Raw genomic sequence first — 110,464 nt, 5'->3', positions numbered from 1 at the left:
GCTCACCCACTATTTCACTCGCTCGCCCACCTGCTCATGGAGTTGATAGCTCGCTCGATCACTCCCTCACTCACCCATTCGCCCACTCACTCGCTCCCTTATTCATCCACTCACGGATTCAGTAGCTCAGTACCTCTCGCTCGCTCACTAACTCACTCATTTGCTCACTCACCCGCTCACGGACTCAGTAGCTCACTCGCCAACTCATTCGCACACCCACTCGCCCACTCAATCGCACACCCACTTGCCCACTCACCCGTTCACACGCTTACTTGCCCACTCGCTCGCTCGCTTACTCTCACCCCTCACTGGCTCGGGTGCTTTGGTAAGTAACTGGTTTCACTGAATTCGGAAAACAAACAGTCCCATGGGTCGCGAAGCTGATCTTTCTGTTCAATTTGGGTCACGGCAGAGTAAAGTTAAGAACCACTGATCCAATCACACTACTCATAGTTGTCCGCCGAAAATTTTCGGACATTTCACTGGTCCTTGGACCCAAAAAAGATTTTGAATCCACAGCGTTGATAAACGCTGTCCTATCACAGTAAAGCCTCTCTTTTGCGGACCAGTGGGACAAAAAAACTCGTCCGTATAAGAGGGGAGTGACCATTAATCAGGGGTTTGAAAAGCATACTTTTATTGTACACGCGGAAATTATTTGGCCGCAAAAGAGGAGTGACCGCATCTGGGTGGGGGGGGGGGGGGCAAACCTTTATGAAACTGAATGAATGAGATAGCAAGACAAGCTGTAATGAAGATTCAATGATTATGAGACTTTATTGAATTTTCCCTCGCGTTCCTACAATAGGATTCCGGGCAATCCTTGCTGTTTGCAGTGTTGCGTCAGTTCTTTTCGGAAACCACAGCCGTCGACGGCTTCGTCGTCGCGCTGGCGCTGTCCAATGATCGCAAGAGGTGGATGGGAATCGGACGTATGTTTATATCGAGGTGGCCTTGCTCGAACAACATCATGAACCGGAACCCCGCTTCGTTGCCGTGTTTCGCCAGGACCCTCGGCATCATATCGTCGACGGCCTGCTTCACGTGCGACGGCGTGACGGCGCCGTCCTCGTCGGATATGTCGCTGCACCTCTGGGCGATCTCGCGGGACAGTCGCCCGATCCAATGGGCCACGTTCTTCTTGACGGTGCTGGAAACCTGGTTGTCGGGAAACAAGTGCGTGTAGACGGCTTCGACGGACGGGACGTAGGAGAACGGGCCCGTCCTGCTGGCGTTCCTCCTCTTCTTCGGCAGCCTCGCCGGCTGGCCGTTCATGTACGTGATGGCGCCGGCCTTGAAGAGCTGCAACTGCTTCTGGCCCTCCAACATGGCCAGTTCCATTAAATTCTGGCCCTTGATCGTTTCGTTGATTGCTTTGCACGCCGCGTCCATGTCCGTCGAGGGCTTCGGTTTCGAATAGTGGGTGGCGTACACGGTGTAGGTGTCCAGCAGCTTCCTGTTGAATCTCGTCATAAACCTCGCAAAAAGCCTCAGGGTGTTCGTTTTGAGATGCAGCTCGCCCCCGTGCACTTTCTTCAAGACGCCCGCAAGGCTCGAAACGAATCTGATGCTGTCTTCTTCATCTCTTTCCATAGTCAGGTCCATACCGAAACGTGATCCAAAAGTTGAAACAAAGTAATTTCGCTGGCCGGGATGAGAATTTATGACGGGGCAAAAACGTCTAGTATCGGAAGAGAATTTCGAAATGTTTCCGCTGTCAAGGACTTTTGGAGTGAACTGTTGGAATGAATTCACCCAAACACTCAGTAACATAAAAGAACGATATTTTTAAACAATGCAGTATTGTTCAAAAACTCGAAATCGGATGTCATTCTTGTAACAATGGAAAAAAAATTCTCCATTTTTCTTTTGCAACAAATGCGATACTTTCAAATCGCAGGTGTCGTGAGCGTTTTCTTTTTTTAATATTAATGGAGAGCGACATTCATGTCATGTCATATTAATGGAAATTTTCTAGAATTTATCTTTTTTCTGGAATTTTGAATTTCTTTTTCTTCTAGAATTTTGGATCTATTTGTTTGGATGTGCCATCTTAAGGCATGGTAACGGCCCTGGGGCCGCAAGCCAAGAGGGGCCTCACAAAAATGAGATCTGATTGAAATCTTCGAGAATTTGTTTGGTAGGGCCTCAGAAAAAATCAATTGGCCCGTGGGCCCATGATACTCTTAAGACGGCCCTGCTATTGATTTCTTTTTACTGTAGGGTTTTTTCTATAGTTTTGAATTCCCCCCCCCCTTTTTTTAGAATTTCTGATTTCTTTCTTTCTTTTTTTTCTAGAATTTCAAATATTTTTATTTCTTTTTTATTTATTTTAAAATTTCTTTTCCTCCAGAATTTCCTTTACCTCTGGAATGAGGTTTTTCTCTTTCTCGTTAGCCCTGGGTTTTTCGAATAGACGTCATAATCAGCATCACTTTGAGCGAGGTTTCTTTAATTTAGATTTGATTACAATTATTCAAGATATGCTAATTTTAGAGAAAGAAATCTCGATATTAATTTCTAAAGAATGTTAATTTTAATAGTTTAAAAAATTGAACTTGTCAGAACTATTACTGTATTTAACAAGAGTACAATCAATTATATTACGATGTTGCTAAGTTCTTGGGAAGCATAAAAAAGTGCTCTTCAAGAAACGAGTTTTCTCAAACGCAGAGTTATAAACATATTCCCAAATAACACACCCACAGAGATTTCGCTATTCAAGATAACTATAGTACATAATAGAGAACAGTGTCCTTTATTCACGTCTGCTTGCTGTATTATGTGCCGACACACTACGGTTCGGCTGGCGCGGTTGATCTTATCAGCAACCGTGGAATTTCGCGTGAAACACACACTGCTGTTAGCAACCGGGGTTTTTTATTTTTTAATGTCACGTGACATCTCGGGATTGGCTAAATTATTTTCGCCAAGCTGAAGTTGGCTCCAGCTAGCATGCAAATTCGTGCTCATAAGCTGCATTGCAGTAAAACCCCCTCTTAACGGATACTCCCTCTTTTACGGACAAATAATAATTTACAGTTGTATAATATATAAAAGTATGAATTTCAAACCTCTTTTTAACGGTCACCCATTTTACATGGATTTCATTTTTTTGTCCTGTCCGTGTTCACAAAGAGGAGGGGTTTTACTGTATATACTAATAAAAATATTCATGTAATGAAATTTAATTTTCTGTAACAATATTTGACGTTTGAAATTAATTCAGGAGTTGAAGAAAGACAGCCTACAAGTTGACCCCTTTTTGATGCTTTTACGATTCGTGACCAAATCGCACAAATTTTTTTATATATGATGACTGGAATCATCATAATTTATTTAAATAACATATGTTAAAAACTATTTAAATAACATATGTTAAAAACTATTTAAATAACATATTTTTGAAGTTTAAAAAAGTTGGCCATGAATTTAGCACGTTTTTCTTTGTAATTAAAGTAGATTTCCAATTAATTAAATTTCTAATTAATGGAAATTAAGCATAATAATTGTAATTTTGGGAAACCCCATATGACCAAAAAAAAAAAAAAATCAAGGAAAAAATTGTTTTCACCTATTTAAAAAAATATATATTTCTTTTGATGGTCAGGAAAAAAAAAATTCAGATAGGAAATCGGAATGAAATTTCTGAAAATTTCATGTTTTAAAAACTAAAAAATCAAATTTTAAAAAACATTATGAAGGGTCGTCTGAAGAGTATTATGGGTCCCCCAGGCCAAGTGGTTTTTAGGAGGCCCTACATGGTAAATCCTTTAAAATTTCAATCGGATCTCATTTTTGGGAGGCCCCTCTTCTCTTCAGGCACCCGGGCCGTGCTCGGGTGGGCCCATGCGTTAAGACGGCACTGACTGATGCCCCGAACTCCGAACCAGACAGGAGCGCAAATGTTAACCTTTCATCTCTCCTTCAATATTAAAAGGGGGCGCCAAAATGCGTGCTTGCCTCGGCTGACCACGCATGTCGTTGTGGCCGTGTACATCAGTATGTATGTTGCAGGGTTTAAAGTACACACAGGGCCGCAACTGGATACTTTTTTAACTGGAGCTAGCAAGCTTTCGGCGTCCCCGTATAAGGAAAGGTTAGAAGGAGTGGTGTTAAAGGGGCAATTCGGCGCCCCCTCTAGTTCAGCACTCGATACAGTGGACCCGCTCGCCCTAGTTGTGGCTTTGTGTGTGTATGTAAATTAAAAACTGCTTGAAAAGAACGGTAGGTGTGAAAATTGTCTTAGTGCACTCTTTTATATTACCCGTGTGGTGTATATCTAGTGCGGCCTAGAAACAACAAATAGTAGATTCAGTAGTGCCAGGAAGAGACAAGAGAAGAGATGAATCTGGCAACACGAGGAGTTGGCACTTTTGGCTAGACCACGCTGTACTGATAGGACACTCTTCCATCGCTTTACTAAAAACATGTAATTGTTCTTATATTATGTTAAATTAAAAAAAAAAGGTTATAGTAGATATATAATAAAAAGCTGACTTGAGTTCTTTTCCGACGAACTCCCAAACCCGCATACAACGTTTTGCCTAGATCAGCGGTTCTCAATCTTTTTTGACCCACGGAGCCCTTTCCAGTATATAATTTCTATGGCGGAGCCCCGTAGGCCTATTTTTTATTTATTCATCAAAATTACTGATTTATTTTTATTCAAAAATATTAATTATTTTTTTCAAATTTACTGGTTCTTTTTTTATTTTCCTCCAGGGCCGCGGAGCCCTTGGGAGTTCACACGGAGCACCGGTTGAGAACCGCTGGACTAGATGGTTTTTTTTTCATTGCAAAAACAGCAGATAGACAGCCACATTCATATACGATACAAAAATAAATAACAAAAAGACAATAATGAAAGCAAAACACACAATGCAGCTCTTAGGGACATATTTCATCCCCGGTTCATACTTAGGCTTTTAATAAATGTTTCAAAAGTTTGATATGGAGAATTTGCAAATATAAAAATATATTCCTTCAGATGTCTGATTATTTTTACTTCTAATTTTTTATGAATTTATTATAAATGGTTGGGCCCCGTGGTAATTTGTACTCTTTGGATGAGGTAACTAATTGGTCTTTTGCTAACACGTTATAATCGGGATCCAATGCATCTCGGTTTTAGCGTAATCACGTTAGTTTATGAATGTCATTATAACCGAGTTTCAATGTATGCTCATGTAGGAAAGCAAAAAAATTTCACTAGTTAGAAAAATTTAATTTTTTCTTCATTGGTTTTTTTTATTGTTATCAGTGCAAAAGCGCCAAACAAAGAATTAGTTTCCGTCGCATGGAACTTCACCATACAGTTCCTCGAATTTGTCTTCTCTCATTTTTTTATGGCAGCCTGAGAAGGAGAGCAATTCCTTTGTCCAGTGCATCCGAAATCCCATCACCCTCCTTGTCAAACCACTTAATAGACAATGGAAGAGAGCAACCGCAGGTCCAGCCGAACCGTCATCAGGGAGCTCAAGCCTTTGCAATACATGATGGCAGCTTTCCGGTTACCGAAGGGCTAGAGAGCAGGGGCCAGGTGAGCGACCGAACCATCTACACATGCATGTTCAATATGACCACCTTGGTTTTCTACTTTCAAGTCTACCAAAAACAACCTGTAAAACTGTCACATCTCCAAGACTGAATCCATCATGTTCAAGAGATCAATGCAGAATTACCGAGTTAATCTACGGAAATCAGCTGATAACAAAGAGGGAGAAAAACAATGATTTCTCAAGCAATGGTGCCACCTACACATTCAAATTGTTGTATTTTCTAAATTCATCACCAATGCCTGTTGTCCGAGATTTAAATGATCAGATGTAATGTAACTTACCATGCCACCCTCCCACAAGGCTGACTGAGCTCCAGCCCATCCCCACTCCAAGACGTTTCTCATTTTTTAGTTTTCATTCTATGAATCGACAATGGAGGGTCATGAAAAATCAGGCCTAAAAAGGCCCTGGTGCAGGATATGGGTGGGGGGAGACATACGATACTTGTATACTTGACAAAAAAAAAATGTGAGACAAATTCAAAAATTTCTAGAAAACATGTTTATTAAACAATTTTTCTTCGTATGTGTATATATATTGTACCACAAAAAAATAAAATTGATATCATATAAAGCTTTGAAACATCAACATTTACATAAATTGAATTTTGCTCTCGAAAAAAGTTACACAAAATCAGCATCCACAACATCAAGCATTATAAGACGAAGATGAAACATTGCCACCATGACCAGTCCAATTAGTGTGTACGAACTCTCCTGGTTTGGACAACAGCTCGTAGGTGTGTGCACCGAAATAGTCACGTTGTGCCTGAAACAAAAATTAAAAAGAATGTTTTTCAACCGCAGCACCAGTGCTTTTTACAATACAAAATTCAAGAAGCGAAAATCAAGTTGATGTATCGACCATCTGTGGGCTCTTCTCGGTTTGTTTGACATTTGTCTGGTGTGGATTACTTTACTTGCAATGAAATATGTTCCATCACATTCTTACATATCTATAGGAAATTTCGAGCAAGTCACTCAAGGAAAATGCATTGCACATGGACGTAGACCAGTGATTCCCAACGTGGGCGTTAACGCCCCATTGGAGGCGATGGAATGTTCCAGGGGGTGGTAGAAGCTACGGGTATAACATAGGATCCTATGGATTAGATTGCGTTGGGAGAAAAAAAAAATTGGGAAGAAGGGAGCGATGGGACAAAAAGGTTGGGACACTATGATGTAGACAATCCTTAACAGCTTCATGGGCCTCGGCATAGAATCATGCACTGAGCTTACAAATCTAAGCACATTACAATTGATGTCAATTGCTGTGTAAAATATTATGCAACCCCTTTCCTTCATTCAGCAAAAGCACCTTGGGCCTATAATAAAATAATTATTAATGAAGGGCCTAATATTAAGATAATTAGGCCTAATTATCTTAATGAAAACAAAAATTATACACTCAACAGAATTTATTATTGTTTTATCCATTCGATTATTCTGTTGATATTATTTTATACCTTAAATACTTTGAGAGTTAAATGAATGATTATAGATTTTTAAATTTAACCCTTTAAGCATCACAGCAGAAATCAATATAAATCCCCTTCAATAACTTTTCTAATTATGGTTCTTTCCGATATTCAGCAGGTGCAAACTAAGGAGATATATGGAAAAGTGTTTCTTTGAGAAATCAGCTTTACAAAATACCTGGGCTTGTCAATAAAATAGGAGGATTTTAAGGAGGGGAGATATCTTGTCAATGCCACTTAAAGGGTCAAGGTAATAAAAAAGACATGAAACAATTACTTGAATAAGGTTCGCTGGAAGTTGTTCAGAACGAAATCCATCGTAAAATGCCAAAGCACTGCTGAAAGCAGGCGTCGGTATGCCCAAGGTGACCGCGGTGGCTACTGCATGCCTCCAAGACTCCTGGCAGTTATCGATTGCCTCGCAGAAAAACTGGTCCATGAGAAGGTTAGATAGATCTGGTCTCTTCTCATATGCAGATTTGATGTTGCCCAAGAAAACACTATGAATCAAAGGTGAAGTTAATGCATTTATAGTACATGAACTGGAGACAAAATAAATTAACCATTATGACCCTATAAAACTCAGAATTAGCTTTTTTATGTTTTTACCTGCGGATGATACATCCCCCTCTCCACATAAGAGCAATGCCACCGTAGTTCAAATTCCAATTGAACACCTTAGCTGCTTCTCGCAAAAGCATGAAGCCTTGAGCATAGGAAACAATTTTTGATGCATAGAGAGCCTGTTTCAGAAAACAATCAGTAATTAAATATATATTTATAATAAGTATGGTCACTCTCACGAAATTAGCCAAAAAATGAAAAAAAAGTTATAAAAAAATTTCTTAGGGAAACTTCTTTACCTGCTAATAAATTAAATATATTCAACAATGAAGTTTGCTAAAAATTCATAATGGAAAAAAATTAATTTAAATTTAACTATGTTAAGAGATTGACAAATTCGACGAGGCATTTCGCTTGTTTCAGCACTTTACTTGATATTTATGCTTGACAATCGCAACACGTCCTATCTATTTTGGTATTCCATTTTCAACTTGGACAAACACCGATACTCTGAACAATTTTTCCTTGCCAATTACATTTTTATTTCTGTTTCTCACCTTTTTCATCAAGTTCATGAAGGAACAATACAGATTTCTAATTCGTCTGTTTTGCTAGTGCATCATTACTGCACTTTCAAAACAAAGTCTTTAGATGAAACATTACTGTAGCTCGATGTTGCAGTGGTGAAATTGAAATTTAACACATGAAGGCAAATACAGAACACAGATACACAAACATATGTAGTGCTCTCCCACATCATGACGTTGTGGTGTCTCCCCAGCACATATAGCCTAATTTTTTTTTTCTTCTCTCCTCATCCTTCGAACTGCAAGGGAGGTACTGTAGTGCTCCCCACATGATGCTGTGGCGTCTCTCCCCAGCACATATAATTATTTTATTTCTCTTGGTGGCAACACCACAGGAATCTTGAGTTAAACCATCTAGCTCTATATATGTTTTGTTGTTCACATCGTCCCACACGCAGGACCATGCAGTATTTTTCTCTTCCAGAATTTTAATTTATATTATGTAAATATGTGTTGCAAATAAATCTATCAATTATAAATACATAAACGAAACCATCTCATGTGGAACAACTAAACATATATTACATTCGGATATTAACCAAAGGGATCATACGATGCGTCCAGGTTTCATTAATGGAAAATACTTAACAGACCAACCATATAAAACAGCACTCGTATCTTGACTTTTGTACAGAAAGATTAATATTCGCTATGTATGCACATTTAGAAATTAATGTAATTAGTTCCTGATCATAAATTGTTCATACTCATTTGAAATTTAAACTTGATCAGAAATTTGATCTTTGAAATTTAAACCTGAAAAGCACATGTGCTTTTCAGGAATAGTAGATGTCTCTGAACATATGGTAAAGTGAAAATAACTTGGTTATATATCTCCACAAAAAAGAAAAATAACCAGGAGAAGGGAATTCAGCAAAAACTCAATTTTTTTCTGAATATAATCCTAATTTGTCAATTAATTTGCAATTATAATTGACTTAAAAAGAGGTTCTAACATTCTCCTTAACCTTCTCAACACAAAATTTGATGATAGGTGTTGTAGGAGCTTAAATCAGTGTTTTCCAAATGTTTTCTTCTAAATTTTTGGGGAAATTTTTCATTTGGCTATTAAACAATTGATAAAATATATTTAAAAAATATGAAAAGTCTACATAGAATCCTAAAAATATATATTATTGAAAACAAAGAATATATTTTTGTTTTAAGATAGAAAGTTATCATTCTAAAATTCTGGGGACAGCCAAGAGACAGTGCAGTATTAATGCATGGGCCCACCCAGGCCCGGGGGCCTCAGGAAAATGTATGAGAAGTAGTTCAATTTTGAGAATTTCCCAGGGAGGGCATCAGAAAAATTACTTGGCCCAGGGGCCCCACGATGATCTTAAGATTGTCCTGCCAAGAGAAGGGAATTTCCTTAGCAGATGTAAATTTGTTCAAACTAATTTTAAAATTCTATTGATGAAAAAATTAAAAACAGTAGTTTCTGAAAAGTCTCACTCTATTACTACTTAACCATACATGCACCTTGTAGAAATTCCAAAGAGGAATGTGTAACGAATCAGCGCATGCCGGAATGTGTGGTCTTAACATATCTATGTTGTAGAGTTGCGCTTGTTATGTTTCGTGGTCATGCTGCCATCTGTCTTCCAGTTTCTGAAGTAAATATGGAAATGCTTGAATTTTTCATGTTATGCCAGTATCGTGTTGTAGGTCTGCATGCTCTCTGTGGAGACTTTTTTAAATGGGAGATTGGCTCGAATTCGCGCCTCAAAGCTGGAAAAGCACAGAAAACCAACTTTGGCCAACCACCACTGTATCGTCAACAGGGTTCAAACTTGGATAATCAAGATGAGAGTCCGGCACGATGCCCACATGACCGCACAGCAGGGACTTTTCAGAAACTGGAATACAAACACAATGTGACGAAAAAATTGTTCCATGCCAAAATATATTTAATGTAAATAGCTGGGGACATAATATTCAGGCCAATTTTGTGAGAATCACCCATACACACAATACATATCATGTACGTACATGATCATAGGGTAAAAAATGTACAAGATTAATAATACAGTTGTCATGCCTTTGCGATCGATATGGAAAAAAAATAATCTAACCTTTCTGACATGCTCTATGAACTCTTTCTTATTTCCTTGATACTTTGTTCCGGTGGGACCTTTCAAGAACTTACTGGCAGACACCCGTTCGTCTTTCAGGGATGACAAGCATCTTGCATAAACTGCTTCGCCTGTAAAGATGAAACCCCCAAATTTATTTTTAAAAATATGTATAGCACAAAATAATGACTTATGATGGAACCAGCCAAAAAAAAATTGAATGTAATATACACAGACAATAAAAACAGAACTTATTTTTAAGTACTCGGATATCTATAGCACATGGACATAAATACAATCAGACTAATACAATAAGCACATTTCTATGAAAACTGAATCGAAGAAGCTTTTCATCAGGGCAGTATAGTTAGATTCTGAACCGCACTTGATGTACTGACGTTAATACATCTAATTAGCTTACAATGGTAGCTTCCTCCGCTGGTAATAATAGATAATTATATGCTGGTAAAAACAGATAATTATACCCTGGTAAGTAATCCGAGGCGCTGTCCAAATTGTTTGATCACATTTATTTAAAAAAAATAACGAAATAAACAAACCTATTAATGTCAGAGGCATCCCATATTCCAGAGCAGATATAGCTGTCCACTTTCCGGTTCCTTTCTGCAAGGAGATAATTAATGGAATAATATGATTAATTCATCTCGGCTGAAAAATCATCTATACTATCTGGTAAAAAAGATTTAAAAATTATAACCACAAATCATGAACAGAATACAACATTAACGCATTCAACGTACTTGTCCAGCCGAATCCTTGATGAGTGTAACTAGAGGAGTGCTATCCTCAGTTTTGTATTTTAAGATATTCGCAGTTATTTCGATGAGGAATGAATCAAGTTCGCCTTTATTCCAATCAGAAAATATCTGAAAACCAGAATTAAAATATTTAATAAAGAAAATCGACCTTCAAAAAAATTAACACATTTGTACCAATGAATTAAAACCACAAAGCACATATTTAGACAACAATCGAGAAAAACAACTGTAAAAAAGGTGAACGTATCTGGGAAAATGAATTAAGAAAAACCTATGTATGTATTGTAAAAGGCAGCATATATAGTTATAAATACAATCATATCAAAGCAACTATACATATGGCCACAATATGCAACGTGATTCAGAAAAGATGGAAAAAACTTTGAGATGGTAGTACACACACACAAAGAATGCATAACCTAACATGAAACACAAATGCGATAGAGAATGAAATTTTAATATTTGCGGAGCGGCAGCTTCGAAACGAGCTAGCGTGTTTGCATTCCATGTTAGAGATCCATGTATTCTTTGATGACAATTGTTTGCCTTTATTGGTGTGCACCATCACCTCGTAAAGTGTTTCTCATCTTTTCTGAATCACCCTGCTATACATACTTCACTCATTTCATCATGTGATAATCTCAAGCCATCCTTAAGCAAATGATAGGCCTCGCAGATGAGTTGCATGTCTCCATACTCTATGCCATTATGCACCATTTTCACAAAATGACCAGATCCATCCTCTCCAACCTGAAAATAAAATTTTAGTGAGAAGATAGAACCTTCACACATAAATTTTAATTAGAAAGACAGGGCAATAACTTTCTAATTACAGATTTATTTATACTCTCGAAACTGGTACAGGGTAATTTTTAAATGCCTTTTGAGTATTTTTTAAATTGGTATCGTATCACTACGACAGGCAGTTAATGAGATAAAGGCTACATTAGCACTTACAGGACACCCTGTACAATCTATATTTAGTTCATTAGTTTTAGTGCTTAACACTATCAAAAAGAACGACATACCCAATCACAACATGGTTCTTTTTCTACTTTTGCGGCTATACTTTGAAATATAGGCTTGATGTGAGGCCTGAAAACATGATGTTATTAGCAAAACGGCAATGAATGCTGTGAAAACACAGTAAATGCATCATAGGAAATATGCATTTCCCTGTAAAATACGTAAATATTTTTAAAAATGATTAATTTAAGCAAATTTAAGCACATTTAAACAAACTTTTTGGATAATTTCAGCCTCATAATTAGATATTTAAAGGTGGTACAGTAAGAATATGCAAGTAATTGTTTGTAGGTATAATCACGATTTATTGTGGGATTTGGTTCCAAAAAACATTTGGCTAAATTGTCTCAAATTTTTAGAGATCCAAAATCTTCTATTTTTTCATATTCAAAATCTAGACTTCTTAGACACGAAAGACATTTACACCTTCAATCTAAAGTTTATACTTAAAAAAAAAATTAAACTCTTGTTAGATCATAAGTGGAGATAGACGTGGAAGTATGGGAAGGGACACGATGATGTCAATTCATATATGCACATATACATTAGATCAGTCGACTACACCCTTGAAGCTTGGGGGGGCATAGCACCCCTGTATCGTCTCGTTTCCCACTTGTTCGATTTGGATAGGTATGGGGTAAATATCTTTTGATGAAAAAAACCTTGAATTCTGAAGAAACTTTGTTCCAGAAAAATCATAGGCATGTTCATGCTAACATTAAGTTGTTCAAATTCAAATAAAAAAGTTGAAGTTTTTCCTATGCATATGAATGTATTGAGTTCTGCAAGCCTCTGATATTGTGAGTTGTGGGACTGTTTCTCCTTCTATCTTGTGCACTTGCATCCTCTCCTTAGATCGAGATCATTGTGACTCACCCAAAAAAATGCTCGCATTTGAATGAGATGCAAGCACAGAGCTGTAATTAGATGCTTGGTCAGCCAGGACAAGCATGCATTTTGTGACCCCCAGTAATGTTGAAGGAGAGGTTAAAGGGTGAATTTTGCACCCCACCCAATCTGTCGGCGACAGACCAGCAGGCAGGTCTGCTCCTCCCTAGTTGCTGTCATGCTTGAGAGGACCTGTGCGCTAATTTAAGAATTATATTAATTTTTTGCTTCTCATTTATCAGTCTTTCATTAAAAAGACTCAGAAAAGTTATATATAGCAGCTAAAATACGTATCACTTCAAAAGTTTACACATTACAGTTGCGCCTCATTAACACAAAATTGAGGGAATTGAGATAGTTTTTTTCCCCAGCCCAAAGATATCAAGGAAACATATTTCCCGAATATTATGCCGAGATGAACTCTGATCGAAAAGTCATCTGGAGATGTAAAAGTAAGAATGTTACCATCTACACCAGTGGAAACATGACCATCTTGTCCAGTTTACAGGGGTCAGCACGGATCATGGCCTCAAAATTAGTGAAAACAGTGACCAAAATGTTTGAAAAAGTGACCAAATAGTGACCGAAATGTTTAAAAGTGACCAAATAGTGACCAAAATATTTTTAGAGAGAGAGACCAAATGGACAATGAATTTTTATTACCAAATTGAATGAATTGAAATTGAATTTAGTTTTAACTTTGCATTTCAATAGAACTCATTGAAATTGCTTTTTTTACATAATAGATAGAAATAATTAAATCAAACTCAAACGCATTCTGCTAACCAGAAAAGTTTTGAATAACTTATCAAATTTATCAACAACTATGTGTGAGAGAATAACTACATTACATCCTTTTTAAGTAACAGCAGCAATGCCTTCCCCCATGTTGCTTTCCACAACCCATCTTAAAATCAATTTAAGCAGGAAAAACTTCAAAGCGGGAAAAATTTTTCCCTTTCAAAGAAGGGAAAAAAATGAAATAACAAAATTTGATGAGAGAATTTTTCCCATCTACATTCCAGTGGATTTTTCATTCATATTATGCTATGAATACAGTATACAAAATGTACTCAAACGTTTTTTAACTAGTACAAATTTGATTTACATACCTAGGTTTGTATAATATGTTCCAACAAATTTTAAGAAATTTACTTAATGATTAAAAACCATAAAATTAAATTTTTAACATTTTAAATTATTAAATTAAAAAATTACTTAAATTACTGAATTATAAATTATGTAAATTATTAAATTGAATAAAATATTTAAATTATTAAATTGAATAAAGTATTCAAATTATTAAATTAACTAAATTATTTTAATTATTATATGTTGAGGGAGGGGCAATCCTCCACCCCCCCCCCCCAGCGTCAATGGCAGAGCCTACTGATGTATACATAGAAGCAACGTAAGATCTTCGGGTCCCCCCCCCCCGAAAGGGGGAGGTCCAGGGCATCTCCGGCAAAACCAATATTTATTGATACGTCAAAGATATATATGATGTATATCAATTGCCATCGTGCCACACCCCTAAGACCTTAAAGTATCTCCACCTATGGCTGGACTGAGAAAAGTGGGCGAGTACTATTTTACAGGCGGGGCACTAAAATAATACTGTCCTTGGGTGAGGGAGAAAATAAACCAGTTTTGAAATTGTTTGCTTTTCGAGAGAAAAATTTGTAAAAATATATATTTTCCCTTTTTTTACACACAACATACACCCGTGCGAAAAAAACACACATTTACTCCTTTACCCAGAAACACAGGGGTGGGAAGTGACAAAGTCCATTTCGGAGCAGCTTTGAAGCAGCAAAATTCAGGATTCGGAGCAGCAAATTCAGGATTTGGAACAGCAAAATATAGGATTCGGATCAGTTTTGGAGCAGCAAAATATAGGATTTGGAGCAGATATTTATTGGAGCAGGGAAATTAACGAGAATATTTTCGTTAACCCTCATCCCTTTTCAAAATAAAACTGCACTTTCTTTTGTTATCAAAAATCTTTTCATCAGCTTGTTTTTTGTTTTTGGTGTTTCAGGCTTTTGACACCTTGTTTGAAAGAGAGGCTGTCATAAAATTTTTCACACCAGTCTATTTAAGATGATTTTTGCTTACTGTGGGCACTATTTGCTGTCTTGAACAGCAGCACTTCAAATGAGCAAAAAATTTTCTATAAGTTTTTTATACTCGGAAAGAAATTGTTGCAAAATGGGGGAGAATTTCGGAAGAATCAACACGACGTTTGGCGATTAAATACGCATTATTTGGCGAGATTAGCGATCTGACACTCGTTATTCGGCAAAGTTTCTAAATTAACATTCGTAATTCAGCGAAAACACACTTTTTACTTCCGGGATGGAAATTTTTTTCACGAAACATCTGGATTTGACGCAATGACGATCGACTGCAGTAATTTCTGCTGCTTCCAGTGGCGACTTTTTTTAAACGGCAACTGACTCGCATTTGCACTTTAAAGCTGAAAGACCATTGCAAATTATCTTCAGTTGCACAATCGGGGTTTCACGATGGAAAGGCCGACAGTTTAAATAAGGCGTACAGTGGAATATATATATAAAACACGCTCTTAGAAAGAATCGTTTCACGGTAAGCAGGAGCAAAAAATTTTTGGCGTCCTTTAAGAAATTCTGGACATACGAAGCAAAATTAGCTATTTGGCGCAGAAAAATACGAAAACACTATTGGAGCAGGATGGCGCAAGATGTTAATTTTGGCGCAGTGTTCCTACCCCTGGAAACAATATAATTTTGGCTATTTGATCATTTTTGTCGCACCACGGTCATTTTCTGCACACGAGGGCTAATTAGATCGGGGCCTACAATTTATTGCCGATTCCGAACGGCAGGCTTGTTTTTTATACTCACCGAGAGGTTGGTGCGCTAACCCCTCGATGGGGGACTCTCATGCGGTCATGTCGCCGTTTTTTGTTGTACCCGTGTCAGAAAGTTTTCTGACAAGGACGAACCGGGTATCGAACTCGCGACACCTCTAAACATCCTTTGGTACTTTAGACGAGCATCTTATCGACCGGGCTACCGCGCCCCATATAATTTTGGCCTTCCCCCCGTAATTTTTAACAGAAAAAGAGACTCAGCGGCCTTCCCCGGTAAATTTCCCATGAACCTTGTAAGCACCAACGTGGCGACTTTTTTTCGCGCCAAGGAATCGCCGTTTTGCGGTAGTCAATTCAAGATGGCTGACAAAGGGCACATAAAAAATTACAAAAAAATATATAATTTATAATATGAATTAACCTAATATGCGGCAATATGCGAAAATCGATAGAAATATATCGGGAAATACGGAAAATTAGGATGAAATGAACAGAAAAATCGAATCAACAACATACGGGGTTTATAAATGCGGTTGATACAGAGTTTATGGATGCTGCTGTCAGGGCTACCTATTTTAGCGCGAAAACAAGTCGCCACGTTAGCGCTGACTCCTCCCGTAACTTTCAACGAACAAAAATAGTGAATTCGTCCCCATCCGGGACACCCGATTTACCATGGCCGTAATACAATTGTTTTTTCTGGAGGGGAAACGTAATTTTACTGCCCCTTGACTGTGAAATTCGATAATTTTGCAAAGGAATTTTTATTGCCTTTTCTTAAATATGCCATTCCATCAAAAACGCCGTCCAAGGCATTGTCCCCCCCCCCCCCGCGCTTTTGGATCTGATCACGGTATGTAGCAATCCGGGTCGCAAGTACGAACGAAAATTTACTATCGCTTGGGGCCGGTATCCACTCTTTTTAACAGAAAATGAGTAAACTCGGCACCTTTCCTCGTTCAACACCCGTGGAACCAGACCCCCGCCCTCTCCTATTGCGGTCATAACAGACTCGAGACAAACGTTTTAATAACTTCCGAGGTCTAAAAATAAGATTTTTTTACACATCAAGAATGGCGCGCAAGATGTCGATATTTCTTGGGGGGGCAGAGCGTACCGACTGAGCTGAAGAAAAACAATGATCAGAAGTTCATTTTGAACTCTTTTTCCATAAAAGTTGCAAAAACAAAAAACAAGATCATTTTCGTTCATCAAAAATACGGCCGGCAATCAAAAGAGAGAAACAAATCGAATCCCGACATACATCCATGGGGAAAAAACAGACATCTCACCTATAGAGAAAAAACCAGTCTATATATCCGTGCTCCCGTGAGGGTACGCCGTCGCCGATTTGCATACAGCGTCGGAACAACCGGTTCCCGCACGTGCATGGAGAGAAAAAAAAGGAAAACAATCCAACAATATTAAGTCAACAATCAGTATCGTGAAGATGCTCTAAATTAAGTTACGGCCCGGGCATAAAAAAAAAATTAATATTAGGCCCTTTAAATTAGGAAAAAAATGTGAAGTAGGGGCCAAAGGCGCGCTCGGTGTGCCCATCGTTAAATCCGCCTTCAGTTACCGCTCGCATGCACGTTAACTGAGTTTTTATCAGCCTGATGACAAATTTTCATCTGATTTGGAAACCCTTGTGTTAAACTAAATGTTGAATTGCAGGATTCTGTGATCTTTTCATAAATAGTTCTCCTTTCGATCAAATTTGGGGGTACGGTTTCGTGCTGAGATTTAAATCCAGTTAGAAAAATAGTACGAATTTTATTTGTCGATAGATCGCGATTTTCAATCGGATGATTTTTTTTTTATTGTAAGTAAATTCAAAATACATGCGAGCTTCTTTAACCTTGGCCAGCTACAAGAATATTCTCCAAAGCGTATTAATAATACGCTTAATACGTATTAATAATACGCTTAATACGTATTAATAATACGCTTAATACGTATTAATAATACGCTTAATACGTATTAATAATACGCTTAATACGTATTAATAATACGCGTCTTTAATACGCGCTTTGGTATTCTCCCGCTGCGCGTAAGTTAGTTTCTGCACGGGCTCTCTAATCGTCATTTCAAATAACATTTAAAAAAATTAACAAAAATAACGATAGAACAAACAACAAATGTAACTTGCTCGATGCTCAGAGAAAGGAATTTGGCCCTTAGGACTAAAACTTTTTAAAACAAATAAAATAAAGGATCAATTTTAAAATAAGATGAAAATGAAAGAACGAGTGAGCACGTGGGGAAATAAGAAAGAATGGTAGTATAGGGGGGAAAAATTATTTGTTGTAAGTACGCCTTTTATGCTAGTTTTTTTTCCGACCGGCTTTTCCATAAAATGACGATTCTTTAACTAAGGAGCTTACTTTTTCCAAGCGCCTTGAAATCAAGTTATGCTGACGTCACACGGTATGCTCCCGGGAAGATAAGATGCCTTCGATCGTAGTTCAATGAAGGGAGGGAGAAAATTAGCGATATTGAACAGGTAAAGTTCCTTCTTGAAGAAAAGAAAAACACTGACAGCAGAAAAGCGCGCGAGACCGAGGTTTTTTTGCAAAAAAAGTGGAAAAAGTGACCTGGGCCTGAAAATACGTAATAAAAGTGACCAGTTTCTAAAAAAGTGACTTTTAGTGAAAAAAGTGACCCGTGCCGAGCCCTGAGTTTACAAGGCGGCCTGGTTCGAGTAACACTGGAGATGACATGTTTCTTTCCAAGTTCACCATGGCATAATATCCAAAAAATATGTTTCCTTAATTAAGGGAATTATTTCATGTCAGCCAAATTTCATATCATATGATAGAATCGACGAGACCAAATACATGTTTCACTTGAAGCCTTATCTATTTCATGCTAACAAAAATGTTTTTATGTTTGTATATGTTTTGATAGAAAATCAATTTTTATGTTACCAGGCTTCTGGTGCACCACCAGGCATCAGAGAAGGTCCGTATCGAGCACCTTCCTCTCCACCACTGACACCGGAGCCAACGAAAAGTAAGTTGTTCTCTTTCAGGTACTTGCATCTGCGCTGGGTATCATTGTATTCAGAGTTACCGCCATCTATTATAATGTCACCTGGCTCTAGTAAAGGCACCAGCTTTTTAATGAAGTCATCTACGGCATCTCCAGCTGCAAAACATGGAAGTAATATGTACCATTCAAAATTAAATTTCTTTCAAACCTTGTCATCTAACTTTATCAATAAAAAAATGATGAGATTACCAGACTTGTGCATTCTATATGAAAATGAGTTCCTGAGAAGTACAGCATGTTAATAGACAACAAAGAAATGTGTTTCATTTCACAATAGTGAAACCTTGTGATATAACGATTCTCTGCAGACCAAGAAAAGTTGTAGAGGGATTACTGTTATATTGAGAGCTAACATTATCATCAGGCGCAATAAAATTTATGCTTTTATTGCAGTCTCTTCTGAATTGGCGTTGTTTGGTACCACAATAAAATAAATGTATAAGTATTTATTTGCAGCAAAAAAAAATAGTTGATAAATAAAATTCAGTTAAGAAAACAGATATTTTCTGGATTTTTTTGTCAAGGTGAACTCGGAAAGAAAAGTCATCTGGTCTCCGCTGGAACTCTAACCCAGGCCCTCTTGCATATCGGGCAAGCATGCTACCATCTACACCACTGGAGACATGGCCCTACCTCCTTATTTAAAGCACTGTGGAGTGAGACACTGAGGTAGAAGCATTAGTAGCCTTTACTAACTTAAGCAAATGGCCCCCAGGTGGGACAGTAGAGATAGACTGCTTTTTCTCAGCCCAACATATCAAGGAAAGATATTTTCTGGATTTTTTATTGAAATGAACTCAGAAAGAATGCATCATGCCACAGTGCATTAAATAAGGCAGGCAGGGTTGTGTCTTTCATGGTGTAGATCATAGTTTCCAAAAATTTTTTCTCCCATTGCTCTCCAACGCAATCTAACCCATAGGATCCTATGTTATACTCGTAGCTTCTACCACCCCCTGGAGCGTTACCGGCCACGTTGGGAATCACTGGTGTAGATGGTGAAATACTTACCCAGTTTGCAAGAGGGGCTTGGGTTTGCATCCTCGAAGAGACCAGATGACTTTTCTTTCAGAGTTCACCTCAGCAAAAAGTCCAGAAAATATGTTTCCTTGATATGTTGGTTGAGAAAAAACTGTTTATCTCTAAAATTCAATTCGTTGTTTTCCCCATGAGAAGTAATTTTCTGCAGAGCACTTTTGTACTACACAGAAAGTAGCTTCACGAAAACTTCATTAACACTTTCTAAGGGTGGATAGCGCAAAATACAGATGTCATCAAAAACCCTCAGAAGAGTAACCACTGGTGGGGAATTTAGAAATGTGTTGAGGGTGATTTTAAGTGAAATATAAAAAAAATATTGACAGTGATTTCAAAATGTATCCTCAATGTCATCATAATTGTAGTAAAGGATATCAATGTATCGAGAGAAGTTTAACATTAGAACTATAAGCAATGCCATTTTTGAAAATATCATTGTACATTTAGATGGATTTATCGTTATATCGAATATCATGATGAGTTTTCTCTGTATTTATAATATCCAGGTTGACTCTGCGTTTTGCTGTAGTGTAAAACCTACATCACAATTCCCAGCTGCAAAATTAACTGCATGAAATGATGAATTTTCAATAAATAACTCTTTTGACACAAAAATATAAATAATTATTCTCAATAAAGTACAATACTAATTTACCTTTGACCAAAAGCATCACTCTACGAGGTTTCTTCAACTTTGCGACCATTTCTTCCAGTGACTTTGCACCAATCACTTTTGTTCCTTTTGCTTCATTAGCGAGAAACTTTTCCACCTTATCCACAGTACGATTGTATGCACATACCTAAATAATCAAAAGGAGAAATTAACACGTGTTAGACATAATGAAATTTGACAATAACCATTTGTCACAATAGCAAAAAGGAGGGGGAGCTGAATTACTGAAAAAAGAAAAATGATATATGTAACAAATGATTCACTTACGACAAATCCATGATCGTTCATGTTGAGGATCAAGTTCTGCCCCATAACAGCCAACCCTATCAGGGCAATATCTGCTCTGCAAAATAATATTAAAGTTTTATAAAACATGGAGAAACAAGATTTTAGTTAATTCAATAAGCTAACTAAAATGGTATAGAATTTAATTTAAAATTTTTTTGTAAATTTTCCGTAAATTAAGCAATTAGTGTTGCTCAAGTAATAGAATACATATCCCCCTTTTTTATAATAGACGTAAAATGTGCAAATTTTTGCTTTTTAGGTTCATAACTTGGTTGGATAACTTGTTTTGCCAGAAATGTTAATGTGCATCACCTATTGAAAAACATGTTACAAAATATTTTAGGAAAATTATAATATAAGTAGAGCAAACAATTCCCAATTTTCTGAAATTTGCACATTCATGTTTCTGGCATGGGGGGGGGGGGGGAGAGGCGATATATTCCGCGCTAACTTAGGTTCTAACATCCATGAAGGCCAACACTGTATATAATTCTAAATAAATTTAAGAAAAAATTTTAGTGTTTCTCATCATATTTGTGTGATCAATTTCCGTAATATAATCATTTTAAAAATTTAAAAAAGGTCTTATCTCTGCACACCCACCCCTGCAGGATAGCCTTACCTGATACTGCCCATAGTGGAAAACCCTATTCTCGCTACACAAATGCAAAAAAAAAAACATCTTTACTCATTTTACTGCTAAATACAGTTTATCTCAGATCAGTTGTTCTCAAACTTTTGCCATGACAACATTTGTCAGTGGCTTCCTGGAATAGTCTAAAAAAAGCATTTCAAAGGACTGAATAGGCAATCATTGTCAACAACTGTCAAGGGCGTGGGTTGGCGACTCCATTAGGAGCTGCGACACACATTGGAAAGCACTCAGATTAATTATGAAATTTTATCTCCAATTTTTTTTGAGAACCAATGAATTACAGCAGTGTTTTCCAGCCTGTGCTCTGCAGACCCCCCCCCCTCCGGGGGATATTCATGAGTACTTTGTAGAGGGTCCGCGTAATCATTTTCATTTACTATTATTGCATTAATGTTGCATTTTGTGCTGTGAAATTTTAATTTATTCAATTTTTCATAACATACTAATATTACAAAAAAATAAATTTTGGATTTTATGGGGGGGGGGGAATTGATCTCTGACGCTATGGGCGTTCGAGGTGCATGGTTCCGCCATATCAAAAAGGTTGGGAACCATTCATAGGAGTACGCAGAATTTTCTCGGGGGAGGGGGGGGTTTACGACTTTTCCTGAAAAATAACACTATAATCTCGACGCTTTACGCACGCCAATGACTGCATTAAAGTATCTCTGAACAAGGAGTTGCACAAAAACGGCTTTTCTCATCAGTAGCAATATTCTTGTAATGCACTCTACTATATCAATCCCGGAAAGTAGAAGTAAATTCTCTTTATCTACCGTAACGATCCGTCAAATGTTGCTTCCGCTAGGGAAAGGAAATCAGAAAGAGAAATGAAGACCCGTTTCTATACCTCCGATAACAACGGATAACTGTCCTAGAGAAAAATTCTCGTTCGCGCACAATCGAATACGGGACAAGTTCAAAGGTCTCGAAAAACGCGATGAATGAATAAGTAGACGATTATAAATCGTCCAACAGGAAACTAGTTTACCTCATAATGCTCGAGATCATTCGAATCATCCCTTTTACATCACTGGTTGTAATGTATTCCATATTCCGCTGGTACAGTTCTTGGTTCTCGTTCCAGAAACACTATTGCCAAGTTTACTGAACTCGCCCTTGTTATTCATGACCTATAACTAGGGCGACTGACAGGGGGGTTTCCGGAAATGCATTGGACCTGGTGCTCGGCTTGAGCTTCGAGTGGGAAATTTAGATCGCTGGATTAATTCTTATGGTCTCTAAATACCCATACATGCCCCCCCCCCATCCAGCAGCGGGGGGGCCCCAGACTGACCTTTGGCGGGCCCTTCCATAGTAAATTTAGTGTAAAAACAAAAATTAATAAGAATTGCCCCGAGCTGGAGCCTTGTGGAGAACATGCACCCGTAGTAGGCTCTGACGCCACATACAATCGATCCAAAGTTGAATTCGTTTTCAGTGCTTTTTATCCATGTTGGTATCAGTAAAAAGTTTTAGCCTCATTAAACCAAATAATTGCCAGGAATAGAACAAAGAGGGTTTTGCTTATGGAAGAGGTGAGCAGTCCTGAAAACTATTTTTATATGTAGGCCTACTGCTCAACAGAAATCCTATGATAACCCTCTCTGACAAGAACCTTCCAACACTCCCTCTTTGACATACGTAACGAATCAGACTAAATGCAACAGGTCTTTTTCACGAAGTTATCACGCTCTATACGGAACTGAAGAGAAATCAGCTGATCATACATTTCACGAGCTTCTATCAGAAACGTGATCAAGGCGGTGAATTCGGAAGTTATACTCTTATCATACAAAATTGTTGATCTTGTCATTTTCTATATTTTAAAGGAGATACGAGTCACGTGTTAGAGCATGCCAAGTAAAATAGCATGTCTCTCACTGACGTAACATTACGGGAAAAAAGAATAACAGTTTATATTGTATTCTCTTATCTAAAAGATAACCCAGCAGGGAAGAAGCCTTGCAAGAAGAAAGAACATGTTGCAACATATCAGAAATTAGAAAATTTCCAAACAGACAAGTCAAGGCCGCAGACGGCCGGATGATAATGAACCGGCAAACAAAATGGCCTTTCTTATTATATGTTATTACAGGCACTTATTGCGGAAACTTAAAATCGTGGGCCATTCATATAGCCATCCAATGGAGAAACCAGTTCCGTGAACACTGAGACATTCTTCCAGAGGTATAAGTAGCTTTTTGGAGGAAGCTTTGAGAAATAACAACCTAATTTCGAATATAATGCTGCTGCTTCATTATGTTTCGAAAGTGCTCCCCCCTCAATGCAAGCAGATTAATTCCAACACTATCCGGCCACGATATTCATTTCTTATCAAATATCCTTCACGAACACATCACACACCTTAATTTCACACCTATGCAGTTATAACGACAAACTCAGTTATAATGACATCGAAGATCGTGCGAAATTTTGTCGTTATAACGCAGTCGTCGTCAGGGCCGAAACTAGATGTTTGGTCACCCGGGGCAAGTGTGCATTGTGGCGACCCCTTGTAATGTTGAAAGAGAAATTTGAGAATAAAATTTGCGCCCCCTCTGGTCCGGGGCACGAGACCCGCCTGCCCCCAGTTGTGGCCATGGTCGTCGTTACAACTGAGGCTCACGTTTATTTAATCTCGCGATCTTATTTAATTAAAAAAAAAATACATAATCAGATGCAATCAAATACTGTGCATAAAGTTATTTCATTATTATTACGCTGACCATAACTGACCTATGGAATTGCAATTATAAATACAAGACAACCAATTCTTGCTAGAAATATTGTCAATTGTAGAGAAATCACCAAATATTGCTTATAAACAACCCTTGGTGATAAATCAGTGACACAGAAAATCTGCAGTGATTTCAAATAAGTTGCACGGGGAGAAAAATTGAGCATGAAAACTATTATGAAAGATGAATGTTTTTAGTCAAATTTATATGATATTTATATTTATGATATGTAAATTATGCAAATCATCTTTCATTCAAGTAAAAATCAAGAATTAAAGCTGAAAAAATGAAGAAAATGGGGGGCATTTTTATAAGCTAAGTCAGGAAGGACAAAATTACGGGAGAATACAATACTCCGTGTATGGTCATTACCCCCCCCCCCCCACCCCCCAAGAGATCCTGTATCTAGGAGGTAATGGTATAGCTCACAGGTGCCGACATGAAGAAAATATTGGAGGGGGCTGAAAGTTGTGGGGCTGAAAGAGTGCGTACGCAGGAGGAAGGTGCATTGCATTGTTTTTTCAGAAGTTATTGTGGGGACTCGGCTCCCTTACAAAATTTATTGGGGGGCTCAAATGGCTTCAGCCCCTTAGGTTCCGGTGCCTACGGTATGTCATAAATGAGGAACAAGTCGGTAGGAGCATCAAACAATTAATCTTTTTTTCAACACTAGGCACTAACAGAGCAATAGACAAGCGTTACCTTAAGGTAATGAGCTCCAATTCCCGAAATTTCTTGTAAGTAAAAAAAACTAAAGCAAGGACAACAAAAAATGCGTCGCTATATCCGAGTTTATCGCTGCGATTTCATCGACGTTATAAACAAAGTTCCTTGACATAATTCTCAGTGGGAATCAGCCATACAGTCACGAATTGACATGGCAAAAATGTTACAATCTAGTTTTACCGCATGTGTCTGCAGCTGACGAGCAAGATTCGAATTTTTTTCATCACCACATGGACTCGGCTCACATAAATGTCATGACCAAACGGCCATGTGAAAAATTCCAGCCTAAGGGTCCCCCACTATAAGAATGTGAAAAACCGGAAATCACAGCCGAATTTAGATAAGAATACAACTGCACTGGCTGTCCGTTAAGCAGAATAATGATTAATAATAATTACATTGACTGTATTTTGACTTATGTATATCCTATTGATCCCGACTTTGACAGCTGTAACTCCCCCAAGCGAAATTTGCTTGCCCCAGCTTGAAATTCTATCAATTTATAGACACGTCATAACAAATCTCATCATACAATATCGGCCCGTTTATGGTTATTAATAAACACACAAATATTGCAGAGGGCTGTAAAATGCTTAAGGTTGGCCATGCCCAGAGTAATTTTACAAAATTAAGGGCGAAGGGGAAATACGAAGTATACCCCCAGGTCGCTTACAGTTGGCTGATACGTAGATGAATTTAGGAAAAAAGAAAATTCGACTACCCTTGCGGGGAATCGAGAACCTACGTTCCCTCATTTGCCGGGTGAGGGACCTGGACTACAAAGGCAACGAATCTTCCCAATCAAGCAATTGTGAGCTTTGGCTTGAGTTAGATCCGACCGTACATGTACGGTCCCGTTCAGTGCACATGAGCTTCAGTGCATAAGAAAAGATTGAGATTCGTTGCCTTTGTAATCTAGTGGTCCAGGGCATTTACCCGACAAGTGAGGGTTCGATTTCCCGCAAGAGCAGTCGAATTTTCTTTCTTTCCTAAATTCATCTCTTCGCATCAGCCAGCTGTTAAAAGCATCCGTACGGATAGCGACATCCTTGGAGAAGGGTAAACCATGTGAACTCTACCGGAATCATAGGTACGTTATGTTACTGACACAGCAACCGTCTCATATTATATCCGAACGTCAGCAATTGCACCAATGCCTTATGACAGGCATTTCATGAGCCAGAAATTTCGTTCGGAGGGGGCGCCACTTTCATTTCGGGGGGGAGAGACCAAAGTGATAGAATAGATTTGGCCCTCTTTTTCCGGTCATTTTCTCGCATTTCGGGTGGGGACCAGACTTCCCCCCTCCTCCTCCCACCTGGCCTTATGATTATGACAAAGCAATTTTATGCACGCAAGACAACGATGCAAAGACCTCTCTTTAACGTGAAAACAAGAGCCAGTGCTAAAAACAGAAATTTGAATCTAGAACTGTTAAGTCAGAAGTTAGTATGTTAATTCAGAGGTGATACCATGCATTATGTCACCATGAATTAGAAGCAGCAACGCCATGAAAATACAGGATGAAGAAAACGTAAAGAACAGCAATTATGTAAGAAAGGAATCTTAGAGATAACAGGTACTCTTGCAGTCTACAACTTCGTGCACATAATATAGCTTGACAGTTTTGCGATATCCATCAATCAATCTCTACTACTGTACAAATTACAAAATTTAATTCTTATATAGGCTTCACGAGATATAGGGCCTTGAATACCAAGCTTCGCGCACACACACACACACACGATCATAACGATTCACACGCAAAATGGTAAGAAATTTAATTATTTCGATTAGCATTCGCATATTGATGGTCCCGATAAGAAAAATGCTCGAATACACATAGCTATGACAAAAGTGGAGGCCGAAATCGTGACTCAGGAGTTAAAGACAAGCATTTAATTTCGAGTGGATTCATTAAATCAAAAATGAAGCTCATCGTGTTGTTTTCAGACCAGACACGGAAAGATTTACGACTACGTTCGACAGGTGCCGTGGACATGTTCTGGAAGTTAATGAAGTTATCTTCAGAGAAGGAAAAACAAAACATTAGTCTATGAGGGGGTCACTTCAATTTCATAAATAAGCTGTTACCAGTATCTACGTTAATCGGTTCACAACGTAAGATCGCATTTTGTTTTAGAGTCCGTGGACAAGGGTGGTTTGTGAGATATGATAAAAAAAAAGTAACTCATTGTTTTTACATTTTGAACTGAAACGTTACTCAGTGAAGGAATCCGTGGATAGATCACAAAAAGTTAAGAACCCCCCCCCCCCCGCCCCACCCCTCGCGTTAGGGATTATGAATAAACTCAATATAAATAAAATACAAGTCACACAAACTCGGACTTGATGAGATAAGAGTGCAGACGCAAAATATTAAGAGCCTTGAAACGATATTAAAATAAATTGACTATACGTACGAAAAACGTATTACGTGCCAATTTTTAAAATTCTATTGATTTATAGTTAAAGAAAGTCTTAATTAGCAAATGCATAAAGATAAGCCCCTTCTGTACCAGGATTTTCAACGTCACCTTTCAGCATGATCCTTAATTAATTGGCAGGACATGGTCCTTAAAAAAAGTCTGGATTTTCAAATGCAAAAAAAAATTCTGAAGAGGTCTTATTCCCAGACAGAAGCGTATTTATGGTTTTTCCGTTTTTCTTCCATTCTTGCCCGATTTGCTTGACCAAATAAAACTATTTGGTACTCATTATTCAAATTTGCTACCCTAGGATATAGCCCTGACCCCCGCTTCCTGTAAATACACCTGTATCTAAGTCAATCTTTTGGTCACTCGCATGCCTGCACACTTTCTTTATCATTCGTTTGCTCACTCACTCGCCTGATGCTTCGCTTTCTAGGTCACCTTTTTGATCATTCGTGTGCTTGTACACACTAAATCACTCTTTTGATAACTCCCCGACCTGGTTCTTCACTCTCTAACATGACTCACTGACATGATTCTCCGCTGTGTGTTTTACTCTTCAGGCTATATGCTTGCACACTTACTTGGTCGCTTACCTACTGGTTTCCTAAGCCCTTCCCATGCTTAAACACTATGCTTTTTTTGGTCACTGACATGCTTGCAAACTATTTCGATCGTATCGTCACTCACAGACCTATAGTCCGTTTCAGGTTAACTTTGCAGTGCAGAGAAAGGTAGAGAGTGTATTCCTTCGCCACAAAATATAGTTCCCATATATCGGATGCTTACGATGATCATTTATGCAGAATATTTCAATTTTTTGAATGATTGAAGAAAATACTGAAAAAATATTGTTCTGAATCGATCTTTATTCGTTTAAGAATTTTAAATTAGAAAAAAAAATGGTCACCATTATACGTGAAAAGATTTTTCTCAGTGAGAATAAGCTATACCTTACCGCGACCGCGCATCGATACATTGGTTGAAAGGCTTTCGTTGTCATAGCAACGTGTGATGCGGTTCCCTCGTAGCTTCCCTTCCACTGCAAAGTTAACCTGAAACGAACTATAGTTCCTAAGCAGAGGCGTATTTATGGCTTTACCGTCTGTGGGCAATAGGAATTTTACACCCTTTTCAAATGTTATTATAATTATATTTTATTAAAATTATAATTTATTTATTATAATTATTCTACTACTTGACCACTAAAGAATTTGAAATTCCTCAAATTTGCCGACCTGAGCTATAGCCTGAGTAAATACCACTCTGTCCCCAGGTCTCTAGCAGAGAGCATTAACATCTTACCTCTTGCGAGGGCCATGCATACACACGGGCAGATTTCAAGATGAGCAAGGGAGGCATTTGCCCAGAACAAGGGTCTTCAATGTACGGCCCTCGGAGCTTTCGGCCGTGGAACGCCGACTATTTTTAGAAAATGGCTAAAAACACTGAAGACACGATTAAGAAAAAATAGTTTGATTATACCATCAGGCCAGTGAGAGACGGAACCTGAGGCCCAAACAGGTTTTGTTTTTGGGGGGGGGGGGGAGATTCGGCATCTAAAAAGGCATATCTACGTGCAGAATTCATATAAATTCTGGAAAATACCTTCATGAAAAAATAATTTCAGAGCTTTTGAAGCAAATAATTTCAGAAAGTTCGAGCAAATAATTTCTAGAAGTTTTTAAATTATTTCGTAACTGCATTTAGTAAAATTTGGTAACTGCATTTAGTAAAATTTTGTAATTAATAAAACTTTCTAATTTATAGAAGAATTCAAATTATTGAAGTAAATAATTTTTGAAACTAATATTTTCAGAATTAGTGAAAGAAATAATTTCGAAATTAAGCGATAAAAATTCCATAATTGATAAAGCGGTGAATAGGGGCGGTTCATAAGTGATAGGGGCGGGGCTTCACACCCAAAGTAAAGCTAGTTTAGCTATCGTCAAAAACGACACCTGGTGGCGAAAAACACCTGGACGGTTAACAAAACCCTATAACTAACAATAGGGTACAGCCCCATAAAGGCGAAAAACATCTGGACGGTGAACAGAGCTCCTGACCAACAATGGGGGGAGGGAGGACAAAAAAAAGAGAGGAGGCCTATGGCACCTGTAGCGCCTCCTAGCGATGAACAAAACCTCCAACCAACAGGGTGGGAAGAAAGGGGGGGGGACATGTCAAGTCACTTCCGGCGGTAAAGCGCTCCCTAAACTACTGATCAGCAATTTTTCCCCAACGTTTAAGAAATGATTTCAGAATTAAGGAAGTGTAATTTCTCAGAATAAATGAAATATCTATTTTGGGCACCTGTTGATATCCTTCTGTTGAACACTACTTCAACAAACACCAACTTTGGCCACATTGCTATACAGAAATTTACAGCCATTAATGAGATGGGTTGGAAATGAAGGCACTATCTATCGATGCTCACCAAGTTCGTTAGAGAAAACACTAAATATTGCGATTCCATCTTATATAATAAATTCTAAACACCTCAAGTAGGTGGCCTACGGGCTTATTCGAAGTTTCAATTTGGCCCCCAAAGTCTGAAAGTTTGCAGACCCCTGGCCTAGAACAAATAACTTTGGGGATTTCATGATTTCTGAATTTTACTAGTACATCAGTCATGAACGAACTACAAAAATAACAAAAATTTCAATCATGTTATCAAAGAAACCATTTTTAAATTACTGGGTCATAAGTCTATTTAAATAGAGAAATAGTGCACATATGTACACGCAGTCTTGGAATGAAAATAAACCGCTCCTGGTAAACTTTAAACAAAAGTTACTTCTAATAAAAGATCGTGCATTATAATCACAATAGTATAATGTGAGACACAAAAACTCTAGGTCAATACTTTCCCTCCCCTCCCCCATACAGTCAATACATCTATATGAGGTCAATGGAGCAAAGACGAAGCATTGCAAAACAAGAACTTTCATTTTTACACAATGAATAATACCGAAGGCGCGGCTAATAACTTCCAGACAATTTTAACGGTTTCGAGGTTATTTGCATGCGTGCGCCGAGGATTCGCGAAAGTATCTCACACGTTACTGTCAGAGTTGTTGATAAATTGCTATTAATAATGATTATTATTACATCCACGGTAATGGCGTTAGAACTTAAATTCGTTGTAATTCTTGTAGACACGTAGTTAAAGAAGGGATATATAGTATATTAGGCATACATATATCAACGATTGATCAGTAGGTCAATCAATCATAGCTTAATGGAGTGAAACTTCCGATCTGAAACAAGTTCCATAACGGGTTTGAGAGTTTTTCTGAGGCTGAAGACGGATAATCTCGGAACTTAGAAGTGGTTTTAAAAGATAATTGGAAAATCACGAGCAGTCATCACATCAGCACTGGATTTTCGAGTATAGGCTAGCTGTAGTCTTGAACAAATGAAGCAAAATTTTCAGAATAAAAAGAAAAGCGTCATTTATATATAATACTAGCTATAATACCCGGCGCTGCCCGGGTTTTCTTCAATGAGGCTTTTTTGGATCACGTGATATCTCCCTCTCTTTTTCTTGAGGGACATACAAACCGTGTCCATGTTAACAATATGGCGACCTGCGCGATTCATGAAATAAACAAATCTAGATTTACACAGAAACGTAGAAATGAAAATATATTTTTCTTTTTTTAAGGGGCGCTAGGTATTTCGATCCCCCCCCCCCCCCCGCTGAACTTCAAGTTATCCATCTGTCTGTTCCAGCTTCCAAAAATCCTTAGTTAAAGCTGTGGAATTTTTTCGATGCACTTTTCACGGGCTCATAACTAATTTTAAAATATCCTAACCCACATGAATTTATGCAAATAAATATCAAAAGAGACAATATGGAGAAATTAATTTTCATACTTGAGAAGATATAAATGAAATCAATGATATTGCTCGAATATCCAACTCAAAAGTATAGGTTTGGCTAATTACTTCGTATTTAATCTCCTGGGCTTCGTATATCTCTAAGCGAACTGAATATTTCAAAAATCGAGAATTCAATACAATTTTTAAAATTATTGATGGGGCGGAAAATCCCACTAATTTCCGCATTTCTACAGTAAAATCGACAATTTTAGCACTGATTTCTATGAGGATCACCCTTTTCCTGACTCTCAAAGCGATGCTGATGATGATTATGACGTCTATTCAAAAAGCCTCATTACTGAGAGTATATTGAAAATGTGGCAAACCATTATAAAGGCATAAACTATCATACATATACTAACAGGATTAAAGAAGTGACAAACCGTTGTAAAGGCATATACACGTATGAAACGCATTGCTAGGGAACCACGGTAACCAAAGTAAACGTTCGGAAAGTGATTGTTGAGGCCCAAAAACCATTGTTGCCGGACAGTTTTTTGCCCGTTTGGGGCATTTGCCCTGGGCTGACGAAATTTTAAAGTAGCCTATCGTTCAAGTCGGGTCCCATTTGGTATATATGCAAAATTTGGCGACGATCGATCTAAAATTGTAGATTTGTATAGAGAACATACACACACACACAGAAAATCAATTTTATATATATAGATAGTTAAAATATATTTTAAATTTTAAATTTATTGTACAAACAGCACAATAGAAAAATTATAAACGAACATTTTTCGACACAAAGGTATATAAATAACCTTGGGTCGTACTAATGAATTATTTATATACAAAATTTCTTCGTAACATGCAAAGGTATATTCTACTACAATTAGTTCCAAGCAAGTCATATCAAATATATTGCTTTCATATGTTATACAAGTCTGATGTGTTGCATTACAGATATATTTTCCTACAAAAGATTTATACATATTTTACTCCTTAAAATTTACATTCATTAACCATGGAATGAAACGAACCGCTCAATATGTTATTTCCAGTTTAAACATATAAAATGATTTTGCACTTTCTTGACTTTCTTTCTCTACACATTTTTATTACACCAATTATTTTTATCCTTCTCAGCCCTGGAGGAAATTTCGAATATTACGTTTTTTACGTGTATTTTTCACTATGACACACTCTAAAATTAGTTTTTGTAGACATGATTATAAATTTCTACCAAACTTTAACGAGATCTATAACTAATTTTGAGGTCCTGCGTGCGCATCCGAAGATGTCACTCTTAGCTATTACTACGAGGGTTTCAACAGCTGGCTAACGAAACCCTATCTGAGCATTTCATATAACTAGGTGTACTTTTCAAAAATTACACCTAGTTAATGTCTAGTGTCTCCTGCAGGGGACGTCAGGACCGAGGAGGTTATATTCACAAAAAGGCTTGACCGAATCCTCGATTTTCAAACAAAATGGGTTGAAAATGAAACCTCACGGCTTTCATATCTATGTTTTTCACAATGAGGTTGGTGTGTGCGCTAACCAGGCATGTCTCTGACTAGAGTTTTCTGACGATTTCGGCCATTCATGGAGAGATTAACTTTGATGTTATCAAAAGTAGTTTTCTCTAAATTCAGCATTTATGAGAACTTATGTAATGATCAAATTTTACAATCGAACCAAATTTATAGAATAGAGTTGAATTGAAAACTTTAAAAAAAAATGCCTATTTGCTTTGAGCTAAAGATTCTCTAGAAAAATTCGGTAGGCTACTCCATTTAATTGATCAAGCCACTTAAGACGACAAATGAACTGTAGCGATGAAAAAATGAAGCAAATCTTACATAATCAAGAACACAATATTAGGTCTTGCATAACGAATGGCTAATTGTCACAAGACCGTTCGGTAAACACGGCAACTTATGACCGAATCGATGCACACGAAGGAGCTCGAGAAAGAAAGGAAAAAAAAACCACTAACAAAATGAAGATTTTTCCAAACAACGTAAGAAAAAAGCATTATATTTCGTTTCAACGATTGTAATAACGATAGCTCTAACATAAAATATACGATTTAGAATTGGATGCAAGTATGTAAAATAGGGTACAAAAGGTCAGGAAATCAGAAGAATTCATACTTCTTTTAATTTAAAAATACAGTAGCAACGTGCAACAACTTGCCTCTATACCAGTGATTCTCAACGTGGGCGTTAACGCCCCATTGGGGGAGATGGAATGTTCCAGGGGGGCGGTAGAAGCTACGGGTGTAACATAGGATCCTATGGGTTAGATTGCGTTGGAGGCGAAGGGAGAAAAAAGGTTGGGAAACTATGCTCTATACCAGTGTTTCTCAACCTTTTGGAGTTCGCGGCACCCTCGGTAATAACATTAGAAACGTGGGGGCACCCTTCCTTGAATACATACAAAATACGGTTTACTACAACAAAAATCGCCGAGTAAAAATATATCAATAAAGTTTTGTTCGATTAATCATTAATATTAAACTTTTGATTGATGCTTAAAATAACGTAATTTTTGAAGCCACGTAAATTGGCCCCAAAATCTTGCAGTCTATTTCTTTGTGGATGGCATCACTACACATGACAAGCATTGCACAGAAACAAACTTCACGTTAGATTCACAACACATACACACACGTTCCGGCATGTACCAATTCATTAAAAATTCCGTAGAGGAATTTGTGAGAGCTGCATGTACGCTTGAGTAGTAGTAGTCTATTTCATGCTTTGCATTTTATTGTCGCTATAGCAGAGAAATCTTGCTCGCACAGACGAGCTGTTGCTTTGTTCATTAGATTAGGATGCTCCTCTCTCTCAGTCCAAGCCAAAAAGCAGCCACCGACGCATCCCTCTTGGTGAACTTATCTTTGAGTGTGGAATAGGAGCAAAGATCAATAAATTCATCTCGTTCGTAAGCAGTGAAATTTATTTCCTCCGCACTGTCTGCGAAATCAAATGGTGAGACAACCCAGTTGAGATTCTCAGTGGAAAGAGATGTAAAGTGCATACCTATTGCATCTTGCAATCTTGATAAATGTTGAAAAATGAGGTCTTTCTCATTATCCGAAGGTGATGTCACTCTCCGCAATTAATACGAAGGTTTCGACAGCTGGCTGATGCAAAGTTAAATCCAAGAAACTCAATTCGTCTTGCTGGGAATCGAACCCACGTCCTTCCACTAGCCGGGTGAGCGCCCTAGGCCAATAAACTACAAAGCCAACGAATCCTGTTTTCTTAGAGCTCGTGTGCGCTGACCCAACACCTTTTATAGCAGGAAGCCTCCGCGCGAAGCTCGTGACACCACTGAAGAAGTCTTTTTCCCTGCAGCCACATTAGGGATAGCAGGCCGACGCATGCGATATCTTTACCTTTTTTTTGAAGTATATCCAATGATTATAGGTGAAATGGACTTCTTCAGTGACGCCACGAGCTTCGCGCGGATTCTTTCTGCTATAGATGGTGTTGGCTGAACGAGGCCGTACATGGACAGCCAGACCTAACTCAGGCCAAAGCTGACATTGTCACCAGATGGCGACTTATCGGATGAGTGTCATGAATGGAGAGTAATCAATTTCACTTAATTTATTTTTATTTTAAGACCTAAAGTGGACTAATATATTTTTTTAGTTATCTCCGTATCTCGCGGCACCCTAGGGTGCCGGGGCACACCGGTTGGGAAACACTGCTCTATACCAAGACTTTTATTGGACCCCACTCTACCGTTCCAGTAGATTTATGGTGTGAAAATTAAAAAAATTGATCCCTGGGAATCCAGGCTAGAGCCCTGTCAGTTTCCCCCTTGTGGAGGGATTTCCCCATTGTAGCTTGATGGCTTTAATTCCTGGCATAATTGATCAGCAATACAAGGAGGAAGTATATAGAAATAACACTAAATTTAGTGTTTTCCAATTGCAATGTGAAAAGCACTTAGATGTGAAGAATTACTCCGATGATTTCAGTCTTCCTTCAAAATATTTTCATTCTAAGTTACATTCTAAGTTAAATTTGGAAAATTCCCGAAGAGGTTTATAAAATCCACTGGATAGATCTGCGGTTCTCAACCTTTTTTGACTCGCGGATCAATTTTTTGGTGTATAATTTCTATGGCGGAGCTCTGTAGGCCTATTTTTATTTACTTATCCATCAAAGTTCGTGATTTATTTTTATTATTTACAAATATTCATTTTTTTTCAAATAAACTTTTTTTATATATTTGCCTCGAGCGGCAGCGGAGCTCCTGGGAAGTGCACACGAAGCCCCCAAGGGTTCCGTGGAGCACCGGTTGAGAACAGCTGGAATAGACTAAATCCATTATTTAATGGATTTAGTCTATTCCAGCTGTGATCTCACTTATGCTTCAGTGCAAGGGAACAAGGAAAAAAAAAAGACGCATGTGTGAGAGAGGTGTAGAAGTGAATAGCATTATCACGCTATATCTTTGACCGGGATTGCAGTAAATAGTCTTATGACAGAAAGAAACTAATAAAGAGGGTGTGTAAGTGAGAGATCACTGTATTTGCTACATCAATCAAAAACTGTAAATAGATATTATAGAATCTTAAGGTGCTAACTTGCTCAATATTGAATTTAAAGGATGAGAAAAATATAATACGAAGGATTTCAATCAGTACAAGAAACTAATGGCGGGAAAAAGCCGCAAAACCAAGCGAAACACATAATAAAACAATGGCGTTTGCGTGGCGTCAAAACATTTTCAAATTCTCACTTAAAAACTATTTTCATTAAAGAAGACCTACTCTATACCTATTTATAGATGTGAAAAAAATCATAAAATTACACTGTAGTCATTAATATGATAGAACTTACACAGGCTCCGGTTCCCATTTCCTACTCTTGAGGCAGGCGTTTCCCATTCTTTTTTTACTTGATATCGATCAATTATATGCAAATGTTTGTAGTTACCAAGACAGCGAGGAGGAACAAAAAAGTGGAGCAAAAAAAAGGTGGTCAGTGGTCAACGTTTACTCCTCCACACGGTCGAAGACTCCACAAAAAAAACCACAACATTAAACGCCACAGAAACTTCATCCACAGATTCGTCAGTGGAAAGAAACCTCAATGAAGGCCCGTTATACTGTGACCTCTTTTTCTCTTCTACTGATTTTACTAGCTTCGTTCTAGTAATAATAATCTACAACAAGTAATATACTTCTAGTCAGCAGCCACCACCAACCAGCAGGGCAGTGCGAACAAGCCGTGAGAGAAAAACCTGTTCGTTCACAACCACGAACTCGACATCATGAGGTAACCAGCAAATGTCTGGCCGAAATAAGAGAAGAAAAAAAAAACACCTTTTACTAATCGTTCGAACGGTGTATGTTAATTCGAGCTCGCTGAAAAGAGTAAAAAGCCATAAAAATCATTCAGGTGTTTATATGCACAAAGCTCTGGAGATGCCGGTGTATGACTCCGACTTTCACTAACGCGACGACTCATCCGTGTCGGAACAAAATGAAAGTTCGGCCACACTCCACAATCAGTTATGTCATGAAGCAAGTCCAGTGGCGTAATCACCAAAACAAGTTTTAAAAAAAAATCAGTAAATCATAGTTTATCGAATTCTTTGGACTTATGAAAAGTACCGAGAAAAAAAAAATCTAAACATCTCTTCACCTTTTATACGATTCCCTTCATTTATACAATATTTTTGTACAATATAAATTTAATTCAATAAAAGGTAAGCCCCCCCCCTAAAAAATCATATCCAGGGGACCACTTAGATGCAGGAATGGCGAGGGGCTTACGGGGATGTAGCCCAGGGCGGTAGGTTCGGAGGGTCGGTAAATTCGAAGAATGAGTGGTATACAAAAATTCTTCGTAGCATAACTAATAAAAATACCGATATTCTAAACATTATAACTACAGTTGCATAAGCTTGCCCGAAATGCTTAGTGCACGAGTTGCCCAAGATGACTTTGCTGCAATTATCATTGCGTCCAACTTAAATTCTTTGTTGTTCAATTGAAAGTTCAATTCTTTGAACGAAAAAATTCGGCTTATACACGAATATGCAGTACACCGCCATGAAATGCTAGGGTGCCTCAAGAGGGCCCCGTCCCCTATACATTAAGAAAACACTGAATACAACTAATTTCAATACTATAGATTGCAATAGATTTTGACGCAGTAGCGGCTCTACACTGGAAGGGTCTCACAGATATGACAAATTAAAACTTTTATCCCAGGGCCGTAGCGTGCCTTCTCGAGGCTCCCTTAATATAATTATGCAAAATAAGTGTACTTTCTTTGTGGGAGCCCCATTTGACTCGGAGCCCTAAAGCAGTGCCTCGGTTGCCCTAGCCTAGTTACGGGCCTGCAACCTTCCTTTCCCCCCCCCCCCGATTTTGAGAAACATACTATATTTTTTCACTCTTTTGGGTTTCATAGTAGAAATTTTTCTCACCAATGTAGAATCTTGACGTCCAAAATTAAGTTTTTTTTTAAACATACCAAAGCTAAAACTCAACTAAATTCAAACCAACTCATTTGAATATTTTTTCTAAATGCCTGCAACTGATTAACACGAAAAAACTAGAAATTTGAGAGAAGTCCGAAGATGCAACTGATATATGTATAAAAAAGTAAAATTTTTTGAATCAAAATGGGTCCACGAACTATAGTAAATCACCAGAACAGGATATTTCAAAAACAATTATTTAGTCACAGTGATTCCAAACGGTCTACTGCAGATAAGGGGAAATGAAATCCGTCAAGAGTACTATGGAATATTTTGAGGGATAATGTTATGAAAGATGCCATGATGCTGTGATTACACAACCACATTAAATCAACAAAACTGGCCACACATTTTTTTTAACTGAATTGCTTGAAGCAAATCAATTTTATTTCGCCATTTTAGGATTCAACCAGAATAATTTGAACGAAACTACAGTAAAACCTCGATTAACCGTCAGTTTCTGTTACCCGTTATCGTCTAAAAAAACAGTCCCAGATTTTAAGGTACAAAAAGATAGGATCACTGCTATGGCAATACCTTCTAGAACAGAAGGTATGACTCTAGAAGGTATTGGCTATGGTCGTCTGTGCAAATGCCACAGGAAATCATGGATTACCTTGTAATTGGTATATCCAAAAAAACCACGTGCTGTCAAAAATTTAAATATGAACGCATTGCTTGTGAACTTTTATCCCCAAAAAAGTGCTTGGATGGACCAGTTTTTTTTTTTCAGAATGATTCCACAACGTTTTCGTGCCGCAAGTTAGAGCTCATATGGCCGAAAAGCCGCAAAAAGCACTGCCGTTAATGGACAATGCCTCGACACATCCCTCTTCTGAATTCAAAAATGATCTCCCTGATCAGCAGTGCCGTCTTAACGAATGGGCAGAGCGGTCTTAAGAGCGTCATGGGGCCCCGGGCCAAATGATTTTTCTGATGTCCTACCAGGAAAATTTTCGAAAATTTGAATCGCCGTATGTGTACGGATGTATCAAAAGATTTGTTATTCGTTTCGGTTATCCGTCACAGCCCTGGTCCTGACGGTAACGGTTAATAGAAGTTCTACAGTATTGAAATAATTTGTGAATGGAGAACTACAACTGTGCAACTTAAGTAACTATGCTCAGAGGCGGATTTATATGGTGCCTATATAATTGCCTGTAGGCTATACAGATTTTGCCACCCTTTACCTACTCTAATTTTCTTGGCCGCTCATTCATCAAATTTTCCGCCCTCGCCCGTTTCCCCCTTCCCTCTCGCGAATATAGTCACCTTATCATGGCCCCACGAGGGGTGGGCTGACAAGGCTCCAGCCCTGGAACAATTTTCACAATTTTTGTTGCTTTTTCACGCTATAAATTCATCATAAAGGGGTCCGTAAAAGTCTGGTCGGGGGGGCCCCGCAAAAGATCCCAGCCTAGGGCCCTGCTCCAGGAAGGGGCCATGCACCTTATAATAAAAACCTTGTACATACATTTTTTTCGAAAATGACATTTTTACATTGAGAACATATTTCACCTATTACAGCTTTTGAAGGAGGAAAAAAATCGACAACTATCTGCTCTCTATAGATAAAAAAAAATAACCCCCTTTCGTGTGTTATTCAATGGGACGCCCCATCTTTTTTCTGCTCTTCATGTAACGTTGGGAATTTTTGACGCACGAAGTTTATCATTACAAGATAACGATATGCTTTTGTTTTCAAGTCACTCTTTTGATCACTCAAGCACACTCTGGATCAATGGTTCTCAACATTTGGAAGCCTGCGGCCCGGTAAATCTCTTGTATAAGTGAAAAGCCCAGTCATACACACAACTAATAAGAAATTAATTGAAAAAATGAAACAATCACTCATAGTGTGGTGTCGCTAGTGTTAGGGCCGTCTTAAGAACATCATGGGCCCCAGGGCCAAATGATTTTTCTGAGGCCCAACCTGAAAAATTTTCGAAAATTTAAATCGATTCTAATTTTTGTGAGGCCCCTCTTCCCTTGAGGCCCGGGTGGGCCCATGCGTTAAGACGGCACTGGTTAGGGCCCGGGGGTTGAGAAACACTGCTCCAAATCACTATTTTCGTCCCTCATGCCTTAGGTCACTCCCATGCAGACACGCTGGCATGAATATAAAAACATTGGGGTTGGGGGGCCTTAAAGTTGCCAGTCATTCTGTAATACGGAACTCCAGCTGCTACCCCAGTAGCACAACGATATAGTACAATATCTGAACTATATCATTATACACTGAAGAGCCAAAAAAACTGGTACACCTGCCTAATATCGTGTAGGGCCCCCGCGAGCCCGCAACACGACGTGGCATGGACTCGACTAATGTCTGAAGTAGTGCTGGAGGTAATTGACACCATGAAGCCCGCAGGGCTGTCCATAAATCCGAAGGAGTAAGAGGGTGTGGAGATCTCTTCTGAACAGCACGTTGCAAGGCATCCCAGATATGTTCAATAATGTTCATGTCTGGGGATTTAGGTGGCCAGCGGAAGTGTCTAAAGTCAGAAGAGTGTTCCTGGAGCCACTTTGTAGCAATTCTGGACGTGTGGGGTGTCACATTGTCCTGCTGAAATTGTCCAAGTCCGTCGGAGTGCACAATGGACATGAATGGGTGCAGGTGATCAGACAGGATGCTTACGTACCTGTCACCTGTCAGAGTCGTATCTAGACGTATCAGTGGTCCCATATCACGCCAACTGCATACGCCCCATACCATCACAGAGCCTCCACCAGCTTGAACAGTCTCCTGTTGACATGTAGGGTCCATGGATTCATGAGGTTGACTCCGTACCCGTACACGTTCATCAGCTCGAAGCAATTGGAACCGAGACTCGTCAGACCAGGCAACGTGTTTCCAGTCCTCAACAGTCCAATGTCGGTGTTGTCGGGCCCAGGCGAGGCGTAAAGCTTTGTGTCGTGCAGTCATCAAGGGAACACGAGTGGGCCTTCGGCTCCGAAAGCCCATATCGATGATGTTTCGTTGAATGGTTCGCACGCTGACACTTGTTGATGGCCCAGCATTGAAATCTGCAGCAATTTGCGGAAGGGTTGCACGTCTGTCACGTTTAATGATTCTCGTCAGTCCCGTTCTTGCATGATCTTTTTCCGGCCGCAGCGATGTCGTAGATTTAATTTTTTACCGCATTCCCGATATTCACGGTACACTCGTGAAATGGTCGTACGTGAAAATGCAAATTTCATCGCTACCTCGGAGATGCTATGTGCCATCTCTCGTGCGCCGACTATAACACCACGTTCAAACTCACTTAAATCTCGATAACCTACCATTGTAGCAGCAGTAACCGATCTAACAACTATGCCAGACACTTGCTGTGTTATATAAGCGTTGCCGACCACAGCGCCGTAATCTGATTGGTTCCATATCTCTTTATTTGCATACGTATGCCTGTACCAGTTTTTTGGCTCTTCAGTTTATATCGAAATGTCAGAGGAATATCATTATATAATACCATATATATGCGTATACGCAGAAGGAGGAAGGATGCTACGCTTTGGACTCCAATAGCCTCAGCGCTCCCCCCCCAGGTTCCGGCGCCTATGCTCCCATGCTTACCCACTATGTCGATCTCTTCCACTCTCTAGGTCACATCGACTTAGCCCCCACCCTCCAGGTCACCCATATGCTTGCACACTTTTTTTGGTCATTCACATGCTTGTGCACTTCCTATGTCAACCTTTTATGGTCAAAACATGGTCACTCACATGCTTGCTCACCGTCTATGCAACTCTTCAGGTTGCTCTTATGCTTGCACAATCAAGGTGGTCACTCTTTTGGTAGCTCATTGATTTGTCCCTCGCTCTGCAGACAGAGGCAGGTTTATAATTTTGCTGAACTTTTCCTTTTTCCACTCTAAATTTTCTTGACTACTAATTCCTTAAATTTGCCTTAAAATTCCTTAAGCTTTTTGTCTGCGTATTCCTCCTGTAAATAAGCTTCTGTGTATGCAAAATTGACTACACCTGATCAGATGCACCAAACAGCAATAATGCTCACAGTAATGAAGCTGAGAGGAGATACAAAAAGTAATGTACACAGCCACCAACCTCACTCCCCACAATCTAAAGATGTCAATAAGTAAAACTTTTGCCTAAGTTATACTGAATGAATTCTATCTAATGGCATTTGTATGAATATTCTAAACATTCATGGAGCTATTAATAATTTGAATTGATTTTTGGTTTTTGTTCTCACACTCATTTACATATTTCTTATAATTCTTAGTTATTATTAACACTTGAAAAACACTAAGAATTTCAACCACCATTATCTCTGCAAATGTTTATTTCAATCCCATAGGCACGATGTCAATACTTGATTGGAAAAACATATGGGAAATATATACACAAAGAAATATGAGACGCATCGCTGATTCTCACCAAAAAAGATAGCAAACAAAAAAAAAAAAAAAATGTCAATTAAGGCCAAACGCAAAAAAAATAGCAATGAGCAGGGTATAAAATTCTACTATAAATCGCAATAAATTAAAAAAAATCATGAAAAAACATTGAATACGACAAATAGGCCTATGCAGGATGAAAATATTAAATAACATGGCATATTTTTACTCACAAATATCTCAAAATAATTTGAAAGTAATTAAAATTACCTTCCTTTACAATCTCAGATAAGATTGGAAATTCAAGTAAGCTTGGTTGAAAATACAACAGGATCATTGCATAAGGAAAGACAAAAATACTAGAAACCACAGAATCGTCCCTCTTAAAATACAAATACAGGCCATATGGTCACCCCTAATCCATAGGCGATGAAGAGTACCCCCCCCCCCCACCCCGGTTCAGTGAAAAAATTATTGTATTATTGGCATGAATGGGAAAGCGGAGATGGACATTCAGCCCCCCCCCCCCGTCCTGCACACATCTTGGTGATACGCCCCAGCATTCTCAAGGAGTCTATCTACTATGCCCTGATCATATATGGTGGTTCATTTCTTTCAGTATAACAGAGTCAAAAATTATGTGAGCTGATATTTTCCTACACTGGGGCAGTTGGCATATACGAATTAATCTGATCCTCTCGGTCGCTTTATTGTACTGTTATCTAAGTTACATTGAATTATTTTTCAGGTTCACAAGTTATTTCAGGTTATGCATCATATCTATCAGTGTAAGGAAGGAGACTCCAATTCCTCCTATTGGCTACTGTTTTGATTATGGTACTTTAGAATGCTGCATAATTGTTGAAATCAGGTAGGAGATATTTTAAGTGATCAGATTCCCCCCCCCCATTTCCCAGGGTGCAATGGGCTCAGAGCAGTAGTCAGAAATTGCTTTGGTGGAGGGCAAACTGATAGTAAATTCCTTCAATCACATGACTATAGATGTGGGGGTATTCTGAGGCAAATTTATAATTTTACTACCGGGGCAGGTTAAAACAAATTTTGCTGTCCTCCTTTGATTATAATTGTATTTGTGGTCTTGGCCACTAATTACCTGAAATTTGCCACCCGTTGAAATTGGCTACCTCAAACTATAGCTCGCCTTGTCTCCACCCTCAGTAAATATGCCTCTGTGGTTATCAAAAATTCTTATTCCCCTCCCGCAACCCAGTCTTGAGTGACTTTAAGATTGAGTATTGTTACTTAGGCTTTGTTTTAAGGACTGACTGGAGAAACATATCATATAGGACTTATCATTATAAATACATTAACACAATGAAAAGTGCATTGGAACTAGAGGGTAATATTGTTAGATAGGTGATTATCATTATAAGGGTATCATCACAGACATATTTAGTTGGGGGGGGGGGGGACGCTAGACTAAGTGGGCTATCACCCTAGGCAGCAAATTTGTGTAATTGGCTGCCAACCATCATATTTAAACAGGATGGGGTGAAAAAACTTGAATTCAGGGACAGCTTAAGCAAGGGAGCATACACCCGGGTGGCAGCCTAGGTTCTTCTTTGGACATAGAATTTAAAAAAAAACTGAACAAGCAAGATTGATAGTAATTTAAATAGCAAGAATTGACAAGACATACCTTGACAATGAAATATTAAGAAAACTTGAGGGAACAGACACAGTTGGGGGTCGTAACACCAGAAACAAGAACAACTATCACGAGGGGGGGATGTTTTTTTCATCCTCCCCAGGAGTGGTGAAATAGAGGCAAAGAAAGCATTCAAGCTATCGCTTATCCAGGACCTGAAATACCAGAATCCCCCTCTCCCCTAATTTCTACCCAGGAAACCTTTTAGAATAGATATCTTGACATTAACAAAGTTCACTCTATATCGGAGATTTAAGGTTAATTTAAAACTTCAACCCGGGGGGGGGGGGGGGATTGCTCATCAGCGAGCTGTAATGAGTCAAAAGTTATATGGTATGATGGGAACAGTGAACTCTGAACTAGGGCCCCAGAGCCAAGTGGCTTTTCTGAGGCCCTATCTAATAAATTCCATAAAATTTCAACCAGATCTCATTTTTGTGAGGCCCCTTTTCTCCTGAGGTGCCCGGGTAAGCCCCCATACGTTAAGACAGCACTGCTCTGAACCAACAAGCCAGTTTGTTTAAAAGTGGGATGTATAATCAAATACATTTTGGTGGGAATAAAATACAATACAGCTTTGGACGGATGAAAAATTAGGTATACCTCTGATCTCTCCTAGGCTATAGTATTTTTTAGCCTCTCAACAGGGCCATCTGTGGGGGCGGCACACAAGCCTTTGCACCATGGCAGCAAGCAATCTCAAGCCACCCCTCGTTGAATTGCCTGCAGACGGAAAGCTCCGAATTCACCACTGGTTATTGTTATATAGGACTTTACTATACGAGCATATAAAAATCTTTACTTTACAGATTTATTATACAAAAATCTTGAGATCTTACTTGTTTCCATCGCTGGCCATCTTGTTATTTCACTCAATACTATAAACAAGAGTGTAAGTATAATATTAATAAAAATCAAAAAAAAATTTACACAGTATAAAATAATCCTAATAACAATTCATAAAAAGCTCATAATCTGCCTTGATAATGATAGCAACTTCACACTACTTAAAAAATAATCAAATACAGTTATTCTCTCAGGGGAAAAAAATCTCCAACCAGTTTACAACAGAAAAGTTTTTCGCCCATAAATAATACCTAGCAAAAGTAATCTATACAAACATTATAGCCAATGCTAGAAACATGGGCATTTCATTAATTGTTCAATGTGAAAAGTTGCTAGTACACTAAACCCACACATACACTTTGTCCATATACCTCTACTGAACTCCTAATAAATCGGTACATATTGGAATGTGCATGTAAGTGTTATGAACACTTATTGTAAGGATTGCTTCTGTGTAATGCTTTTAATAGTGTTGCCATCTATTTTTCAAAAGATGAGCAAAAAATGCTCTGACTTTTGGATTTGAATATCTGCTCGCATTCGAGCCTCGAAGTCAGAAAGTGAAAAGTAGCTGAAAGTCATCTACTAAATAACTAAATTGGCTAATGGTGAAAAGCTTCGATTTCTGACATTGCCCACAACACATATATATTTGATAGGACCAAAGTTTGAAGTCTACGCACTTTGAGAAGTGGCAAACTAGTTCCTGAAAACAAACATTAACCTATTCTCAATATCTGCTGCCCATTCAAATTCAACCCTCCCCCACCCCCAAGCTATAGAGTGACCCTGAGAGCAAGAGACGAGGTCAGTGAGCAACCAAGAGATGTACAGAGTGAGTGACCAAATAATGTAGATAGCATTTGAGCATTGAAGTGACCATAAGAGGGACCTAAAAAGCTAGGGCAAGGTCTCAGTAAGTGGCCAAGAAAGTACGCAAGTATGCAAGTGATTTAGAGAGAAAGGATCAGGTCAGCGAGTGGTTGAAAGAGTGCACTAGAGACTGAGGGATGAGGTCTCTGAACAACCCAGAGAGTGAAAGAGCAGGTCAGTGAGTGAAAAAAAAACCAAATAACCTAGATAGAATGTGAGTATTAGAGTGACCTAAAAGGTTAAGGCCAGGTTAGTGAATGGCAAAGTGTGTAAGCATGTGAATGACTTAGAGAACAAGGAACCAGGTTAGTAAGCATCCAAAAGAGTGTCCTAGAGACTGAGGTCTCTGAACAACCAAAAGAATGATATAAAGAGCAAAGTACCAGGTCAGTGACAAAACAAACAATTTAGATAGTGTATAACTTAGACTACAATTAGAACACATGAGTGACCGAAACAGTGAGAGACAGAGGCAAAATTCCAGGGCGATGACTTCGAGGAATAAGCATACAATAGAATTACACAAGATTGGGAGAAGGGCAGCAAAATCATAAATCGGCCTCTGAACATGTAGATATTTTAACCAGGCATGTATTTTATCGACTACGCACTCGATGCTAGCATATAAAATATTGATTTTGGCATGCATTATTTTAATTTAAGCATGTGAATATTTGGAGATTTTCTCAGCGATGGTGTTCATCACATTTAATACAGAGTTTGTTTCAAGTTATTGTCGGTTTTGATTATGGTAGATTTGTATAAAAAAACTACATTGTGCATTTTTAAACTCGCGTGTGAAACTGGAGTCTTGAGTGATGATATCAATTCAAAGATGACATTTTATCCTTGATAAATTCTAATAAAACCATTAGTAATTAATTACCACATATTGAAGTAGGAAAAATTATAACATAATAAATGATTTAGCTTAAATTTTTCTTCAATTATAAATTTAAAATTTGTGAATAGCACTGGTGGAAATAAATGCAACTTACGGAACGGGAAGGTGAAAATACAAACAAGGTCCTTGTCGAAGAGCCCACAGCAAAAGCCGCAGTGAAGAGGATAGCAAAATCCGCAGTGAAGAGGATGTCTGCTACAGGAAAGGATTTAAAAGTCGGTTTATACGATGTTTGAATCAAAAACTTGGCGTGATTTCGATTGAGTGTTTTACGCCCAAACAGAATATTTTCGGAAAATTTAAAAATGTTTCAATTTACCAAAATTTATTTATTATATCAAAATTTGCTTTGTCACGTATGTGTCTTTCATTAATATGAAGAGAATAAAGTTTGAGTGTTTCAATCAAACCGAAACTTTTTTTTTTAAGTTTCTGGTGATTGAAATCATGGTGAAAGTCATTGTAAAGGCATGAAAGTTTCATTTCGGGTGGTGGAGATTGGCGCAAATCTTCTATGTTTATGTTGTGTGCGAGTGCTTTTTAATTTTGAAAGTAATTTCTCCCCGATGTGCGTGTGTGTAATTTCGAATAAAGTTCATCAACACTAAAAAGAAACATTTGAAGGTAATTTAATTTTTAGCTGTACTTTCAATGCCATGTTTCGTTTTTCTTCAAGCCAGTTTAGAGGAGTTCTTATTGTTTATTTTCCGATCATTGTTCGCGGCATGTGGTTTTGAAACATTATTAGTTATCGTCCATGTAGTTTCATGTTAAAAATCAATGTTTTTCCATTCACATTCGTACTTTATAAGGGTTGTTAAACTTAAGGACTGATTTCGGTGCGTTTTGTGTATACTTTTATTACATTCTCAGTGATTTAATTTTAGTACCGGTTCTAGTTGAAATCCAAGTACATTTCTAGTACAGTGACAACCGCTTATAAGGATCACGTTTTGTTATGCCGATTTGATTCTTATAGGCGGTTGATTCATATAACCAGTGATTCTTATACGTGGCGGCTACTGTACTGAAAACTTTTTATAATTTTAATCGCATAGAGTGTGGTTGACCCTTAATTGCTAAGAATTCAATTAATGCGAACTCAAGTATGGAACAACTGGTTGTTAAATTGTTTGTAATTATGAGCATATAAGGTTAAACCCATTAACCTTAAAAGCTCTTTTGCACAGGTTAAGTAATTAAGTAGGGGAAGAGCTGTAGTCTATTCCTTTTTGTGATGTGTTGGCGATTTTTTTTTTCTTTGGTGAGGAAAAATGCCAAAAAGTTGCCAAGAGTGAAACTTAGTCATGCTTTTCAGACGTCTTTCTTGCCAAAAAATATATATATAATACAGTGTATGCTTGCTATAGCAACTATTCCATTACAATTACCTGTATGATAAGTCCCAGATGTTTTCATAGAACGACTATCATATATGTTTTACTTTTGATACAACGGCCCTCACAATATTACGTCCATTTTTGACGGAACGAAGGCATGGTGTTATATTGAGAGTGGACTATACTATGGCTGTTTAAATGAAAAAGTGATGATAAAAAAACAATAACGAAACATTCTTAGAAAAAATTCAATGCTCAGGAAAAGAAAACTCTTTGGGTTTGGTCAAAAACAGTCTGTGGGTGCAATAAAAACACAGTTGTGGGATTAAAACTCTAATGGCTAGTATGGAAATAAAATTGATAAAATGGAAACATGAGATGTAGCCTATATCCTTAGAAAATGAAATATTCCAGCGAGAAAAACAATGTAACATGCTGGGAAAACAAACAATGTATAAAGGAACAAAAACTAAATCGGAAAATGCTAACGGACTCAATTCTAATGCTGCACTCTTTACAAAAGTCTATTGCGGACGCAGGTAAAACAAAAAATTGTCCATAAAAGAGGGGTGACCGTATCTGAGGGGGGTGTTCATTAAGAAAGGTTTTATTGTAACACTAGCAACCTCTAAAGGTGACATCACCTTCAAATGATAGCAAAAACGGAAATGTCAGTCACCCTTATTTAGCAATATTTTTTCGAACTTCCCATTTTACTGCATGATTACCAAGCAGATTTATTTCCTTTCTTATTTTAATTGACTTGTCATACCAACTTTCGGTACAAATAGGTTATTGATTTTTGAATTTTTTTCAATGATTTTATTCAAGATATTTCTTTTTCATAGATTTCATGGATATCAAAATCGCTTATCGGAATCATGGGATCGAGGGATCATCATCAGATAGTGACAGCGATTCTAACGATGATAGTGATGTGTGGAAGCGGCACTCGTCCAGTCGAGCCACTAAACAAGATTCACCGTTAGAAAGCAACTTCACCACTGTTCCCACCCCTGTGCCAACCACGCCTCCTGCACCCATAGCTAATAACTCCAGGAAAAGGAAGGTGAATAAGATCTGGTCCAATGTCCTCGAAGAAGAGACTGTCGTTAGCGAGCTTTGTCAAATTGGACTTGAAGCAAAATGTCCAGACAATCAGAACAGGAACTGTGAAAGTTATAACTACAGACTTAAGTATTCTGATCCGAGGAGGGAACAGGACATGGAGACAGACGGCACCATGCAAGACGATCACGAGGAACCAACAGAAGATCTCAAAGAAAGACTTAAGTTTAAAAGGCAGAGAAAATATGGCAGCATGGAAAGTCTGTCATGTTACAGGAAGAAAGATGATGAAGATGATGCTGGAAACCGTTTCCCTCGTCTGAGTCGCGCCGATCTGGAAGTCGCACGGAAAATTGTTCACATTCTTGGCGAACGGAAACATTATCTCATTTGTGAGTATATTTTAATGTTGATCTTGGTGTTTTGCTTGTGTTTGGTGAGTGGTTGTACTGGCAGTGTAAATGTGCTTATCATCATTTGACAAACATCAGATTTAATCCAGTCTTCAGCTTGGGAATGTTTGTGCTGCCATTCAAATATTTAATTTAAGCCGTCACTCTCTCTAACATCAGTGGCACTTTGAAGGGTTTGTCTGTTGGGTCCCCAAATTTATAACCACAGATAGACTCCAAGGACTGGGTGGAGGGCAATGATGATGTCGTGAGTGTCTGTATCATAGCTGCCAAGTCCCTCCGAAAATTCCGGAGGTTCTCAAAATTCTACTCCATCTCCTGGACTGCCAATAAATTCTTTTCTCCCAAATTTAAAGTGTGATTGTAAAAAAAATTTATTTTCAGGGAAAAAATTATTCCTGAAAACTTTACCCAGAAAAATGGCTTTCTTTTATTTTCCATCCCTGAAATGATGTCATAGGCATTGTCTCCATTACGTCAAATCACAAAACATATTTCATTCTCGGGGAGGGGGGGGGGGAATTACAAAATTTACCAAACAGCCAGCGTCAGTTCAGCCTTCTGACACCTGAAATTGGCGAGAGGACATGCATCTGCTTTGACTATATGTCTCACTGAGTCTGTATGACTTGCTTCAAGCCTGATGGTGATTTTAATTGCTGAGATCTTATTTGAGAGCAGTAATGGCACATGATTTAACCTACTGGTTGATGACTTGGCACTAATCGGCAATGACTTGCGTGATGCCATGTGTTTGAAAAGGGGAAATATCCCTACAATTTTACTTTCATTAATGAAAAATTCCTACATTGTTTTACAAAAATCCCTTATATATTTATTTTTGTATTGAATTTTGATCCACGTAAAAACCCCCCTTCTTATTCTCTTAAGTTGGTAGCTATGATATATTGATGAAAGTCAACTCTATCATCCATATTAGGACATGGGCATTGTTGCTCTAGAAAAATCAGTTCTAAAAATGTTCAGTGGGGGGGGGGGGGGAAGACTGTCACTGCATGTGCGGTGATAATCAGTAATGAAACCATATGATCATAGCTGACAAAACTTTATTCACAGATTCTAATTATAGGTAGAGTTCAATATGTTGCCCTTCAACATGTTCCAAAAAGTGGAAGCTATGAATGACATGTTTAACTGATGAACATGACGAATCCATTGATTTTTATTGCATATACTTGTGCCAATCGGTCTTTCAAAGTTGATGAATTGCCAAGGTGTCTTTAATACACACCAGAACTTTAAAAATTGAAAAAAAAATTGAACTTAGGAGTCAAGAATGGGTAATTTTCCATTATAACCATCCACTTGACGAATTTTTTGTCTTGGTGACTACCTGTTAGAGCAATTGGTGCCTTTTTTGTCTTTCGCACTGCTAGTTTGGCACAACTTCTTTCCTGGCAAGTTTTCTCAGAGTCAGTTTGCCTCTCTCACGCAACCACATTTTTTTTTTTTTTTTAGTTTTTTTAGTTTTTAACTGAAGAGCAACAAACGTTTTTTTCCTAATAACTGTAATTTATCTTTGTTCTAACGTTGAAGGTGTTGCTTGATTCAAAGGAACTCTTATTATTGACCTGGAGATACATTGTCAACCAAAGGTGTAATATCTTTGACATCTTTCATTTCAGCTGTGCTGGCTTATATCCGTGATATTTTGATTAATTCTGTTGAATATTTTTATGTAAATATGTAATAATCACCCATTGCTCTGTCTCAACATAGAGATATAAGCAGGTGGTCGAAGAAGAGCTGTTCCATACTGGAAAAGAATCATATAGCTGCTGTTTGAATTTGAAATTCCAACTTGGTCCGATTTTTCAAAAATGTTGAAAGAGTAGATGGAAGGTATATGCTGTATTTTAAAATGCCTCATTGTTTTTATTTACTCCAGCATCAACTTCAGAAATGATCTGAAGTTAAACCGTTGAACACAAGAAATATGAAACTTTCCTAACGTGTAGCACTGGCTTTCCCCGGGTTTTATTTATTTTTATGTGTCATTGGTTGAAATTTCTTCCCCAAAAGTCGTAGAAAAACGCAGCTCTTCTTCCCCAGCAGTTCACCAAGTCAATTCTTTGGGAAACTCCCACTATACGGTATCATTTTTGTACTGTTCTCTTTTGTCTATTTTCAGAAACTTTTTTTGAATTCGTTATAAGCTGCGAATCAAATGCGTTATAACGAATCAAATTCATTTTTTTCATTTCATAATATCGGAATCTGTAATACATTGTTCCTGTGTAAACTTATTCAAAGATTAGAAAACTTTTTGTTACAATGAGATTTTTGCTATAACAATATTCGTTAAAACAGGATTTGACTGTAAATGATTGAACCATTTTTTAGAATATGTAGGGAACAAATATTGCACTTTACTGGTTTTCATTTTACATTAGCAAATTTTGAGATAATTTTAAATTAGCAATTTGGTTATTTGTTAGTTAACTATTAAGCTATATGTATATGTAGTGTAGACATTGTGCTTGTGAAAATAAAAGAGTGTGTGCAGTATAATGATGTTTCTTTTTTCCCCCCTTCTATTTAAGATCGAGTTGTTCATGTGATTGGAGCCGATAAAGCTTTTCAGCTGCTGAAGATGACAGAAGATGTCGAAGAGCAAGGTGGAATGTTGATCAAGGTAATTGTAAATACCATATATACTCGTGTATAAGCAGAGTTTTTTTTTTGTGGAAAAATTTCTTTCTCCAAGTGGGGGCGGCAGCATATACTCGGGTCAGTTTTTAATGAGAAAATGTCAATCCCCGCAATCAGTAGTCATTTCTGTAGCAGTGTTCGAGAAACCGGCATCATCGGTAGTGGATATGTTCAAATGCCACAGAACTGATAATGTCAAAGCCGAGGCAAAGAAATTGAAAACATCATTGGTTGGTGGTGGTGGCTAACATTGATTGTACAGCTTTTAGATGTGAGCATCAACAAGCCTCTCAAAGACTGTTTGAGGAATTTGTGGATCGTATGGATGAGTTCCAACGATAAAGAAACTACAAAAAGTGGTACCTTGTAGAAACCCAATATTGGCCTAGTGTGCCAATGGGTACATGAAGCGTGGAATTCTGTTTTCACCGCAACTATCATCCGATCCTTCAAAAAATGTTGCATTATCAATGCCATGGACAGAACTGAAGATGATATCCTCTTTGAAAGTGACAATGGCGAGGACAGTCCAGATGAAGATAAAAACGAAGATGCCACACCCCCTATGATGATCTGCTGGATTACCATGAGCTTGGAGACTCAGAAGGAACTGATATAATACAGGGGTGGGAACTCTGCGCCAATTGTGCTGTACTGTGCCAAAATTAACATCTTGCGCTATCCTGCTCCAATAGGGTATTTTCCTTCGCCAAATAGCGAATTTTGCTTCAGTATGCCCGGAATTCTGTTGTTTCTGTTTGCCGCGAAACGATTTTTTCCGAAAAGAGATTGTTTTATTCCACTGTACTTCAACTATCACCATATTTAAACTATCAGCCCATCATTGGGCTTTCCATCTCGAAACCCCAATAATATCCGTGATCGTGCAACTGAGGTTGGTTTGCAATGGTCTTTCAGCTTTAAAGCGCAAATGTGAGTCAGTTTCCGTTTTCAAAAAAAAAAGTTGCCACTGGAAGCAGCAGAAATTACTGTAGTCTATCGTCATTGCGCGAAATCCCGATGTTTTTAAAAAAATATTCCAGGAGTGAAAAGATCATGTCCGCCGAATTATGATTTGCTAATTTAGAAACTTTTCTGAATAATCAAATCAATTTATTTATTTACAACATACAGAGATTTAGATTAGTTTAAACAAAACAAAACATATTTATCATCCAGAGGCTGTGATGCCTGTACGGATGATTGAAAATTTACATAATTAATGAATAAAATATCTAAAAACATACGACATGAACAGAAACATTTAAAAAAAAAAAAAAAGAGACAGATATACAACATAAAAGAGACAAAATTATCACTGTCAAATAAAAAAATACGTAAAGATAAAAAAAAAAAAATCAAGAACGAAAAAACGTACACAACACAAAAAAAGACAAAGTTCTTAATGCATGACGAGAAATGTAAAATAAAACAAAACATTATAGATAAAAAATATATGAGGAAAAAAATTAAACTCGCACATACATAGACAAACACAAACAAGAACAAATTTTTTTTTTTATTGAAAAAATATACATAATTAAAGTGGCAAAGCTAAATTGAATAAATTTTATTGCTCCTCCTAAAGGTCAAAATAAGAGTCTACATCGTCTATTGAAATTAATAATTTGAATAATGATTTTTTAAATGCCGCGTGTGTGGGTATATTTTGTATTTCTAGCGGTAGTGAATTATATAATTTCGGAGCTAAATAATAAAAATGTTTACGAAAAATTTCTTTCCTAAAAGTAGGAATACGGTAAATCAATATGAGGTCTACGCTCGGAAACATTATCTTTTAAACTGCATAAGCCTTTATTACGGTTTAAGAACAGAATAATACGAAAAATAGCATTATGGCGTAAAGGAAGTAGATTAAGATTTCTAAAAATTGTAGAGGAATGAGGCTGACCCCGATTCAAAGATTTGAAAACTCTTTTTTTGTATTGAAAATAAAGGCAATAAATTAGTTTTATAATCACCACCCCATATAATTACACCATAATTTATAAGTGAATAAAACCAAGCATAGTAAAGGTCTTTTAAGAAATTAGCGGAAACTTTCTTACTTATATAATAAAAATTGTATAAAACAAAACAGAGTTTTTTAAGTAGTTCATGAACATGAGATTTCCATTTTAAATTGCTGTCTACATTTAAACCCAAGTATTTAATACTATTTACTTCTTGAATTGCATCGCAATGAGGTTGAAAATCACAAGCGAGGGTATGAAATTTTAGATTAAGATGTAAATCAGATTGCATAAGATTGAAATTAACGTATTTTGCCTTCTGTAAATTTAATTTTAAATCATTAGCATAGAACCATTTTTGAATTAATATTAGATCGTGGTTAATATGATTCTTAAGTCTGTCAAGATCATCACACGAATACATTAAAACAGAATCATCGGCATAAGTGATCATGGAACCGTCAAATTCTAAATTACAAAGATCATTAATGAAAATCAGAAAAAGTAAAGGACCCAATATAGATCCTTGTGGGACTCCTCTATTTATATGGACATAATTACTGAAATTATCCTGTATTTTGACTCTTTGTTCTCTATTATATAAATATGAAGTGAACCAATTTAAAATATGACCCCGAATACCAGCTGAATTAAGTTTTTGAATGAGAATATAATGGTTCACATTGTCAAAAGCCTTTGAAATATCTAAAAATATTGCAACAGTAAATTTGTTCTTGTCAATGCCATTATAAATAAATTTCGAAAAGGCCAAAAGGGCATTTTCAGCACCTCGTCCCTTTAGAAAACCAAATTGGTTTTTAGCAAAAAAATTCACAGAATACAAAAAATTATATATTCTAATTGAAAGAATTTTTTCAATAAGTTTAGAAAAAATCTGTACAATTGAGATAGTCCTATAATTCAGCAGAGAATTTTTATCGCCAGCTTTAAAAACAGGAGTGATAGTGGCTCGTTTCAGTGACTCAGGAAATACAGTAAGTTGAAATGAGGTATTTATGAACTTTGTGATAATAACAAGTGTTAAATCGCCAATGTTGCCGAATAATGAGTGTTAAATCACCAAATAACGAGTGTCAGATCGCCAATCTCACCAAATAATGAGTGCTGAATCGCCAACCATCGCGTTGATTCTTCCAAAATTCTCTCCCATTTTGCAACAATTTCTTTCTGCGTATAAACAAATTGAAAACTTGATATAGAAAATTTATAATATCTATAAAGACTAGAAAATGTTTAGCCCATTTGAAGGGCTGCTGTTCCAGACAGCAAATAGGGCGTGTGTTAAAACATATATGTAAGGAATTTAAAACCTTTTCGTTTGGGATTTCTATGTACAAGAGATGATGTATTATATATATATGAGTGAGCATTTACTAATATTTACTTTAAAGAACTTATATTTGTTTTCTTGGCCCATAGAATAACTCCCGCCGTAGGACTCCTGGTGGCGTTTATCTTCAGTTGCTGAAATCGGATAAGGATGTGACTGCTGAGCAAGTAGCTGAGATATTTGCTCATGAAGTGCCTTTTGAAAAGTTCAAGGAATTCCGTAAACTTCAGGGCAAGTTGAACAAACCAAAAGGGAAAATTCATAAAAAGAAGAAGAAAAGTAAGTTCTAGATATTTTGCCAGGCTCTTCTCGTTGACGTATCTCACTATCTATCATGTATTTAATTTAAAGGAGTCCCAGGTGCTGGTAGACAATGGCAGCTTTCTCCCCTGAGATTATACAGAAAGAGTTGTGTGCTTAATCGTTTGTTTATCAATGATTTTCTATTTAGGGAAGAAAGGAGGGGATTTTCCATACTCCATTTTGGAGAGGTATATCAGATGCATTGAAAAAGTGTGGTGAATGGTCCAATATTTCAATGATACTATGGGTCTGGTGAGTTCATGCACATGGTGGTCCAGATGCTCCACTTAGCTTGAAAGTACATGTGTATGTCTGATTAATCTAACAATCAGTCAGACATAGGTTGAAAATTAATGTTTTAGTTCAATGTGGGGTTGTCTTGATGCTCACATGCTCAATGTGGCCCTTGACCTTCAATATAATTTTGCAAAAACGAACTAATGGCACATTCCCAAGTCACTTACCCGCAGTATAATTATAGATTCCTCTAGTGACCAGCGATGCAATTCTAAATCTTTCAAGTGTCCCACAGCACATTTACAGATCACTCAAGTATCCTGGGATGGTGTTCCATATCAATTAAGTGGTTTGTGACACATTTTTCCACATCATTTCAACAGCCTATGAGGAATTATGATTAATTCACAGATCAAAGATTCAAGTGAACTGTGGCAAAGTTCCAGATCTCAAAAACAACCCTAAGCATATTTCCAGATCATGTAAGTAGCCCACAGCACATTTTCAAACCAATGAAATGGGCCACAACACATTTTCAAACCAATGAAGTGGCCTGCATTCTCCAATAGGTTGAACACCCTTGTCTTGATGCATGGCCCGGATGCCTCGAGTACATTTGAAGGCTTCACGGTAACAAGATCTGGTACTGTCATTTTCTGTGATAGATATTTAAATTTGTAGCTGATTCTTCCTACCTTGGTAGAAGACCTTAGAAAATCCCTTGGCCCTTCTATTTTGTAGACTTACATCAACATTTTACACATATCTGTCATTGTTTTTTTCCCCATAATTCACTCATTCATAGCTGAACTTGATGTTCACTGGGTGTGTATATTAAGAGAATTATATATTTATGTATTTTTTCCCAAATGATGTATATACAGTAAAACCTCCCAATAGTGGCCACATTTTCATGGTCCTGGTATTGGGAATAGCCATTTTCATTCTGAAGGAAAAACCCTAAAATTTGTAACATGTAAAATAATTTGTTCTGTAATTGATTACAATAATTATACAATTGATTGTATTAGAATATATGATTATGTTGACAGTATTATAATTTATTAATTGATCTACACAACGCTATTTTGGCATCCTAAAATTTAGGCTTGGAATGCTGAGATAAAATGCAACCGAAATGGCTTATAAAAAAACTGATGGAGCAGCAGCAACCCCAAATAGTTCTTTATTGTCACTCACGATCAACTAGACCAGTGATTCCTAATGTGGGCGTTAATGCCCCCTGGGAAGGAATAGGATTCTATGGGTTAGATTGTGTTGGGGGGCGATGGGACATAAAAGGTTGGGAAACTATGAACTAGACTGCATGCTCAACCCATGACATGTAAGTCAAATGTGGACCTCAGCCCTAATTTTGTAAGAATGAACTAAGCTGCACATTCTCAGATCACTTCAGTGACCCACAGCACATTTATAGATCTCTCAAGTGACCCACAGTGCATTTAGAGGTCACTTTAGTGGTCCGCAGCACAACTAGGGATCACTTAAGTGGCCCTTTCTCTCCCCCCCCCCCTCCCTCCAATAAACCTGTCTAGCATTTGTAACCAGGAAAAAAAACCATACATATATTTTTTCCTCCCATAGAGTTAGGGAAGAAAAAAACTCCCTTGAAAATAATTTTTCTTATAGTGAGTGATATGCATATTTTTTTCCATGTCCAAAGTGCCTAATGTTCAGAAATCATTGTTCATGGGTTATATTTGTGTAATTTCAGTTTGAAGAAATAATTGGTGCCTTTACATTTCTAGAAAGTGTCACAAGTATATGTGAATTAGCAATTATGTGACATCACTCATTATCCTCCAATCATTGTAAGCCCAGAATAATGATCTGGGAGATTTTCTTTTTCATAGTCGATCTATAGATCAGTAGTTGAGTGCGTGTTGAAGAAGTATGAGTTTCAGTAGGCTTTTTATTACTAACTAGCTTATCTTGTGCACTTTATCCAAGAAATAAACATGCTATCCCCCGATGTTACTCTGCTGTGAGTCATTGGACTGAATGAATGAATGCCAGGGGCAGTGCCGTCTTAAGACATGGGCCCCGGTTACCTCAAGTGAACAAAAATGAGATCTGGTTGAATTTTCGAGAATTTGTTTGATAGGGCCTCAGAAAAATCTATTGGTCCGGGGGCCCATGATACTCTTAAAAAGACCCTGGGGCTCTGTCACCGGACTTATCCTGTTTCCGAGATCTCTTCCAGCCCAGCTTCGTGGCAGAGTCTGGACGAAAGTGAGTGCACCTAACAGTCTGAGTGTGTAGCTAGTGTTGTGTCTGATATTTCAGTGTCTCCATCTATACTTAAAATTGTGAGTGAAGTGTAATGATTGAATATTTGTAACGTTGTAGGCCTGTTGCTCTCTGTGGCAAGACTTTAATGGGGAGATCAGCTCGCATTCGGGCCTTGAAGTTGGGAACTACAGAAAACCAACTTCAGCCAACCACCACTGTGGCACAGGTGGGGTTCGAACCCAGATCCTCGCGATGCGAGTCTGTCACTATGACCACTCGACCACCACGGGAGCTGAGTCATTGGACTGGAAATGAACTCAAGGGTACGGATGGGAAGAATAGTGATTTGGCTGAATAACGAATATCAGTATTCTTAAAATTCATCACAATTAGAAATAAAATTGGCATTTTTAATTGAAAATAAAATTATTGGCAATTTCAAATGATTGATATTGTGTGAATTTTAGTTATGCAATTTTTATTATTTAAATAAATATTCAAAAAACTGGTAACCGATTTTTTTTGCCATGATACTGACAATCAAATTTAACAATGATATATTTTAATATTACGGTGATACCTCGGCTAATGAAGATGATTCGTTGGCCGAAATGTGATTTCCCTTAAGTTTTTATGGAAAATCGTTTGATTCGTTCCAGCTTCTACCTAAAATTTAGATGAGTTTTTTAAAACACCAAAGAATGTTATAAAAAAGACAAAAACTGATTAAAGACTAAAATGAACAGCTTCAACATCGAAAAAATAAGAATCTGCAGGAGGATGAGATACCGATCATCTTTTTTATTTTCCAGCATGCATACAACCAAAACCAACTTTAGTCTAAGCTTGTGTTGACACAACCCAATCGAGTTCATCAGTGTCCCCCCAATCCATTTTTGATTTTTCAACTCATTTCTGTGTTTGATATATCCAGGTAGAAAAGATAATGTCCAGGCTGTTCAGTTTGACAATAAGTCTTGCACTGAAAGAATGTGTGCTCTGAAAACATAGGCTGCCTGTTTTTTCAATGCATTTTCTATCAGCTGAATCTTTCATTTTACACAAAATGGTTCAAAGAATTTCAGAAAGACGTGTAGGTACATCTGGGGGGAAAAGATTCCGAGCTGGATACGAGTTAATCTGGTAACTAATTCTGATGATGATTGGTGTGAAAATTGAGCTCACGTCGTGGCTATTTTCATGTTAGTGCGTGCATTCATATCATTGAAAATGTTTGCCAGCTGAAGCAGAAAATCACAAAAAAATCTTCATTAGCCGAAAAGTTGTAAGCTAAATTATCTTTGTACTTACAGAATCAATTTTTTTTCAACACTTGTTGCAGTTTTAAATCTAATTAAGGAAATGTCAACCATTATTTACTCTCAAGTATTAATGCATCGTAAAATGTACGACTTATTTTTCCACTCTAGATGTTCTTTGCCTCTTTAGGTAGGTCAATAAGTTTCTTGTCTAGGTGCATCCTTCAGTTAATGAATTTGTGTAATTCACGCTCGCTCCCACTTTGCGGGATGGGGTTGTTGGTTTCCCAACTTCAAAAAGTCTTTCCACAGAGAGCACACAAACAATCTGAATGGGTGAGTTGAATGAATGAATGAACTGGTGTTTTTTTGCTTTCAAATCTGAAAGGCTTGAACGTGCAACACGCATGCCTTGGAAACTTTTGTTAGGTTCACAACATATTTTGACATGAATCAGTTTGTTGGAAGTTCTTCAGTGATAATGCTTATAAGGTGCAAGCGTGGTGCCCAAAAGACACAATCATTTTCAAATCGCGGGCATGTCAATGATTTTTAAAAACAACATTGAAATGATGCAATCTCTAGGAAATATGGGTAAGCTTGGGCTTTTATCTTGTTGCGTGTATGTTTTTGCCTCTGTCCATATGGAACTTCTTGGTGTCTGGGCTGGTTGTGCACTCCCATTCAACTTGTATTATCGAAACACAGCTGTGTTTAGTTTTATTACAAACCCAATAAGTCATAATAATGATGAGTGCATCATCATTTTGAAATATGTATCTGATCCAGAATCTGACGATAAATGATTTTTCATTGTATTCCAGAGAGTAAATCAAATGGCAGTGATGATGACCTGAATAAAATGGTATGCGAACCTGCAGTAGTCGATGAGTCAAAAGCAGCCGAGGTGCCTGAGACTTCACCTTGTTCTCCCGCTCCTCTTTTCGTGAATGCAACAGACTGTTTGGTGGGAAACTGTGCTATTGCTGCAGAATTAATAAAAGAAGAACCTGAGTCTGACATTGAAGAAGGCGAGATAGTGGACACCTAGAAATGGGTTATCTTGATGAGTAATTATGTATGTTAATGTGTACATAGGATTTTCAGCATGTCTTGTTGTCATGCATTGTGTGTTGTATTTGTTTAAACCATCGATTGTTGATCAAATGGGATTGAGAATGCCATTTGTGTTTTTGAAAGTCTGAAATTTGTTTTTAAACTGTTTAATTAACTGTAACATCTCGATAGTGATAGCTGAGCAATTCAGTTTCCCCTTTCATTTCTATGTGCGCATACTATTGGTAATATAAACAAGAGCCGCAGTTCATTTCTTCGTGTTTTCGTATATGTGTTCATGATAATTCTGAGGTATAGTTGAATGGAAACATTTTTTTTGGTGAATTTTGTCTTGATCGAGATGAAAGTTTTTGATAATAAAATATATTAATTGTGTATCCTTTTTTTTTTTTCATTTATAATTTTGCTATACTATTTTAATTGCGCTTAACATCGGATGAAATATAAAGTGAAATTTCATTGAGCAAAACTTTCCCAATCTTTTTTAGGCCATGCCCCCACTAGGACCTCTGAAATCCTGATGTCTTCCCACTAGCACGTCTTTCTTTTTTCCTGTTACTTTAAATTCTTGTTATTCACACAAAATCATGTATTGCCATGTAAATCTAAAGGGATGAGTTTTTCTTGTATAAGACGAGGGAGCATCTGCCAGAGTCCAGAATGCTGGCTTGGAAGATACGAATTCTAGACAGCCCTCTGAATTTTCAACGTTTGCAGAGGTTGATTTGATTCCTGGACCGTAACCTACATCTACTCCACAATAAGACGTGAGCTGCGGGATCAAGGGGACGACATTCACACTTGGAGGACCCATCTTACGAGCCAACAAGAGAGGTAACACGGTTACCTATTAAAAAGTATAATTTACGGCCAAGAAGAAAAGCATTGGTTGTTTCACCGACACCTAATAATCGATACAATTTACGCCCAAGACAACTGTCAACTGTTTCATCCTTTTCCGGCTGATGTGAATGAAATGGAGATGCTGGCCATATAGACGTAAATTTCTATCTTATTACAGCCTGATTGATGAGATTGGTATAAACTCACTTCCAGATTCTATCACATACAAGACAAAATTTTTCTTCAATTATTTATATAAGAACTACTAGCTATAATACCCGGCGCTGCCTGGGTTTTCTTGAATGAGGCTGTTTGAATCACGTGATATCTCCCTCTTTCTTTGAGGGACATGCAAACCATGTCTAAGTTAACCAATATGGCGACTTCCTGCGCTACATCATGAAATAAACAAATCTAGATTTAAAGAAACATAGAAACGAATATATATTTTTTTCCTTTTTTTAAGGGGCGCTAGGTATTTCGATCGCCCCCCCCCCCCTTCTGAACTTTAAGTTACCCATCTGCCTGTTTCAGCTTTCAAAAATGCTTAATTGAAGCTGTGGAATTTTCTTCGATGTACTTTACGGGCCCATAATTAATTTTAAAACATCCTAAACTATGAATTTATGCAATTGAATATCAAAAGACAATACGGAGACATTAATTTTTTCATGCTTGAGTAGATATAAGTAAAAAGTTGAAATCAATGTTATTGTATGAATGTCCAACTCAAAAGTAGGTCCAGCTAATTACTTAATATTTAATCCCCCAGGCTTCGTATATCTCTAATCGAACTCAATAGGCCTATTTCAGAAATCTGGAATTCAATACAATATACAAAGCGATGCTGATGATGATTATGTTGTCTATTCAAAAAGCCTCGTTACTGGCAGGATTGAAAATGTATCAAACCATTATAAAGGCATAAACTATTATACATATACTAACAGAATTAAAGAAGTGACAAACCATTGTAAAGGCATACACACGCCAGAAACGCATTGCTAGGGAACCACGGTAACCAAAGTAAACATTCAGAAAGTGATTGTTGAGGCCCAAAAACCATTGTTGCCCGACGTTTTTTGCCCTGCTCTGACAAAATTTTAAAGTAGCCTGCAAATTTTGCATTGCAAATATACAGAATTCTCATGAAGATTTCATGATCAAACACTCTTGTCGTTTCATGAATCATTTTACGGTCAAAAAAGATGTGAAAATAGATGCCTTGTACATGCTGTGTAAAGTCTATTACTGATTGGTATTTAATAGGGTTTACTAATAATAGGAACTTTGAAAGTTCAGGAGTGGAAAATGGAAATTTTATTTTTGTAGCAGCATTTATCAGTTTTGTAGCACTTTAAAATTTTGGCAGTAAATAAAATACGCAGTTTTATATACATATATGTGGTAGCGTACGCAGGATTACGCTTTTTACTTCAAAAAGTGTTCTCTCAGCACAGAAGAAGGAGCAGGCCTAGAAGTGAACATTTTTAAAAAATAGGGGAAAAAATGGAATTCCCGAATTATCATGGCATTTAAAAATGTTGTTGCCATTGAGATTCACACCTTATATACTTTAATTATAGTATTATCTATAGATATTTTACGAAACTCAAGTTCTAATGAATTTAAAAATTTTTCATTTCCACAGAATGTGGTACCGAAAACAATGTAAATGGCAAAACTAAAAAAAAATTAATCAAATTTCTACTGTTACTTGAAAAGTCCAACTGTTGATCGTGATCCATTTTCCCCCGTGCTTTTCAAAGAAAGAAAAAAAACCAATTCATCTGTTGTGGCTCACAACTTCAAATCTTATTTTGTAAAAATGAACCAAGGCCCAACACTTCTACATCATTCAAGAGACCCTGCAGCACAGTTTCAGGTCGTTCAAGTGGCTCGCACCACATCTACAGATCACCACGGCACAGTTCCAGATTACTCGAATTACCCCAGCTGCTGTTCTACTTCACTTAAGTGACCCGTGGCACATTCCTAGATCACTTAAGTGACTCACTGCAGAGTTCCAGTTCACTCAAGTACCCGGAGCACATTTACACGTCATTCAAGTGCCCCGCAGCACATTCCTTGATCAGTAAATATGTCGCAACATATTTACAGATCGCCTCGGCACAGTTCCAGAGCACTCACATATGTTCATGAATGTCATCTGTTTTTTTTTTCAAAAACAACGGCAGTCACCAATAACAGCCGCTGTGGTGGTCGAGTGGTCATAGTGACGGACTCGCATCGCGAGGATCCGAGTTCGAACCCCACCGGCGCCACAGTGGTGGTTGGCTGATGTTGGTTTTCTGTAGTTTCCAACTTCAAGGCGCGAATGAGGGCCGATCTCCCCGTTAAAAAGTCTCGCCACAGAGAGCAGCAGGTCTACAACGTAACAAATATTCAATCACTACACTTCACTCACAATGTGATGGCAGCACTGAAATATCAAGCACAACACTAGCTACACACTCAGACTGTTAAGTGCACTCACTTTGTTCCAGACTCTGCCATGAAGCTGGGCTGGAAGAGATCTCGGCAACGGGATAAGTCCGGTGGCATGCACACGAACCCCTAGTATGCCTTAAAACACACGTGCTAACCAATGGCCCTCAGAGTTATCTTATGTGGCCTAGGACAAATAATAAAACCACACAAGTGGCTCAAGAACGATCATCGAATCCTTTAAGTAGGATTCATTTCCAGATTAATTCAATGACTTGCGACACATATCCAGATCACCTATGTGACCCCCAAGCATATTTCCAGATCACTTGAGTGACCCGAGGCAAACCCTCAGTTAACTCACGTGGTTTGTAGTTCAGTTGCAGATTACTGTAAGTGGCTGGAGGCACATTTACAGATCATTTGAGTGGCACGCTTCGAGATCGCTTGAGTGGCTCGCCGCACGCAGATTATTTTAGGGGCGTTCTTGATACATTTCCACACATTTCAAGTGGTCTGCTGCACACTTTCAGACCACCTGAATGACTCGCGGCACATTACAACTTAACTCAACCGTATGAAGAGTGTGGGGCCACTTCATTGATTTGAAAACGTGTCGCGGGCCACTGAATTAAGTGATCTCGAACAGCACCGCAGATTATTTGTGTGATCTGGAAATGTGCCGCGGGCCACTTAATTGAAGTAAGAATGCACCGGGAGCCACTTGAGTGATCTGGAAATATGCCGCGGGTCATTTAAATGAGGTAAGAATGTGCCGCGAGCCACTTAATTCATTTTTAAGTGTACCGAGGCCACTTGAGGCACGCCATATTTAGGCCATGGGTTAAGCACATGCTTAAAGTAAGGGGCCGTTCAAGTATTACGTCAGCAAATTTTTTTTGCGATTTTTGACCCCTTCCCCCCCCCCCTTGTTAGAAATCAGCAAAACTCTTACCCTCCCCCTTTCAGCAAAATTTCGTCAGCGCTCTGCCCCCCCCCCCCCCGACCTCCTAACGCATAGTGGTTGGATCAGAGACGTACGTGGGAAGGGATCTTGGTTGGGGGCTCGTGGTCGTTCTACCCCTCCTCCCCCAATCCAGACGATCAAAAATATATTTTTAAATCAAATTTCTTTTTTTTAAGAATTAAAATTTCGAAAGAAAATATCTTATTATAATGTGAAAATTTCTGTTAATTTCAATACTATTTGAAGGCTAAGAATTCAAAATTTCTTTTTAAGAAATTCATTGCGACCCTACCTCTAAGCCCATACGTAATCCTTGACCCGCGGTAAACACTTGGTCGGTGCGGACCAAATGTGGCCTGTCCCCTCTCAAACCTAATTTTGTAAAAATGAACCAAGCGGCACATTCACAGATAAGTGACCCGCGACACAGTTCCAGACCATTAAAACGATCCGTAACACATTTACGGCCGTATTCACCAATACAGTTTCACTTGAAATCGCAGGTGGAAGGATTGTAGATCGAAACGGATTGGTTAAATTAAGGATTTTAACCAATCCGTGTCGATCGCTGATCGTTTAACCTGCGATTGCAGTTGAAACTGTGTTGGTGAATACGGCCCTTAGAGATCCCTTGAGTGACATGTGGCACGGTTTTAAAGCACTGGCGCGGCAACCAGTGCGGTTCTGCATCACTCTAAGTTACCCGCGGAAAATTCTCAGATTACTTAAGTGATCCATGGAATAATTACGGATCACATGAGTGATGCGTGGCACAGTTTCAGAGCACTTAAGCTGCCTTAGAGATAGAAGACCTCTGCACTGTTTGCTATAAACGCGGCACAGGTCCAGAGCACCTGGATTCCCCCCCCCCCCCCCCACCATCGATGCTGACGTAACTTGAATGACACCGAGCTGACTCCAGGGCCATATACTACAATATACTGATCTGATGCGCCACGCTTGGAAAACACAAATGAGTAGCGTGATTATGTAACACGTTACAGCTGAAGCGAAATGACCCAGTTCGGTTCACGTGGCGCAAAACGCCTACTAGGAAAACCCGGCTTCGAACGCTCCTTACGAGATACCGGGAGAGAAACCTAGTCTCTCTTGTGTTTGGACAGAGCTTTTGCCTTCTTATTTACGGCAACCGATCTCCCAAACAGATTCGTTTTCTCCTCTGGACTTCAGTTTTGGCACTTTGACTATACGGCGCCAGTCGTGTAGTAGCGAGTTGTGAAGAAAATAAAACACGTCAAAAGCGATGGAAAGCAGTGACATTTCGCGGTTTCTCGGAATTTTCGTAGTGAGATATTGGTTGTAAACAAAAGGGAGGGAGGGATAAAATAGGAATAGTAGGAGAGAATTGGAATAAAATAGGACAACTGCGGCGAAAGAAGGAAAATAAGAGGGCATTTCTAAAAAATAGGAAAAGATTCTCTACAATATGAACAAATGAGAGGCTAACATATGGTATTACAGATTTTAGAAATAATTTGAAAATGAGTGTTTTTAGATTTAGCTTGTAGACCTGGTAATCACTAATTTAAAAAAAAATCACCAAAGGAGACACTTAAAACCCATTAGAAAAGCAATTATTTTTCTGGTTTTTGCAGATGATGCAAGTCTAAGTTGTACCTTTGTTCTCTGCAGTTTCAAACATTTTTTAACGTTTGATCTTGCTTCTTTCATCAGAATTTACCCATTTCATATTTAAAATGTGTTTCTTTGGGATCCGGAACTTTCGCCCCTGGAACGTTTCGTCCCCGTTACATTTGGCCCCCGAAAAATTCACACCTGACATTTCACCTGCCCTGAACGTATGAGTGATTGACTGTATGAGTGACCAAGTGAGTGTGAAATGGACTGTAGGAGTGCGTTAGTGACCGTACAAATGACTAAGCGAGTAGCAGAATGACTCACCATTTGAGTGACCGTATCAACTAGTGTGCAATTGACTTTGAGTGAATGACCGTATGAGTGACCAAATGAATAACCGCATGAGCGATCAAGGGAGTGACCGACCGATTAAATCTTGTGTAATTTTCCAAGAGAGTGACAGTGATTGAGCATATGAGTGACCAAAGGAGAGACTGAGTAATTACCCGTATGACTGACCGAATGAGTGACCAAGTGATTAACTGTATGAGTGATCAAGTGAGTAACTGTATATGTGATCAAGAGAGTGACTGAGTGATTGAGCATATGAGTGACCAAAGGAGAGACTGAGTAATTACCCGTATGACTGACCGAATGAGTGACCAAGTGATTAACTGTATGAGTGATCAGGTGAGTGATGGTACGAGTGTCCAAGTGAGTGATTACTGAGCGATGGAACGCATAAGTGAATGTGTGACAAAGTGAGTGACTGCGTGAATGACCGTATAATTGATAAAGTGAATGACCGTATGATTGACCCAGTGAGCGATTGATTGACAAAGTGCGAGAGTGGAGTGTGCAAAGATGATCCTCCTCATCCCTCCCTTTTTATAGGTGGTTACAAAGCACTGATTGACCAAGTGACTCACATTTTAATGGATTCTAAGAATTTGGAATTTTCAGTTGAAGCATAAAATATTTTTCCCAAATTTACGTTGCTGCGAAGTTTTTCAATATAAGCAGAGGTATGACCGTCCTGAACAAAAACATTGAAATCCCCCCCAAGGGGTACCTTTTCCCTCCCCTCCTAGATATCCCCAGATGGGTTTAAATAAAAACCTTCATACTCTTAGGTTCACCATGCATCATCGAGGAGAATGCAGGAAACTGCAATGCTGAATACAGCTTATCACTAAATTTTGCCAAAAATTGCAATCTATTGCACTTATATGATCACTCACTGGGTCAGGGCAGGTGAAATGTCCGGGATGTAAATTTTGATTAAACATATTTCATTTAACTCGATCACTCATATTTTTACTCACTTGTACCATCATTCATATGTTCACACGTACGATCAGGACAGGCGAGATGTCGGGGGGGGGGGGGGGTAAATTTCCGATTCACTTGATTACTGACTGGGTCACTCGTACTATCATTCATATGTTCACGCGTACGGTCAAGGTAGGCAAAATGACAGAGGGGTCAATTTCCGATTCACTTGATTACTCACTGGGCCACTCATATGGTCAGGGCAAATGAACTGTCCCGGGGTAAATTTCCAACTCAATCACTCATGTGGTCACTCATGCGATCAGGGGAAGCAAAATGTCACGAGTAAATGTCCAACTCACTCGATCACTCATGTGGTCACTTGTACCATCATTCATATGTTCACTCATACAGTCACGCGTACGATCAGGGCAGGCAAAATATCGGAGATAAATTTCCGATTTACTTGATTACTTACTGGGTCACTGATATGGTCAGGGCAGGCGAAATTTCCAGGGGCCAAATGTACCGGGGTGAGATGTCAGGGGCGAAATTTCCAGGGGCCAAATGTACCGGGGACGAAACGTGTCAGGGGCGAAATATCGGGGGCAAAGGTTCAGTGAACCGTTTCTTTTTGAGTTCACTCTTGATCATTGCCTCTGTTTGATTTAACATACTTTGAGATGACTTCTTTTCCTGAGTCATTCTTAGAATATTTATTTGAAATTCTCAGAAATTCAAATATAGTGATTAAAAGCTATTAAATTGCTTGATAAAAAATTATTAAAAAGTGATTAAGACTTAAATTATTTTTAAGTTAAATTCTATAGAAATAAAAACCATGATAATGATTAAACTATTAGATATTTATAATGCAATGATTCTATTTTCACAAAAAATTCAATCCGAGTACATCTGTTTTTTCACTGATTTGTGATTACTCCATGTGTATTTTATTTTTAAGCATCTTTAACAGATTTCTAGTCTGTCGTTTTGTTTCCAAGTTTTCTATTATTCATTTTTTACTATTCATTCTCTTGATATGCCATTTCCGTTTACATCATTCACCAGCATGTTTTGTGTTCAATGGAAAATAGTTTCCAGATGAGCATGGTCGTGGTTGGTTTCAAAGGAACGAAAAGATAATTCGTGTAAGTGTTGCGCTTGTTATGCATTCAAGTGCTGCCATCTATCGTCCAAATCAAGAATTAGAATGAAAATGTTTTCTGCAAATTTCAAACTATGGCTGTATTGGATGGAATAATTTTCAGAAACCATTGTAATTTCTGATTCATTTCATCTAGCTGGAACACAACTCAGATAGTATACAATAAATATGTGTACGTATATATGAAGTAACTGAATATAAAGTCCAGGATAAAAGCTCTAATGACTAAACTGCCTGTGTTATCTTTCACCATATTACTCATGAGATATACAAATCTGTGAGTTTTCCCCCCAGTTAATTTTACTCGTGCTGTTTATATGCCAGAGAAGCACCAAAATGGTGTCTTGCACAGGTGAGAATTCTGTCTCAAGCCTTGCCTGCTCATGACTGCACAGGGGATATATTTTAATAAAGGGGCCCATGAAAAATTGTGACCAGGGTGTGCATAGAAAATGACCTAGGCAAACCACATTCCTAGACGTGGTAGCCTCTATACCAGTCAGTATAACTGCTCTATCTCAAAGCAATGTAGCCTGAGTGGGATGACCGTAAAAAAAAAAGACAGGTCCAGGATGATTTATTTCATAGGTTTATTAGATCATATATTTTGTGATACAGACCAATGTTTCTCATAGTATTCAGATCTTGGAATGGGCGATTGCCCCCAAAGGAGAATATGCTGAAGTCTGTGATGTACGTCGCAGAACAATCAGTGCTATTGCAGAACAATTGGGAAGAATTTTAAGAAAAATGTAGAAAACACTATTATGGGAACTGCAGAACATTTCCAGTTAGTCGAGGGCTCATTGCAGAACAATGCAAAACATTCTGCTTTGGGGGTGATTGCCATTCTCTGGAACTGTGTCTGTTTTGGAATCAGCTATAAACTGTAGATCCCAATACAATTACCCCTGGTATGCAGAATATGATAATGATGTGACAAAAATGGTCACTGTAGCTGCGAGGGATGCTAGCTTGTTACCTTATTATTTTCATTATCAGAGTGTCTACCACATACCCAAAGAAAAGTTTTGTGAATTTTTTTTTACCTCTGCCTAAATAAGCTTTGCTGAAATCTTACATCAAATTCCTTTCAAACAAACCAACCACGACCATGGTCTAGACAAGGTAATTTTAATTAATGTGCAACTGGAAACCATTTTCCATTGAACACTAAACATGCCAGTGAATGGCATAAAAAGAAATGGCATATCAAGAGAATGAATAGTAGAAATGAATAATAGAAAACTTGGAAACAAAAGGAGAGACTGAAAATCTGTTAAAGATGCTGGAAAATAAAATACATTGAGCAATCACAAATCAGTTAAAGATGAGGAGGCTATTTTAAGAATGACGCTCTTTCGAGACCACTTCCAAAAGCACAGTGCAAAATGTGTAAATTACAAGATCCGATATAAATAAGTTGAGGTGGACCAGATAGTTTTACTGCATTCTCCATCCCTTTTTGTGGATTTGTTTTCCCAATCAGGCAGAAGTTTTTAATCATTACTTGTTGAACCCTCAAACTAAACAAATGAAAAATTAATAAACCACCAAACGGTCCATATACCCCACCTCCAAAATAACTATTAAAAACAGTACAATTTCTGCTTTGGCAGAATCATTAATTGCAATCTACTACATTTGACATTATATCGACGATTCCCTCAATTAAAATCAATTATACAAATTTTATTGATAAGTAGGACAAGTGGGAGCCCTGTGGTAAACTCTGGCGTGGACAACTCATCAGTTTAGAAGCAGCAAACATTTGTTCAAGCTGCGATTAATTTCAATGCGCTTGTCACTCTGGCAAAATAGTTTTTTCCAAATTACGAGTGCCACTCTTCGCTCTGTTCCAGCAAAATATTGTTCTGCTGCCTTCTTATTTTTGCAGAAATGTTCAGTTTGTCACTCTTGAGGTCTGAATTTTTATTTTTGAGTCATAAATTCCATTATTTTATTACAATGCATATTGTGTATGTATATCAGTAGAGGTTCACCTTACCTTCACCATGTTAGGTATAGATACCACAACCTGAGGACTCTGGGAGGATGTGCCCAATAAATTTTGTATATGCTTTGTATGAGGCCTAAGTCCTCATACAAAACTTTTTGAAAAACATTATAAGTGGGATCCACTGTAATTACATTGTATGAGGACTTAGGCCTCATACAATGTAATTATAGTCGATCCCACTTATGTTTTTCAAAAAGTTTTTTCATGACTGTTTTTGAAAAACGTCAAGTGGGAAAACATTTTAAACGCTTACCACTTTAGGGAAATCTTAATGAGAATTACTTAGGGACTACACACGAAACTGTCATACCAAGCGATATCGACTGCATATTATGCAATGCGCCGCCCCCCCCTCCCCCCATGTGGAGGATCCCAAGTCTTATACACATGGATTATAAGGCAACTATGCCCAAAGATGAAAAATGGAACAGAAATGCTTAGAGCACAGAGTGAAAGTCATCTCTCTCACATAATTTTTTCAAGAGTGCATACCATAATAAATATAGGTTTGGCAGCCTACAAAATACCATCATTCATAAGAAAAGGGTTGTTTAGAAGTTAGAGAGAATTTCTGGTCGAAAAATGGAATAAAATTTATTTAATTTTTGAAAGCGTTAGCGTGCCATGCCTGATACCACTACATGTCGCCGGTTGGCCACCACTGCTATAGATAATGTGAAAATAGAAGATCCTACCACAGAAATATCCGACATCATTAAGAAATTAGCGATGTCAGAGTCATCTGAAAAAGAAAATGTGGGGAGTAGAGTACGAGGAGCAAGAAAGCAAGGTCAAAAACTATTCTGACGTTTTTTAAATACTTGGACGGATTAAATACATTTTCCCCTAAACAGAACAATGGGAAGTACTGAATTTAGTCTCGGAGCTTAAAATATATCTGGAAGGAGTTGGAATACCCACAGCGAAACCCATCGAACATCGATTAGTCAGTTTTTCAACAGATGTAAATTCAGTATGCATACTTTGTGTAATTTTTTTTTTAAATTTTAATAGCGTATCTGTGCTATAATTATAGGCTTCCATGATTTTAAACATGTTATATCACAGAATTTCATTTATTTTTAAAGAGCCATTTCAGTTTAGTTTCAACAGGAACCCCCTCTTTTACAGACAATTTTTTTACGTCCCATGAGTCTGTATAACAGGGGTTTTTACTATTTTACCATCATACTCAAATTAAAATGTAAATAGGATTTTAAGAAATTGCGGAAAAACAAACACAAATTCAGTTGTTCGAGTGAATTTGACAATTTTTTTAATGACGTCAATTTTTTTGGAGGGGGAAAAAAAAAAAAAAAAATCGAGCATGATGTGGATGATTCTACTACACCGTCTGCTACATAAGGTATATATGCATATAAAAAAAAAGAATGCAAAACACATGATCATATAAGAAAAGTTTAAAACTTTGTGTCACGATAACGTTTCTTTTTTTTCCACTACAAAGTACTCCAGGTGTCTTCCTAGAACTTGCAGCATGACCTACAACGTTGAACATATATACGTCGGGAATGTATATGCAAAATCTTAGTAGAGCCTGACCTGCAATGGCCGACCGTCAAAACGCACACCATTCATCATGTCTGGAATTTTGAGTCAAGTTCTCAGGAAATTATAATTTGAATAGAAAAATGTTCACAATACATTCTTAAAGATGCTCCCAATTATTATCTCTGTGAGATAATGAATCCAATTGTTTAAATTTGTTTACAACCTGTGCTTTGCGAAGAACTTGGTGCTCTAAATGCATTTTCTCTAGGGCTGACGTCTTCTGTTTCCCAGTGGCGAGCACTGCCTGTACACCCCCCCCCCATCATCAAAAGAAGAGCACCCTTATGACAAGTTTGACATACACAAGCATGAAATCGTGATGGTTTTCAATCCTTGAATACAATTTGTACAAGGTTTTTAATTGGGACATCGATTAATAAGTGTTTACGAGCACGAAATCGGGTATGGGCATCTAGCACTTTTGGTGTTTCAGGGAACTTGTGTGGTGCTCGCGAGCAACAGGTTGAAGATGCCTGTCCTAGGGGCTCCAGGAAAATAAAATTACATATTTCAATAAAGGTGTTTTTTTTAATAGGTAGTGATAGCAATTGATTACAAACAACCCCAGAAGAGTAGGTGCAGTGGCCACCTCCATCTTTAAGCATAATAAGACCCCCTGCCCGAGTGATGTGGTGGTAAGATGCTTGTCTACCACTGTGAAGATTACCATCACAGTCCTGGATTCAAACCCGCAGAGAATATAGATAAGATATTTTCCTAACGAGCTTGAGGCAATCACTGATAGATTGTACAAGTACCTTTGTTTCCAGCGCAACTCATTAATGGCAGTAAATTGCAATATAGCCAGAGTTGGTGTTTGGCAAGTAGATTATCTAAGCTTACATAAACAGATTCACCTAATTCGAAGTTCTTTTCATAAATTCATTTAAAAAATTAAGATACAGTAAAACGATGTGCAAAAATAAAAAAGCTTATCTTAACATGGTACATGAGACCTCTACAGGTTGTGAAGATAAACATAAATTTTCCCTCAAAATTGACGATATTGCCCTTTGAGGAAGAAGATAGTAGAAACTACAGACACAACAAGTGATTTTATGGGTTGATTCAGCTCGGGAGCTACAGGAATTGTATATTTTTTAAAGGGAGGCGATGAGACACAGGTTTAGAAGATTGTGCTGGCCAAAAGTACTATTCCTGGATTTAGAAACCAGTACAGAAGACTCCCCACTAGTCTGGCACATATCAGACCACGGTGTGAAGGATTTCTGAAAAATAGTTTAAAAAACTAATCTAAACAGCATCTTCTGTGTACAGATATCCCCCCCACCATTCTACACTCACATGAAACCTGCCTAAACACGTTGGATTATGAAAAGCCTACCATACTGTATATAGGTCAGAAGCACTGCTGAGTTTCAACTGAAAACAAAAACCATCAGCTCAAAGGATACCGACAGCACGCTGTGCATCTTGAACGGAGTTGAAGCGAATCATTGCGTTACCTTGTCCTTTCATTTCAGCATATCTGACATCACCTAAAAACAGAATGAAACAATGATGTCAATCAATAAAATCTAATTTAAAATAGTCAATGAACAAGATACTTTTTTTACGAAGTAGTGATAAATATAGAAGAAACTAAGCAATTAATGTCCTGAAACTCGTATTAAAGTTATGCAGCCACACAAAAATTCAAAACCAGAATTTTCTCCTTTACTTTGCAATATACATTATAAAACTTTTGAGTCTCGTGACAATATGGGTATCAAACGTTTGAAGTATTGTAAATTTTAGAATTTACCTCATAAAACTACAGCGATTTGTCTTGACCCTCGGCAGTCCAGAGGTTTTTCAGCATTTTGTTGGTACAGTTTGTACTTTATAATTGCTTACTCAGCAATGAGGAAAGTCCTTAGATGTTTGTCTCCCTACAGGTTTTGTATAGCTCATGGCTCATGAGTATTGCTAAGAAGCCGACTTCAGGGGGGGGGGGGGGAGCGTTCTTATTATCGTAAGGGCGCCATTGTAATAATGAAGTACTGTTGCTTCCGGATGCTGTCTTATGTTGAGATAGAGTTGACAGCAAAAGGTGAAAAAAACTTTAAAATGTGACTTGATAGCCCAAGCATGTCATTCCCCATCACTGCAAAATTCAATTATTTTACAACTGTGTTTTTTTCCAAAAATTTGCCAATTCTAGCTCCAGTAATGTTTTAAGCGAATATCTTTTATCGACCTCGCCTGCTGCGCCCTATCATACAAGTTCATTCTATTTTTTTAATTACTAAAACTAACACCTCACACGTTTCCCACGATTTTTGAGATAAACCAAGGTAGTCTTCGGAACATTCACCAAGGTTTATTAAGACTGCATCAATTAGAATGACTTCTAGCCACCCCTGGCAGTCAAGTGGTCAGTATGCTTGCCTACAAATACGGTAGGTTTAAATTCTGCTTCAGTCGTGGACGTGCTACTAGCCAACTCTGACAATTTCCCTTGACAGATCACATATATGTATTTAGAATTTACCTCATAAAACTACAGCAATTTGTCTTGACCCTCGGCAGTCCAGAGGTTTTTCAGCATTTTGTTGGTACAGTTTGTACTTTATAATTGCTTACTCAGCAATAAGGAAAGTCCTTAGATGTTTGTCTCCCTACAGGTTTTGTATAGCTCATGAGTATTGCTAAGAAGCCGACTTCACGTGGGCTTTCTTATTATCGTAAGGACGCCATTGTAATAATGAAGTACTGTTGCTTCCGGATGCTGTCTTATGTTGAGATACTCTCTCGGAAAATTTTTCAAAAGAGCACAAAGAACTAAATAGATTATACATACCGATATCTCTGAAGCGGTCTTTAAGCATTTGCCATGTAAAGCCACTGGGAAGCTGCAATTTCAAAAACAAGGTTAATGATCAAATAATTCTAGACCATAGCATAAAAAAGTATGTCTTCAATGAAGGAAGATACACATTAAAATTTGAAATCAATAGATCAGTGATTATCTAGGGCAGTGATTCTCAACCTTCTTGATTCGCGGTCTATATTCTCTATTCGCGTTTCGGTCTATAATTTCTATGGCGGGGCCCTGCTTTAATAGAGGAGCCCTTTTTGTGAATAGTTTTTATGGTAGAACCCTGTAAGCCTTTTTTTTTTAAAATTTACTTATCAAATTTGCTAATTTATTTCATTTCCCTCTAGTGGCCGTGGAGCCCCTGGGAAGTGCACACGGAGCACCGGTTGAGAACCACTGATCTAGGGAATCACAGATGGGGGGATGAAAAATCAAACAAAGCTAGTGATTAGAACCAAAAAATAAAGCAATAAACTCTGCTCAAACAAAAATGTCACTCTCAGGGATAGCTAAATACATATATATAATAAATGAGCAAGATTTATACACATCGAATTATTGACTTCTCTAAACGTATCTCGTAAACTTCTAATAGAAAAATTGGAAATATTTGAAAACCTCTCTACGTTTTGCGAAGAGATTTTTTTTTCCCTATGCAGCAGATATGGCAGAAGACAAACGTTCATCAATAATAAGATACAGAGAATGGTTGGGACACAGATAAAACAGATAAGATGGATCTTCAAGAATAAAAGGTTGAGAAACATTGCTATTAGACTCATGTCATAATAGAGATGAACTTAGAATTATGCATGTATGATTATTTTATTGATAAGCATAGATGCATGGCAGAGGGACACAGAAACGATCAGTACTAACTGAACGGGCATGAACAATTTAATGTTACCAGAATAGTACAGAGGAACCTCCCCAAACAGACACTTTTCTGATCCCCAGTCCTGTGGACTAGGGCTTTAATGTATTTCACTCCCAGTTAACGGACAATAAAAACAGGCAAACTTCAGTTTTTTCCCCAAACTCTAATTTATTAATTTTTGGTCGCAAACTGGACATTTATCATATTCAACTAAGATTATGTTTAATCCCAAGCTTGCATTGGTAAGTTTGATAAATCGTCAATTACTTAAATGAACATAACTATGGTCTAGGACGGTCATTTCGAATGGTAAATGATATATAGGAATCAATTGCGACCGAAACCAAACATTGTATAAAGGTCCCACGGCATACCATACATCTCCATTAGCAGACAAAATTTTTGGTCTCACGGGTGTCCGTTATTAAGAGGTTCCACTGTACTGTGATAAGCCTAAAAAAAATATAGATGCTGATAAACATGTTTGTTGGTAATGGATAGCTAATTAAGCTAAAAGACATATGTCCAAATATTTTTAATCTAGTTTATGTTGGTAGTGATTGGCATCTTCAGGAGTAAGTGATGTGAATGTTTAGGCGTTTGCAAATAACCACAATTGAAAATTCTTGAATGCATTTCCTCAACTAAAAAATTATCTGCTCAGCATTATCTTCAGTTCCAGCATACATTTTCAGTATATAATAAAATATTTCGGAATGAGATTCATATCATGCCCTCACTTATTTTATCAGAATATTGTAAACCTTTATGTATCTCGATAATTGCAGTTAGGTGATAATACAAGGACAACCAGACCCCAACTGCATTCTATCTGCAGCGCTTGAGAAATGAAAATTATCTTTTGTCTCCTGTAAACAATGTGCTAAAATGCATTGGACAAAGAATTCTGTATGACATAAATAACTGCTGTGACAATTCCATTTCAAGAATACTTCATGACTGATTTTAGATCAAATATTTTTTTTATAACTTAAGGAGAATGAAACTTGGTTGAAAAAAAAAGTGTTTACTAGCGAAATTACATCATTTCCTGGAAAAATTGCATAGATAATTCAACTCTTTCACAGGTTGTGAGAAGTTTCAAAACAATGCACTATAGCAACAACAGATAATTCTTTTCTGTCTCTCCTCACAATATAAATCAATTCTTTTTTAGAGTCTTTCACAATCCATTCTGTCAACTCTCTTCGACAATGCAAGTTTTTTTTTTTTTTTAAATAACGCTCTTTGGAGACCACTTCCAAAAGCACAGTGCAAAATGTGTAAATTACAAGGTCTGATGTAAATTAAGTCAAGGTGAACCGGATAGGATTTGGTAAAAAAAAAAGAGGACAAAAACTAGAAAGTAAGACAAGTGGGAGCCCTGTAATAAGAGAATTTCTAATAGGTACTGTAGAATTGCCTGAATAAGCTTCAGAAATCTGAAGATTTTTCGCAAGTGCATAATATGTTATGATTTCAAGTCCATCCCAATTCCCCCCCCAAAAAAAACCTACGATAAATAAATCAATAATGTCCTTGCTAAAAATGTCCTGTGAAAGAGTTGAAAGAAATAAACTTAGTTTCAAATCTAACAAAATTAAAATATTAATTTAAAAAATAAAACTTCAAAACATTTTATGACACCACAATCAAAGTGAGAGCTGATAATCAGAACATATCAACTGGCAGACAACAAGAGAGATTCCAGTGCCGAGAGAAAACATCTCTTCAGTTCAACGATGACCTTGTGATTGTTGCAAGCCCAGAGAGAAAACTTTCTTCTCCCTTTTTTTCCCATTGCTAGTTGACGTGAAAATATGCCTAAATACTTGATCGGAAACACTTTTACACTTCTCCATAGAGTGATGGAACTATAAAAATGCATCAACAAAGTATTCCAGCAGAATATATGAGCCCACTACAACATTTATCAGAAGCTCCACAGAATTTCATTTCAACACAACCAATGAACATACATTATCTGAATCCATTTTCACAGTGTCTTATAAGCAATGCAGCAACAACCAACCATGTTCTTTCATATTTAAAAAAAGGGGGGAAAGAGGGGAAATAAAACTTATGTATTCAAACTTAAAAATTAAAAGTTTCACGCTGTCATTTAAAATCACCAACAAAATACAACAATGAAAACTTTCTCCTTCATTTCACAAACTATACTTTGAATACATGAGTTTTCAATAGCATTTTCAATCACATTCATTGCAACACAACCATGACGTGAGGAGGAAGGAAAAAAAACAAAAGTACACACACCCCCACATAAACACACACAATTACTTGGGCGGGAATGTAGTTCAACTGCATAACAATGTCTTTAAAGGCCAAACATTCTGTAAATAACCAATTTCTTATCCATGAATTCAATCTTACTTCAAATCAAACAGGACTTTTCCCCCCTTTCTCAAAAAGGTAGTCAAATGATTAAAACTCTGATGGAATGTTATTTAAGAGAGATTAAATCTGTGCTCAAGTATTGATATTATTAATTGCTATCTACACGAAACAAATGTCTATTTAAAAACCTCAAAATTTCTTCGTTTTAGTCTTATGAGTTACCGTGAGATAACTTCACAACAATTTTTCTCACACTGAAGTCATAGAAAGCCTTGCAGAGTCTACAATTAAGTCAAAAGACGAAAGCATGGGCACTGGTTGATGAACAAGAAAAAGTTCTTTCTTTAAGGACACACCCTATCTTTGGCCATTGATGTTATTTGCCATGCACCATAGATGCATTTCACGTTATTGTTGTAAATAAATATATTCGTTACAAGGCTGACACGTTTCAGTGCATGCTACGATTTCTTCAAATATACAAGGTATAGTTCGGACAGATGCCTCCTTGGATGGAACTATACATCACAAGTACCGATGCATAACGCCCTTGAGAGTAAGAAATCTCAACCTTTAAATAGTGAAGGCCAATTGCATTGATTTGGAAACAGACTGTGGGATAAAATTTAATAGTTCAGAATTTTTCATAGCATAAATGAAAATTCATAATTATCAGGAGCATCATTTTCAATATGAAATAGTTCAGAAAACTGGAACCATGAACCTGTCATAGTCCACCAGATAGAGATTTTTCTCCCTTCAAAACCAATATTCGTGTTGAGGTCAAGTCAAATGGAAGCACTTGCTCTACTAGTTGGAGGCTCTACATACTTCAATATTAATGCAAGCAATCATGAATTCTACACATATTATCCACATACGAATCTATTTTTTTTCCTCGAAGAACACATTTTCATACATTTGAATAAGCTCATTGAAAACTATATTCTTATCAATGCAGCAGCACATCCATATATCTCAGAGGAGGGAATCAAAATTAAAACACTGCATCACAATGAAAATGTCACTTTCATTCAAATCAATATTAGAATAGAGCACCACTCCCCCGCCCGATTGATTTTACAAACTGTATTTTCACACTTGTTCAGTACAATAACATAACCATGATGGATAAAAACAAAACACATGCACACACCTTTATATGAAATTACACACAAGCAGGAATGCACCCCAGTTTTGATAGAACATCAAATGCAGTCCAAAACCCAACAAGTTTCACTTGTTTTCAAGAACAAAATAATTCTGCAAACCATCACTTTCCACACTCATGAATTCCCTTTTGCACAAGTACAGTAAAACCCTCTTTGTTTACCACCAAGAACAAAGTAACTAACAGATTAAAAGATTCAATTTAGAAAAAAAAGTTTTGCATCACAGAACACTCAAAAACATTACACAGCATTAGAGACAAACATCATCATACCGATATAAAAATTGTATTGGCAATGATGTTCTTGTAGACAGAGGTTGTCGCTAAGCATTGCATGTAGTGAGTACGGATCACTTCTCAACACTAAAGGCTATGCATACTATGCAACACTATGCACATTCCAGGAAAGTGCATGGTCACCCATTTTGGTTCGCACAACCCATGTTTCACTTACGAGTTGTATGGTGGTGTCATTCCGGATGCAACTAGGATCACAGATTTGAAAATTCCCACTGACGAGTAGCTTAGGTTTTCTGAACATTGTTCAGCAGTGGTTAAAAAGACATACAGTTTTTCACAGAAAAATTGAAGTGATTTAATGAGTAATGCTTCATAAGAAACTATCAAAAAACACTTGCCATCATTTTTGATGGAGCTCAATAATTTTTGCAATTTTAAGCAGTTGCCATCATCACATCAGGTTAAAATTGGGATCGTCATGAATTACTGCCATTTAATAGCTTTCAATCTACAAGATGCTTCACACAGAGCACAGTTTCTCAAACTTCCCTCATTTTTATTCTCTCATCGCATCCAAAGTCCCTTAGCATTCTAGGGTAAACCCAGAGCTTCTAAGTGCCCCCCCCCAGACCATTCCATCACCATCCAGGGGACATGTCCCCTTAGAGGCAAAAAAAACAAAAAAAAAACAATGAATGAAAAACATTTTTTATGGAGCTAGAGGAGTTTTACTGTACTATCTTCAAATCAAAAAACAAGAGGCATTCCTGTTGGTACTATAATGTATTCAAACTGCCCAGATCTCCAAAATATTCAAGTAATTATTCCAAGTAACTACATCTGATAACCACAGCCATGCAAAAAAACGAGTAACAAATTTTTCAATGACAAAGTTAACAATTTTTTCATCCCATCAGAAGAGCATCACATATTAATATATTCAAATGTAAACCTTTGAAACGCAACTCGTAAGTAAGAAGGTCCACAGATGATAGCAAATGCAACTCGAATATTGCTCTATATAAACCTCTTTTCATCAAGATTAGCTCGTATTTTCATATATATCTGTATCTCGAATTATCTTTTGCAACAATGTTTAATACTCTGTAACACTTCAGCAAATGCAAAAATTCTGTAAAAATTCAGCTGGTATTAAGCAATAAATCTCTGCCTATTCATTGACAATATACATTATCACACAATAGTATACTCAAGGCATCAACCAAGGATAAAAAAATGTGAAGATCTGCCTGTCCAACTGTCACATGCAGAGTATTATTAACTACCATGATCTTGATAATCATTCAGATGAGGAATTGACCTCAATAAATTTTGAATAGCTTCTGACAACCTGTCAATCACTCAAATCAAATGAGTTAAGCATGTGACTCAAAAATTTCTGTTGAATTGACATAGAGCAGAAGCAACTACGGCTGTCAATGCAACCAACAGAAATTCCGCTTATTTTCTTGGAGATAACTTAAGACTAGCACAGCCTTAACAATACGCACATAACACAAGTAGTAGATTCAATAAATTACCAGAACGTTAGACAAATATATCAACATACATTTCCCAACATGACTGTATCAGACAATGAAGAACTGCTGTAGCTATCATGACCTCTTTCGAATCCTTCTCTGTAACCACCACCTCGTCCAACGGGTCCACTTGGTGACATGGAAAAACCTTCTCGACTCATAGCATCCATGCTCGAATTCATGTTACCAGAGGACATCATTGTTGAGCTGCCACCCATATTTCCCATCCCCATGGGAAGGGAAGAAGCCCCCATGCTGGAGGCACCCATGCCTCCCATTCCCATGGAGTTAGAACTCATCATTCCACGGTCAGACATACCACTCATACCCATCGATCTTCCGCTGGACATTCCCATTGCGGAGGATGCCATCCCCATATCACTGGAACCAAGACCCATTCCACCACCAGACATTCCGCCTGAAAAAATGAAACAGTTAAAACACTCATCAGAAACAGAAAAGCACTTGAAAAAAAAAGGTTGCATGGATCTTTCACAATAATAACATTGACATACACTCCACACGCAAATAACTACCAACGCCCAGGAGCCAAAATACAAACGTCAATACCAAATTCTTTCCTTGCTGCATTTCAACACTTTGTCAACAGCTTCGGATGTTTTTTTAAAGACATCAACCAGTCACAAAATTTATTACATAAAATTGTGATATCAATGACACGAAGAACCAATCACAGTGAGAATTAAACTAAGGAAAAAAACTAAAGAACATAAAAAAGAAGTAGGAAAAATTAGAATAAATATGAATGCTACACAACCCAAAGCCATGAATTGGTCAACACACATAGGTAATAAAGAAAGAATAGATGCTAGAAGCTTGCTATTTACAACGAGAGATTAATGCGCCATGTCATCGAAAAAAAATTTTCAACCTGCATAATATTTTATGGGTATAAAGTCTGAATAGAAATCACTACAATATCCTGAAAGCCACATCAACAGTTGAAATACTAAAAAACTAAAGCAAGAAGAGAGATAAAGCTCCAGTGCTTGAAATGAAATAAAGAAATTGATGAGTGCAACAAATTCTTCTGGACTCTGCCTAACCTGTTGGACAGTCAAAGAGTTAAGGCTACTATTAGATTGCAGAAACATTTCTAACAAATTAATGCATGTAGTATGGAAAAAGCATCATGTGTATATGAATGTGTACCTAACGTGTGAGTATGTGTCATGTGTTTCGAATGCTATCGAACTTATTTTTTAAATCAGAAGTAAAAGTGGCAGGTACATGAAGAATATAGATTCAAACAAATTCCTGTGTTTGCTTCTGATCTGCCTATGAGATTGGTCTGGCACTCAGGACAACACTCGCCTGGGCCCCTGTTAGTTGCGGCCGATTATACAGAGAGAAATTGAATTAGATTACCAAGCACACACAATGCGTTCAGCTTAAAATTTTACCCACCGACAAAGCATTATATGGCAGCATGGTTAAATTTTAAACTAAACATATTCCTTCATATAAAAATCAGGTGAACAAAATGGAAAACCCATTCATTGAATTTGAAGAAAAAATAAAAAGGAAGAGATGAGAGCTGTGTGGTATAAGAACAAGACACTGAAAAGCAAAACCGATATCTAAACAGATGAATGACAGAAAATAACTATGGAAAAGACACTGAAAGATTTATAAGTGCTTGAATTACAGCTGCTCTTCTATACTGGCTCCGAACATTGGTTCAAGTAACCAATTTCTCTGATACAAGCAGCAATATACATTTCTTTTCCACAATTCATAAATGGGAAAAGTAATCGACGAATCATCAAATATGAATGTGTACTTAACATATGAGTGTGTGTCATGTGTTTCGAATGCTATCGAAATTATCTTTTAAATCAGAAGTAAAAGTGGCAGGTACATGAAGAATAGAGATTCAAACAAATTTCTGTGTTTGCTGGTCTGCCTATGAGACTGGTCTGGCACTCAGGACAACACTCACCTGGGTCCCTGCTAGTTGCGGCCGATTATACAGAGAGAAATTGAATATATACAGAAAGAACTTGAAAATATGTATATATCTCAAAAGCTCCTCTTACATGCTTGTTCAATATGGATGCAACAGTCATATGCACCACAACCTGAATATTTATTACAACTTTCATGTACAGTGTTTAAGCTTTTTAATCAAACCATTACTTTAATCCACTACACCATAAACAGATGATATCAGAAGATCCTTTTCAATAATAGCAATTATGTCCAAAACACATATACCAACAAAAAAAAAACAAAAAACAATACAACTTCCATGCAAACCTTCAAACACAGTTCAACATAAATTACCTTGAAAAACACAACACATTCCAACCACATACACAACTCAAGATGACAGCAGCCATTCCATAGTGAATTTTGTAACTACCTTTTGCAACATTTATAATCACAAAGTGTGTTCGATTATTTCTTCCCCTCTTTAACTAGACAGCAAGCAATAATCCAATCACATTCCAACAACAACTTGATTAACTTTGGCCGAAATCCCAACTCAATTATGTACCACATGAACGAATTTGCAAATGAAATTATCTATGATTTCATTCGCACTCAGATTACGGTTACCTCACACCAGAAACTCGCCATACCACAAGATTCGTCAAACCATGAAGATGGCAACATATCATCATTTCGCCATAGTGAGACATTCAACATAAAAACAAAAACTATAAAACTAGCAATTTTTTGAATGAACAGGTTTACCTCCAACTCCCATTCCAAAACTTCCTCCATTGCTCAAACCACTTTCTGAAAAACAAATAAAAATAAGTCAATAGAATTCTTTTGATGAACATGATATACAGTTGGACCCACGTTATGAGCGGGTCCGACTGTACACCCATTTCAGTGAATAAAACCCAAACACACACGCACAATAACACAATTTGAATTTTTCCTCAATTATTCAACTTACTAGTGAAAACCATCGGCTGCCCATTCATTCCAAGACCTTTACCGATTCCATGCAAACCAGCTATAATATGAAAACATTCATATTAAAAACTTTTCAGAAGGAAATCTACATATGATTTTTTAGTTTGAAAACTCTTTTTAGAAAAAAAAAATACCATTCTCACGAAGAAAAACATATTTCATGTTTAAATGTATAGCCAGCAACAAAAAACTTAGAAAATATAGGCATAGTCCATAACGGACATCTTAATTTATTCCATTTGATGGCAACACTACTTTGTTACCCGTTGCAACTTTGTTCTGAGGTGTAATCAAAAATCTGCAACTCATTTTTTAACAGCTGGAAAATTTCACTAACCAAAGTTAAATAAAAGGCAGTCCCTTTATTTTGCATGAAGCACATGCAATATGATGTTTTTTTTCTCTGCTTCAATCAGTTTTTCTGTTAAAATGAACATACATATTTAATTTTACAAATTTTTCAATACAACGTAAGTTTTTACTCTCATATCAGCTTCCTACATAATTTTTCCTTCACAAATTTTTTAATGGACAAAACATTAACACTTGGACACGACAGTGTATAGTTTTTGAAGGCAAGTGTTATCTGAAATTTTCATCATGAATGAAATACTCACCAGGCAGCTTCGATGATGGTTCATCATCAGCAAATCTATCCTGAAACACAAAAAAGGTCACAAACATTTATATTAGTAAATTACACATTGAGTATGAAATTTACTCAAAAACTGATTTTTACCATAAATATAAAAGATTTATTTCTCAATCACGTTTGTCAGATTTCTCATAGGTTTTCTAGAGAAAATTTTGTGGTGTTTGATCAGAACATAACTCCAAAACCACATTTTTGAGTTACAAGCATTTTCAGTGTCATTTAAAAATCAAAAATAAAGTATGCACACAAATACAAATGAAAATATCATACATCAGCTTGTTGTTTAGCCGTACGCACGTATTTATCCCACTTCTCTAATTAGTTATAATTAGCAAGACTTATCTTTTAGATCAAAAGTCATTTTTTGGAGATATCATGTTCTGACCAAACACCACAGAATTGTTTGATCCGTTCCAAGTACTGTCCTTAAAATTTAAAGATAATTTTTTTTTTTTAAATGCTGCCTGGCAGTTGAGTGGTTAGGTAGGCTAGCCTCTCACTGTGCAGGTCTGGGTTCGAATCTCTGCTCGGGCAAGGATGTTTACCAACACTAGCAAATTCCCTGGACGGACCAGGATCATGCTGATCCCCTGGGAATACGTGATCTTATTTTAAAAAAAAAAGAGGAATGCTATAAAAAAGATAAACTGACTGAAGGCTAAAATGAACAGCTTCAAAATTGGATAAATGAGAATCTACAGAAAGATGAGAGATGTATTGAAGATCTTTTTATTTTACACTAATGTACAAACAGTTACAACTAACACCACCCAGTCAAATTCTGTAGTGTTTGGTCAGAACATAACTCTAAAATCAGTTTTGAGATATAAGCATTTTCATTGTCATTCAAAAATAAAGCGTGCACACAAATACAGATGAGAATATCATACATCAGCTTGTCGTTTAGCCGTACGCACGTATTTATCTCACTTCTAATTAGTTATAATTAACAAGACTTACTTTTAGATCAAAAAGTCATTTTTTGGAGATATCATGTTCTGACCAAACACCACAGAATTGTCCTCAGTCACTTGTGATTTGGTCAGCTCATTTCTAGTTGGATACATAGATAGAAAAGATGAGCTTCTAGAATGTCCATATTGTTCAATTTGAGTCTTGCACTCAAAGAATGTGTGCTTTGAAAACAGGCTCTTTTTCACAATGCATTTTTTATTGGCTCAACATTTCATTTTACATGAAATGGTTCAAAAACTTTCAGAAAAGTGGAGGCGCACCTGTTAAAATATTCCGAGGTGGACACAAGATAATCGCACTTGAGAGAGAGAAATTCCAATGATTGGCACCAAAATTCAACTTGCAACGCGGCTGTTTTATGTTAGCGCATGCATCCATATCAATGAAAAATTTCGTTAGCCAAGGCAGAAAAATCACTAAAAAATCTTTAGTTGAAAAATTTATAAGCCAAGGCATCGCTGTACACACACATATACAATTAAGGTGATTAGGTTGGACCTCCCAACTAATATTTAGACTATGCTGGGAGAACCCCAAATTGTAAATAGGCAATATTTTACAAAAATCAGCTAGACCTCTCTTAGTCTTTCTGAAATTTGTTATTATTGTAAAATTTAATGGTAAAAAAAATATACTTTAGAAGCAGGCAAATGAACTATTTGGGTCAACACTAGATATTTCACATAATACAGACTATCTTTTTTTTTTTAATTAGTAATTATCTATGAACATCTTCAACAAACCAGTAACCAGATAAAACATATCAATGCATGCAAAAAGCTGTTATAAAGTCTATTTAAAGGGTTCATCACTGCATTGGCCTCAACTAAACATGTTAAAGACAAGCACAAAGCATCAAAATTGCAAAAAATCTATTAATATGAAGAATATTGAATATCAGAACTAGAATGCATACTACTCATTAGAAATAAATACAAACTAAATACTTTTCATTAACTTACCATGCGAACATTCATAACACGAGCATACAAACGTTGGCCACTAAACATAGCTGAAACAGAGGTCAAGGACACAATTCTTGATTCATATAATACATGAAATTTGCACAAAAATACCCATAAGTTTAAATTAAAAAAGTTTTTTTTCTCGATTCTACAGTGACATCCAAGCTGAGAGTTTTGCCAAACCTTTTTGTTCCACCACTCCCTTCGTCAGAATTATTTCTCTCGTTGTCCCCAACTCAAGTGAACCCATAATCCTATGTTAAATCCTTAGCTTCTACCCCCCCCCCCCTTTCCATGTCACTCACACGGAGCAATATTGCCTACTTTGGGAAACTCTGTCCTAGCTTCTTCAGCCTTTCATCTTTTGTAAATATCTGCAACACTAGTTCAAAAAACCTAGTCTTCAGACAAATGAAAATTGTTTGTTAGACAATTGTTATTTGCAATCTCAGCATCTAACATTTTATTGATTCATTTTGGAGTGCCCAACAAAATCTTCTTGATCATTTCCTTGACCAAAACTTAAAAAGGAAAATATAATTAAAAATATTAAACAAATCAGTTTTTCCCATTCACAGAACTTTTTCCTGAGTTTCATCAAATATTTTATATTCTCCCCGAACTTCCCCCCCCCCAATCAACAAAATAGAATATTTTGCATTGTTCTGCAACAAGCCCTTAGCTGACTGGAAATGTTCTGCGGTAAAAATTGTGATTTTTACAGCAAAATTTACAATTTCCTTAAAATTCTTCCAGATTGTTCTGCGACGTTCGTCAGACTTCTGCATATTCCGCTTTGGGGCCCCCGATCATTTTTTCCCGACTTTACAGATCACAAAGAGCCCTGTTTTATAGTAAATTATTTACTTTAATTTCAGCATATTCTATGATAAAAACTTTATCAAGTCAGTTAGTAATAGTCACTGATGTTAGTCAAATATCTGGAATTTTGGAAAATGATATTGAAAAAAATAAATAAAATCATAATTCATGAATCCCACAGTTAATTTTTAATTTTTTTAAACCCAGGTTCTTCTACAACTTGGATTCTAAGGATCCATGACAGTTAGAATAGAATGACTACACTAGAGTGATCACAAGACAAAAAAGGATACATATTGCTTGGACAGCTTCTAGCGGATGTTCAAATTCCCCAATAGCATGGCCTTTACTCTTGCCCTCATTATCTAAAGCCAAATCCATTTTTACAAGCTTTCCAGCAAGCTTAAAAATTTCTTCGAGTTTCTTCTCAGTCACTTTATAATCAAGCTAGATGGATAGAATACATTAATTACACTAACAAGAAAACTAAAAACATTTTGCTGCTATATGAACCATAAAACTATATTCATAAAACCATCAAGTTCAAAAATGCATAACATTCAACTGTACAATTTTAAATTTGAATACTTTTTTTGGAAGATCACGTGATTAGCAGAGATTTACAACAAACAAAATTCAAATTTTTTAACATGCATGGAAAACCAAGCCCAATTATCACAGAACATCTACATGAAATCGATAATTTAAAAAAAAATTCACATAAAAACCTCCGATCAAACAAGACTGACTAGAGAGATGTTTTTGACCAGCAATGCATTACGGAAGAGATTTTTCCAAATGTTGTGATGAGAAAAATTTTCTCTAAAAATCCAACCATTTGCACGAGGACACATTGGTTCGATTCCTGAAGGAAACAATTTTTCTTTCCTTAAGGTTTGCAACATTCAGAAAAATATTCTAAAGGTGAAATTGATAAAGCCTCCATTGGTACCTAAATACGTATTATTGTATTTTAGCTTTAATTAATTATACGATATTGTTTTTTTACTTTCAAGTCTCAAATTTCAGAGGAAAAAAATTTTTTACAAGGCAACATTGGCTTTATGATCTTGTAACTATTGAAAGGAAGATGTAGGTCAGCAAACATGCTGGGGAAGGGGGGGGGGGACACTCCATTAGAATGAGAAAATGCCATAGCGACCAACTACGAAGAATGAGAATTGGGGAAGTTTTCATGTGTACCCAAATTCCTTACAAAAATAAATGTAAAGAAGATTTTTTAAAAACAATGTAGGGATTTTAATTGAAAAAGTGAAATTGTTGGGATTTTGCCCCTTTGCAAAATATCTTGGCAAGTCATTACAATTAGTTAGCAGTCAATTGGCCAATCAATGTAAACCCGGTCAAATTATCTGCCATTACCACCCTCATATCGAGTCACGCCAACAACAAAAAGAAAAACCCTAAACTGGACATAGACATAACACTACACATGGTCAAAGCAGTTAGAAATCGCATCAATTTTGGATGTCGAAAGGCTGAAATGATGCTGGCTGTTTGGCAAATTTATAATTGTCCCCCTCCCAAAAATAAAACTTATTTATTTCACACAATAGTGACAATTTATATTAAGCATGTGATGTCATTTCGAGGATTAAAACAAAACATATACTATAGATAGATCATTTGGGAATAATTTTTCCACCAAAAGTAGGCATTTTATTTACAATAACTGTTGAAATTCAGACGATTGGGGAGTCCGCGAGATGAAATAGTAATTTGGGAGAGTTGGCAGCTATAAAATGAAATAGGATAACGTGGAAAAGCAGGTAGAATTACATATAGCACTGTACCTGCTTTGAATACAGACACACAAAAGAAATTGAAGAGGAAAATTGTGATACATAATTCAAATTGGTTGACAAGATGAAAAACTCTTACAAGACGCATTCTTGAAGTAAAACAATACATCTTAAGATTTTGATACATTTCAATTTCTGAAATTGGCACGACTTGATGGACATTGACTTGAAAGACAATGACTTAATGGTTCTTTTTAGAATAATGTAGCTTTCAAGCAGTTAGGCCAGGATTACACTATAAAAGTTTCATAATAGTTCTTTTGTAAAACTTGAAAAATGCAACCAATCAGCTTATTGATTGTATTTGTCATGTTTTATAAAAGAATTTTTATAAAACTTTTATAGTGCAATACTAGCCTTAAACCTAGTGACATTGGTCATTCATTATGATATACTACGTAATCCTGCACTAATTGAAATAAAAATAAGGAATAATTACATTGGATATGAAAATTTTAGGAGTAAGTGGACCACTTATTCCCAGTGATTTCAAGAATTCTGGATTCAAACCGAAAGTGTCAAATTGAGGTCCTGGTGGCCTGAAGTCATTGTAGCCACCTGGTCCATCCCTGATACGCTCGCCTCTCTCTATACCCCTCATTGCTAATGCACGAGATCTTGCTCTGTCTGGCTCATTGTCCTAGGTTGAAGAAATTAACAAAACAAACAAAAAAATCAGTTCACTACGTGATATTACTGATATCAAATGCTCATAAAAATGATCACACATCTGAAAAGTCAATGATAACAATCATGAAAAATGTTGTTCGGTTAAAAAAAACTTTCAAAAGATGAAAGAGATGAAGTTTTCACTGCAGAAAGTTAACAGTATGAATTACTTCTTTCTTCAAAACAGGGTTTAAGCTACATAAAAAATTCCTTTAGCAAAGAAGCGAAAATAGGGAAAAAAGCTTTAGCAAAATGCTAATGATTGATGGTTGGAAATCTACTCATTTTGTGCCTCCTATACACATTTTTGCAAAAATAGCTACTTCTTCTAGCGAATTCTAAGATTTTCTTTCGCATTTTGCAAAAAATATGACAGTAGCTTACCCTGCTTCAAAGCTGATAGAGAGGCAAAGGGGAAAAAAACATATATGCAGCAACTAAATTATTACCAAATTCACACAACTGATACATTTTATAATCTGTGTATATGAAATTTTTCGCACAAAATATATATAGAGACTAACCAGTTTCACTTTCAGAGGCCTACCGTGGAATTCAAACTTGTCCATCAATTCCACAGCTTTCTTAGCTTGCTCTGTATCTTTGAATTCAACAATGCTGATTTCAAAAAGAAAAACTGTTTTAAGATACTATATTTTTCTTAGCAATAATATAAAAAACTTAGTGAAGAACAGAGAAATAGCAATTTCAAATTTTCACATTGAAAAAAATACACAATTACATACCCACTTCCAATGAATTTGCCTTTGTCATCATCAAACAACTCCACAAATGATACATCACCAACTGAAGTAACAAAAAAAATACACAGGTTCGTTTTCTAAAAATCAACTTCAAAAAATAAAGTGCATTCAAGTTTGACAACATACATGACAGATTTAATAATTTTTTTTTTTTTTTAAATAACGTGATCAGCACATATTCCCAAGAGATTGTTACGATCTGTCCAGGGAATTTGAATTATTAATTTAAATAATCACAGGTCGTAACAAATCCCAGGCTCCAAATCAAAATTACGACTATAAAATCCTAATAGTGCTGAATATAATAATGCGATTGTTAAATTGGAGTTTGAATGATACACAATTTTTTTTATTTCATGGCAGTGCGTCTTTTTTAACGTAGGAAGAGGATGTAAAGCAAGGGTGCAACATTTTCAACAAGACCTACTTGAATTATCAAGCTGATTATTCAGGTTAATGGCAAATGTCTTTCGCTATGTACAGTTGGTAAGCAGAGAAAATCCGGGTCTCGAGTACCATGAACAAACAAATTGGAATCACTGGGAGGAAAATACATTTCAGCCCCCAAAGCAGAATGTTTTGTATTGTTCTGTAACAAGCCCTCGGCTAATTGAAAATGTTCTGCTGCAAAAATCACCACAATAGTATTTTCTGCATCTTTCTTAAAATTCTTCCAGATTATTCTGCCACGTACATCATAGATTTCTGAATATTTTGCTTTGGGACTGCAGGGTTGGGGTTTTTGCCGGGACAGTGTCAAAAAAAAGGACAAAGTTGGTAAAAATTCTTTTTACTCAAGACATACCAAGCTTGGTTTTTCAATTACAAAATATTCTTTTCGATATAAAAACGTGAAACATGGAATTACATGGTATAAAAATAAATATTCAGCAACCAAAAATACGAGAAAACATATCCAAATATTGTCCAGCCTTGCAATAAACCAATTAAGTCTCACACTTCTTTCACCAAAATGCATTCACAAAACAAATTTTTTTCAAGCCACATTTTAAAGTTACTTACACTTTCAAAGAATTAAAAAATAATTACCTTTCTCACGAAACAAATCCTTCAGTTCCATCCATCTAGCATCAAAAGGTATATTACTAACAAAAACCCGATTTTTCACTGGTCTTTCTCTGCTGCTTTCTCGCCTGCGGGGCCTATCACGATCATTCGGCCTCTCATTGAAGTTCTTGCGGAAGGGAGACCTTGACCTAAAATGATTGAAGGGAAAAATCTCATATTTAAGAAATGTTTTGTACACTTGCAACATGCAGCATTTGTTTAAGGAATCACTGGGAGGAAGCCCAGAATAGATGTAGTATAATCCGATTCCCTTATCGAGGCTCCTTACTAGAAGGCTGGCACCTTTCTTTTCCAGTCCTCTGTTGGCGCTGGGTTGCCACTTCCTCTCTTTCCTTCCATCTGTGATACAGGTGGCGTTTGAATACTTTCATGACCCGTTAGGTTTTTTTTTTTTTGTATATCATTTTAATTAATATATTCTCTGCATTTAAAAATAAAAACCCAAACTCTCTTTTAAATAATAAAATGATCAGGGAATAAAAGTCGCCCTCAGTTCAGCCAACAAAAGCATAATTTGTAAGATTAAAACTATAGATAGCATGACTAGTATGCAAAAAATAATAACAAACACTTTAATATTTCCGTTATAACCTGAGAAACTGAATGAAATAATTCAGCACAAAAAAATTGAAGGTAAATTATACTCATACAAGGATGACGCCACTCTCCGCTACCATACGAAGGTTTTTAACAGCCAGTTGTTAAAAACCTTCGTAAATTATACTCCATTACGGAAAATGTAAACGGTACATACCATACAAGGTAAGAAGAAAGCATCAAAGATTTCAGATCATTCAAACAATGCAATAATGAAAAAGGATATTATAACCAGCGCCCTCTATGCAGTGATGTTAATTTAGCAGCAAACAGTACAAAAATGACAACTTACAAGGAAATAATAATAGCCATCAGTCATCAACAGGTTATGAAAGTAACGCCACTTGCATCACAGATAGAAGGAAAGAATCTTCTAGGAGAGAGGAAACGGCAACCCAGTACCAAGTGTCAAAAAAAAAAAAAGTATACCTAATCCGATAAAGAATTCGCTAAGAGAATCTGCGGGTAGCTGTTCGGGAGCAGTTATTTTTCATAAGCAACTCTTATATACTGAATTCTTCTTCGCTAGTTTTAATAACTATCAGAACAGCTTTGGTATTGGGCTCATGCCAAGTTGGCAACTTTTTCCACGAAGATAAGTCGCCAAGACCGACATAATGGTGCTTTGGGTTGCTGTATCTGTTCTAGATCGTTTATATCCAGATGGCGATAGTTGTTGCTTCTTCTATGCTTCTGGAATGTTCGATGCCAGGTGGTACTAGTTTCCGAGGGTGCCACTATACTAGGCTTTTTGCAGCCATTTGGATTTGAAAAACTGTTGATGCTGTATTTCTTCTGTGTGTACGGTTTTTATATATATACAGCGAGCATATGGATTAGATTATTTGGAATAATGATTATCAGATATTATATCAGGTTGCACCTTGAATATTTAATACTTTTCCGCATACCTTCATTGATTTATTACTTAAAATAGTCCAGGTTTTATGCCTTCCATGCTGGAGTTCGTTTCAGAATCAGTTACATCTGATTGCCTTGGTGACTTTTTGTAGAGTTACCAGACGTGTTTGGAGCCGAAAAAGTCATAATTGTTAAGGTGTGATAAATGCCAAAGCTGTTCAACACTTATGGAAAAGTAATGAAACAGAAGCAGTATAATCCAGATCCACTTGGCGACTTTGTTTTCCAGCACCAAACAGGTCCGATGAAAAGTCGCCGGAACAGCTGTCGTATGGTCCGCCACTTGGCGATTATTTAGCGCCACACATGTCTGATGGCCCGACGAAAAGTCGCCAAGGCCGTCAGACACTACGGACGCCGAAAAAAAACACATCAGCGTGCAAAACATAATAGAAACCACCAAGCATAAAAATCCAAAAAAATATCAGTTAAAAAAAATTACACCTGGCCCATTTTTTTAATAATAAAAAGATCGGGGCATAAGGAATTCTGGGCAAAAATATTCTATGTATTAAAACTAAAACCCGGACCCTTTTTTTTAAATAAACGGATCCGGGCATGAAAAATTCTCTAGGTTCATTTTAAATAATAAACCGATAAAACGGAAGGCATGGCAATGGATGAATAACTAATAAATACAACGAAATAATAAAACGGGATGATACAACCTGAGCAGTAGATAATAATCCGTAATGATGTAAGCCACAGAAGGGAGGAATAATAATCAAAGAGAGAGACACGCTGGAAATGGAACAACGGCTGCTTAGAATTTTTGAAAAAACGCGGTGAAAAGAAAAATCCTGTTTGGCGAAGCTAGCGCCATTTAGTATCACCCAACGAAACCGGAAAAGTGTTAAAAAATACGACAAGCCAGAGAAGCATTATGACGATCTTGGCGACTTATCGCGAGAAAAAAGTCGCCAAAGTCGTGGCGGACCATACTGCATCTGTTCCCAAAATTGGTTTAAACTTGAAATTCGGGGAGCCATGAACACGTATAAAAAAAAACAAAAATTTACAGTTGAAGGGTTACCCTCCCAACGTCACTACATCTCCCCATATACGCATGGGAAATTTAATCCCAAAAGCCCCCCCCCCCCCGGGAGGGTGGGGGGCTACCCTACTATTAAATAAAAGTTAATACCATGCTCACGAGATGGAGCACTACAAGCCACCCGGTTTCGAGAAGGGCATCCTCTCGCAGCCATCAATACCGAAACATTCAATATGTTGCAACACACGTTACCTATAAACTACTGCAAAAGCTACGATACCTTAAATTAATAAACAATGAATCATATTAGAAACAATAAATCTGTTAAATTTCCCCTAGTCTTACTTCAAAAATTCGGTAAATTCAGAGAAATGTCGGTATTTTCTGAATAATAAACACAATCTGCTTCAACAAAATGGCACCGGCATTTAAAACAAGGCCTACAAACAAAAAAAGCACCGACATGAATTGCTTAAATAAATACCTCGATCTGGAATGCCTGTCATATCGACCGCCATACCTGGAATCAGCCATTTCTAGATTTAATGATCAACGTTTAATTAACTCGAATTGGAGTAATTTAATTATTTGAAGCGATTGATTGTTTCTAGATTAGACAAGCGACAATCTCAAGGATGGAGATTTTATTTGGATTGGATGGATCAGAAACAGCGTTGCCAGAACCTTGAAAAAATTTCCTGCCAAAATCCTTAAAACAGAGTTGACCATATTTTGTCGAGAGAAATACGGGACATTGGGATTCCAAATACGGGACATCGCCAATGATCGCCAAAAATGACGCCAAAACCAAATGATGTCGCCAAATATTGTTGAAATAACGGAGAAATCGTAATGGCGGGAAATGCAGCATTATTGCTAATTGCAGTGGATTAAAATGAATTCCACGAAAATTTTTTTTCACTGAGACAAATGTGGGAGATTCATATACTCATTTATAGTTGTAGTTATCATAATATAATTTATAAGTTGAAAATAATTTCAATCTTTGACTTCAATAAAGAATAAAAATTCAAGTAGGCTTCCTGCAAAATACGGGAAAAACCGGGACACTTTTGCTAAAAAGTCGGGACAGCCAAAAAAACAGAAAATACCGGGACTCTCCTGGGGAATATGGGACGTATGGTCCATCTACTCAAAACTAGCCGAAAATACGATTCCGAAACATTTGTCCTGAATATGGTCAGCGTACTGATGCAATTTTGCGTCAATGATGGTCTTTGGTGCCATCTACAAAATAATTTGAGAACTATAACTATAGATCACAAATAGGCACTAAATAAGAGACCCTTCAATTATTACGTAAGCAAATCTTGAGAAATTTTTGACCCCCTCCCCCTTGTCAGCAAAATTTCGTCATCAACTCTGCCTCTCTGAATCCTAATGCATATTGGTGGGATCAGAGACGTACACGGGAGGGTGGGGGGACATAGGGAGGTTCGGGCTCCCTCCCACGATCAAATATTTATTTTTTTAATTGAAATTTCTGAAGAAAATACCTTCATACGTTATTATAATCAATTTCTGTTAATTTCAATGTTATTTGAAAAGGCTGAACTCAAAATTTATCTTCAATAAATTCATTGCGACCCACCCTCTAAGCTATATAATGATAAATCGCATAAAGGCCCTTGGCCCGCGGACCAAATATAGCCCTTGGGGTTATCCGATGAGGCCTGCACTCCTCAACCCTAATTTTATAAAATTGAACTAAGCGGGAAATGTATAGATCGCTTGTGTCCCGTGGTACAATTCCAGAATAATTGAGCGGCCCGTGGCACATTTTCAGATCACTTAAATGACCCGGAACACAGTTCCAGAACACCTAAGCGATTCGTGGCATATTTAGAGATAGATCCCTTGAGTGATATGTGACATAGTTTTAGATCACTTAAGTGGTCCCCATTGCGGTTCTACATCACTCAAATTACCCGCGGCACATTCTCAGATTATTTAAGTGATACGCGGCATATAATTACGGATCACTTGAGTGATGCGTGACACAGTTCCAGAGCACTTAAGCTGCCCGGACACATTTCCAGATGGGGGAGGGGGTAAAAAATGGTTGAAAATATGCTTACGTAATACTTGAATGGCCCCTAAGATCGTAGAAAGTGAATTTTTCCACACTCCACTTTATAGTAATGTGCTGCCGTCTAATTTCAAATTTATAAGTGACTCATGTGGTGATGATGAAGTTTTAAGTAAAAAACTATATTCTTTATTCCGCTCAGTTCCTTATGAACAAAGCTCATAAACTGAACTGGAAATTTAAACTCAAAGTTCGGTTATTTTATTTGAGCTTAAGGAGACGTCAAAAACAAATAACCTCTTCAGAGCAGACGACAGACAAGAAGTCGGTTCCCTACAAGCTAAGCTCACAAACAGAACTGGAAGTTCAAACTGCCAGTTCAGTAATTTTTTCAAGACACAAGGAGACGTCCAAAACAAATAACCTGGAGAGAAGCAGACGACAGAGATTTTGAAGTTTGCATAAGGTGACCATACGTCCCGTACTTCCTGGGACAGTCTAGGTATTTTCTATTTTTCTGGCCATCCCGACTTTTTGGCGAAAGTATCCCGGTTTTTCCCGTTTTTTTAACGAAGCCACCTTGAATTTTCATTCTTTATTGAAGTCAAAGATTGAAATTATTTTTCAATTCATAAATTATGTTATGATAATTACAACTATAAATAATTAATCTCCCACATTTGTGTTGGTGAACGTTTTATCTCGTGGAAATCGTTTTAATCCATTGCAATTTGTAGTAATGCTTCATTTCCCGCCAAATTGTTTTTACCGTAATTTCAGCATTATTTGGCAACTTTGTTCAGTTTTGGCGACATTTTTGGCAATAATTAGCGATGTCCTGTATTTTCCCGTATTTGGAATCCCAATATCCCGTATTTCTCTCGAGGAAATGTGGTCAGTCTAGGCTTGCATCGAGTTTATATTACTCACTGAGCTATTTAAGCTATAAGTAAACTTTACTTATAGCTCAGTGATATTATTGGAGGGAGAATCCAGCCGCCGCGACGGCAACGATATCAAATGCAAGGAAATCATCCTCCATTGATGAGGAAATCATCCTCCAAGGAATTTTCCTCCATTAATTTTGGAATTTTCCTTCATTAATTCTGGAATAATTGCTTTCATCAATTCTGGCTTTGTTTCTTTCATTAGTGCTGAAATTATTTCTTTTATTAATGCTGGAATTATTTCTTTTATTAATGCTGGAATTATTTTTTTCATTGATTCTGAAATTATATCTAATTAATTCTGGAATTGTCTCTTTCATTAATTCTGGAATTGTCTCTTTCATTAATTTTGGAATTATCTTTTTTTCATTAATTTTGGAATTATCTTTTTCTTTCATTCAGAAATTAACTTTCATTATTAACTTCCATGCCGCCTGGCAGTCGAGTGGTTAGGGAACTAGCTTCTCACTGTGCAGGCTGGGTTCGAATCCCGGTTCGGGTATGGATGTTTACTAACACTAACAAATTCCCTGGACGGATAATGCTGATCCCTTGGGAATACGTGAGGATCACGTTATTATTTAATTTTATTATTATCCCTTTCATTAATGCTGAAATTATCTCTTTCATTAATGCTGAAATTATCTCTTTCATTAATGCTGAAATTATCTCTTTCATTAATGCTGAAATTATCTCTTTCATTAATTATGGAATTATCTCTTTCATTAATTATGGAATTATCTCTTTCATCAATTCTGTAATTATCTCATCGATGCTGAAAAATTATTTCTTTCATTTATTGTTTTAAATTCCTGTGGATGCCGTGAGAAAATAAAGGGGGATTGTTTTTGTTTTCACCGAGTCACGTGATGTTCGGACGAAATATGTCGTGGGACATCGTTCTCAGCACTGCCAAGGCTAGACCGCTGACGTCATACTCTCTCCAGCAATATAAGCTCGATGGAGGCATTTCAGGGAACTCATGCGATGATGAAAAAAAAGAGAGGGAGGTGTTGTGTGTGTGTCTTTGTTATTTTCTAGCAAAAAAATTTTTATGAGACGAAAACTTCGGTAACAAAATTCGTAAATTTGCAATAATCGATTTTATGTATCGCCGTAATCACCGTTATATCGAGTATTTTTTTTTTTAGATACATTCTCACGTTTGATAATTTACACCTGGTAGAATTTCTCTTACTTCTATAGATCAAACTATACAGTTGATCCACTAATGTGATCCACAAAAATCATGTTCTTATTCTGATCATTGATAATTTTTGTCGCACCACGGTGATTTTCTGCACACGAGGGCTAATTAGACCGGGACCTACAATTTATTGCCGATTCCGAACGGAAGGCTTGTTTTTTATACTCATCGAGAGGTTTGGTACGCTAACCCCTCGATGGGGGACTCCCTGCGGTAGCAATTTTTTGCTGCGGTCAAGTCACCGTTTTTTTTTGGTTGTACCCCTGTCAGGAAAGTTTTCTGACAAGGACGAACCGGGTATCGAACTCGCGACACCTCTAAACATCCTTTGGTACTTTAGGCGAGCATCTTATCGACCTGGGGTACCACGCTCTGTCTTTATTCTGTAAAACTTGAAGTGCCCAGATGGGCCCATGCAGTAAACCAAGTTCTGTCTTTATTCTGTAGAACTTGGTTTACTGCATGGGCCCATCTGGGCACTTCTGGCACCGGGGGTGTCGAGTGACAATTAGATCTGGTTCCGATTTTCAAGAGTAAATATGCAAATAGGGTAGGTAGGAATTTTTAGCTATGTAGTAGTTCCTCTCTCAGAAAAATCGCTTTGTATGTGGACGCATGATAATGTCAAGACAGCCCTGGGCGTACTTTATGAAAATTGTGAAAAGCTAATCAAAAAACTCAGCAAAATAATGTGATCTAGTTTGCAATATTATTAGTTTCTCATCTTGTGTGCCATCCTGTTTTGTGATAATGATCTTCAACTATACAATCAAGTGTTCTTAAAATTTTAGGCTCTTCTATCGGATGATCGATGTTGAAAAAAAAATTTACATAAAAAAAAATACCATTTGATATATTTTTGTGGTGCCCCTTTTGTACTGATGCCCTAAGCACGTGCTTATATTTTGCTTAATGGTTAATCCGGCCCTACGTAGAGTCCATGGTCTCCACCATGCAGCTGTGAAACGTGGTACAATCGCCATGGTGTATTTCCCGTACCGGCGGCCGCGACTGATCATGCACTCCGCAGGTGGCCTTTTTCAGGGCTTTTCCAGCACACCCGTGACTTGTCTTTCCGGGTCCCACGATCGTTGGTGGCACTCTTCAGGAGATCTTTCAGCTCTCTGATGATATCCTCCACAACAGCACCGCTGACCATTCGTCTGTCTCCCCTCGAAGCTTGCTGGGCTGCTTCGAATTTCATAGCGTAGACAGGAGCACTTCTCACGTTTTTGTATTCACCCAGACTCAACGCCTGCTGTCTTCGACGTAATTCTCACCAAACCTCAGCTCCAGTGCGTTCGTCAGAGCTTCATATCTAGATCGGTCGTCCGCGGCGAGAGTCTCAAACACTTCGACAGCTTCTCCTCGGAGTGCGGCGGCTAGGTGGAAGGCCTTGAAAACACAGTCCCATCCGTTCGCTGAGGTGATCATCTCGAACTGGGTTCTGTATATCGACCACGATGTCCTCCCGCCATACGTCGAAAGCTTGATGTTTGGCCAGATGACGTCAGCTATGGCTGGCAGGACCTAAGGCGACTTGATGAGGGCCTCCTATTGTAGTACCCCTATTGTAGTGGCTATAGCAGGACCTGGTGAGCATCCGCGAAAAACGTAGGATCTTGAATTTTCTTTTCTAGCTCTAGTATTCTCTTGGAGAGCTTCTCATCGACTGCATTCATCTTTTGGGAGAGTTCTTTCTTCACGGTATCGACCATTCCGTCCACCCTAATTTCGACGGCGGCGATGTCTCCCTTCACTCCGGCAATGGCCGTGGCGATGTCTTCTTTCACTTCTGTGACGGCAGTGTTCATTTTATCCTTCACCCCAGCTATGTGTCTTCTATCCTGTCATTTACAGCGGCGATGATGGTGTCCGAACCCCACCGTCGCCACAGTGGCGGTCGGCCGAAGGTGGTTTTCTGTGGTTCCTCAATGCGAGCCAGTCTCCCCTTTAAAACGTCTCTGCCCAGAAAGCAACATACCTACAGACAATGCAAATGTAATTCAATCTTACTCTTCACTTCTGAAATATAGATGGCAGCACTGAAAAATCATGCACAACACTAGATACGACTGTTGGGTACACACACCTAAACTTCCGGCACAACTCACTAGGTTGTAAATTGCCCATAGATGGCGATAGACCTGAGTTGTGCTTGGATTGAAAGAAAGGGAGAAGGTCCGTTTCAAGGTGGTTGCTTAGAGGAGGTAAAGGAGGGCTTCTATACCTTCTAAAAGGGTGGGTGGGGCCTTGCGTTAAGACGGCCCAAGCATGGGTGGAGATAGACTTAAAAGTCTGGGGGGGGGCACGGTGATTGTGTCTAAGGCGACTTGATAAGGAATTATTTCTAGAGGCCATGATTTTGCCAACACATATACAGGGTGTTACTTTGAAGTAGTGATAAACTCAGAGGGGGCGATATTAGGCATCAAGAGGATCAAAAATTGCCTTAGAACATTGCAAACCATGTTTAGTGGTGAAATTAGTAAAAATACTTATGGAGGGTGTGACGTCGAGTGTAACAAAAAAACCAATAATGTAGAAAAAACATTCATTTGAAATCATGATTACAACACAGCGTGTGGTGTACACAAAAGCCTAACTAATACTAAACCTTACGTGCACCTCGTCCACATCCCTCTGCGGAATTTCTAACGAACTGATACTACGTACATTTTTAAATGCGCGTGTATGTGTTGTGAACCTACCGTGAAGTTTGTTACTGTGTAATGCTTGTCATGCATAGTGCTTTCATTTTTTTTCAAACCGAGCATAACTCAGGTCTATCACCATTTATGGGCGATTTACTACCTAGGGAGTTGTGCCGGAGGTGTAACTGTGTGTGTACCTAACAGTCTGAGTGCATATGTAGTGTTGTGTTTGATTTTTCAGTCATGAGTAGTGCTGCCATATGCCAACAATTTTTTCCAAAAAAATAATAAGTACAAAATAAGTAGTAAAAAGGTGAAATAATATGAAGGATGAATCTTCGCATGGATGGCGGACGTGTCCGGAAAATTCACCGCCAGCAATTCACCGACCAGCAATTCACCGCTAGGAAAATTCACCGACCAACAATTCACCGCCATGCAATTCACCGCTAGGAAAATTCACCGACCAACAATTCACCGCCATGCAATTCACCGCTAGGAAAATTCACCGACCGACAATTCACCGCCATGCAATTCACCACTAGGAAAATTCACCGCTAGGAAAATTCACCGACTCACAATTCACCGACAACAGTTTTAGTGCGAGTCAGTTAGCGAGGGAGTGAGCGATTGAGTTACTGAGTGAGTGAGTGACCCAGTGAGTGACTGAGTGACCGAGTTAGTAAGTGATTGAGCGAGTGATCGAGTGAGTAAGTGATTGAGCGAGTGATCGAGTGAGTAAGTGATTGAGCGAGTGATCGAGTGAGTAAGTGATTGAGCGAGTGATCGAGTGAGTAAGTGATTGAGCGATTGACCGAGTCAGTGATTGAGTGACCAAGTGAGTAAGTGATTGAGCGAGTGATCGAGTGAGTAAGTGATTGAGCGAGTGATCGAGTGAGTAAGTGATTGAGCGAGTGATCGAGTGAGTAAGTGATTGAGCGAGTGATCGAGTGAGTAAGTGATTGAGCGAGTGATCGAGTGAGTAAGTGATTGAGCGAGTGACAGAGTCAGTGATTGAGTGACCAAGTGAGTAAGTAATTGAGCGACCAAGTGAGTAAGTAATTGAGCGACCAAGTGAGTAAGTAATTGAGCGAGTGACCGAGTGAGTAAGTGATTGAGCGAGTGACCGAGTAAGTGATTGAGCGAATGACCGAGTCAGTGATTGAGTGACCGAGTGAGTAAGTGATTGAGCGAGTGACCGAGTAAGTGATTGAGCGAATGACCAAGTCAGTGATTGAGTGACTGAGTCAGTGATTGAGCGAGTGACCGAGTCAGTGATTGAGTGACTGAGTCAGTGATTGAACGAGTGACTGAGTCAGTGATTGAGTGACTGAGTCAGTGATTGAGTGACTGAGTCAGTGATTGAGCGAGTGACCGAGTCAGTGATTGAGTGACCAAGTGAGTAAGTAATTGAGCGAGTGACCGAGTCAGTGATTGAGTGACCGAGTGAGTAAGTGATTGAGCGACCGAGTGAGTAAGTGATTGAGCGACCGAGTGAGTAAGTGATTGAGCGAGTGACAGAGTGATTAAGTGATTGAGCGAGTGATCGAGTGAGTAAGTGATTGAGCGAGTGACAGAGTGATTAAGTGATTGAGCGGGTGAGTGAGTGACCCAGTAGTGACTGAGTGACCGAGTGAGTAAGTGATTCAGCGGGTGAGTGAGTGACCCAGTAGTAACCGAGTGAGTGATTGAGCGAGTGATCGAGTCAGTGATTGAGCGAGTGATCGAGTCAGTGATTGAGCAAGTGATCGAGTCAGTGATTGAGCGAGCGAGTAAATTGGTTAGTGAGTGAGGGAGGGAGTGAGTGAGTGAGTTCAGTAAGTGAGTGAGTGAGAGAGGGGGTGAGTGAGTGAATGTTCAGTAAGTGAGTGAGGGAGGGAGTGAGTGAGTGAATGTTCAGTAAGTGAGTAAGGGAGTGAGTGAATTGGTTAGTTAGTTAATTTTTTTAACGTAGTAGTGTCACAAATGATTAAAAAATCCGATTGTTACGAAAACATATCCCTTCTCAATGAGTTTATATTACAATATTGATCTGATGTCATATTTATAGCTTCAGCTGTTTCGGCTCGGCATGATTTCAACGTTGACCCCCCCCCCCCCTCTTATGACGCCCTTAGGTTGTCGAATATGGAAAAACCATTTCTTAGTGAGTAGGGAGTCTTTACGTCGTGAAAAAAACTATTCACAAAATTTGATATTTACAGCTTCAGCGGTTTTGGCTCGGCGATGATGAATCAGTCAGGACATTGTATTTTATATACAGTACTAGGGGGCTCTGCCCCCCCTACCACCTTTGGCGGCCAACCCCCCCCCCCTTTTCTCTTCATAACATATCTTGTTTATTTCGTTTCACTTCATCAGCGTGCTATGAAAAGGGACACGTGAAAGCACCAGCTTACTGAAGAAGCGAATTTTATAATAATAAAGCAACAAAAAACAAATGTGATTCATCAAGTAACCCCAGAAAACTTCCCCATGGGGGTCCCCAAACTCCAATTCGTTGAATTTTAGGGGGGGGTGGCCCTGACTGGATTTATCTCGGGCTACCGATGTGTTGCAAATTTTACAATGTTAAACAACAAAAACCAATGAGATTCATCCAAGGACACCCGAAATGAAACCTATCAACTTTTCCATGGGACCCCGACCTGAAGGCTTGTCGGACATACCCCCTGTGAGTGGCCACGAAAATTTTTAATTTTTATCAATTTTAAAACGAATAAAATCCAGGGCCCACATCCAGTAACGGGGACCCCATACGCAGATTTTTAGTGGGGCACACAGACACTGGATTTATCTCGGGCTTGTGCTGTTGAAAATTCTACAATGTTAAACAACAGAAAAGAATGAGATTCATCCAGTGCCCCCAAAATGGAACGGGACCCCTGACTCGGAAACTGGAGAAACTGGAGAAACCGCGAGACACCCAGGCTCTGTCGCAAGAAGCAACGTAAGCACTTCGCCCCCCCCCCCCCTCCGGGGGGGGGGAACAGGGCATCTCCGGTAAAACCAAAATGTATTGATACGTCAAAGATTACATATAGTGCAAAGAAATCAAAAATTATGTAAATCGAAGAATCAAATTAATCAAGTTAAAGTAAAGTGCAACGGGCACGGATAATAAATAATCATGAAAAGTTGTATAAAAATCGTATCGCAAAAGGCGCAATCAGAAATTTGATTGATCAAGGATTGTATCAAATGACAAGAAGGGCAGAGCACCTCATTGCACTCCGGCAGTGCAATACAGTCAGTCTAATTTCTCCGAGACGTCATTAATTAGGTTTGGGATTCATCCTGCTCCTCGCTCGCAAACAGTGCCACCAGCGCACTGTCAGGGTGAAGACGCGGCGATCTCCTTAACGGCGCTGGTACCGGAGTTGCAGGAGCTGGAGGAGACGGATCCCTTATCTTCTCGGGATGTTCCTCAAGGAATTTCACCATTTTTCTTATCTCTTCCTTTGATTCCTCTCGACGTAGTATGCCAAGCATCCATGGTCTGTGTAGATGGGCAGTCGGCGAACGGAAGTGATAGGGTGTCGTTTCTGGACAGCATGTGGCGTAGTGCAGGGGCGTGCCAGGCTCAAGACAAGAGCATTTATCGCTGGCAATCACTTTAAAGCGATGTAACGTTGCCGGGAAAGGCCCATGACCGGTGACAAATAAGATGAGCTCTCGTGACCAGCCCCTGCTCCTAGTATCTACTTTCTTCATAACTTCATGAGTTGATCTTCCTGACGCCTCCGGCATATCCCAATGCAATTGCCAATTTGCTATCATGTCTCTCCAGAGGAGTGATTTTGCGCGAGAAGCTGGATATAAAAGTTCGTCGTAAAAGACTCCGGTATTGGTCGCTTCTTTGGCCGCCGCATCCGCAAGCTCGTTTCCCCACTGGCCGTTGTGGCCTTTTACCCAGGAGATGCGTATTGATGGGTGAGATACAAGTATACTCCTTATCTTTCTCGCCATTGCGTTTTCAGAGAGCGGGTTTAGAATGGCCTGGATACTCGAACGGCTATCGGATCTTATTACAGTCTGCTTCCTGTTTGTAGCTGCATCCAGAGCTGCTGTAAATATAGCGAGCATCTCAGCTTGATATACTGAATTATTTTCTTTTAGTTTAGCAGCCCATTTATGCACGATCTCCGTTCCCACGGTTTTTATACAGGCAGCTCCTGTACCTGATTCCAGTTTAGAGCCATCCGTGTAATATACGACGGATTTCTCCTCAGGTGTATCATCCTCCGAAGATTCTATTAATACTTGATTGGCCTGCAGAGATTCTGCAGGATGCGAGGTCCAGCCTGTAGTTTTTTGCTAGAAGGCGTCCTAGCAATAGCGCCCATACCACAACAGCTCAAGGTAATCTTATCGGACCTCCTGAACCACCGCCGAGCGGTGTTGGTCACGGATGCGGGAAAAGCTGTGAAAGAGCTTCAAAAGGGTGCACCTCAGGGCTCATGTTCCGGCCCCTTGTTATGGAATCTTGTTCTGGATGAGTTGTTGAAAATTAATTGGCCCTCAAACGTCAAAGTTCAGGCTTATGCTGATGACCTTTTGATAATTGCATCTGCCCTGACTCGGAAGCTAATCGGGCATCCCCTGTGAAGGCCACTGCAAATATTCATTTTACCAACGAATAAAATCCAGCCCCCCCCCCTCCGCAATTACCCGTGACCAAATTCGCAAATTTTATGGGACCTGAGACTGGATATACATTGGGCTTCCGCTATCGCAAATTTGTCAATGTTAAACCAGCAAGAAAACAATGAGTTCCATCAAGGACCCCTGGAAATGAAACCTTTTAACTTCCCCATGAAGGTGTATGTGCAATCTCCCGGGTACCCCGACCCTGTATGTTGGGAGCACTGGTGATATATGTATATTTTACGTATACATACCTCTCGGCATGACCCCCACGATGGCAGGGCTGACAGGGGCCGGAACGTTTCTTATCCTTTGTGATATTTTCACACTATAAATTAAGCACAGGGCCCGTGAAAACGCTGGTTTGGGGGCCCGCCATCTATTTCAGCTTAGGGGACCTGCTGTAGGATGTGGGAACCTCTGGGTACATGCACATAACTTGGTCCCGATATATGCAAGAGTTAAATGAAAACTTGATCCCAAAATCGTAACCGACTTCCGTAACACAAAAACGTAACAGATTTCCATCACTCAAAAAACGTCACCGACTCCCGTAATAAAAAAAATCGTCACTAATTTCCGTTGCATAGGAAGTATATATATACGTATATAGTAAATATAGAGTACATATAGATACGCACTAAGGCGGGATTTTTGAAAGTTCATCACGTGAAATCGCGGGTAACAGCTAGTTCAGCATAAAAAAAATCCATTGGTTACTGATGATCAGCGATGTTTTTTATAATATCAAAGTGATAACAGGAGATGATTTTAAGCATTTTTAGGAAGTTAATTCATCGCGTATCCACTTACTTTATTATCTTTTAATTCTGTTATTATCCCTTTTAACATTCCATTAGAAGTTTCTGAGTAAAACAGAGTTAATGGAATTTTGTTGAATATACTATCTTGTGTTGGGCAACAGCAATTTGTAATTTATACAAATACAAGGCCACAACAGGCAAAATGCACAGCGAGGTGGCTGAGAAAAAGATGCCCACAATAAATATGGATGTCATATATTTCAAAAATACAGCAACCCGAATCCGTATCATCTGAATTTCTTCTCATAAAGTCATTATTAAAACTTTCCGCCATATTTTTAGGATATGGCACTTACTCACTCAATAGATCACTCACTCACTAGATCGCTCACTCACTTACGGACTGACGTACTCGCTTATTGAATCAGTAACTCACTCGCTCACTGACTCACTGAATCACTTACTCACTGGGTCACTCACTCAGTAACTCAATCGCTCATTCCCTCGCTAACTGACTCGCATAGAACTGTCGTCGGTGAATTTTCCGGCGGTGAATTGCATGGCGGTGAATTGTTGGTCGGTGAATTTTCCTAGCGGTGAATTGCATGGCGGTGAATTGTTGGTCGGTGAATTTTCCTAGCGGTGAATTGCATGGCGGTGAATTGTTGGTCGGTGAATTGTCGGTCGGTGAATTTTCCTAGCGGTGAATTGTTGGTCGGTGAATTTTCCTAGCGGTGAATTGCATGGCGGTGAATTGTTGTCGGTGAATTTTCCGGCGGTGAATTGTTGGCGGTGAATTTTCCGTAAACCGATGGCGGAGAGTGACATCGTCCTCGGGTAAGTCGCCATCTGGTAGCATTGTCAGCAATTGTGAGTTTTGGCCTGAGTTAGGTCCGACCGTCCATGTACGGTCCCGTTCAGCGCAGACGAACTCCAAGGAAAGATTGAGATGAGATAATCATTGCCTCTGTAGGGTAGTGGTCTAGGGTGTTCACCCGGAAAGTGAAAGGACGTGGGTTCGATCCCCCGCAGGGGCAGTTGAATTTACTTTCTTCCTGAAATATATCTTCGTACATCAGCCAGCTTTTAATAAAAACCTTCGTAAGGTGAAATAAATAACTACATAACCATTTACTTGACAGCATGATTACAATACAGCCTGTGCAGCACAGTTCAGTGTCAGAAAGTGGACGGAGAGAAATGATTACAGGAGTTATTCGAAGTTGCGGCCGCGAAAATCATTGCACAGCCGCCAGCGACGAAGTAACAATTGTTGGACGCGTTCAAAGATATCAATCATATACATTGCTGTCCCGCCCCTAGAGGCATACAGCGGGCCCTGAAGTTCAACATTTCAATCAATCCCTCTCAGCACGAAGAGTCCAATTTTCTCAGAGATGTCTATATATATATATATATATTTTTTTTTTTTTTTTTGTTTATTTATAAGCTTCCTATTTATTCCATTGCCTCCCCCTTTCCGTTTGCTTCAACTCTATATCGAAAAACAATGAGTAAAAGTAAAATTATATCAAAATCAATCGCACAACAATAAACAAAACAAGTAAGTAAATAAAAATAAATAACAAAGGATAGGGGAACATGGAAATCAGGGCTTTGACAAAATACAGATCATAATTTTAAAGTCCCGGGGTGGGGGGAGGGTATCTTAATTGCTACTAATTTGTAGCGAGATATCCCGGAGCTTCCTATTAACAAATCGCCGGAAACAATATTAAAGATACGAAAGATCACATGAGACTATACATCAAACAGAACACCATCAAATGTAACAATATATACATATACAGAAACACCATCAAAGCGAACAGCCGGTTCGCGAGGAAAAATAAATAAATAAAATAATAAAATACATAAAAATAATACCCTCAGCTTTTGGGGTTTTATAAAGAAAAGAAAGATTATATACACTATGCAAAACAACAAATTCACTCTGTAAAAATGAATACGAAATATATGTCCATAATTATGGGGTAACTTAAAAATATAAAACTTAAATCAAAATGTCACAACATTCAGTATTCGCACATTATTCGCAATATTGCTAGGATAGGAGAAATATTATATTGCTAAAGATATAATATTAATACAATATAAAATCTATATATATATATTTTTTTTTAACCGAGCACAACTCAGGTCTATCGCCATGGGCAATTTACTACCTAGTGAGTTGTGCCGGAAGTGTAACTGTGTGTGTACCTAACGGTCTGAACGCGTATGTAGTGTTGTGTTTGACTTTTCAGTGCTGCCATCTATACTGCAGAAGTGAAGTGAGTGATGTGTTATGATTGAATTACATTTGTACTGTTTGTAGGTCTGGTGCTCTCTGTGGCGAGACTTTTTGAAGGGGAGAATAAAATCTATATTGATAAAGATATAGGGTTTGCTGGCAATGTCTGCCGATTTTCACCGCCTAAACGTAGTATGCGCAGGGCCGGTCTTAGACCAAGTGGTGCCCGGTGCAAAAGCAGTGGTCAGCGCCCCCTCCCCAGGCGCAAATCGTGTGGGAGGAGGAAATTTTTGCTAGTCATTACTTGTCCCGTAGGAAAAACTTTCTTCCTAGAATGGGATTACTGCTATTCAATTTGTAAACAAGCATAAAACCCAACTTGTTTGATTTAACTAACAGATTTAAAAAGATTAAAAAAGCAAAACGTCACACATTTATGCAGGGTACTCATCACGAAGAATCTATCTTCTTCATACTCATTTTAATTGAATTTTATGGTAAAATACGCAGAGTGCACGCATCACGTACGGGCTAAGCTGCTAATAAAACTGGTTAAATCACAGTGATATTTTTCCGTATGATTTCTTTCATATTTATAGAACTCATGTGAACTTCATTTTAAATTATCCCTTTCAGAACCAGTACTAAGAAACGGAAGGGGCAGGTAAACACCAGCTAAAGCACCGGGACCTGCAGCTTGGGCAGGCCCCCCTAATTATTCTGAGGCAACTTGGACGGTACCCCGAGCCGAATGGGGGGCAATTGTAAATCCTCTAGTATTGTAAATTTTTCTAGTAATGTATATTTAACGCGTTTCGGCGCCCCTTCTCATTTGGCGCCCGGTGCAGTTACACCGGTCGCACTGCCCTAAGACCGCCCCTGAGTATGCGGTACCAGGGCCGTAGGTTTTTCCGCCCGGGGCAAACATCATTTTGCCGCCTCCACAACTTTAAAATTCGATCATTTTATAACGGTGTTCTTTGTTACCATCTAAAATTGCTGCCTCCTAAATTTTACCACCCGGGGCAGTTCCCTCTCTAGTTACGGCCATGTTGTTTGGCAATTTTTGTTCCGCTGGATGCCTAATATCACCCCCCCCCCCCCTCTGAGTTTGTCCCTATTTCAAGGTAACCGCCTGTATATGTCGTGACACAATCATCGTTCCCCAGGACTTTAAGTCTATCTCTGCCCATGGCCCCCACAAGGGGTGGGCTGGCAAGGCTCCAGCCCTGGGGGGGCCCGGGATGATTTTAATTATTTTTTTTGTTTTTTCACGCTACGAATCCACCATAAAGGGGCCCGTGAAAGTCTGGTCGGTGGGCCCGCAAAAGATCCCAGCCTAGGGGCCCTACTCCAGGATGTGGGGGGTCATGTCTCTGCCTATGTTTGGGCCGTCTTAACGCAAGGTTCCACCCACCCTTTTAGTAGGTATAGAAGTCCTCCTTTACCTCCTCCA

General features: G+C 37.9%; 3 protein-coding genes across 4 annotated transcripts; 1 reads left to right on the top strand and 2 right to left on the bottom strand.

Moving 5' to 3' along the window:
• Positions 1–6,047: 6,047 nt before the first annotated feature.
• On the bottom strand, positions 6,048–46,634 carry Pgd (phosphogluconate dehydrogenase). Of its 2 annotated transcripts, XM_089241523.1 has the most exons (13): positions 46,510–46,634; positions 44,632–44,670; positions 20,847–20,922; positions 20,562–20,706; positions 18,745–18,964; positions 12,075–12,141; positions 11,662–11,796; positions 11,029–11,154; positions 10,828–10,891; positions 10,268–10,398; positions 7,648–7,781; positions 7,316–7,538; positions 6,048–6,329 (listed from the first exon to the last, which is right to left on the bottom strand). In XM_089241523.1, exons 2-13 carry the CDS (start codon positions 44,649–44,651, stop codon positions 6,210–6,212), a joined length of 1,461 nt encoding a protein of 486 aa, XP_089097649.1. In that variant the 5' UTR covers positions 44,652–44,670; positions 46,510–46,634; the 3' UTR covers positions 6,048–6,209. The 2 variants fall into 2 exon arrangements, with proteins under 2 accessions (XP_089097649.1, XP_089097648.1); XM_089241522.1 differs by lacking the exons at positions 44,632–44,670; positions 46,510–46,634 and adding an exon at positions 36,115–36,782.
• Positions 46,635–46,885: 251 nt separating this feature from the next.
• Phax (phosphorylated adaptor for RNA export) lies at positions 46,886–60,739 on the top strand. Its single transcript, XM_089241521.1, has 5 exons — positions 46,886–47,039; positions 48,604–49,215; positions 51,801–51,892; positions 55,323–55,512; positions 60,110–60,739. Exons 2-5 carry the CDS (start codon positions 48,609–48,611, stop codon positions 60,334–60,336), a joined length of 1,116 nt encoding a protein of 371 aa, XP_089097647.1. The 5' UTR covers positions 46,886–47,039; positions 48,604–48,608; the 3' UTR covers positions 60,337–60,739.
• An 11,199-nt stretch (positions 60,740–71,938) lies between these two features.
• LOC149077919 (myelin expression factor 2-like) lies at positions 71,939–95,155 on the bottom strand. The gene is made up of 14 exons (XM_089241520.1): positions 94,970–95,155; positions 91,935–92,101; positions 90,867–90,927; positions 90,645–90,738; positions 89,891–90,091; positions 87,922–88,075; positions 86,804–86,853; positions 84,829–84,868; positions 84,192–84,251; positions 83,981–84,025; positions 81,289–81,677; positions 75,055–75,106; positions 73,667–73,750; positions 71,939–72,283 (listed from the first exon to the last, which is right to left on the bottom strand). Exons 1-14 carry the CDS (start codon positions 95,017–95,019, stop codon positions 72,228–72,230), a joined length of 1,503 nt encoding a protein of 500 aa, XP_089097646.1. The 5' UTR covers positions 95,020–95,155; the 3' UTR covers positions 71,939–72,227.
• Positions 95,156–110,464: the final 15,309 nt, after the last annotated feature.

Source organism: Pholcus phalangioides, unplaced genomic scaffold (genome assembly GCF_987345545.1).
Source record: "Pholcus phalangioides strain wild (caught in Gottingen) unplaced genomic scaffold, Ppha-v1.0 ptg000014l_1, whole genome shotgun sequence".
Lineage (NCBI taxonomy): Eukaryota > Metazoa > Arthropoda > Arachnida > Araneae > Pholcidae > Pholcus > Pholcus phalangioides.
This window is presented reverse-complemented; position numbering and strand designations above follow the sequence as displayed.

Coding starts and splice junctions, on each gene's coding strand:
- Pgd (XM_089241522.1), bottom strand. CDS start 36,161: ATGGGAAACGCCTGCCTCAAGAGTAGGAAATGGGAACCGGAGCCTGT. Junction 18,965..20,561: donor AGTGATGCTTTTGGTCAAAG/GTAAATTAGTAT, acceptor CATGTTTTGCAG/CTGGAGATGCCGTAGATGAC. Junction 11,155..11,661: donor CACATGATGAAATGAGTGAA/GTATGTATAGCA, acceptor TCTGGTTTTCAG/ATATTTTCTGATTGGAATAA.
- Phax (XM_089241521.1), top strand. CDS start 48,609: ATGGATATCAAAATCGCTTATCGGAATCATGGGATCGAGGGATCATCA. Junction 49,216..51,800: donor ACGGAAACATTATCTCATTT/GTGAGTATATTT, acceptor CTTCTATTTAAG/ATCGAGTTGTTCATGTGATT. Junction 55,513..60,109: donor TCATAAAAAGAAGAAGAAAA/GTAAGTTCTAGA, acceptor ATTGTATTCCAG/AGAGTAAATCAAATGGCAGT.
- LOC149077919 (XM_089241520.1), bottom strand. CDS start 95,019: ATGGCTGATTCCAGGTATGGCGGTCGATATGACAGGCATTCCAGATCG. Junction 90,928..91,934: donor GGATTTGTTTCGTGAGAAAG/GTAATTATTTTT, acceptor TTGTTACTTCAG/TTGGTGATGTATCATTTGTG. Junction 90,092..90,644: donor GGCCTCTGAAAGTGAAACTG/GTTAGTCTCTAT, acceptor TCTTCAACCTAG/GACAATGAGCCAGACAGAGC.